This window comes from Schistocerca gregaria, chromosome 3 (assembly GCF_023897955.1).
Source record: "Schistocerca gregaria isolate iqSchGreg1 chromosome 3, iqSchGreg1.2, whole genome shotgun sequence".
In the NCBI taxonomy this organism is placed as follows: domain Eukaryota; kingdom Metazoa; phylum Arthropoda; class Insecta; order Orthoptera; family Acrididae; genus Schistocerca; species Schistocerca gregaria.
The window spans coordinates 364,129,413-364,273,591 of NC_064922.1; positions in this window are offsets into that span (position 1 = coordinate 364,129,413).

A 144,179-nucleotide genomic window follows, 5' to 3' on the forward strand; every position below is an offset into this window, starting at 1 on the left:
AGAACAACCGGAGGGGAAGGAATCGAAGAACAAGGAGAGAGATGGTGGCAGAGGACAACAGTCTTCTCTGTCTTGGCGTACGTGACATGGGCCAAACGTGCTGCGTCCAGAAGGTAGAGCTGTTATTGGCCGGAAGTTGCAACGAAAAGTGCGTCTCCTCCTGCGGGTGTAGAGGAGTGAATGAGGGCAGTTGAAGATGCGATGTGCTGCAGATGGGAAGCATCGGAGATGCTGTTGGCCGATGGGGACACTGTGAAGCTGTATCAAGGGGCGATGATGGTGAAAGGTATTGGAATTGCTTGCTACTGTACCGTTAGTTCGTGATCGGAACTGGTTAACAGTTCCAAACTCTTTCCTTATTGAAGTCTCTGCCACGTGTGTCACAAGCCAATTTCATATCACCTCCCTGAACAGTGTGTTTGTTCTCTTGTTTCAATGATTGTAATTCACACTAATTTTTCTCTTGCTCTGCTGTTGTCCTGTGTAATTCCGTTAAGCAAGTTTTATCAGCATCACTTATGTCTTTGAGTGAGTCATAACAACTTTCTCTCTTGTTCTTTGCTCTCAGCAGTGCCTATCTGTGTCGCAGCATGTTGGAGCAAACACAGGCTGGTAAGATTATTTCCTCTTTTGCCCATAGAGACATCTCCCATGTTTATCAGTTTGTCATGTCTGTGTTTCGTAAGGGACAGTACCATTTAAGAGCATTGTTTGTTATGCAATTAAACATCCTTCATGTAGAAGTAACTGTAAAAAATCCATAAGTTTAAATTCTTGAGCCGTGCGTGGCTCGTGTTCCCGCCATCATCTATTGTACACCCTGTTTTTAACGTACTTCTATCTAACAACATTAATTTAAGTGACTACTGTCACTGAGTTGCTGCTTTGACTGACCGTGACCGGCGCTAGCAGCGCGTATCGATATGTCCCCTTCCGTAGTATTTGTCAGTTGGACAGACAGCTCGGATCGCGAGTTCGTGTCAGGAGCTGGTCGCAGTTCGTGTCGCAACGTTGGGTCTGCCAGTCACTTGGAACGCGTCTGGAGCGCAGTCCGGACCTGCCATTCGGGGAGTTTCAATGCGGCTCTAGTGCAGTCGGGTTGGAGCAGCAGTGAGGTCTGCATCAACATGGCTCGATCTCCATGGAGGCTTTCTGAGTGCCTCCGGTGTTTATCTGTTGTCAGCTATTGTACATTTTAGGCTTATGGTTATTTGTTTGTGTTCTTAAAATTTTGCAAAATTAATTATGAAATTTATCTTTCAGTCTTAAACACTTCGGCCTTCTGCCTTTAAAGTTTATGGTAATATATTTTAAAAATTTTGAAGTTTAAATGTGGCCCTGAGCCATTGGTATTGCACCTTGCATATGTTGCTTCTTTAAATTATTTTATTGCTATCTTAATTGGATTTTAAGATTTCTTGTTGTTTAACATGCTGGCCTTCTGCCCTTAAGGGTGTAAGGTGGCGTGGTGTCCTGACCCTCATTTCTTAGTTATTCTGTCCTCACAATCATATTCTGCACAATCATATTCGAGCCCAAGCTCGATAAGGTAGAGTCAATTTTGTATGAATTCGTGTAAGGGATATGCAAATGTAATAAGTAAATCGCAAGTGCGCACTGAGGTTGAAAAAGTCGAGGCTGGCGTACACAACATGATGGGCACAGGAATTTTCGTTCTAAAGAGGCAACCACCCCAGAGGGGTGAGTCAACACACACACCTACTTCGGCCAGAGTGACCACCCAGAGAGAGGACAGCTTTTGTCAGAGTGAAGGGATAACGCCCCCTGTGTTCGACTTAAAAGCAAATTCCGCTACATTGTGTGGGAGCGCCCAGAAGACGCATCTTTTGACTGAAGTTACGGACTTCTCACAGGAGGACAGTATACGCCTAACGGAGATACTACACATTTCCGTATTGGTCGACTTAAACGAAACATCATTCTTCCGTTTAAAAGAGCAACGCTGATTGGCGGAATATTTCTGTTGCAAAGAGCCAGAGGAGTGAGGGAAGACAGCAAATGATATACCCTTCCAATTTTTCCAGAAAAAGGGGCCGTTCCGTTGTTGCTCTGGGAGTGGGAACACATAATGAGAGTGAGTGTACTCGTACATGTACGCCAAGAACGAGGAACAAAGTCGCTCCTCAGTACTTCACTGGGAGAGCACCTCTGTCGTTAGCGAATCGGAGTGACACTCTATATTGAGTCGCTCGCGATTAAGCGTAGTTTACTGTGTTGGCTGCCACACTTATTGTGCGGTATTAACATGGACAGGGTACTAGTTAAACGCCTGTGAGCGAATATTGAATGGCTTCGCGGTGGACTGGTTCTCTGACCAGTGTACCATGCCAATAGTTAGACTAGGGGAGGATAGGAGTCCTTGACTTCATCCAGGCGTAGGGAGAGTTTGATGGCGAAGGTCAATCCAGATAGAAAGAGATAGTTGTGTTATTTGTCAGTAGCGAGCGACGCAGGCTACAGTCATCCCAGCTCACGGTATTGAGCACTACAGCATATGCGAGCCCCATAACAGTACACTCCATTACATTTCTCACGTGACAGCCTTGACCCTACCTAGAAAAGTAATTCAAGTTGTCTAGGTGCGGCCCTCAGCCATTCTTCCGAGTAAATAACATTCTTAAAGAAAAGGAAGAAAAGAACCTTTCCATACTTTGTAATATAATTGTATTCCTATCCATCAGAGGCAATCTACTGTTCCGAAAAGAGCCCAGAAATTTATTATTTTATAAGAAGAAATTTCACTTGATTTCTCAGAATTTTTTGCAATAAATATTTTTCGTTCATTTAATGTTTTTCTTACACTAACTAACAATACTCCAATAGCCAAGTATTCCACTAGTTATGTAAGAATATAGAATACTTTTGTGTCTTTACCTTACAGGGAACGACTCCAGAAGATATTTGTTACTGAATGTTTTTCAAGCAGTTCTTGTTGGTACATTAGGAGCGTCTGTCTGACTTCTGTAGTAGTATGAGGTGGAAATTGTTTCTTGCAGGAGCCAAAGTGTACTTGTTGGATCAATCCATTGTGAAACTTGACAAAATAAAACAGACAGACTCACAGGAGGGTCTATGGTAATATATTCTGAAGTTTTGAAATTTAATTGTAGCCCTCAGCCATTTGTGCTGCACCTTGCATATGTTGCTTCTTTACATTATTTTATTGCTATCTCAATTTGATTTTTATCTTGTTGATTTTTAACATTTCTTGTTGTTAAACATGCTGGCCTTCTGCCTTTAAACATCTATGGTAATATATTCTGAAGTTTCGAAATTTAATTGTGACCCTCAGGCGTTAGTGTTGCACCTTGCGTATGTTGCTTTTTTGGGTTTTAAATAATTTTATTGCTATCTTAATTGAATTTTGATTTTTTAATATTTCTTTTTGGCCTTTTGCCTTTGAAAGTCTATGCTAATATATTCTAAAATATTGGAATTTAATTATGGGTCTCAGCAATTTATATTGCACTATGTGTATGCTGTTTTTTGAATTATTTTATTGCTATCTTAATTGGATTTTTATCTTGTTAAGATTTCTTGTTGGAGGCCTTCAGCCGGAATGAGTTGCATTCAGTAAAGATTCGGCTATGTGCCGCTTCGGTTTAAAGGTTATTAAATTACAATTAGAAGCAGAAACTGACCTCAACCCTTGGCCCTTTCCACAATCATATTACCTGTTCTGTCCAGCGGGTTTAGCGGGCGTTTCAATTCTCCTTTTTACTTCCAGCCTCCCAGGTCGTTGTCATACTGATCAGGAAACAGATTAAGAAAATTGTATCAGTTACTGTTTAACAGTGGATTCTTCTCCATAAGATCATACTGTGCGGCGTGTTTCCGTTGCGTTAAGGTAAACAAATCATTTTACTTGCTTTCAAAGCAGAAATTCCTCAACTTGTTCAAATGGCTCTGCGCACTATGGGACTTAACGTCTGAGGTCATCAGTCTCGTACAACTTAGAACTACTTAAACCTAACTAACGTAAGGACATCCCACACATCCTTGCCCGTGGCAGGATTCGAACCTGCGACCTTAGCGGCTCGCGGTTCCAGACTGAAACGCCTAGAACCGCTCGGCGACCGCGGCGGGCAGAGATTCCTCCTATTTTAACTAACCACAGTGTGGAAATTGGACTTAAGTCGTAAGACATCATAAGACGTGATAAGAAAAAGCAATAGGGGTTAGTAGCTAAATATATTCAAATCCCATTTTTGCCTATTTCTGACCAGAATCACGGATTAAATCACTAGTTTAGCGTCAGTTCACTCCAGACTACCACACATAAAAATACACTGGGCACCTCATACACGGAAATAGTATCTGTAGCAGTTTAGAGATGTATACCGAATAAATTAATAAAAAGTGATAATCATTCGCAATGGTACATAAAACAGGTCAGAACGCTGTTGCGGAGGCAACGAAAAAAGCATGCTAAACGTTAAAGAACACAAAATCTCCAAGACTGGCGATGTTTTATTGAAGCTCCAAATTTAGTGCGGATTGACATGCTAAATGTTTTTAATAGCTTCCACAATGAACCTCTGCCTCGAAATCTGACAGAAAATTTAAAGAGATTCATGTCGTACTTAAAGAGCACCAACGAGAAGACTAAATCAATACCTCCATTGCGCTATACTAATGATACTATGACCGACCACACTGTAACTAAGGCGGAGTTCTTAAACGTAGTTTTCCGAAAGTCCTTGACCAAAGAAGACGAAGTAAATATTCCAGAATTAGGATAAAGAACAGCTGCCAAAACGATTTGCTTAGAAGTAACCTCGGTGTAGCAAGTCTTTTAGTCCAGACAGCACACCAATTAGGTTCCTTTCAGAGTATGCGGATACAATCGCCCCATACTTAGCAGTCATAATCAACCGCTCGCTTGATGAAAGATGCGTACCAAAAGCTTGGAAAGTTGCACAGATCACATCAGCATTCAAGGAAGGAAGTAGGAGTACCGGTAATTAAATGAATTACTAATCCATATCATTAACAGTTTTGAGGATGGCTGTTTTGACGTCAGTTTGCAGTAAGACTATGGAACATACATTGAGTTCGAAGGAGAGGCGCTGCAGGCGATGTCGTGCGGTTAGAAGGGCGCTGGCGTCATTCGTCTTCTGTCATAGACCACTTACGCCAAAATTTGCCGCCATGCCCTAAGAGATATTGTTCGCCGTACGTTCCACATTTATTTCTGCGGTTATTTCACACAGCGTTGCTTGTCTGTTTGCACTAACAACCCTATTCAAACGCCGCTGCTCTCGATAGTTAACTGAAGGCTGTCGGCTACTGCGTTGTCCATACTGAGACGTAATGCTGAAGTTTGGTATTCTCGGCACACTCTCGACATTGCTGATCTCGGAATATTGAATTCCCTACTGATTTCCGAAATGGAATGTTCCATGCGTCTAGCTCCAACTGCATATTCGCGATCGCGATCCCGTCGTACTGCCATAAACACGTCGGAAACCTTTTCACAAAGTTCGCCTGAGTACAGATAACAGATCCACCAATGCATCGCTCTTTTATACCTTGTGTACGCCATATGTATGTGTATATGGCTATCCCTTGACATTTGTCACATCAGCGTATACCGCATAAATTGAAAGCTGAAAATTATCATCCTCTATGTCACAACGCTGACGACAGTATTCGTTGAATTGTGGTGACAGACGGTCATTTACGAGAATTGCGACGAAAAATAACGACAGGACAGCTGCAAAAATCACTGCTGGAGTGAATGTCCCACGACAGGAGCTCACAAATCGGGGCATTGCATGGTGCACTGGAAATCCAAAACCTCGAATCAGTGATGCAAATGTCCTTATCAGGAAAATGCCAAGTCGTACCTAAACAGTAAAATTCCATTATGGAGCAATGGAAGAATGTCATTTGGTCTGATGAGTTTTCTTGTACACTGTTTACAACTTTTGGCAAAATTAGTTTCCGTTCAAAGAGCGAAACACTGGGGGGGGGGGGGGGGGGGAGGGGGGTTCGGTGATGATTTGAGCAGCCATATCGTCGTATTCCATGGCCCCACTGTTTCTCTACAAAGTCGCATTACTGCTGGTAATTATGTGACCATCTTTGCTACAGGTGCACAACATCAGACAATGTTTATTCGCTAGTAAAATGGTTCACATGACTCTGAGCAGTATGGGACTTAACATCTGAGGTCATCAGTCCCCTAGACTTAGAGAACTACTTAAACCTAACTAGCCTAAGGACATCACACACATCCATGTCGAGGCAGGATTGGAACCTGCGATCGTAGCAGCAGCGTATTCCCTAATAGTGATGCTGTGTGCCATCATGATGACAGCGACCCTGTTCACATTCTTCGCATGTCCAAAACTGGTTTTGAGTCTCCACTGGCCACCAGAGTCACCAGATCATTACGTCACTGAGCCTTGGTGATCTGCTTTGGAAAGAAGGTCGCGTGGTCGCTATCCACATCCACCATCGTGGCGTGAACTTGCCACTATTTTGGTAGAAGCATGGTATAAGAATCCCTTGAAAACCATACAGGATTGCATTTATCCATTCTGAAACGTCTTCTGGGACTCTGAAGGGGTTATTCTGTTTCATGTCCTCCCTCATGGTGCAATGATCAATTCTGAAGTCTGTTGTGCTACCCTCAGGAAATTGAAGAGACGTCACAAAAGTGCAGACTAACGTCTCCTTCTCCATGACAATGAAAGGCCTCACGTAACACTGGACACACTAGAAAAGCTCACAAAACTTCACTGAACTGTTCTTCCTCATCCACCCTGCAGCAATATCGCAATTTCCGACTTCCATCTGTTTGGCGCAATGGAGACCCTAAATTGGAACGATCACGTAGATAGTGTTGTGTGTGGAGTAAACCGAAGACTGCGATTCCTTGGCAGAACACTTAGAACGTGCAACAGGTCTACTAAAGAGATTGCTTACACCACGCTTGTCCGCCCTATTCTGGAGTACTGCTGTGCGGTGTGGGTTGCGCATCAGATGGGACTGACGGATGACACCGAAAAAGTACAAAGAAGGGCAGCTCGTTTTGTATTATCGCGTAGCAGGGGAGACAGTCCCACAGATATGACACGTGAATTGGAGTGACAATGATTAAAACAAAGGCGTTTTTCGTTGCGACGGGATCTTCTCATGAAATTTCAATCAGCCGTTTTCTCCTCCGATTGCGAAAACATTCTGTTGGCTCCCAAGCACATAGGGAGAAATGATCATCACGATAAAATAAGAGAAATCAGAGCTCGCACAGAAAAATTGAAGTGCTCGTTTTTCCCACGCGCCATTCGAAAGTGGAACGGTAGAAAGACAGCTTCAAGGTGGTTCATTGAACCCTCTGCCTGGAACTTTATTGTAAATAGCAGGGTAATCACGTAGATGCAGATATAGATGTAGGGTGTTATCGATGCACCAAGGCGGTGGATCCGACGTCGACCAGTAAAGCGGTACCATACGGGCACACAGTCCTTCAGAGTAAGGTGGCGTAAGGCTGTTGCATTGACCGGAGATTACATTGAAAAATAGTGAAACTTCCTGGCAGATTGAAACTGTGCGTCGGCCCTAGACTCGAACTCAGGACCTCTGCCTTTCGCCGGCAAGTGCTGTGAGGACAGGTCGTGAGTCATGCTTAGGTATCTCAGTCGGTAGAACATTTACCCGCGAAAGGAAAAGGCCCGGAGCTCGAGTCGTCTTAGTCCGATAATCTGCCAATAACTTTCAAATCAGCGCACACTCCACTGCACAGTGAAAATTTCGTTCTTCCGAATAAACTCAACCCGCTTTCAGAAAAAAATGTGTTGCACTACTTGTTGAGCGCCAATCGTACATATCAGTATCTACGATCAAAGCTTATTTCGCCGGAATAATCAGTGTTTTTGCCAGGTGGCAGTTCTGTGTACTAAATTTTACACCATGTACGCGGCCAGACCACCTACAAATTTTATCATTTATCCTTCGTAATATACTCCACACACGAAATAAGCAAAATTTCAGCTCTTGCTAACTTTTCCAGTGCTGCAGTTTTAATGTCCAACAGCGTAGACGCTGTATTACTAATGACTAGCTGCATTGTCAACTGGTGATGAGATCACAGATACAGACGAACATCACTTGACGTGGCTCTGCCCTCTTTAACTACACTGCTGAAGCCTAGTCAGAGGCTACCAGCGGTGGAGGCGTTCGTTGCCGCATCTGGGCCGCGGCGGTATTTCTGAGACGGCTTTCGCAACAGGACGACGGCAGCTCGGCACCAGCCTGCTCCCTGTATCCCCTGTACCCAGGCTTTTACCTCAACAGACGTGCCTCTGCCCCCCTTCCCCCAGCATCGGAAGTTGTATGTTTACTGAGGGACGCGAAAATAGAGATCAAACAAATCTGCTGCCGTCCCACTGCGTATTATTCTTACAACCGGAGTTGAGCTATACAGTGATTAACTTCGACAGTTCACAGTAAACTTGAAAGCAGCATCAACTCTTTCCATGGCGGCAGAGTCACGGAAGTACGTTCGTCATCAGCCAGATTAACGAACGAAGTTAACATGTTTGACTGCTATGGCAGGCAACAGAACTTCATTACATCTACATCTCCCTCTCCGTCTACATACATAATCCGCGAGTCGTCATACGACGCGTCGCGGAGGGTACCTTGTAAGCGAGAGAAAACGACTGTGTATATGCCCCCGTAAGAGGCCTTGACTATCTTCATTGTCCTTAGGCGCGATGTCGGTTGGCAGAAGTAGAACTGTGCTGCAGTCAGCTTCAAATGACAGCAGTGTTCGGTTGGTTGATTTGGGTGAGGGGAGCAAACAGCGAAGTCACTGGTCCCGTCGGATTAGGGAAGGATGGGGAAGGAAGTCGGCCGTGTTCAAAGAACCATCCCGGCACTTGCCTGAACCGATTTAGGGAAATCATGGATAACCTAAATCAGAAAGGCCGGACGAGGGTTTGAACCGTCGTCCTCCTGAATGTGAGTCCAGTGTGCTAACCATTCCGCCACCTCGCTCGGTCAATAGTGTTCGTCGAATAGCGCGTCGCCTTCCCTTCAGTGATTCCCATTTGAGTTCCCGAAGCATTTCTGTAATACTACCGGTAACAAATCTAGCAGCGCGACTCTGAATTGCTTCGATGTCCTCCTTTAATCCGACCAGGTACGGATACCGAACACTCCAGCAGTCCTCAACAACAGGCCGCACTATCGTCTTATATACTTCGCTAAAATTCTCCCAAGAAACCGAAGTCGATCATTCGCCTTCCGTACTACAATCTTCAAATGATCGTTCCATCGCATATCGCTTTGCAGCGTTAAACCCAGATAATTAAACGACGCGTTTGTGTAAAGCACGACACTGTTACGGGTTTATTTTCCCTAATCATCCTCATTAACATAAATTTTCCTAAATTTAGAGCTACCTGCCGTTCATCCCACCAACTACAGTTACTCTACTTCGACACCTTCCCGTACACCACAGAGCAACATCAGGAAACAACAGCTGATTGCTGCGCGCCCCATCCGCCAGATCATTTATGGTTCAAGTGACTCTGAGCACTATGGGACTTAACATCTGAGGTCATCAGTCCCCTAGAACTTAGAACTACTTAAACCTAACTAACCTAAGGACATCACACACATCCATGCCCGAGGCAGGATTCGAACCTGCGACCGTAGCGGTCGCGCAGTTCCAGACTGAAGCTCCTAGAGCCGCTCGGCCACAACGGCCGACAGATCATTTATGCATATAGAAAATAACAGCGGTGCTATCACACTCACCTGGGGCTCTCATGACGATACCTTTGTCTCTTACGAATTCTCGCCGTCGAGGATACGTACTGGGTTCTATAACTTAAGAAGTCTTCGAGCTACTCATATATCTGGGAACATATTCCATATTCTCGTCCTTAATTAACCGCATGCAGTGGGACATCGGGTCAAATGCTTTTCGTAAACCTAGAAATATGGAATCTGCCATGACTTTGATTAGTGGTCGATTGTTTAACCGTGCACAGATCACTTAAAAAATCATTAGAGAGCGGACAAGAGCTGACACGATAGGCAATAAATTTGAAAACAAAAAAGATTCCGTCTTTATAAAGTGCCTTGAATTCGATGAGGACATTGCCTTGATAACTGGCACGCCATAAAATGTCAAAATTCAAACAGAAAACCTGACTGTGCATGCAGGAAAAATTAGTTTATAAATTTCTTTCTTGAAGATAAAATTCATAACAAACTTTAATATTTGCCCACCGAACTTATTCACAAATTGAAACAGAATCAGTAAAGTCAGCCCGTTCACATATTTACGTGGTAAGTTAAGCATAAATGACAATGAGGACAGTCTAGAGGTCAGAGTAATTAAGGCGACTGTTGCTTTCCAGAACACCAGAAACATATACAAGAAGGCTATGTCGAAGGACACGAAAATTAAGCATTATAAGACAGTATTGGCACCCGATGCTTCTGTATGGCACCGAAACACTAAAACAACTTCGGAAAGGTGGCATAACACATTACGAAAACAGAAAGAAGACTGGTTAGAAACATACTCGGCCCAAGGACAACGGAAACAGAGTACAACAGGCTACGATTTAACAAAGAAATCTGTGAACACGCAGATAATATAATCAACACAATCCACGAAAGAAGAATGTCTTTCTTGACATTTGGCTTGAACGGTTAATGACGGTTTGACGAAGTGAACTTTTAGTAAAATTATGAATCTGAAAAGACAACCAACGACGTTTACAGAAGATAATGAGCGCACGTAACAGGAATTTATTTAGGAACAAAATTCGTAAAGTGATCTTCATAGACGAACAAGAAAGAAAGAGAAAACAGCTGCTTACATGGATCAGGGCTGGAAACAGAGAGCATAACATATGACACGAATGTTCATACAGTAAGAATTGAAAGTGCTCTGTAAAACGGGCAGAGTAATAAATAAATAAAATATAAGGCTTGTCATACTGCGAAAGAAAACAACTGAAGAAGCCAATTCATGGATACAGTCATATTATTCTATCAAAAAATAGCTTTACACAATTGTTATTATATTACTGGTCATTGTCCATACTTCAGTGCACCACACTTGCTAACGCGCGCGGGCACACACACACACACACACACACACACCCACAGAGAGAGAGAGAGAGAGAGAGAGAGACAAACGCGTGCGCTATTTCGACTGGCTGTAGGATCTTTCGACGATATTTTCGATTTTCGTCATTCTATCGAATTCACAACGTTGTTTCCCCAGCTCGCCTGAAAAAGCTGAGCCTGCAACCTCAGCATAACGAACGAGATGTTTAGCTCAAGAGAACGGAAGGAGACTAAAAATTCACAGTAAGGATCATTAAACTATGACGGTTTGCTGCAGAATGGCAGTTTTTTATTATTAAATAACTAGCTGTACCGGCCACGCTTTGCTGTGGCTCAGTGGAATGGAAAAGAAAAGAGAAAGCAAACGTTTGTAATATGTATAGGATTGGATATATGTCCTAATCCTCTTCTCTCTCCTGTCTCTGTCCGTCTCCCCCATTCTTTATTTTCTCTGTCCCCACTATATCTGTACATCACCTCTCCACTTCTCTCTTTCCATCTAATCTTTATCCCCTTTCTGTCCATCTCTTTCTCCCATTCTCCCTATCCTTCTGTCAATCCATTACCTCTTTGCCTCTTTCTCTGTCAATCTTCTCCTCCTCCCCCCCTTTCTCTCCAAGTTTTCGATGTTTCGTTCCTCCCAACCCTTTGTCCATCTCCCCTTCGCCCCAAACTCTGATCTTGTGCCTTGTTTATTGTTATTGCAAATTCTGATTGCGTAGTAGTATCTCCTAGTAGTATTCTAAGCTACAAATGCAACTTCCCTATTTGCTAACAAAGATTTACTAGCATATAGTCTATATGCTTCTAAGCGTGTATTGCATAACGGGTAAAAATTTGAAGTAAATAAAAAGATACATTTTGAGATTTTTGATAACAATATTTTTTCTTTAGTCCTGTGGTCTACGGATAGTCTCTTTGATTCGTAATCAAAACGTCCTACATCCCGGATTCGAATGCCACCACTAATTGAAAATTGAATAAAACTCATGAGCAATGGCGACCGAAGACTTACGGCTTAAGAAGCCACCCCATTTCAGCCAACGGCCTTGCCAAGAGGGCGCAGGAGCGGATACAGGCTCTCTTACTATTGGGATGGGAAAGTGTCCCAAAGAGGTGCAAGAATCAGCAGTGACCAATCAGCATAATGCAGAAGGCAATGGAAATCACTGCATTAAAGACACGTAACGTGTATCCATAGGACTTATGGCCTGTAATTGAAAAAGTGTGATTCGCAAAAGATTCCGGTACAGTCCCTAATTCTGATCTTCGGGAGAGGACCACCAAGGGGGAGATGAACATGAGAAAAAGATTGAGTAACTAACGAAATGATCACGTTCTACGAGTCGGGGCGTGGGATGTCAGTGGTTTGAACGTGGTAGGGAACATGGTCAATCCGAAATGGAAACGCTAAGGCTTCTAGACATGTTAGGGGGCAGTGAAGTGAAAAGTATGGAAGACAAGGATTTCTGGTCAGATGAGCAGCAGCACTGCGACGTTTTTTAGTTCAGTAGGCAGTACATTTGAAGAGGAATGGAGAGCAATAACTGAAGTCGGAAAGGAAACCGTAGGCACAAGGAAGACATGTGCGAATGAACCGTGGATAATAGAAAAAATACTTCAGTTGATCGACGAAAGAAGGAGGTACAAAAGTGTTCATGGAAATTCAGGCTTGGAGACATACAGATCACTTAGGAACGAAACAAACAGGAAAAGCAGGGAATCTAAGATGAATGGCTCCATGAAAAATGTGGAGTCATCGGAAAAGAATTGATCGTCGGAAAGTCGGATTCTGCTTGTAGGAAAGTAAAAAAAAACACATTCTGTTAAATTAAAAGAAATGGTGGTAACATTAATAGTTCAGTGGGAATACCACTGTTAAATGCAGAGGAAAGAGCAAATAGGTGGAAAGACTACATAAAATGCGTCTATGAGGGGAGGACTTATCTGACGACTTGACAGGAGAAGAAACAGGAGGTAACAGGAAATAATTAGGGGATCCAGTATTAGAATTAGATTACAGAAGACCTGTAGAAGACTTAAGATCAAATGAGGCAGAAGAGTCAGACAATATTCAATCGGAATTTCTAAAATCGTTGATTTGCCGAATGTATGAGACTGCCGATACACCATCTGCCTATCGAAAAAGTAACAACCACACAATTCCGAAGAAAGCAAGTACCGAAAAGTGCGAGAATTATCGGACTCTTAGTTTAACAGCTCATGCATCCAGTTTGCTGGCAAGAATAATATACGGAAGAATGGAAAAGAGTATTGCGGTTGCGTTAGATGACGATCAGTTTGGGTTTAGCAAAGGTAAAGACAGCAGAGAGCCAATTCTGACGTCGTAGTTAATATTGGAAGCTAGAGTGAAGCAGAATCAGTTCATTGGATTTGTCGACCTGGAAAAAAGCGTACAACAATGTAAGATGATGCTAGATGTTCGAAATGTTGAGAAAAAGATTTGCAAACAATAGGGAAAGGCGGGTAATATACAATATGTACAAGGAACGAGAGGGAAAAATAAGACTGGAAGACCAGAACGTAGTGCTCGGATGTAGTCTGTCGTCCCTTCTGTTAAGTCTATACATCGAAGAAGCAATGATGGGAGCAAAAGAAAGATCCACCAATGGGACGAAAGTTCAAGGCGAAAGGAAATCAGTGATGAGGTTTGCTGACGACATTGCTATCCTGGCTGAAAGTGAAGAAGAACTGCAGGATCTGTTGAATGGAATGAACAGTCTAATGAATACAGAATACGTAGAGAGTAAATAGAAGAGAGACCAAGGTAATGGGAAGAAGCAGAAATAAGAACAGCAAGAAACTGAACATTACAAATGGAGACCACGAAGCAGACGAAATTAAGAAATTCTGTTACCTACGCTAACTTACGACAGACGATGCAAGGAGGACATCAGATGTAGACTAGCATTGGCGAAAAAGGCATTGTTGGCGAAGAGAAGTCTGCTAGTGTCAGATACAGCCTTAACATGAGGAAGAAATTTCTGAGACTGTACATTTGGAGAACAGCATTGTATGGTAGTGAGATGCGGACTATGGGAAAACCAGAAGAGAATCAAAATCTGTGAGATGTTGTGCTACAGAAGAATGTATAAAATTAGGTGGACTGAAAGTAAGGAACAATATGGTTCTCCGCAGAATTGGCGACGAAGGAATATATAGAAAACACTGACAAGAAGAAGAGACAGGTGGTAATATCTGTCAAGGCACCAGTGGGTAACTTCCATGGAACTAGAGGATGCTGTAGAGGATAGAAACTGTAGAGGACGACGGAGGCTGAAAAACATCCAGCAAATAATTGACGACGTAATCTCCAATTCTGAGATGAAAAGGAGAGGAATTCTTGGCGGACCGTATCAAACCAGTCTGAAGACCGATAACTCAAAAAAAGAATTAAAATATCCATGAACTAAAGAATTAGCTATCAGAAACTCACCAATATAAGAATTAAACCTCGTGTGAAAATTTCAAAGCAATCTATGAAGAACTCTCGGAGTTTTGAGATTTTTAAGAAATGAAGATCTACATTTACACTTATGTACAAAATATTCGTTTTGTTATAAAAAAATCAAAAATATATACTTAAAAGAAAGAGGTACCTAAATATACTTTTGTATTAGAATGCAAAGGTTGGGTCAAAATTTTAGGGTAAGCGGTCACGATCTTTCGGTAATACAAGATTTTGAACAAATTAACATTTAGGTTTTTATTTATTTAGGCACCAGATGTTTGTCATTACCTCCTCAGTGTCATCGCAATAATCCTTGACTTCGTAGCATAGAGCTTAAGATATATGCCTTAACTAACTTTTTAAATATTTTAGATATTTTAGTTGTCTCTTTAATCCCTTTGGGCAGTTCGTTGTACACTTTATTCCGTTGTAGTAAGTAGTATTGTGTGTATTTTGTTTGTGTACTCTTGATAAATGTGTATTTAGGATGCATCTTGTTGCGTGACCTTGTATGCTGCTGTTAGAGAGATAAGTGCTTAGGTTCTCATTAATTACCGGAGATGTCGATTTCAACGTGCTTATCAACTATTACCCGAAGGTAAATGTATTGATAAAATACCGCACCAGATCACAGTCACCATCTTTTAGATTGGATGTTTACTGAGCACACTAAGTTCTCCAGGGCGAAATTGCATGAAATATATCGTTTAAGAAATATCCTCAAGGACTCAGAAACATTATCTCATCCAATTTGATAAGCTGGATGATTATAATTAAAGTGCACCCACTCACAGAGGTCTAATGTAGGCTACAATTGTCGGATGGCAGGAAACCTGGTAGCTATTGTAATGCGCTAAGGAGGAATCGATTTACGCTGAAAAAAATAGTTTCAATTTTGGCCACCAGATGCAAATATGGCGCTGTGAATGCAAGAAAGATGTATAGAAATGTTTTCATCTGTAATGGATTAGGAACGGAACTTGGGCAGAAAAGATCGAAAAATGATAAAGGCATAATGTCTGTTTTATTATTACACAAATTTATGCAATTTATTCAGCATGAGCACTGGAGGAAACATCGACGAGATACTGTATAGCGGAAGATTTGCACCTGATGGTCGAATTTGGAACTAATTTTTCCAGAATAAACTGGCTCCGCGTTAACGCATTGGCATATCTACCAGTTTTGCTGCCAGACGATAAATACAGCCGACACTGGGTATCTACATGGTATGAGACCTGATATAAATAAAAATGGCAAACTATTTTATGTTCTTGACATCCGCAGCTTTTAAAAGGCATGATGTTAGGAAGAATTCTGCTAACAGCTGGTAAAATTGTTGTTTATTGAAATACAACCGGTCTAATGGCCCTTTCGAATTTGAATATAACCTACATTCTTATGCTAAAATAAAGTTAAAGAGCTGCACTAATTAAAACACAAACAACTAAAACAAGAAAAATTAAAATAAATACAAGTAAATCATAAAGTCGCATCATCAGGTGAAACCGACATGGTAAAAAGCAAAGTATAGTGTCACCAGTTTTTCTAGATATTAAAATTAATAAAGGAATGTGTAAAATATACTCACATATTGCATTTTGTAATTTGCCCCTACTAATTGTGTTATGGCCAAAGTCATGTTATGACCCATCGCGCCTCTTTTAAAAACTTTTGGAATCCGCTCACAATAAAATATTTATCTCTTGTCTTTTCAGATGCAGACAAATTTTAAAAAATGGAGCTGATCTTCGTTTCCTTTTGCTTGCCATAATATTGAATATATTCAATGAATAGTAAATTTTGCCTTGGTGCGATTGGTATGCCTATGATCTTTTTTACGTTGTAAGTACATTTTAGACTTCCTTTTGTTAATTTTAATATTCACAAAATGTGATGACACCGAACTTTGTTTTTTACTATGTAGGTTGCACCTGATTATGCTGATTTAGACCGCGAAACTAGTGGTGTTTTAACAAAGAACAATTTTACCACCTATTAGCGAAATACTTATTAATATCAAATACAAAGAGGTAAGGTTACAACACCAGTATTTCTGGAGACTCCAACTCTACGAGGGGCGTTCTATCAGTGATGCAACACTTTTTTTCCCGAAGGCAGGTTGGTTTTTAGGATTCCAGTACATCATGTTATTCCTCGCTTTTTTGGCCACAAAATATTATTTCTCAACGTAATCTCTGTTCAATGCGACGGCCTTGCACCAACTTATTGGGGGGCCTGTATGCCTGCGTGATACAACTCTACTGGTCGACGTCGGACCCTACGCCTTATTACATCAGTATCTTCCTCATCATCCACATACTGCACACCACGGATTGCATCCTTCCGTGGGCGAAACAGGTGGAAGTCGGGAGGTGCCGGATCAGGGCCACAGGTTGGATGACAAAGAACAGTCCACACATGTTTTGTGTGCTTCCCTCGGCTGTGCAGACTTCTACGAGACCTTGTGTTGTCATTGATAAGGAGAAGTTCGACTGCATTTTTGTAGCGACGAACACGCTGAAGTCATTTCTTAGATTTCTTGAGGATAGCACAATACACTTCAGAATTGATTGTTGCATCATGAGGGAGGACATCTAACAGAATAACCACTTCAGAGTCCCAGAAGACCGTCACCATGACTCTACCAGCTGGCAGCTTTGAACTTTTTCTTCGGTGTGATGCCGCTCCATGGGTTGCCGTTTTGTTTCTGGCGATGAACCCATGTGTCATCGCCTGTGACGGCGTTCGACAGAAATTGTTACTTCCTGTCTCTTAAAGCTCAAGCAACTCCGTACAGGTTGCCCCTCAAATTGTTCAAATGGCTCTGAGTACGATGGGACTTAACATCTGAAGGCATCAGTCCCCTAGAAATTAGAACTACTTAAAATCTGACTAACCGAAGGACATCAGGATTCGAACCTGCGACCGTAGCAGTCACGTGGTTCCGGACTGAAGAGTGTAGAACCACTCGGCCACAGTGGCTGGCTGATGGTCCTTCGTTGCTCTTTATGGCCTTTTGTCAGTCGAGGAGAAACCAAGCGGGCACACAGCTTTGAGTGGACGAGTGTGTCAGCACCGCCAACAGATAAATCCAGTTGTAGAGTGAGGTGTTTGTGATCTGTCAATCACGTCTAATAAGTGTGTCCAACGTCCCAACATTGAAGGAGTCACTGCACTGTCCGGCCGGCCGACACGCGGGTGCCCAGATATACACTACTGGCCATTAAAATTGCTACACCAAGAAGAAATACAGATGATAAACGGATATTCATTGGACAAATATATTATACTAGAACTGACATGTGATTACATTTTCACGCAATTTAGGAGCATAGATCCTGAGAAATCAGTACCCAGAACAACCACCTCTGGCCGTAATAACGGCCTTGATACGCCTGGGCATTGAGTCAAACAGAGCTTCGATAGCGTGTACAGGTACAGCTGCCCATGCAGCTTCAACACTATACCACAGTTCATCAAGAGTAGTGACTGGCGTATTGTGACGAGCCAGTTGCTCGGCCACCATTGACCAGACGTTTTCAATTGGTGAGAGATCTGGAGAATGTGCTGGCGAGGGCAGCAGTTGTACAATTTCCGTATCCAGAAAGGCTTGTACAGGACCTGCAACATGGGGTCGTGCGTTATCCTGCTGAAATGTAGGGTTTCGCAGGGATCGAATGAAGGGTAGAGCCACGGGTCGTAACACATCTGAAACGTAACGTCCACTGTTCAAAGTACCGTCAATGGGAATAAGAGGTGACCGAGACGTGTAACCAGCGCACCCCATACCATCACGCTGGGTGATACCCCAGTATGGAGATGACGAATACACGCTTCCAATGTGCGTTCACCGCGATGTCACCAAACACGGATGCGACCATTATGATGCTGTAAACATAACCTGGATTCATCCGTTTTGCCATTAGTGCACCCAGGTTCGTCGTTGACTACACCATCGCAGGCGCTCCTGTTTGTGATGTAGCGTCAAGGGTAACCGCACCCATGGTCTCCGAGCTGATAGTCCATGCTGTAGCAAACGTCATCGAACTGTTCGTGCAGATGGTTGTTGTCTTGCAAACGTCCCCATTTGTTGACTCAAGGATCGAGACGTGGCAACGTTTCACCAGGCAAGGCCGGTCAACCGCTGTTTGTGTGTGAGAAATCGGTTGGAAACTTTCCTCTTGTCAGCACGTTGTTGGTGTTGCCACTGGCGCCAACCTTGTGTGAATGCTGTGAAAAGCTAAGCATTGCATATCACAGCATCTTATTGCTGTCGGTTAATTGTCGCGTCTGTAGCACATCATGTTCGTGGTGTAGCATTTCTAATGGCCAGTAATGTATTTGCGCGACCTTGTTGCGATAATAACTGACTCCTCGGCCAACAACTCACTGTACTTTCGTTCACTGCCAGGTCTCGGTAGACAGTCTAAAAGCGCCCATGGGTACGATGTAATGGCTTTCCACCAGAAGAAACCTAACGACAGCTCTGCTCGTAAGACACTTCCGTTGCCGACGGAACTTCAAAAAATGGTTCAAATGGCTCTGAGCACTATTGGACAGAACTTCTAAGGTTATCAGAACTTCATGAAACTATAGTGGCTGAAGAGCGAATATTCGAATATTCCAAGATGTCGCACAACAAATTCCTCATATTGTGAACAGAAAATGAGCCAGAAAAAAATGTGTTGCATTGCTTATTGAACGTCTCTCGTGCATCCATTTAACGTATGTTGCTGAAGGCGTGATGCAGCGGAGTATGAGAAATAAATGGTCACATTACACAGGGAGCCGAAATAAAATTTTACTGAAAGTTAAATCAATTACAGCCCACGGTCGCAAAAAATGAAGTCTTTTGACCTGGTTTCGATACTTCTATGAGTGCGCCTAAAACTGTTCATGATAACATTTTGCATACCGAGAAGAAAGTTTGTAGATTAGATATTCTCAAAGAATTAGAAGTTTTTAAACATCTTTCTCGAAATGATAGCCTCATTCTTAACGAGCAGCTAAAATTACGTAATAAAAACTTCAACGGTACAAAGCCGTTACTTGATATTTGAATTCGAGTTTCCTCGTACAGTTACTGAAGTGTTTTTTCTATCTAAGTCGATTCATAATTTTTCGTTTATCAAATGGTTTACATTGGCTGCATTTTCTACACGCTATGGCATTCAGCCCCCTTTGTATTTTCTATAATGGAGTTTCAATCCTTTAAACTGTACTTCTTAGCTCTGAGGCAGACAAAATATTACTTGTCTGCTGCTGACAAACAAAATATTGCCTTTTACGTCATGTACTGAATAATGTCCATCATAATATTCGTCTATCTTTATTTGAATGTTAAGTAGCCAGTTTGTACTTGCGGCTACTAGATGGCACTCTAGGTGCTATGTTCACCTACCCGCAGTTGCTAACGCTGGCTCCTGTCTGTTCCTACCTGTGCCTTGATGTGTATGAGCAGCCCATAGTGGCTAGCCTTGCATGTATTCTCTATTAAAAATTTTGCTTCATCGCTTGATATTTATTTTATACGTGACATGTAAGTACTGTTTCTTTCTTGTACTGTTAGCCAGTACTTACATTTTTATATAAAAATGTTCCCACAATTTTGTACTTATGCTTTAGCCAAATTTAATGTTTAATTTCTGATGAAGGCACTAGTAGAAGTGTCGAAACCAGGTCAAAAGACTTAATTTTTGCGACCGAGGGCTACGCAGCCATGTTTAAAATTTTAAACTTTACTGAAAAGTGTTTGTGGCAATGTAACCGTAACATCACCGGACGGAGAGGTTCTGAAAAGAGTTCAAACGCCGAAAAGTACTGAAGGAAGGGTAGGATTTAACGACCCATCGATGACGACGTCATAGGAGCCATAGTACAAGCTGCAGTTGGGAAGGAGAGGGAAGAAAACTGACCGTGTATTCTACAAAGGAAATATCCCATGTCGTCACCCAAGCCGTCGCCTCACAGATGTTTTACGAAAGGGTGCGTTGTCTGTCTGACAGAATCACCGTCTCCTAAGTGTTCCTCTATTCTACACATTACAGAATACCGTATATTTGCCTTACTCGGTTAGGTAACTACAATACCCCAAATCTGTATGGCGATATGAACTTTCCGAATGTGATTCCAGAATCGTACCACGGCTAGACTTGCTTAGTCCAGAAAAACGTCGCTCGAGTAAAAGATAAGTGAATGCAAATGTGGTAGTTCTTTATATATTGGTTTTTATTTATTATGAATAGTTGGAGTTAATGTTTTTCTGCCTGCTTCACAGCTGGAAAATTATTTACGTCAGTGACTCAGTTGTGGTACTTCTCGCAGTTAGTTTGCCCGACACATTGTTTTTATATTAAAAGACACCAGTAACTCACCAGATTTGGAATTACTGATAACTGGAATTGGTTTATGTTAGTTTTTATGTTTGAGGGAATGCAGTGCACGGGAGATTCTCGCAATTTCGTTTAGTAGCGATCAAAACATAGTTACTGAACTTAGTTCACTCAAATATATGATGTTTGAAATATTAATTACTTTTACTGTTTCAAAGGAGGAACCACTAATCAAGGGAAATCTACATTTACATTTATTTTTAGTTGTCAAAATTAGGGAATAGTAAGATATTTATTACGACTCTGGGCCGTTATCGATTTGAACAATGGCGCTGGTGTCTGCACCAATGTTTCCCTATTAAATTTGCATAAAGAATATCTATCACTTCATGAATATAGTAGCTGGTTCAGACAAACGTTAGACACTTTTAAGTAATACTTGCTTATATTTAGGATAAATATTACGTCAAACTTACACGTTTTTGTGCGTCGTCACAAAATGACTTCTTACACTAACAAGAATCAAAAGGGAAGAGAGTGTGATCTTTTTGTGAAAGGACAGAGATTGCAATTAATTCGCAGATCATATTAATTGATTACAGAGTCTTTGTTATTTTTCTGCGATAATATTCATTTCGTTGCGAAGTTATTCAGTATCATTTTTATCACGTTATGTGGCGTTCCGCCACAAAAACGTGAGCAAAGTAATAAAATCGCTTTGTTGCACAAGTGGAAGATAAAATGTATGTCGGGTGAGAACATTATTAAAACTAACCTGCATTTTCATCGTTAAAAATTTTTTGCTTCAAGAGAAGCCGACATGGGTTCACTTCGCCCATTGCTTTCTGATCGAAATATTCAGATACAGTCTTGCTCTGTTTGTTAGTGCATAAGAAACAGAATAGCAACATGTGGTCTTCAGGACGTCCTGCTATAGTATCTGGTCAAGAGTATCCGGACACGTATTAGTGGACGTTAATATGGGATGTGTCCAACATTTCCCTTTATAACGGCTTTAACTCCACCGGGGACAGTTTCGGTGACGTGTCTGAATGTCTGTGGAAGAATGGCAGCCCAATCTTTCTCAAAAAACGATGATGTTAAACATTGAGTTCTGGAGAGAAGTTGTCGTTCTAACTTAATCGCGAAGGTGTTTCATTGGGTCCAGGTCAGGACTCTGGGCAGGTCAGTTCATTTCAGGATAGTTACTGTCCACAACCCATTGCCTTACAGTTGCTGCCTTGTGACAGGGTGCATTGTCATGCATATAACAATCGTTGTCCCCCGTTGTACGCAGTACACAGTGCTGTAAATTTATTCGTGTAACTCCGCAATTAGCGTTTTTAAGGACAATAAGTCGCTACCACTTCACCACGAGAAAAATCCCCACACTAACACATAAAAAAAAAATGTTTTGCATCACCCCAGTTCCCAGAACTCAGGCAGATAGACATTGAATGTGTGTATTGTAGCATGAACACAGTCCATGTGAGCTGTTCAGAGATGCAACTAAACCCGCCAAAGATGTAAACAACCAAGCATGAGCACCACCTGTTAGACGGAGGGGGTTCTACAGCCGATCAGTTACAGTCATTCCACCAGGAAGGAAGTAAACGGCTCGTGTTGTCCGTAGTTCAACCATGCCTAGACGGTCAATACCGTGGTTCGATCGCGTCAGCATTGTTACCTTGCGCCAGGAAGGGCTTGCAACAAGGGAAGTGTCCAGGAGTCTCGGAGTGAACCAATGGGATGTTGTTCGGACATGGAGGAAATACAGAGAGACAGGAACTGTCCATGACAGGCGTCGCTCAGGCCGCCCAAGGGCTACTACTGCAGTGGATGACCGATACCTACCGATTATGACCCGGAGGAACCCTGAGTGCAACGCCACCATGTTGAATAACGCTTTTCGTGCAGCCACAGGACGTCGTGTTGCGACTCAAACTGTGCGCAATAGGCTACATGATGCGCAACTTCACTCGCGACGTCCGCGGCGAGGTCCACCTTTGCAACCACGACACCATGCAGCGCGGTACAGTTGGGCCCAACAACATGCTTCAACCAGAAAATCGTCAGAGACGTGTTTGGAGGCAACCCGGTCAGGCTGACCGCCTTAGAGACACACTGTCCAGCGAGTGCAGCAAAGTGGAGGTTCCCTGCTGTTTTGGGGTGGCATTACGTGGGGAAGACGTACGCCGCTGATGGTCGTGGAAGGCGCCGTAATGGCTGTACGATACGTGAATGCCATCCTCCGACAGATAGTACAACCATATCAGAAGCATATTGGCGAGACATTCGTCTTGATGGACGACAATTCGCTCCCCCATCGTGCTCATCTTGTGAATGACTTCCTTCAGGATAACGACACCGCTCGACTTGAGTGGCCAGCATGTTCTCCATACATTAACCCTATCGAACATGTCTGGGATGGATTGAAAAGGTCTATTTATGGAAGACGTGACCCACTAACCACTCTGAGGGATCTACGCCGAATCGCTGTTGAGACGTCGGCTAATCTCGACCAATTGTGCCTTGATGAACTTGTGGATAGTATGCGACGACAATACAGGCTTGCATCAATGCAAGAGGACGTGCTTCTGGATGTTATAGGTATCGGTGTGTATAGCAATCTAGACTACGATCTCTGAAGGTCTCGCTTTATGGTGGTAAAACATGCAGTGTGTGGTTTTCATGAACAATAAAAAGGGCGGAAATGATGTTTAAGTTGATCTCTATTCCAATTTTCTCTACAGGTCCCAGAACTCTCGGAACTGAGGTGATGCAAAACATTTTTTATGTGCATTCTACTACCATCTGTCTCTCGTGACATCTTGCTGGTAAATTCCGCATTACATATGGGTGTCAGGATACTTTTGACCCCACATTGTGTGAATTTAAATACTTTCTTTTCAAGTGTTGCGCTCTTCACATAAATAACGTGACATGCGCGTGCAATAATAGTCGTCATCATATAGCCTGTGTACTTGCACACAAAACTAGCTTTTTAGGCACCTACAGATAGCGTGAATTTGGAACCATTATACTATTTGATGTCTTAACATACACAAATCATGGCTTGATACAAAGTAAACGCTAACTGACAGGGAAATCAGAGAACCGACCAGTAATAAAACGCCTCACCTTGCCAATTCGATTAGCCACGACAGAAAATTTTGAATTATTTGAAGATGTCTATAATATCTTCAGATTTTGAGACATGATTCTAATGCATGAATCTGGTAAAAGAGACAGAGAAAATGGCGCTCGAAACATACGTTGGAATCTGTACAATTATTTAAGGAGATAAGAACTTCCTGTCAGGCGAATATGGAGTAATATCAACAGCAGATGGAAACGGTGTAACAGGAGTGAGCTTCCTGGGGAATAGGAAGATAGGGCTAAGTATGATCTACTCAGGTCGGCTAAGTGATAGGATTACTCTCACAAGAATCGAGAGCAAAACATTGCCAACAGCAATGCTTCAAGTCTTCATATAGACGCCCGAGGTGGAGGATTAAGAGATATGGTGGCACTGAAATTGTAACAGTACGTAAATAGAGATGAATGTCTAATAATCATGTAAAATGGTGCGATAGCCAGGACCTCGGTGGTAGGGTGACGAGGGGCTGGATCAGCTAGTAAACTCATGGTTCTTTAAAAAAATTGCAGATACGAGAGAATACCCAAAAAAACTGGAACTAGATTTTAAGTTCAAATTGTTTACAAAAGAATCGTATCCTCTTCAAACTGGTCTCAGTTACATTTGTTCCACTGGTGCTTCCACTGTGCGAAGCATATTTTATAGTCATCTTCAGAAATGGTGTACAGCTCCTTCCTCGTCTTTGTCAAATCGGTGTCCTTTCATGCCGTTTTTTCATGCGTGGGAATAAAAAATAGTCGCACAGAGCCAAGTCCGGCGAGTAAAGTGCGTGGATCAGAGGAACCGTGCCATTTTTAGCCAAAAACTGTCTCTTGTGTGTGCAGGTTCATTGTCATAGTGGATGAACCAGTCTCCTGTCTGCCAGAAATCGGGTCTTTTTTGACGAACACTGTTGCACTAATCTCTGACAGCTGATCAGTTGTCTGTCGACGGTTTGTGAGGCCAAGCTATCGAATTTTGTCAACATTTTCGTCAATTCGGGCAGTTGATGGACGTCAGAACGCGGTTTGTCATCAGTCGACATGTCATTTTTAAATCAAGCAAACCACTCGTACACTTGAGTTTCTCGTATAGCGTCATATTGGTAACCCGTTTTCAACGTGAAAACAGTTTCACCAACATTTTTATCCAGTAGAAAACAAAATTTCGCAGCTGCACGTTGTTCACTTAAACTTGTCATCATATAAAACGAAACAGGAACAAAACATTGCTAGCAAAAATTATCACAGCAGACGAGCAGAGCATGCCAGGTCGACCACACAGGCGGCGCTGAACTGCCTATGAGTTGCGCTATACGTACCTAGCGGGAGAAATGCGTACTACACAAGCACCGCTAACGGCAGTACTATTCCGGTTCTTCTGGTAAAATTTCCCGGAGGATAAACAGGATCTTAACTGCAGATTTCGTTGATAACGTCCACAATGGTCTTAAACAAGCAAGCATTACAAAAGAAAACTCAATCGCAACTTTTCATTTAAACCCTGAAATGCTAAATTAACTTTAAACTACAGAAAATTACTGCGGTTGCAAGCCAAAAAGCTCTTACAGTGACAAAATTTACGACTGACAAAAGTAAAATTTCAAGGCACTAACAATGCTAAAAACTTCATTAAAAGAATTATCTTCGGAGCCACTTAAAGCATTATATTTTACACATCAGTAAGGGTGCAAGTTGTCTCCAGAATTGCACTAATAACAGGCTTAAAAATCAGGCCCAGAATCAGCGGCCTTAGGTACTAGCATCTGATGACGGAGTAATTACACGTAGTGGTAACAAAGAACCATTAAGCCATGACATTCAGAGCCCTCATCAGCCACCAGTACAAGCTTCAGGATTTACAAGCACAGTTATTAGGCTACCTGGAGTGCATGAAAGAAATGAAAGTATAGGCTCAGAACAATGAACACACATAGTTTAAAAGAAACCTGTTCAGATTTCCCGAAATGAACAAAATTTAACTGCTTGGACTTCAGCAACTCTCTTGCTGATGACGGAAACGACTCGAACAACCATTAAAATGTACAACGGCTCCGACGAGTGTCTTACGGAATTAGACAATTATTTAACCACTGTGACAATCTCAGTCACCGAACTCGCCCCCGCTCGGCACACTTTAGTTAATATTTTGAGGAATCAGCCTCAGTTGCACAAATTTTCTGGTCTTTACCAGGTTTCGGCTAAATTAATCTAGCCTTCTTCAGAAGCGTTGACTGTGCCTTACTCTGGCATGTTATAGTAATTTTAATGTTGAGTATGTCTTACTGCCGGCCGCGGTGGTCTCGCGGTTAGGGCGCTCAGTCCGGAACCGCATGACTGCTACGGTCGCAGGTTCGAATCCTGCCTCGGGCATGGACGGGTGTGATGTCCTTAGGTTAGTTAGGTTTAAGTAGTTCTAAGTTCTAGGGGACTGATGACCACAGATGTTAAGTCGCATAGTGCTCAGAGCCAATTTTTTGTGACTTACTCTGGTATGTTACAGTAATTTTATGCTTCTGAAGAGGGCTAGATTAATTTAGCCGAAACCTGGTAAAGACCAGAAAATTTGTGCAACTCAGGCTGATTCCTCAAAATATTAGTCCATCACAGTTGCGGACGGGGCTGCAATATGCTAAAAATTCTTACACTTTAGTTACTTCACAAGTATGAGGACGCATTTTATCACAGCCCGGTTAACTGCAATTCACTCTTTCCCGGAATCTCTTCCTTTTCTTTTTTTAAAGACCTCACGGTGGCAGATAATGAGAGTGTGATCAAGCCGGATCCAAGGACGTTAACGATCTAGATGAGAAATCACGATCATACTGGTGCATCACAGCCTAGGCTCCTCTGTGCAGTAGAACTTTCCGTCCGCTATGGCCCAAGTCAGCGAAACCTTTCGCTGCGACGCGCTTCAAAACACTACGGCAATGCAGGTGTGTTCATCCGTTCGTCACTCAAGTCCGTAGCAATGCACAGCGCACCGGAGCTCACACCGTCTCAACGAATGTCCTCCAACCTTGTTTATCTCCGGCCGTCGCTCAAAAAAGCGAGCACTCCTCTTCATCACACCCTCTGGTGGCAGCCAACGGAGTGACTAAGAGGATAATCACGCAAAGGTAAATCGAACTGCCGCATCATGGCTCAGGATGGAAAATTTGAGTTCTGTTATCGAGGAATGATTTATGAGAGAATAAATACTCGGCAGTAGGACTGACTGACAGAGGAGCATGTAGTTTGAGGTACCAAATGTCTCCAGAAGCTCAGGTAGTTCGACCCTGCCGGGCAGATCCGTAGGTCAAGTTGTACTCGGTGGGACACGCAGAACTGCGTTTTCGTTTCTGGAGTTCGTTCACCAGTATCGGTTCATGCTTCTGGTATTGACTCCCGGTTTGTCCTACTCTAAGACTGGCGACTGTTGTCGGAGATCACGACTGAGTACTTGATGAATGAATTCCTCCACTGGGTATGGTTACATGTACTGCTTTAGCCAGAATCATTACTCGACTGAGCTCTTACGAAGTTGTCAGAGATAGAATACAGCGCAACAGTGACAGTCACCTCCCAAAGAAAAGTCCAAGAATACAACACCCTTCCTGGAATGTCTCTGCCGTATGATGGAGGTTCCCGTAGCGGTGGATGAGTCGATAATCCGCGGCTCTGCAGGCGTGGGTGTCTGAGAGCACAGGTATTCGCCGGCAGAGTGCCGGTAATCTGCATAGCGGCCACGCCCGCGGTCAGACGCTAACACGCCAAGGACGCTCGCCGCCGCTGCTGCCTGCGCCGGCAGTACGTAAGCGGCGAATGAAACGATGACGCAATGCGCGCTGCTTTCTGCAAAGCCACGACGTGCCTATTGTCGTCCGGCGCCGACGCCGCCTCTGTTTCCGACACGTTCCGTACTGGAACATCACTAATCGCCCGACACGGTTTTCTAGCGATCATGGTGACTCTCTAGCGAGTGCGAAGTTTTCTTTTGGCATCGCAGTAGCACATTGTTTGTGGGTTCTCTGATGGCTATATACACCGGTGACCATTCAAAATTGCACCGCTATGATGGGTTGAAGGTAACGGAATTGTACTTCTTGATGATGATGATGATGATGATGATGTTTGGTTTATGGGGCCCTCAATTGCGCGGTCATCAGCGCTCATACAATGTCTCAATTTTTTCACAGTCCACTTTTGCAACTGTCACGAATGACGATGATGAAATGATGTGGACAACAGAAACATCCAGTCCCTGCGAAGAGAAAATCCCAAACCCGGCCTAAAATCGATCCCCGAACCCCGTCATCCAGTCGCAGCAACTTTTACTTCTTGTGCGTATGTTGGTCTTCTCGGGCGCTCGTGGTATAGAACCTGTGAGATAGTGTGTGGTGTTGGTATGCATCTCCTGAGCCTGCATAGAGCCACTGAGTCAGCCAGGAACACACTGTGAGCGTCCCAGGTAGCCCAGGTGGGTACAACACAAAAACGAATCACTGCTCGACACCTGGCAAGGTCTATGTTTCTTTTTAAATCATGGGGTTCAAAGACATCTTAAGGGGTGATAACAAACAGTACTCTCACCAGTTACTGAAATATTTTCTCAAATGCCATTTCGTTTAACCTAAATAAGAACAACTTCATTATGCTCTACTTTACGTCTTATACAGTTGCTGAGAGAAAGGCAATATCAGAATCATAGATTGACGTACCATGGTTTTTAGTTGCACCGTCACCAGTAGGGTTAGTGCGATAACAAAAACCATTATGAGAATCAAAATTCTCCAACCCAGCACTAGGAGAAACAATATTACATGTCCTTACTATACCCACAGTCAATCAGTCAATACCAAGATTAAAATTAAATTCATATTCTACAAATACACAAGGACCATCAACGATAAAGGTAGATGCAACTCCTTTCAGTTTGTTCTTCGCGACAGCGACTCCTGTGGCACTTTTCACTTTAATATTATCAACAGACTTGAAAATCTGGAATGCTTCTATACGGCTATAGTGTAGAGCCGTAATAGAATTAAATAAAGTCCCTATCTTGCACACAATCGTAGAACATCCCAGAAAATTGCCTCGTGAGTAAGGAGGCATCCTTATCAGGGTAAAATCTATAGATTAAGTAGACGATGTTAAAGATATGATGCTACTGCTAAGGTCGGCTCGTGTAAGGACAGGATTGGTGGGTTAGACTTACGCGCCTAGTTAATGATCCGTGCCATATGCCATGTGTCTAGTTTTACAAGACATGCCAGTCTAAAATCTATCTAGTGCCACTACCATTCGGATCTAGAATTTTTCTTGGTGCAGGGTGTTTCTGTAAGAGAGTGCAAAAATTTAACGGGAGATAGAGCATGCTCCACTGAACAATTTCAGGCAGGGAACCAGGGGTGTGAGAAGCCAGCTTAAGGAGATAATAGGGATAAAATCAAATTACTGTGTACTTTTTTATTTGCATTGGTTACAATTAACTGCAAATACCGTCACCGACACAGCGAGCGTAACATTTGTAATGTAGACTATCTGTGCTTAAACTGACGGCCATAAACCTCAATGCAAGAATGATATCGGCGAACAAGATTCTGACGCACCCTGACAAATATCCAGCTACAATTGGTTCGTTGGTTGATTAGGAGGAGGGGATCAAACAATGAAGTCATCGGTCTCATTCGATTAGAGAAGGATGGAGAACGAAGTCGGCCGGTGACTTTCACAGGAATCATCCTAGTATTAACTGAAGCGATTTAGGGAAGGCTGTTGATATACTTTCCGAGATGTGAGGTCGTGGTCCAATAACTTTTCTGCTCCTTACGTTTCGTCCAGAACTGCGCTGGACTTCCTCAGAGGCGCAGCTCCGCTGAGTCTTGCCGACTGACTGGTCGGGTGTCTGAGAGCGACTTATATATTGTGAGAAAGGGGGGTGTGGTTCAGGTGAAACGTGATGAGCAGTGATAATCCATAGTAAAGATAAGGTTGACTATCAATTACCACCTTGTCAAAGATAAAAATTATTAGCAATTTTGTAGAGCCACTGTCCCTATATCGCTAAGTTTCATAGCCTCCTCTTTCCTATTAAAATTATCGTGATGTTTATAAATTTCAATAGCTTCTCTGTATAGCCGTGGATAGTAATTTAACGTTGTAGATAAAACTTCGGTATCCGAAAACTTCACTTGGTGGTTGCCTGGTTGAAGAGCATGTTCCGCTACAGCTGATTTTTCTATTTTTCCAAGTCGACAAAGACTTTTATGCTCTTTCAGCCGCGTATTTACGCTTCTTTTGGTAGTACCAATATAAACTTTACCACAGGTACATAGAATTTTATACACACCACATATCGACATGGGAGGGCGTTTATCCTTCACAGATCGTAGTACTTCACTTATTTTCTTTGTTGGTTTAAAGACCGGTGTTATGTCATGTTTTCGTAAAATCTTACCGATCCGCTCTGTTACTTTTTTAATAAAAGGAAGAACTACTGTATTTTTCTGTCGTTGTGGTTCATTCTTATCTTTTGGTCTTTTGTTCCTTGGACGCAAAATTCTATTTATCTCTTTTCTTGAGTAGCCGATTTTTCAAAAGCCTGCTTCAGATGTTTCACTTCAGCATCCAAATGTTCAGGTGTACATATCCGTTCCGCTCGATCGACAAGACTTTTTATGACACCCCTTTTTGTTGTGGATGATTATTAGAATTTTTATGTAAATATCTGTCCGTATGTGTTGCCTTCCGAAAAACTTTATATTCAAAGCTTCTATCGGACCGTCTCATAACTAAGACATCCAAGAAAGATATTCTGTTATCCTTTTCTATTTCCATGGTAAACTGTAATTTTGGGTGAATTTTATTTAGATAATCAAAGAAATCGTCCAAGGCCTTTCTGCCATGGGACCAAAACCACAAATGTGTCATCTACATATCGATACCAACGACATGTTATGTTATTAGCTTTGTCTAGGGCTGATTGTTCAAATCTCTCCATGTGAAGATTGGCCCCTGAAGATATTCTTGTAAGTTTTGACATTCACAATGATTCCTGTTAACGAAGTTATGATTTTCATAGCGGATATTTTTCCAGAAGATTTGACTGTTCTTTTCAGACATTGTCTTACATCACGTCAGTTCCAGTAGGATAATGAATTTTATGAACAACTTGACGGAGTAGCAATGGGTAATCCATTAGGCCCTGCGATTGCCAAAGGGATTTCAAAGGACAGATCGAGCTAGTGGCGCCAGGAATCCGAAAGGCTACGTCTCCAACCCCGCCACGGCTCAGCTGGTAATGCTGTTCAAATGTTTTCAGTTAAGTGCCTGTGAAGTTTCTTTCGGTTTGTCTAGGCAATGACCAGTGTGTAGCTAATGGATGAGAGCTCCGATGTACTGCTCAGGACCTTGCCCAAAATCCTCTTGTAGAAACGTAAAAGCATTTTTGTGCCAGTATCTTTGTGTGTTCGTTCCATGCTGGACAATTAAACAATTAATGTGTCCCTAAAAGTTTTGTGTGTGTTACACGATATATTGGTTTATCATCTGTGCTTAATGTGACAGTTTTCCCTCATTAACCTGAAATGCATGATACTTGCTTTATGTTCAATACTAATTTATTACATACTGGCCGACTGTAATAACCTTGAGGGTTTCATTTGTCTTCGTTGTAAGGAGATCTGGTGTTTTATCAATGAGTGTGATGTTATCAGTAGCGAAGCGAGATTTAATGTTGGATTTTTGTCATCTCATTGTTAGTAGCATTGCTTCTAAGGATTCTCCAGGCAGCACTATCGATATTTCTCCAAGAATACTAAGTGCCTCTTTGCAAGTGGTGCAAGTTTCATAGACAAATGTCAGACTTGGCATTGGTCCGAGCACGGAGCTCACAACCCGAACCACACGACACTGTTAATCACTAATGGAGGACTGGGTCCCTTACTTCGATTGCACATAATTCATTAAGGTCAATCGAATAAATTTATTTCAAATAACATAAATGAATTTACATTTGAATCTGTCTGACATTAAACAGGAGTAAAAAAAAAAAAACAATTTCAATATCAGCTGATTTAGTGAGCGAAGCGCGAGTTAAGCCAATAACCAGATAAACGATTCTCCGTAATTCAAAAGAAATAGAAAAACAAAATTGAATCAATACACCCCACTGACAAATATCCAAAAAACCTTAGTATTCAAAAGAATACACTGAAGTGAGGAGCAGTCATTCACACGACAGAACACTTCCAAATGAGTTCAGTAACACAACTGCGTGCTCCAGAAAACGTCAAGACATTAAATACACTTCATTTGACGAATAACAAATACTTATTAACATTACGCCATTCCTGTTTGAACTGCAGTGTCCCAAAGAAACAGGCGCTTATTCTGAAAGAACAATTTTTTTATGTGTTTAAATTACAGCATTAAGGAACCCCAAAAGATGTACAATCGAACCCAACCCCCACCCCCCCCTTTTCGGTTGAGGCACAAATCTTTCCCCTTTCTAGGCGGAGGCTGAGCCAGAAACACAGAATGCCACAAAAACAGAGTTTTGCTGAGAAATCTTACGGGACACCCGGAAGCACTAATAGACAAGGGGTCGGCCACCACAAATGACACAGGCTAAGAGTCAGGCTGGGAGCACATCCTACGAGAACTTGTTCACACTATGCTCACCTGTAGACCTTCCGGCCGAACATCCGCTTGCGGTGGCTACCGGAAGGACGAAGCAACCAACAGGTCCACGCCGTGCTTGTCACACAGGCACCTCAATTTGTACAAACATCTGGGCCAACACCAACTCCTCTCTCACTGCCAGGCTTGGCACAGTTTATGTGAAATGCCTTCGAGGCAACCAGTAACCGCCGCAGGAGTTTCGCGATTAGCAAACAGCCCCAGCGTAACAGACGTCACACATGTGCTCACGGCCGACTCACAACTCCGCCAGTCTCACCGGCCACCCCAAACCGACTGACTCTCGCCGTCCCGCGCTCCCCAGCCGAAAAGGCTCATGTCCGGGGACGCGCCAAAGATAACAAGCCGATCGCTGATGATCGACCAGCGATCTGGCTCAGGCATTCCAGTATCCGTTTAAATGTACACCTGTATGCGAGTGCTTATGTTACGATTATCGTACAACCATTTCCGTAAGACAAGATATTGTGGTAAGTTCTGTGAAACCAAACTACTGAAGTCATCGGCTCCTAAGCCTACACATTACTTAATCTAACTTAAACTAACTTACGCTAAGGACAACACACACACCCATGCCCGAGGGAGGACTCGAACATCAGACGGGCAGAGGTACGGGAACCGTGGAAAGGCGGCTAATACCACACGACTACATTGCCCGTTTCCGTAGGCGATAGACGTTTGTAGTTGATGTTCAGCATCAGTGTTTACACATGTCGACAGCTTGCTGTCGATGCAGGGAAATTGTTCTAGGCTCTTCAGAAGCCCGCCATTGATTATTCTACATCTACATGTCTACTCCGCAAGCCACCCAACGATGTGTGGCGGAGGGCACTTTACGTGCCACTGTCACTACCTCCCTTTTCTGTTCCAGTCGCGTATGGTTCGCGGGAAGAATGACTGTCTGAAAGCCTCCGTGCGCGCTCTAATCTCTCTAATTTTACATTCGTGATCTCTTCCGGAGGTATAAGTAGGGGGAAGCAATATATTCGAAACCTCATGCAGAAACGCACACTCTCGAAACCTGGCAAGCAAGCTACACCGCGATGCAGAGCGCCTCTCTTGCAGAGTCTGCCACTTGAGTTTGCTAAACAGCTCCGTAACGCTATCACGGTTACCAAATACCCCTGTGACGAAACGCGCCGCTCTTCTTTGGATCTTCTCTATCTCCTCCGTCTGGTACGGATCCCACACTGATGAGCAATACTCAAGTATAGGTCGAACGAGTGTTTTGTAAGCCACCTCCTTTGTTGATGGAATCTCAACCTGGTACCCGCCTTACCAACAATTAATTTTATATGATCATTCCACTTCAGATCGTTCCGCACGCATACTCCCAGGTATTTTACAGAAGTAACTGCTACCAGTGTTTGTTCCGCTATCATATAATCATACAATAAAGGATCCTTCTTACTATGTATTCGCAATACATTACATTTGTCTAAGTTAAGGGTCAGTTGCCACTCCCTGCACCAAGTGCCTATCAGCTGCAGATCTTCCTGCATTTCGCTACAATTTTCTAATGCTGCAACTTCTCTGTATACAACAGCATCATCCGCGAAAAGCCGCATGGAACTTCCGACACTATCTACTAGGTCATTTATATATATTGTGAAAAGCAATGGTCCCATAACACTCCCCTGTGGCACGCCAGAGGTTACTTTAACGTCTGTAGACCTCTCTCCATTGATAACAACATGCTGTGTTCTGTTTGCTAAAAACTCTTCAATCCAGCCACACAGCTGGTCTGATATTCCGTAGGCTCTTTGTTTATCAGGCGACAGTGCGGGACTGTATCGAACGCCTTCCGGAAATCAAGGAAAAAAGCATCCACCTGGGAGCCTGTATCTAACATTTTCTGGGTCTCATGAACAAATAAAGCGAGTTGGGTCCCACACGATCGCTGTTTCCGGAATCCATGTTGTTTCCTACAGAGTAGATTCTGGGTTTCCAAAAATGACATGATACTCGGGCAAAAAACATGTTCTAAAATTCTACAACAGATCGACGTCAGAGATATAGGTCTATAGTTTTGCGCATCTGCTTGACGACCCTTCTTGAAGACTGGGACTACCTGTGCTCTTTTTCAATCATTTTAACCTTCCGTTCCTCTAGAGACTAACGATACACGGCTGTTAGAAGGGGGGCAAGTTCTTTCGCGTACTCTGTGTAGAATTGAATTGGTACCCCGTCAGGTCCAGTGGACTTTCCTCTGTTGAGTGATTCCAGTTGCTTTTCTATTTCTTGGACACTTATTTCGATGTCAGCCATTTTTTCGTTTGTGCGAGAATTTAGAGAAGGAACTGCAGTGCGGTCTTCCTCTGTGAAACAGCTTTGGAAAAAGGTGTTTAGTATTTGAGCTTTACGCGTGTCATCCTCTGTATCAATGCCATCATCATCCCGGAGTGTCTGGATATGCTGTTTCGAGCCACTTACTGATTTAATGTAAGACCAGAACTTCCTAGGATTTTCTGTCAAGTCGGTACATAGAATTTTACTTTCGAATTCACTGAACGCTTCACGCGTAGCCCTCCTTACGCTAGCTTTGACATCGTTTAGCTTCTGTTTGTCTGAGAGGTTTTGGCTGCGTTTAAACTTGGAGTGAAGCTCTCTTTGCTTTTGCTGTAGTTCTCTAACTTTGTTCTTGAACCACGGTGGGTTTTTCCCGTCCCTCACAGTTTTACTCGGCACGTACCTGTCTAAAACGCATTTTACAATTGCCTTGAACTTTTTCCATAAACACTCAACATTGTCAGTGTCGGAACAGAAAATTTTGTTTTGATCTGTTAGGTAGTCTGAAATCTGCTAAACAGATAAACCTTCCTCCCTTTTTTTATATTCCTATTAACTTCCATATTCATGGATGCTGCAACGGCCTTATGATCACTGATTCCCTGTTCTGCACTTACAGAATCGAAAAGTTCGGGTCTGTTTGTTATCAGTAGGTCCAAGATGTTATCTCCAAGAGTTCGTTCTCCGTTTAATTGCTCGAGGTAGTTTTCGGATAGTGCACTCAGTATAATGTCACTCGATGCTCTGTCCCTACCACCCGTCCTAACATCTGAGTGTCCCAGTCTGTATCTGGTAAATTGAAATCTCCACCTAAGACTATAATATGCAGAGAAAATTTATGTGAAATGTATTCCAAATTTTCTCTCAGTTGTTCTCCCACTAATGCTGCTGAGTCGGGAGGTCGGTAAAAGAAGCCAATTATCAACCTAACTCGGTTGTTGAGTGTAACCTCCACCTATAATATTTCACATGAACTATCCACTTCTACTTCACTACAGGATAAACTACTACTAACAGCGACAAACACGCCGCCACCGGTTACATGCAATCTACCCTTTCTAAACACCGTCTGTGCCTTTGTAAAAATTTCGGCTGAATTTATCTCTGGCTTCAGCCAGCTTTCTGTACCAATAACGATTTCAGCTTCGGTGCTTTCTATCAGCGCTTGAAGTTACGGTACATTACCAATGCAGCTTCGACAGTTTACAATTACAATACCGATTGCTGCTTGGTCCCCGCATGTCCTGACTTTGCCCCGCACCCTTTGAAGTTGTTGCCCTTTCTGTACTTGCCCGAGGCCATCTAACCTATAAAACCGCCCAGTCCACGCCACACAGCCCCTGCTACCCGTGTAGTCGCTTGCTGCGTGTAGTGGACTCCTGACCTATCCAGCGGAACCCGAAACCCCTCCACCCTATGGCGCAAGTCGAGGAATCTGCAGCCCACACGGTCGCAGAACCTTCTCAGCCTCTGATTCAGACCCTCCACTCGGCTCTGTACCAAAGGTCCGCAGTCAGTCCTGTCGACGATGCTGCAGATGGTGAGCTCTGCTTTCATACCGCTAGCGAGACTGGCAGTCTTCACCAAATCAGATAGCCTCCGGAAGCGAGAGAGGATTTCCTCCTATCCATAGCGACACACATCATTGGTGCCGATATTAGCGACCACCTGCAGATGGGTGCACCCTGTACCCTTCATGGCATCCGGAAGTACCCTTTTCACATCTGGAATGACTGCCCCCGGTATGCACACGGAGTGCACATTGGTTTTCTTCCCCTCTCTTGCTGCCATATCCCTAAGGGGCGCCATTACGCGCCTGACGTTGGAGCTCCCAACTACCAGTAAGCTCACCCTCTGCGACTGCCTGGATCTTGCACACTGAGGGGCAACCTGTGGCAGGAGACATTGCTTTGGAAATAACAGTAGGTTGCCACAGGATTACTTGATTTGACATGGAATGGCATTCGCTCGTTAAAATATATCTCACACAAGCTTCTTCGCTACAAAAATTGGTAACATTCTACCATTTACCTCGTGTATGAAGCTGAGGTCTACAGTGCCAATTGCCAGTGCTGAGAAATTTGACTTGTAGATAGCCGGATTAAACACCGCTGGTGGTACAAATTTTAATCACCAGTGTTTGGCCGGCTAGGGTAGGACAAGAGGAGGAGCACTGTTTCTGGTCACCGCATTGTGCTCTGACGCTCTAGATATCAACAAACTCTCTGTAACTTCTCTAGGACAGAAAGCATGACTATCCTCCCTTACATCTGCAGTTTGCATATTTGCGGATACATTAATACTGTTCGGTAGGGTGTTGATGCTCCCTTTCACAAGGAGATGGGGAGACTCCTGTTCGAACGCACTTAGATAGCTTGTAATCCCTTGGGATATAGTTTAGTATTAAATAAGTTTGTATTTATAATTAGGCTCAGGAGAACTAATGCATTAACTGTGGTAATTAAAAACAGCTTGGAAAAACAACCTTAAATCTTAACTGAGGCCCCTTTACTAGCATAAGACTGTATGAAAAAAGTTCTGCCGCTAGCAAAACAATTGATTTTAAATTAATAATGCAATAGAAAAAATATTCGTCGTAGTTTCACGCAACGATTTGTAACCTGCACGTTACGCAAATTGGCTGAAAATAATAATAGCACTGATGTAATAACGTAATGTATCCTTTCAGTAATACACTCCTGGAAATTGAAATAAGAACACCGTGAATTCATTGTCCCAGGAAGGGTAACTTTATTGACACATTCCTGAGGTCAGATACATCACATGATCACACTGACAGAACCACAAGCACATAGACACAGGCAATAGAGCATGCACAATGTCGGCACTAGTACAGGGTATATCCACCTTTCGCAGCAATGCAGGCTGCTATTCTTCCATGGAGACGATCGTAGAGATGCTGGATGTAGTCCTGTGGAACGGCTTGCCATGCCATTTCCACCTGGCGCCTCAGTTGGACCAGCGTTCGCGCTGGACGTGCAGACCGCGTGAGACGACGCTTCATCCAGTCCCAAACATGCTCAATGGGGGACAGATCCGGAGATCTTGCTGGCCAGGGTAGTTGACTTAAACCTTCTAGAGCACGTTGGGTGGCACGGGATACATGCGGACGTGCATTGTCCTGTTGGAACAGCAAGTTCCCTTGCCGGTCTAGGAATGGTAGAACGATGGGTTCGATGACGGTTTGGATGTACCGTGCACTATTCAGTGTCCCCTCGACGATCACCAGAGGTGTACGGCCAGTGTAGGAGATCGCTCCCCACACCATGATGCCTGGTGTTGGCCCTGCGTGCCTCGGTCGTATGCAATACTGATTGTGGCGCTCACCTGCACGGCGCCAAACACGCATACGACCATCATTGGCACCAAGGCAGAAGCGACTCTCATCGCTGAAGACGACACGTCTCCATTCGTCCCTCCATTCACGCCTGTCGCGACACCACTGGAGGCGGGCTGCACGATGTTGGGGCGTGAGCGGAAGACGGCCTAACGGTGTGCGGGACCGTAGCCCAGCTTCATGGAGACGGTTGCGAATGGTCCTCGCCGATACCCCAGGAGCAATAGTGTCCCTAATTTGCTGGGAAGTGGCGGTGCGGTCCGCTACGGCACTGCGTAGGATCCTACGGTATTGGCGTGCATCCGTGCGTCGCTGCGGTCCGGTCCCAGGTCGACGGGCACGTGCATCTTCCGCCGACCACTGGCGACAACATCGATGTACTGTGGAGACCTCACGCCCCACGTGTTGAGCAGTTCGGCGGTACGTCCACCCGGCCTCCCGCATGCCCACTATACGCCCTCGCTCAAGGTCCGTCAACTGCACATACGGTTCACGTCCACGCTGTCGCGGCATGCTACCAGTGTTAAAGACTGCGATGGAGCTCCGTATGTCACGGCAAACTGGCTGACACTGACGGCGGCGGTGCACAAATGGTGCGCAGCTAGCGCCATTCGACGGCCAACACCGCGGTTCCTGGTGTGTCCGCTGTGCCGTGCGTGTGATCATTGCTTGTACAGCCCTCTCGCAGTGTCCGGAGCAAGTATGGTGGATCTGACACACCGGTGTCAATGTGTTCTTTTTTCCATTTCCAGGAGTGTATTACAGGCACTGCCTCTCGTAGAACCAACTTCCCAACAGATTGATTAATCAATGAAAAGAGAAACTTTCTTAACATGGCACAAATGCAAACACATCAGTCCGTAATGGATGCCGTATTCCGACTGACTATAATTGTTTCTTGAGAAAACAGCTGCTAGTTGCGTGTGAAGGGCCTTTTGTTCTTAGACTATTATTTCCCGCCACGGCCACATGCACATCAGTCTCCCGGATGCTCTATTCCCCAGATTGCGACGTTGTGATTTGGCGCGCCCTTTCTTTGTCAGTTGTAATATGCCATAGATTTTTTACAGACAGATTAATAAAAGAACTTTTCTCACCTCGTCGTGCTGCTCCCTCCACAAAGCAACAATTTAAGAATCATTGGTTCCTTATTTGCATATTAACTCTTGATGTATGTATGTAACTGGACCGTCTTTGGGGAAGTAGGCTACTTAGCGTGATTTCCCTTCCGTTTCAATACGCATCCATAATAACGCCACCACTGCATTTCACTCTAAAATAACTCACCAGCGACTTCCACACGATCCAGAGACACACTTAATACTTCTTGTGAGCTTGTACGAAGATAACAGAAAACTAGCTCACTTAGGCCCTAGATCGAAACAGGAATTTGAGGCACTTGTATTACCCCATATGCTCACAGACGAATAGCGAACTGATATTGACCCTCAGTGCTATGGACCTACCGCATATTTTATAACGGTAATAGTAGATTAAGGGGGGTAAGACGTCAAACGGGCCGACTTGGAGCAGGCGAGGCATCACAGGACATTTTAATTTCCACTGTCCATACTTTTACAAATAAATTCATAAACCTTTGTCAACATGACCAGGAATGATTCAGAATTCACACTCATAGCAGTGGAAGTTCGAATACATAACGAAGTAATTTTATTTACATGTGAAATTTCATCATATTTTTCACTTACTAATGGCAGCATTTGTTGCTTTAGGTAAACTTTTCTTCATAAGTAAGAGAGATGGTTCGATGAATTTTGCACAGCATACAAACCATACTTAAACGCGTATGAAACTCTAGAATTTTCCAAATCTATTAAATCTGTGGTAAAAATTGGGGTACTTAACTACAAAATTTGTGTTTTTTTTAAGATGAAGTTTAAAATACAACAGATCATTCCTTTTTTCATAAATTAAATAAATTCTAGAGGTTAATACACCTGTAGGTATGGTATGTATGCTGTGCAAAATTCATCGAAGAATCTCTATAACTTATGAAGAAAAGTGTGCCTATAGCACCAAATGCAGCCATTAGTAAATGAAAAAATTATGAAATTTCACACGTAAAAAAAAAGTTATTTTGTTATGTTTTCGAACTTCCACTGCAATGGGTGTGAATCCTGAATCCTTCCTGGAGATGCTGACAAAGTTTTATGAATTTAGTTGTGAAAGTATGGACAGTGGAAATTAAAATGTCCTGTGGTGCCTCTCCTGCTCCAAGTTGGCCCGTTTGACGTCCTACCGCTGTAAAAGGGAACAATAGGCCTTTGATTTATTGTAGAATTTGTGTCAAAGATAAAGACAGCTCGGGAAAAAAGGGGCATTATCGTTTTATCCATGACGATATGACGATGGAAGGCAATGAAATATCGGAATTATGAACCGAATGAACGCACCTTAGCCTGAAGAACTACACCATCCATTCACATTGATGAGACCACCTGTTAAAGGCCTGAATAATCACTTTGTGTAGCACGAGACGTGCAGGAAGAGACTCGGCGAGATTCTGGAAGGTACCGACACGGATGTGGATCTATGCCGTCTCCATTGCTGTTGCATCAGCACTGGCTTTCTCGGTTGACGATCCATGGCGCGAACCGCACGATTGAGGTGACCCCACAGATTCTCGACTGGGTTTAAATCCTGGGAGTTTAATGTCCATGGGAGTAAAGTATATTCACCCTGGTGCTCTTAGAACCACACACATATACCGCGAGCTGTGTGACACGTTGCTGGTAGATGCTATCTGCAGAGGATGAATTGTACGTAGGGGTGGACATGCTCCCCAAGGACACATGCATATTGTAGCGTTGCTCTTGTGGGGGGGGGGGGGGGGCAAAAAGAAAAAGAAATGTTATTTTATATTTTTTTAAATGTCGAAAAAGTGAATATTTTGGTGGGCCACTTGGCAACAGAATCAGGGACTGATTACACTATTATAATAACATACGTTGAGCATTAAATACCTGAATTAGAGAAACATCATTTCTGTGCATTTTTATATTCGCGATGAAGTCATACCGGGAACAACACTAAGGAACCAAAAGATTTATGGACTTTAAAAGAAATGCAACACTACAGAATTTAAAAAAAGTTGGTTCAGAAATAATAGGAAAACGATAATATCCCTTCTGCCTCATGCTGCGTTCGGTCCATCAGCGTGATCGTAATTTGTGGTAATGAACTAACACAAAATAATTATCAATTAAGTAATTGAGGAGATGGAAATCATCAAGGTTAATTTACTAAAACAAGCACACTTATATTTAACACACTTTTCTTAATGCTACGTACCTTTTCATATTACGTTTCAATAGATGACGATTGTGGTTAAATACGTAAATACATAACAGTCAAAATGTCCTCTTGATGCTGTCTCTTCGTAATCAGTTACAAGAAACTACATGTTTTCTGATTGGAAAAATAACAATTAGCATATTCACTCAATATTTTCACATGAAATATAAAATACAGTTGCGGAACGCAGCAAGTCAGCGTCCGCCTTTAATGGAATACAAACAGTAAAAGGTGAGGCGCAAAAGTCTCATTTGTCTTGAAACAAAGAGATTCTTTTTTTTACATCATTAATCGATACATGTACATAGCGATTTACAGGCACCGCGCAAGGACGGCGAAGATAAAGAATGATAGATTCTGTCGTTGCTATTCGATGGTTCATTTCTTTTACTTTACAACTGTTCAATAACTGTAGGCCATCAGGCGCTTACTATTGAGCGTATATTAATGTTTGTCAGGCGAAAATTACTAATAGTACTATACTTGTGTTGGCCCAATGTGCCTTCAAGACGAGATCACCGAGGGAATGACACATAAACATTCCCAAGACCAAAAGTCTCTTTCCTGATTGTAGGTCGTTTGCTTTCAGACGTTTCACATCGTGCAACCCAGCACCCATCTGTCCAGTGGAGCGTAGAACGTGACTCATCTGAAAATGCTACCGTTCGCCACTCGGTGAACGTTCAGCTGCGCTACTGGAGTGAAAATCCCAGCCTCCGTTGCAAATGAATAGCGGTCAGCATGGGTGCACGAATCAGGCACCTCTCGGGGAGGCTCATACACAGGTATATTCGCTAAACGACCGTTGCGGAGATGCCGTTAGCGGCCGCTTGGTTCATCAGGGCCGTTACCTGCTCAACAGTGACACATGTAAGAGGTGCATTCAAGTTCTAAGGCCTCCGATTTTTTTTCTCCGGACTGGAAAGAAATAGAAACATGCGCATTGTTTTAAAATGAGGCCGCGTTCATTGTCAATACGTCCCACAGATGGCGGCACCGTACGGCAGATGAAATTTGACCGCCAGCGGCGAGAATGAGAACTGTTTTAAATACTTAAAATGGCGACGTTTTCCTTACTTGAACAGCGTTCAATCATTCGTTTTCTGATTTTGCGTGCTGTGAAACCAATTGAAATTCATCGACAGTTGAAGGAGACATGTGGTGATGGAGTTATGGATGTGTCGAAAGTGCGTTCGTGGGTGCGACAGTTTAATGAAGGCAGAACATCGTGTGACAACAAACCGAAACAACTTCGGGCTCGCACAAGCCGGTCTGACGACATGATCGAGAAAGTGGAGAGAATTGTTTTGGGGGATCGCCGAATGACTGTTGAACAGATCGCCTCCAGAGTTGGCATTTCTGTGGATTCTGTGCACACAATCCTGCATGACGACCTGAAAATGCGAAAAGTGTCATCCAGGTGGGTGCCACGAATGCTGACGGATGACCACATGGCTGCCCGTGTGGCATGTTGCCAAGCAATGTATGACGCGCAACGACAGCATGAATGGGACTTTCTTTTCGTCGGTTGTGACAATGGATGAGACGTGGATGCCATTTTTCAATCCGGAAACAAAGCGCCAGTCAGCTCAATGGAAGTACACAGATTCACCGCCACCAAAAAAAATTCGGGTAACCGCGATTGCTGAAAAAATGATGGTGTCCACGTTCTGGGACAGCGAGGGCGTAATTCTTACCCATTGCGTTCCAAAGGGCACTACGGTAACAGGTGCATCCTACGAAAATGTTTTGAAGAACAAATTCCTTCCTGCACTGCAACAAAAACGTCCAGGAAGGGCTGCGCGTGTGCTGTTTCACCAAGACAACGCACCCGCACATCGAGCTAAAGTTACGCAACAGTTCCTTCGTGATAACAACTTTGAAGTGATTCCCTATGCTCCCTACTCACCTGACCTGGCTCCTAGCGACTTTTGGCTTTTTCGAACAATGAAAGACACTCTCCGTGGCCGCACATTCACCAGCCGTGCTGCTATTGCCTCAGCGATTTTCCAGAGATCAAAACAGACTCCTAAAGAAGCCTTCGCCGCTGCCATGGAATCGTGGCGTCAGCTTTGTGAAAAATGTGTACGTCTGCAGGGCGATGACGTCGAGAAGTAACGCCAGTTTCATCGATTTCGGGCGAGTATTTAATTAGAAAAAAATCGGAGGCCTTAGAACTTGAATGCACCTCGTATTGGCCGAACACCTCTTCGCAGCCGTCGTTCAACCATGTCATTTATGGTCAATGATGCACCACAATCGCCTCGGCGCAGGTTTTCGATAGCACCATTTTGCCATGCATGGTATACTTTTAACCACAGTGGCACATGGACAGACTAGACATATAGCCGTTTCGGGATGGCTTCCACCCTTGCCCCGAAAGCAAGTGACCATGCCGTTTTGGATGTCAGCTACTCTTGTTCCGCTTTACAACGACTGCACTGTTTCTCTGTCACCTGACTTTCTTTATCTACCCAACGGTGCTAGTGCTAACCCCAGCAGTGTTTCAGTTGTTATTGCACGTTTATGTCGAACATAGGCGATGGTTACAATGTGACTGAGTCGTGTATAATGCCGAAGACGAAAGTTAACCGCGTTGGTGTTAGCAAACAGTGGTAGAGAAGTGGCAGAGGGTTGAGGATTAATTTTGTGATGCAGAATACTATGCACAACATTGGATGGAACGGAAACGCGAACTGTTGATTGGTGGGAGTAGGAGAGATTGGAAGTGCTGAAAATTAAGCGTTTCAGATTAATGTTACAACTTTAGTAAATCTATAAAAACCGTTCTCATAATGACACGAATTGGTCATAACAAAGATGTGAAGCAAATTATAGTGGACAGTGTACATGTAGGTATCCAGATTAAAGCTAGATAGGAACAGACAAAAAAACGACGTTATGCCACCAAGAGAAATGGTAATTAATAATTCACCTGTAATCTCTAATACCAGTCAATCTGTTCGTTTTATGAAAACTTTGGCAGGAACTTTATGACGTTAGGTGAATGTTCGCACACAGTAACCCATATGTCAGATGAAAATGACATTTCGAAGGAGAATACATCGTTTATGCTGGTCAGCTTCACTGTGTACATACATCTGTACTCTCTCGCATACGACCGTATGATGACTTGTGGAACCCACATGGTACCCCTCTCCTTCCATCCATTGCTGGAATACTGAAAGAACGGTTTCAGCAGTGCTTATCTGTAAGGTCGATTTTTTCTAATTTTGCTGTCTCAGTCTTTACCCGAGACATTTATGGAAATTCACGCTTAATCCTCTATGTGAAACACTGTATTTTATCTAGTGTCTCCTAATCACCCACTGGAGATTGTTTACAATATATGTGAAGCCCTCGCACTGACTATTTAGAGAGGAAGATAGAGTAATATGGTAATATTGGCTAGGATACCGCGTTGGATGTTTCGTCTGCCTGCGCGGGTAGGACTATCCTTCAACGGCGCATAACGGCCGCTTTCCACGCAGTGTGTGAGAACTATATTTCAAGAATATCTGTGGAGTGTAGCTCACAGTAATAGGTGTAAGTATGGTGTGATTTGCAAAGAATTGTAAAATTTTAAGTCCACGCGTTTCTGATCCTTATAGTATGTAAGAGGAAATTTCTAGACAGTAAGAATATAATTAGAAATGCAGGTGTTTATTTTTTGGGATCTTCTTAGATATATTTTAATACAATTACTGTTACATACATTTAACAAGTCAGAACAAAAATCAAAGAAATTTTTTTTATTAATTACGTAGTATTTCAAATCGAACTTTATGAAGAATCAAACGAAATGAAGTTAACACGAAACTCAAGGCATTCCACAGTACATACTCGAGCTGTCTGTTTGGGCTTTCCCCTTTCGATAAGTATTGCATGAGAATAGGTTTGTTTATAAATAAATAAATCTTCTGCTACCAGTCAGGATTTTTTCTTTATTTTACTATTCGCACGACGCGTTTCGAGAAATAATTCCCATTTTGAAGTGCGTTTTTTGGTGTGTATTAAGCCACTTCTTTTGATGTTGTGAGTGTGTGTGGGTCTGCTTCATTTTGTTGACTTTTACTGTAAAACATAAGTAACGCGATTTTTAGTTGGGTATCAATTCTTTTTGTGAGGTTAGTGGCTAATATTTAGAACAATTTGTACTTACAGTTTTCTAATGGTCCATTTGTGTAGAGTCTCACACACAACTTGTTGTACACTTTACACATCGAAAATATCTTATATAAACAAAACAGTTACAAAGATCTTCTTACAGGTAGTTCGCAAAGATAACATTATAGGTCGTCCACAGATTATGATATGCTTTTGTACAGAGGTTATTTATCTTAACAATTTGGCTCATGGATTATTATATTGATTTTAAAATTGTGCTTATTTCTATGTATTACTACTTTTATTTAAGTATATTATCGAAACATCTGAAGAAAATCACTGATTCACTTTCAAGCTTTTCGTTTAATATTTTATCTTCATATTTTCTGTAATGTGAATATATCTCCAGTTCTTCAAGCAAATCCATTTTATGTCCTTTATTTAGTCTGTGGAGTACCTTGACATTTTGCTCTATTTTTCCAAATGGGTGTCCTGTATTATGTTTGTTTGTTGCTATTGCTGATGTAGTGTGTTTGTTGTGTGTGTATGCTCTAATGTTCTGTGTGTGCGTGGTGTTATGTGTTTATTTTTAAACTGTACTTATGTGATAGTACACCTGTGTATATGGCACAGGCCTCAAAAAAGGTTTTATGAAGAATAACAGCGTCTACCAGACAAATGGTTATCATCCTACACTTTCTAAGTTTCATGCAACGTTTTACAAAAATTCCAACAGTTCTGAACATAACCATTGAATCTGAAATGGTCTGATGATAGGTAAGTACTTAACTATGTTTATCTGGTGCATTCATATGGGACCTCGAACTCCAAACCGCCTCATATTTACTGAACATATCTTGGCCTTGTTTGGTTCGGTCCTGGAGCACCTCCAAACCCCGAGGGGCCCCCAGGGTGATCCCGATCTCAACTTTCAACCCCCGCTTCCCCCCTACTAGCCCCTGTCCGCCACTGCATATTACTAGTAAGCCATAGTAATCCTGCGGCGGATGGAGTCTTCTGGATGAAGTAACGCCTAAGTGCAGGCAACCGTGGCGTGTTTTACTGCCATACGGATTGACTACCCCGCAGCCCTCCAATACGATGAAGCTGGAAGTGCACTCTATTCCGTAACCTTCACAGTCCTGGAAAATGTTCTACCTGGCTGACCTATCCGCCTTCACTGATCAGATTTTGCAGTTAGGTTTCCGATGCTTCACTAACTTCATCGAATCTCTTCTGTATACTTACAGAACGAAGTGGCGCAGTAGTGGCGCAGTGGTGGCCCATTAGACGGGAAGGAAGCGCTTCACATCCCTACATTGCCATACAGGCTTAAGTCTCCCTATGTACCTTCAGAGACGTACCACGATGTTCCAGAAAAGAGTGCGCGCTGATGTCTTTCCAAATTCTTTCTTAATCTGATCTGCAGCTCCATCTCTACTGACGTCTTCATCGACGGGTATTCAGACCGTAAATTTCCATTGTTTTTGTATTGCATCTCCGCTCATAGAAGGCAGAACAAGTCGGAGAAATATACCCACAGCACTGGGGTTGTTTTGAGAGTGAAACTTTTACTTTACAGGAAGCCCTTAATTTACCAGTAAGTTTCAAAACAACACACATTCTGTTACTGAGAGGAAGATTCTTTCCTTCCTGCAAGATGTCTGTGTTCGAGGCTGCCTTTTTATTTATCCATCTATGGAATCTCTTGACTCGAGATCCTCTTGGAAATCGTAAAAAGAGGGGATTTTGTTTGGATCACCACACTTAATCCTATTACAGAATATTTAAAATTACGATGATGAATATGTAAGACTAATATCAACAAATATAGAAACATCAAAAGAAACACTAGCAGCATTCAGACATTAACGATACTGTTTACATAAAATGAAAACAAATAAAATAGGTCGTTAACAACTACCTAAGAAACGGATCGTCATTAGGTAAATTTTCGTAATACTAGCCGAATGTCGAGATTATATTTGAGAATCAGTTTCAGGAAAAGAAAGCAAAGAGAGAGAGAGAGAGAGAGAGAGAGAGAGAGAGAGAGAGAGAGAGAGGGCAGACAGGAATACAAGGGATAGAAATCATAATATGATATTACGGGGCAAGAGTCGTGATAGAAGAATGAAAGGTGAATAAACTAAAGAGATAAGGTGAAAAACGAAGAGAGGTAGGAATAATGTGGGAAGGATTTAAGTTGGTTCACATTTCTGAAGAGGGAAACAACTAAAATAGTTGTGCAAGAGAAGCTGAATACAGACAACGCCGAGCTCTTTAGTGAAGCACTGGAATCGAATGTTACGTTGCTAGATGCCTCCTATGCAAGAAGTGTGGTAAGCTAGTTGCACGTACGCACTTCAGTTCAGATATAGTGACTGAAAGGGGAACTGAAGTATACAGACAGGCTAGTAAGATACACTGAAGAGGCAAAGAAACTGGTACACATGCCTAGTATCGTTTAGGGCCCCCGCGAGTGCGCAGAAGTGCCGAAGCACGACGTGGCACGGACCCGACTAATGTCTGGAGGGAACTGACACCATGAATCCTGCAGGGCTGACCGCGAATCTGTAAGAGTACGAGGTGGTGGTGATGTTTTCTCAACAGCATGTGTCACGGCATCCCAGATATGATCAATAACGTTCATGTCTGGGGAGTCTGGTGGCCAGCGGAAGTGTTTAAACTCAGTAGAGTGCTCCTGGAGTCACTCTGTAGTAATTCTGGACGTGTGGGTTTCGGATTGTCCTGCTGGAATCGCCCAAGTCCGTCGGAATGCACAATGGACATGAAGGGATGCAGGTGATCAGATAGGATGCTTACGCACGAGTCACCTGTCAGAGTGGTGTCTAGATGCATCAGGAGTCCCATATCACTCCAACTGCACACGGCCCACACCATTAGAGAGCCTCCGTCAGCTTGAAGAGTCCCCTGCTGACATTCAGGGTCCATGGATTCATGAGTTTGTCTCTATACCCGTACATGTCCATCCGCTCGATACAATTTGATATGAGACTCGCCAACCAGGCAACATGTTTTCAGTCATCAACAGTCCAATGTCGGTGTTGATGGGCACAGCCAAGGCGTAAAGCTTTGTGTCGTGCAGTCATCAATGGTATACGAGTGGGCCTTCGGCTCCGAAAGCCCATATCGACGATGTTTCGTTGAATCGTTCACACGCTGGCGCTTTTCGATGGCCCAGAATTGAAATCAGGAGCAATTTGGGGAAGCTTTGCACTTCTGTCACGTTGAATGATTCTCTTCAGTCGTCGTTTGTCCTTTTCTTGTAGGATCTTTTCCGGCCGCGGCGATTTCGCGGATTTAATGTTTTACCTGGTTCCTGATATTCATGGTACACTCGCGCAATGGTCGTACGGAAAAATCACCATTTCATCGCTACTTCGGAGATGCTGTGTACCATAGCTTGCGCGCCGAGTATAACACCACGTGCAAACCCACTTAAATCATGATGGCGTGCCATTGTAGCAGCGGTAACCGATCTAACAACTGAGCCAGACAGACACTTGTTGTCTTATGTAGGCTTTACCGACCACAGCGCCGTATTCTGCCTGTTTATATATCTCTGTATTTGAATACGCATGCCTATACCAGTTTCTTTGGAGTTCCAGTCTATAATACAAATACTAAGGATGGAAAATTAAGAAAAAACAGACCCTCTTGAGAGGTTTTATGTTAAAATGGTAGCTTATCGCTATCTATGTTTCAAAAGTAGTCCGAAAAAGCAATGATGAACGTGAAAGAATATCTTAGCGAAACAAAAGGCTCCTGCATTGAATAGGAAAGAATGATTACGTGGTATGATGCTAGAAAGATGTGAACCTAATACAAGTAGAGTGGATATTTCTAAACGTCACAGTAGTGGAAGACATACGAAGTGAAAAATTTTCCTATCCATGAAGCAGCTTTACATATGGCGGCCGATGAAAGGGAGACATGTCTAGTTTATTTGCGGAGGCAAAGCAAAATATCTATTACGAGTAACTGGGTGATATCAAACAACGACAGAGAATCGATGTAGGAGTCAGAGTAACTGGTACCTCAGGTAAGACAGGGCTGTAGTAAAAAGTCAACTGTAAGAAACGGAAAGAATGTGATGCGTGGTGCAACAGGTGGATACTGAAAATCTAGTGGATCAACATAAATGAAGAAAGGAGCAAAATATTTTGCTAGCAGAAGCAGGATCTGAATGTATAAAACTTATAATTGGGGACGTTGGATGATAGTAAAGTTAAAAGAATAGTACTACATAGAGAACAACTGGAGGATGGAATCAAAGTATTCGAATTGATGGCTGCAAAATATGTTGCATACAGAGCAGTTCTTGCATTTATAGGAAAACAGGCGTACCAACAGGTCGCAGATAAAAACGAAATATAGCGTAGGAAGATACCGGAGAACATTCATTTTGATGTATTCGCCATAGGCTCGATCATAAGTGGCTAATATGGTCAAACAAACGAATGCAGGTTACTTTACACAAGAATTAACTCTTACTTAGTGCAATCAAGCGTTTCTCGTATGAAGCAGTACGTCATAAAATATTATATTATACATAATTGTCATGGAATAAGTGTTTTTCTTACGTATGCTACAAATATGTTTTTTAATCTTATGTGATACGTGTCTTAGTGGAATCAAACAACTGCCTAGCGTTTATTTTAAGCACAAAATCATCAACCTACTTCGTGGGTAACTTTATGAATAAAATGACTTTATGGATTGTTGTAATAACAGACGTTACGCTTTCGCCTTCAAAGGAGAATTTAGAAAAATTGACAAAGAAGATATAATAGCAACTTGTGCATAAAGGAAGGTTTGTGCATGAGGACACATCTTCACAGTTGCCTTGGATAGGTTAGTTATATATAGCTCCCCGACTTTAAATTAATAAACTGCCAGAGGCGACCCTGCCGTAAAATAAGCAACAATAACTTTTTTCATCTTACTAAAACATGTATTAACGAATTTTTAGTAGTACATACATCAGACACCAATATAACAGACTATGATTTACTCAACGTATCTTTAACTGATGGTGCGTCCGGAACTATTCTTTAACCGCGTCTATGAGTGAGACCATTTACAAACATCCTTGCATCCATTTGTCCAAGAACCAATAGTCCTTCACTCGTAATACTGAGATCTTCGTCCTCTCAGCTCATTGTTCCAAAATGGCAGATTGGAGATTCATACACAAGAAGTCATACGTCGCGTGCTCAGTACAGCACTCAACTGCACCACCTCACTTGAAGTGTCGTCAGCAGAGCTTTAGAAACCGTGAATTAGCCCGGCGCTACTCCACCGGACAGTGTTCCAAAAACCAGGTGACAACAGGATGCTCCTCATCACAACTCGCCACAACCAAAAATATCCATTGTAGTTCCAATTCAGCTTCTATTACTTTTCTAAAATCCGCAATCATTTGATTTCATACATTTTCGGTTCTGCAACATCAGAACACACAGTGACGCTCAACGGCTTACGCCAGCACCACACTACAAATTCACTTAGCGAACTGAACAATTCCCTCAGTATGCCGTTACTCGCCAGAGCGCGGCTAACGCGCTTCCTGCTCTGTTGTCATTCGGCGGCTCCTTTCCCAACTAGCCCGCCTCCTCGCGGCTCCCTCTCTGAGAAGAAAGATGCTACGCACTTATCGGTAGCAAAAAACCTTCACAGAATCACGCTGACACAAATGTCGTAAGAGTATCTTATCACTCACGGCCTTTTACCACGAATTTTCATCCCAACCTGAATCTTGCTTTCTTCCGACATTATTGCTTTGATTTATAGGATAAACAATAGGGAAGAGAGACAGCGTCCTTGATTTATGAACTTTTTTATTGGATCTCTTCTACCTTTCTCATGCATATTGCTCCTTTGGTTCTTGTAGATACTGTGTGCTATCTGTCTTTCCCTTTAGAGTACACTATACAGAGTGCTTGGAAATTCTCGTTGCAAAATTAAAGAACTTGGAGAGGGCAGTGAGTAGATAATATTGACAATTGGAACCCATTTCCGTAAATGCACCGTTTCCGTACTACAGTCATTTGAAAGCATGTTGCTAACGCGACCTCTTTCACATGTAATTGATTGCTGTGACACGTAATCACTTGTTTCACAATACCACTCATTAATAGCCAAGGAAATCGTTCGTGTTCTCAATGACGGTTCTCTTTAACGTGACGCAAGCTGGATGTGAGGCGTCCCCTTAGAGCATTACAGTCACGCCTTCTGACGGTGAACGTACACTTTCTCGAAGCCGTTGTGTAACTGTGGCCGAAAGGGTATGCGATGAAGTCGGATGTTGCGGAGAATGATAAAGGCGACGAGCAGCTCTTCCGTTATCGCGAGCTTCTTCTTTCAGAAGTATCATGTAGGTGTATTCTGCAGACGTGTACTCAGCTGCGTTGCTCTAACATTCGTAGAAACGCGAATGAGGCTCGAACCAGATCAAAGAGGTACGATAGACGTCAAATACCAGCCTATCCGACTTTACCATCCCCCACCATGACAATCCCGTTGCATACCTACATTGCAAATATCTTTTCAAATGGCTGTAGCACGGAAACGGTACGTTTCCGGGCATGGGTTCCCATTCGGAATACCATGTACTCACTCCCCTCTGCAATACCTACACGCTTCTCACCGTAATTTTCGAACACACTGTATTTATGAGCATTTTAAATATTTTGCACTATTTTACGATTTCAAAGGGTTGTCCTAGGCCGAATATACTGCGAATATTTCTTAAATCGCTTATGTATCGTCTGCTGTATGCTGTGTAATTATTTGCAATGTAAATATATCACCACTGGCCATTAAAATTGGTACACCAAGAAGAAATGCAGATGATAAACGGGTATTCATTGGACGAATATATTATACTACAACTGACATGTGGTTACATTTTCACGCAATTTCGGTGCATAGATCCTGAGAAATCAGTACCCAGAACAACCACCTCCGGCCGTAATAACGGCCTTGATACGCCTGGGCGTTGAGTCAAACAGAGCTTGGATGGCGTGTACAGGTACAGCTGCCCATGCAGCTTCAACACGATACCACAGTTCATCCAGAGTAGTGACTCGCTTATTGTGACGAGCCAGGTGCTCGGCCACCATTGACCAGGCGTTTTCAATTAGTGAGAGATCTGGAGAATGTGCTGGCCAGGGCATCAGTCGAACATTTTCTGTATCCAGAAAGGCCCGTACAGGACCTGCAACGTGCCGTCTTGCATTATCCTGGTGGAATATAGGGTTTCGCAGGGATCGAATGAAGGATAGACTCACGGGTCGTAACACATCTGAAATGTAACGTCCACTGTTCAAACTGACGTCAATGCGAACAAGAGGTGACCGAGACGTGTAACCAATGGCACCCCATACCATCACGCCGGATGATACTCCAGTATGGCCATGACGAAAATATGCTTCCAATGTGCGTTCACCGCGATGTCGCCAAACACGGATGGTATCATCATGATGCTGTAAACAGAACCTGGAGTCATCCGAAAAAATCACGTTTTGCCATTCGCTCACCCAGGTTCGTCGTTGAGTACACCATCGCAGGCACTCCTGTCTGTGATGCAGCGTCGAGGATAACCGCAGCCATGGTCTCGGAGCTGATAGTCCATGCTGCTGCAAATGTCGTCGAACTGTTCGTGCAGATGGTTGTTGTCTTGCAAACGTCCCCATCTGTTGACTCAGGGATCGAGACGTGGCTGCACGATACGTTTCAGCCATGCGGATAAGATGCCTGTCATCTCCTGAACCCACCGATTCCACATTGTGCTAACAGTCATAGGATCTCAACCAACGCGAGCCGCAATGTCACGATACGATAAACCGCAATTGCGATAGGATACAATCCGATCTTTATCAAAGTCGAGAACGTGATGGTACGCATTTCTCCTCCATACACAAGGCATCACAAAACGTTTCACCAGGTAACGCCGGTCAACTGCTGTCTGTGTATGAGAAGTCGGTTGGATACTTTCCTCATGTCAGCACGTTGTAGGAGTCGTCACCGGCGCCAGCCTTGTGTGAATACTCTGAAAAACTAATCATTTGCATATCACAGCATCTTCCTCCTGTCGATTAAATTTCGCGTATGTAGCACGTCATCTTCGTGGTGTAGCAATTTTAATGGCCAGTAGTGTATACAGAGTGTTACAATAAGGTACGGCCAAACTTTCAGGAAACATTCTTCACACACAAAGAAAGAAAATATGTTATGTGGACATGTGTCCGGAAACGCTTACTTTCCATGTTAGAGCTCATTTTATTACTTCTCTTCAAATCACATTAATCATGGAATGGAAACACACAGCAACAGAACGTAGCAGCGTGACTTCAAACACTTTGTTACAGGAAATGTTCAAAATGTCCTCCGTTAGCGATGATACATGCATCCACCCTCCGTCGCATGCAATCCCTGATGCGCTGATGCAGCCCTGGAGAATGGCGTATTGTATCACAGCCGTCCACAATACGAGCACAAAGAGTATCTACATTTGGTATCCGGGTTGCGTATACAAGAGCTTTCAAATGCCCCCATAAATGAAAGTCAAGAGGGTTGAGGTCAGGAGAGCGCGGAGACCATGCAATTGGTCTGCCTCTACCAATCCATCGGTCACCGAATCTATTGTTGAGAAGCGTGCGAATACTTCGACTGAAATGTGCAGGAGCTCCATCGTGCATGAACTACATGTTGTGTCGTACTTGTAAAGGCACATGTTCTAGCAGCACAGGTAGAGTACCCCGTATGAAATCATGATAACGTACTCCATTGAGCGTAGGTGGAAGAACATGGGGCCCAATCAAGACATCACCAACAATGCCTGCCCAAACGTTCACAGAAAATCTGTGTTGATGACGTGATTGCACAATTGCGTGCGAATTCTCGTCAGCCCACACATGTTGATTGTGAAAATTTACAATTTGATCACGTTGGAATGAAGCTTCATCCGTAAAGACAGGCCAATCAGCTGCTGATAGTGCCTGCACACGCTGTACATGGTACGGAAACAACTGGTTCTCCCGTAGCACTCTCCATACAGTGACGTGGTCAACGTTCCCTTGTACAGCAGCAACTTCTCTGACGCTGACGTTAGGGTTATCGTCAACTGCACGAAGAATTGCCTCGTCCATTACAGGTATCCTCGTCGTTTTAGGTCTTCCCCAGTCGCGAGTCATAGGCTGGAATTTTCCGTGTTCACTAAGACGCCGATCAATTGCTTCGAACGTCTTCCTGTCGGGACACCTTCGTTCTGGAAATCTGTCTCGATACAAACGTACCACGGCTATTGCCCCGTGCTAACCCATACATCAAATGGGCATCTGCCAACTCCGCATTTGTAAACATTGCACTGACTGCAAACCACGTTCGTGATGAACACTAACCTGTTGATGCTACGTACTGATGAGCTTGATGCTAGTACTGTAGAGCAATGAGTCGCATGTCAACACAAGCACCGAAGTCAACATTACCTTCCTTCAATTGGGCCAACTGGCGGTGAATCGAGGGAAGTACAATACATACTGACGAAACTAAAATGAGCTCTAACATGTAAATTAAGCGTTTCCGGACACATGTCCACATAACATCTTTTCTTTATTTGTGTGTGAGGAATGTTTCCTGAAAGTTTGGCAGTACCTTTTTGCAACACCCTGTATATTGGAAACAATAACTCATGTTCTCTAGGATGCCTTCTTTCTTACTGATTCTTCGGGCATATTTAGTCTCCGAGGGTAGTTTTTCACCGTCTAAGGGGCTGAAATTAGGACGAACGGGACTTTAATCTTATGCTGAAGTAGGTTTCCTGTGGCTTAAGTCACCATGGTTCATCAAACAGTTTCATCATGAATCCTCTCAATGCTGTTATCGAGAATTAGTTTAATAAAAGAGGTCTATATCCCTGGTACGATCAGATAAAACAAACTTATGGAAAATGGAAAAAGGACGTGCAGTCTTAGGTAAACCACTTGAGGACAGAAGCAGAGCAACACACTAATTCCGTACACGCCGCTCTTGTCTTTCTTCTTTGTTGGTGGAGCGTCTGGGTGCAACATTGGTGAGAGAATTAGGCAGAAGGGGCAGACAGACCAGGCAGCAGCGGAGGCGTGAAGTGCAGCCGGCGAGACGGCTACAGGAAGTGACGTCACCGCCATGGCCACCACCTCCCAGGCACGCGAGCTGCGTTCGCCCAGGTACTGGCTGCAGCAGCAGTACTCTCGTTTCGGCGTGTGCTAGAGCAAACTGTGTGCTACCCCTCCCTCCACTCACCATCGGTTGTCATGAAAAACGATAGCTACACGTGGAACTGTACCGAAGCGACTTCCACTAATATCCAGATTTAAGAATGAGATTTTCACTCTGCAGCGGAGTGTGCGCTGATATGAAACTTCCTGGCGGATTAAAACTATGTGCCGGACCGAGACTCTAACTCTGGACCTTTGCCTTTCGAGGGGCAAGTGCTCTACCAACTGAGGTACCCAAGCACGACTCGCGACCCCTCCTCACAGCTTTACTCCTGCCAGTACCTCGTCTCCTACCTTCCAAACTTTACAGAAGCTCTCCTACGAACCTTGCAGAACTAGCACTCCTGAAAGAAAGGATACTGCGGAGACATGGCTTAGCCACAGCCTGGGGGATGAGCACACTTGCCCGCGAATGGCAAAGGTCCCGAGTTCGAGTCTCGGTCCGGCACACAGTTTTAATCTGGTAGGAAGTTTCACCCAGATTTAAGTTATTAAAAATCTTCGGGATGCCGTCTCCAAGATACCGCCTACAGTCTTTCAATCAGACGTCTCTATGAGCGCGGTCACACTAGGGTACAAATATTATACATAAGCTAGAGGCCCCTGACACGTATGGCTAGACGCAAAGCTTGTAGGACAATTGCCGTAGCGGCTGGCGAAATTTGCTCATGATGCTAAATTTGCTCATGATTCCATCTCAAGTAGTAGCGTCTGGTATTGGCTTGGCTCAACCTCCACCTTCATTACAGCTACTGCTTTCTCTGATATAACGTTTTATGAAAGAATGCAAGCTTATTTTCTATTGTGAGGTACAACGAGGGTTTTTGTGATTGTGAGATAAAACTTTAATGTTGTATAAGTGTAGAGATTCGCGGTCAATGTCGATCCCAATAAAAGTACTCCGCTTCGGCTCCTAGTGTAGACAGTCCTCATCAAAAGTACTATTTATCTATGTTATTGGATCCCTTTGGACGAAAACGGCTGGGAATCCTGTCACATTGAATGTTGACTGGAAGGCAGGATCATGGGGGAAAGATATCAAACGCTTATAGCTATAAATAGCTGTGCAGAACACGATCGCACTGACGTCTGTTGACAGTCTGTATGATTACATCGTGGATGAGACACAGGACGCGTAAAAAGCGGTTTGTTGCTTTAATTTTGGTCACCAGTTGCTTTAATTATGGACACCAGTTGCTTTAATTTTAGACACCAGTGTAGTTGAAACGTCAGCAGTGTTATGGGACGCTCACACACACACACACACACACACACACACACACACACACACACACACACACAAATTCTATATTATTTTTACTGGAAATATGTACATTAATCACTAAAATTCTTCTGGATGTGTGACGAGGGTTTTAAAATTGTACGGCTTCCGACTTTCCGGCCGCTATTGCGAGTGGTCTTCCTCAGACGGTTTCTTCTCTTTCTGTGTTTTGCACGTAGACAGTAGGGTCACAGACAAAAAAGACTGTGACAATGGCCGTGGAAGCCTACCCTTACATTATGTATGTTAATGTTTTCTTCTTTTTATTTCTTTTTTAACTAATCAGTCTTCTAACTGGTTCGATGTGACCCGTCAGAATTCGTCACTTGTGTCAGCCTTATCACCACAGAATAGAACTTGGGTCCCCAGTTTTTATGTCACGTTTGTTCCTAATTCCATTTCTGCCGCTCCTCATTACTTTCGTCTTCCTTCGGTTTACTCTCAATCAATATTCTGTCCCCATTAGACAGTTCATTGTATTCAACTAAACCTGTAATTCTTTAAGTTCGGTATTACACCGGATCTCTACTTTTTTGTGGGGAACGAAACCCCTGCAAGTCCACAGCGTGCAAAGGTACTCTTTCATGCTGAGATGCACAAATCTCATGTCACGTAGAGTAATTGGATGCTTATGGCCTTATAAATTACGGGAATGCAAAAAGAAGTTTAATGATTCAAGGGGCACATCTAACCCTGATGAACATAAAAGTAAGGAAGGACAAATACAGACTGTCATCTTTCAGTTGTGAAGTAGAATAGGGGGTCGTTAATTGTCTGAGAGGTCATACGTTGCTTATCAGCGGATCATACGGCCATACGAAATGGAAAAGTAACTAATGATATTTACTAGCTGTTTGAAACTACCCTGATATTCAGTCTGAAGCTAAACATGCACCCTACAAGCGATGTGGTCATTTCGCGATGTGTGTGTGAGAAGAAGTAATGTGTTGCCTGACACCTGTAGAATGCAATCTCTCGGAATTTTAACAGTGAGTCTTTCTGACGTAGTGTCCACCACTATTGATCGTGAACGCCCTCAAAAAAACTTCCGACATTACTGACTGGATTATTTATATATCCGTTTGCAAAATACATAATCATTTCTATAGCGATTTTACTTCACCAACAGTGTCTTTTGCACAAGGATAAAACCTGTTCGGTTAACTTTACACAGATTGTTGTTGAAGATATAAGCTTATAACAAGATGCATCAATCAGATGATCTTTATTGTAATTGAGAATGACTTGCACCTTATTCGAATCAGTTGTTGCTCTTTGTGACTCCAGTGGTCTGTGACAAACTACTATTAGAAGGGAGAAAGTCATTTCACCTAGTGCAGGCGTTAATGGCGCTGGAAATTCATCATCTAAGATAGTGGCTGCAAATTTTCAACATTTGTTTTATGAACCTGAAGGTGAAATAACGCCTCCTAGGGCTCCTGCTATAGGCTGGATTTGAATCACACGTGATGTTACCATCTGTAACGAAATTGGACCGGTTTCCCCACAGAGAATGGCGTAAAAAAAAAAATGGTTCAAATGGCTCTGAGCACTATGGGACTTAACATCTATGGTCATCAGTCCCCTAGAACTTAGAACTACTTAAACCTAACTAACCTAAGAACATCACACAACACCCAGCCATCACGAGACAGAGAAAAATCCCTGACCCCGCCTGGCATCGAACCTGGGAACCCGTGTGTGGGTAGCGAAAACGCTACCGCACGACCACGAGATGCGGGCTAGTGGTGTAAAAATCCGACGTACTATGAATGAACAATTATATCCATCTCCAAAGAATTGGTAATAAACAAGAAAAAGGTAAAGGATAATAGGACATAAATCAAGCTGTCAGGAATTACATTCGATGGTACTACAGGAGAGGGTGCTGTAAAAGGTAAAAGCTATAGATGGGGACAGAGATTGGAATACATCCAACAAATAATTCAGGACGTTGCGTGCAAGCTTTACTTTGAATTGAAGAGGTTGTACAGTAGCGTAATTCATGGTAGGGTGCATCATACAAAGCAGAAAACTGATGATTCAAAAAAAGTAGAAAAAGTAAACAAAAGAATCCAATTCGAAGGAAGGCAGGTATTGACAGATCTGCCTATTACCGAACCATCAATTTTTTAAGTCTTGGATGAAAAGTACAGACACGAATTATCAACAGGGGACTGGAAAAACTGGTAGAAACCAACCTCAGGGAATTCAGTTTGTATTAGTGATAAACGTCTGAACGCAAGATAATACAGATGCTAAGAATTATTTTACGAGACAGACTGGAGGAAGCCAAACTTACGTTTGTAGCATTCTTAGATTCAGAGAAAGTTTTGATAATGTTACTGGCCTACATTCCTTGAAAGTACGAGGCGCGAAAGGTCATTTACAATTTTAACAGCAATGAGACCAGTTATAAGAGTTGAAAGACATGAAAGGAGGTAGTAGTTGAGAAGGAAGTGAGATAAGGTTATAGTCTATCCCTAATGTTATTAAATCTGTACACTGATGAAACAGTAAAGGATCCCAAGGAAAAACTCGGAAAGAGAATTAAAGTTCCACGTGAAGAAAGAAAAACTTTGAGTTTTGTCCATGTTAGAGACGGCAAAGAACTTGTAGGAGGAGGTGAATTGAACGCATAGTGTCTTGAAAAGAGGATGTAGAATGAATATCAACAAAATTAAAATGAGGATAATGGAATGTAATTGGATAAATTCAAGATATGTTGAGGAAATTACATAACAAAGAGAGACATAATAGTAGTAGATGAGTTTGCTATTTAGACGGCAAAATAAATAATTCCGGGCGAAGTATAGACGATACAAGATGCATACTGAAAATTGTAAGAAAAGCATTTCTGAAAAAGGTAATTTGTTAATGTACAATATAAATTTATGATTTAAAATGTCTTTGCTGATGATATTTAAGGTGCAGTACTGTAAGGCAATGAAACGTGGACGATAAAGGGTTCAGACAAGAATAGAAACTTTTGAAGTATGGTGCTATTGGCGAATCTTGAAGATTAGAATGTAATAGCTGAAGACGAGGTATGGAAAGACGTCGGACTGAAAAGAAACTGACAGTACCATCAGACTATAAGATTGGAGACATCTTGAGACATGGAGAAAGCCTCTGTTTGGTAATCAAGGGAAGTATTTATTATAGGCTGAGACCAGTGCACGACTACGGTGAAGAGGTCACCTGGTGTAGGCTGCAGTAGTTGTCCCTTTAGTGACCAGTGGGAACTATATTTGTTTTCGCTGTAAGTTCAGTGGTAATCCGTGTTCCCACTTCTAACTTGTGATACCATCTCTGTTAGAGTGTGCTAACTATGTGTAGATTGTCAACGATGAGGCGAAAGCTGTTGTATTTCTACCTTGTGAGTCAATCAATGCAGAAGCGCAGTTCCCGCGTGAAAACAAGCCACTGTTTCGATCGCTACAGTGTTTTTTGGATAGTGTGTTTTCCTTTTGCGTGTGAAGTGACTTGTGTTATATTTATCTGCTTTTATATTTATGCGGGAGATAGTATTCGTGTATATTTACTGTATTTGACTGAAAATTACATAAATATTACAAGGTAAGTTAGTGGGAGCAGAAGTGAAGTATTCTGCCCCTTGGCTGTGGAAGAGTATAATAAAATAATGGGAAGAGTGGATATATTTGATCAGCTGTGTGAATAGTATGCTGTAGGCCGTCGTTCATGGAAGTGGTGGCACAAACTGTTTTTCTTTCTTGTGGATTTGGCAGTTCTCAATTCCTACGTTATGTGGAAGCTACTGAAGACAGAAGCAGACCACCTAACATTTAGATTGTACTTGGCAAGGCCGCTTATCTCTGGCTTCTCAAGTCGTAAGGGAAGAGGAAGGCCTGTTCATTTTCAAACACCAAAAAGAGGTGTGTCTGGAGTATCAGATGAAGTTTGTCTGGAGAAAGTTGGAACTCATTTCCCTGCAAAAGGTACAACAAACAGAAGATGCCGCCAATTTAGCACCAAGAACAAAGAAAAGAGAACAAAAATAATGTGTAGCAACTGTTGTGTACCTTTGTACTTTTGCTTCTCTAAAAAATGGTTCAAATGGCTCTGAGCACAATGGGACTCAACTGCTGTGGTCATTAGTCCCCTAGAACTTAGAACTACTTAAACCTAACTAACCTAAGGACATCACACACATCCATGCCCGAGGCAGGATTCGAACCTGCTACCGTAGCAGTCGCACGGTTCCGGACTGCGCGCCTAGAACCGCGAGACCACCGCGGCCGGCTTGCTTCTCTAAGTTCCATAGTAGATAACCTTAGTGAACTCAAAGAACAGTATGAACTAATACAAATATAAATGTAATATTTAACATGTTTTTGTACTAAAAAATGAAGGAAATACATTTTTTAAATTAGCAAGTTAAGTTACTCCAGAGTTCTGTGGGAACAATAGTTTCCACAAATTTTTTTATACTCGTCGGCTAAACTCTCACTTTCAATATTTAAACAATGAACGGTTTCTTAGTCCAATAAAGTGCTCATAAAAAGTTTACAACTTCCAGAAATAGTTTGGTCACTAAAGGGTTAAGCAGGTATTAAGAGGCTCGCTCAGAATAGACTGCAGTGGGGACCTGCATAAAACCAATCTTTTCACTGGATACAACAAAGCAAACGAATTCTCTGTGCAGATGATAGCCAGGTGTACCTTCGCTGCCACAGCAGGTGTTTACCTTTCCCCCGGATCACTATCAGAGCCGCCAGCCCATCGCACTCGGTGCCCCGCGAGTTTCCAGCGACCTGCCGCGACCCCGTTTCGTGGCTGAGAATAACGCGACGCGCGTGGCCCAAGGCGTGTGTGACGTTGCCCCACGCGCTGCCCGCGAGCCGTATGTTAAACACTGTGTGACGTCACATGACCGCTGCCCTCGGTGCGTCAGCTCCCGCTAAAGATGCGAGTGCGAAAATATTCGTACACTCCTCCAACTGGACGACTTGTAGAGTGCGCTACCGTCTCGCTGGAACAGACAGTGCTTAACGCTAGCATCACTTCAGTAATAACACGTAGCATTCAGCTACTTCAAATGCAGCCGAAGGCGAATGTTAGACTTCGGTTTATTGGGAGAGTTTTAGAAAAGCGTGGTTCATCTGTAAAGGAGAGAGCACATGGAACACTAGTACGACCGATTCTTGAGTACTGCTCGACTGTTTGAAATGCTCGCCAGGTCGGATTAAAGGAAGACATCGAAGCAGTTCAGAGGTGGACTATTATATCTGTTACCGGTAGGTTCGATAAACACGTGAGTGTGACAAGGATGATTCGGGAACTCAAATGACAATGACTTGGAAAGACGACATTCTTTTCGCGGAAAATTTAGAGAACCTGCAGAACGATACTTGTGTTTTGCGAACGTACATTTCGTCCAAGGATCGCGAAGAGAAATTAGGGCTACTAGGAAGGCATATAGATAGCTGTTTACCCCTCGCTCTGTTTGCGAATGGAACAAGGGAGGAAATGTCTTTTAGCAGTTCAAGTAGCTTCTGTCACTCACCATACGGCGGCTTGTGGAATATGTATGTAGACATAAATATAGATGAAGGTGTACTTCTGCTAATATAATAAAACGTTTCGAGGGACAATACTCTCAAGATCATCACCAAGGAAATTTGATTAAAACACTATATTTTTTTTTAACAACGCAATTGCGGCGATCTTAAAATAAAGTACATTGGTTCAGAATAAAAACAGTCTTTGTTGCGAAGTTATTTAGCAACACTGACGCTTTTCGCCCTATTGGGGCATCACCAGATTGTGTAAAAGTAGCTGGATATATAACCAATGCGTCATAAAGCCATATAAAATGGACGCTACAGTAACTGGATATGTTTCGTCCATTTTCCATTTCATACGGCTATAGGGCTAGTGGGTTACATATCGAGCTACTTTTACACAATCTGATGATACCCAAAAAGGGCAAAACGCGACATTGATAGTAAATAACTTTGCAACCAAGAGATTTTATTCTGAAATTATTCAAAACTACGGAATGAAACTTTTTTTAAGTCATTGCACTATGGGTCCTTGTCTTACCTTAAAATCGTCCATTTCTGTCCTCGTCCATACCATAACATGCCACAACCGTGCACCAAGCCCAGTCTTCATCAGCTATATGCACCAAGTGTGTCCAGTTAACAATCCTCATGGTGTCCCTTCGATCGAAGTACCAGCGATTGTGCCACTGCTGTTTTCACTGCTCACCTACTCGTCGCTCATTTTCAGAGATACATTATCTGATCAAAAGTATCCGGACACCTGTCAACCGACATTAATATGGGGTATGTCCACCCTTCACGTTGATGATGGCTTGTATTCTGCTGGGGACACTTTCAATGGTATCTGAATGTCTGTGGAGGAATGGCAGCCCATTCTGCCTCCAGAGGTGAAAACAGACGAGGTACTGATGTTGGACACTGAGGTTTGAATTGTAGTCCACGTTCTAACATCCCAAAGCCGTTACGTTGGGTCAAGGTCGGGACTCTTGGCAGGCCAATCCATTTCAGGAGTGTCATTGTTCACGATATGGGAGCAGTACACAGTCATATAAAAGCGTTCATATATTTCCACATTTAGCGTTTTCTTAAGCACAGTAAGGGGCCGCTACCTAACCACGAAAAGCACATCTACACTGTGACACTAACTTCTCTGTACTTCGCGTTGGCAGTATACGTGATGGCAGGTAACGTTTTCCAGGCATTCGCCAAGCCCATCGGATTGACACAGTCTACAGCGTAATTCATGACTCCCGTTGATTCGGTTCTAGTCATCCACAGTCGATTGGCGTCGCTCTTCACACAATCTACAGCATCGCTTAGCACTGATTACAGAAATGTGTTGTTTATGAGGAACTGATCGACCACTGTACCTCATTTTTACCTACCTACGCGCACTCATTGTCCTAGCTGGACTGCTGGTAGCACTTTGGAACACACGAGCGATTCATTCCTATGATTTCATGTCATTCATTATAGTCATCCTCAGCAGTTATCGACTCTTCTTGTCTGCTCTTGGTTTATCTGTGGTTGTTCCTTCGCGTATCCACGTCGCAGTCACATCACCAACAATCGACTTGGGTAACTTTAAAAGAGTTGAAATGTCTGGATTTGTTACACATGTGACATGACTTTGCACTGCTGACAGACCTAATCTGATGTTGCTGCTCCTCTATCGACAGCACTTCCCACATCCTTTTATACTGGCGGGTCCGCTTCTCGTGACATCCAATGGTCAATTCCGCATTACATAGGGGTGTGCGCATACTTATCAACAGTGTATTTGTTGACTTGCTGTCGCTAGCCACTACCTATTACTTATACGAAGCACCAAAAAGCTCAGAATCATCCCTCTGCATTGAAATCAGAGAGCTGCTAAAAATCCCACTCACTTGTGTTTCTGCCGCGCGTGATTAGCCGAGCGGCCTAGGGCGCTGCAGTCATGGACTGTGCGGCTGCTCCCGGCGGAGGTTCAAGTGTGTGTGTGTTTGTCCTTAGGATAATTTAGGTTAAGTAGTGTGTAAGCTTAGGGACTGATGACCGTATCAGTTATTTCCCGTAAGATTTCACACACATTTGAACATTTTTTTGTGTGTTTCTTTTCCACTTTAAGACTTATTTAAATTTTTTTTCACTGCAGATGGACAGTCATAATTATTTAGCCTTTGGCTGATGTACACTATGTGATCAAAAGTATCCGGATACCTCCAAAAACATGGGTTTTTCATATTAGGTGCAATGTGCAGCCACCTACTGCCAAGTTCTCCATATCAGCGGCCTCAGTAGTCATAGGTATCTTGAGAGAGCAGAATGGAGCGCTCCGCGGAACTCACGGACTTCGAACACGGTCAGATGATTGGGTGTCACTTGTGTCATACATCTGTAAGCGAGATTTACACATTCCTAAACAACCCTAGGTCAACTGTTTCCGATGTGATAGTAAATTGGAAACGTGAAGGTACACGTACAGCACAAAATCGTACAGGCCGACTTCGTCTGTTGACTGACAGAGACCGCCGACAGTTGAAGAGGGTCGTAGAGCACAATAGGCAGACATCTATCCAGATCATCACATAGGAATTCCAAACTGCATCAGGATCCACTGCAAGTACTATGACAGTTAGGTGGGAGGTGAGAAAACTTGGATTTCATGGTACAGCGGGTGCTCATAAGCCACACATCACGCCGGTAAATGCCAAACGACGCCTCGCTTGGTGTAAGGAGCGTAAACACTGGACGATTTAACAGTGGAAAAGCGTTCTGTGGAGTGACGAATCATGGTACACAACGTGGCGTTCTGATGGCAGGGTGTGGGTAAGGTGAATGCCTGGCGAACGTCATCTGGCAGCGTGTGTAGTGCCAACAGCAAAATTCGGAGGCGGTGGTGTTATGGTGTGGTCATGTTTTTCATGGAGGGGGCTGTCACCCGTTGTTTTGCATGGCACTATCACAGCACAGGCCTACATTGATGTATTAAGCACCTTCTTGCTTCCCACTCTTGAAGAACAATTCGTGGATTGCAATTGCATCTTTCAAGACGATCGAGCACCTGTTCATAATGCACGGCCCGTGGTGGAGTGGTTACACGACGATAACATCCCTGTAATGGACTGGATTGCACAGAGTCCTGACATGAATCCTATAGAACACCTTTGGGATGTTTTGGGACGCCAACTTCGTGCCAGGTCTCACCGACCGATATCGATATCTCTCCTCAGTGCAGCACTCCGTGAAGAATGGGCTGTCATTCCCCAAGAAACCTTCCACCATCTGATTGAACGTGTGCCTGCGAGAGTGGAAGCTGTCATGAAGGCTAAGGGTGGGCCAACACCACATTGAATTCCAGCATTACCGATGGAGCGTGCCACGAACTTGTAAGTCATTTTCAGCCAGGTGTCCGGATACATTTGATAACATAGTGTAACAACCGGAGTTTGACAATCGTATACATTAGTATGTATGCAGTATCTTTGGAAATGAGGGGAAAGTAGTTGACCAATGAAACTACATTGTGGGTGTATGCAGATGCCCACTGATTGTGGTACCTTGGGCGTAGATATTTATATCTGCGGCAGGACGCAACGACAAGTGTAACTGAACACTCTTGGTCCTCTTGATGAAGAGGACACGGTCTGATATGCTGTTTCTGTGTGATGATGCTAAAAAGAACATAAATAAGCGATTTTACTGTAAAACTCGGGCATATGATACGATGTGTTTTTTAATTTAACGAACGCTGCATCACTATTTAGTGTTTTAATCACATTCTGACTTTGAGAGGATAGTCCCGTATTGTATGAAGTACAGTTAAAGTACTTAGATGCTATCGGTTATTACTGAAAGAAAAAAAGAACGACGCACCATGAAGGAGTTATGCAAATCGCGCAGGTATCGATAGAAATGCAAAATTATAAATTTTCCGGTCGATGGCTGAATGCTTGACGCTGGAGCACAATTCCATCACGCAGCTGGGAAGGATGGTAAACAGGTGACATACGATACCAGGGCATAAAATCTTTGCGAATTTCGTTCCGTGTACTCAGTTGGACAGTAACTACGCCTCGCAGAAGGACGCGTGGACAACATACGTGGATGTCAGCATTTGAGAGAGGACGTATAGCTGTGCTCAAAGAAGCCGGATGGAGTAATTGGAGACTCGCTCGACATTTGAATAGGGGCGGTGCCACTGTTGGGGGATGTTGGCAGGAGTGTATGAACTATGGCCGAACACTATGTCAAGAAGGAAGTGGTCAACCTAGAGAGGCGATGGAACTAGAAGACCAAGCTATCGTCACAGAGGCGCCCATGCAGTACAGCGGTACGTCGACGATATTCGACGCCCCGTTTTGTTGCCCCTGATAGCCAACCAAACTGGACTTACATTTCAGCAAGATAATGCCCGCTCGCACACGGCGAGAGCTTCTACTGCTTGTCTTCATGTTGCCAAACCCTACCTTGGGCAGCAAGGATACCGGATCTCTCACCAGTGGAAAATGTTTGGAATACTATGGACAGAGCCATACAATCAGCTCGCGGTTTTGACGATCCCAACGCACTTTCTGGTCAGAATTAGGCACCACATCCCTCAGGAGGACACCCAACAACTCTGTCAATCAATGCAAGCCGAAAAACTGCTTGCATAATATTCAGAAGTGTACTAACACGTTATTAACTTGCTCAGCTTCTCTGAAATTGTAATAATTTGTTTGTTTTTACATTTACGTCACATCTAACGAATTCCGTCACATACGGATAATTCCTTCGTGGTGTGTCGTTAGTGTTAGAGTGTATTAAATTACCGTCATCTTCATGAAGAGTCAGTATTGGAAATGGACGAAAGCTAAATATATACATATATTTGAAAAATCCTTTTTTTCTGTAAATCAGAAGGGAAACGCATGACTACATACGCCGTTATTGAAGAATACTTCGTTTAAAGCAATGCACAAACCAAAATCATAAATTTTCGGTGAAAGCTGGCCTCGTTGTCAAGCTAAGAAGAAATAATTAAAATCATTTTGCCGTCATTCTGAACAACGATAGTACTTGCAGAGGCTGATGGTTTATTACGATAATGTTTACACATTTGATTTGAAATGAGTCTAAATTTTTTCAGCCATTCGCGTTTTGTCCCTCTCCTTTGCAAAATGACCATATATTTTTCGTTTTCTTTCCAATGAAGCCGACTTTTGTAACAATGTACTTTTTGAAGTTATTGGTATACTGAGCAGGTTCCATGCAGTTCTTACCCCGGACGGTCTCACGTAGAGCTCACTCTTGCCCTTTTTATAGCGAGAGAACGAGGCGTCAGAACGAAATTTTGTATTTTTGTCTATCAGAGGAAGTTACATCGAATTCCAGTGCTGTAATGGGCATGAGAACGTAATTGAACTCCGTTTATTAGCTCTGTCCAAGTTAAACATATCTATGTTCCAGTAGAAACGATTACTAAATCCCAATTGCATTATACAACAAAGACTTAATAAGGAACTGGAATGATTATTCATTTGTTTACAGTTGGTTGATGTGACCCCATTGAACTTATCCTGACATTGGTGGCATTTTTTTATCGCCTATACAATAGCAAACTGTGGAATTCAGATTCGTTTGCAGAAGCTGAGCCTTAGTCTTATTATTCTGGAAATGATTCTCTCTAAGTCACATCCACACCTTCCCCCTCCCTCCGTCTCACCGAACGCCCTTGGAGCACTGATATTAGTCTAATGTTGTCTTTTTGGTCGCTAGAGAGCGATTTTAAGAATGATGTAGTACGTTACTAGATGGTCCATTTCATATTCGTTGTCGACACCCTGTAAGTAGGCTTCCGATGGAGTAGCTGGGCCCATCTTGAAGCGACTGGTAAAACAGGAATTTAAGCATATCAAAGACGTTCCTGAGTGAGATAACAAAGATATGACCATGCGTGCTGCCCCTTTCTGAATTTTTCCCCTGTTGACAGTTCTATCTCGTATGGGTCCCACGCATTAGAACAATGTTCTAGGGTGTGTCACGTAAGTGCTTTGTAAGTAGTGTCATTTTCACAGTATCCTACCATTGTACCACGTGAGCCGCGCGGGATTAGCCGAGCGGTCTGGGGCGCAGCAGTCATGCACTGTGCGGCTGGTCCCGGCGGAGGTTCGAGTCCTCCCTCGGGCATGGGTGTGTCTGTTTGTCCTTAGGATAATTTAGGTTAAGTAGTGTCTAAGCTAGGGGACTGATGACCTTAGCAGTTGAGTACACATTTGAACATTTTGTACAACATGAGGCAATGAAGCAAAGTCTGGATGAATGGTTTGCAAATGATACATTTATTAATATCGATACATACACTAAGACAAACTTGGTGGTTGACTTGGGGAGAGGGAACCAAAGAGCGAGGTCATCGGTCCCATCGGTGTAGGGAAGGATGGGGAAGGAAGTCGGCCGTGCCCTTTCAGAGGAACCATCCCGGCATTTGCCTGAAATTTGTGGAAATCACTAAAACGAGAAATAATACTTTTAAAGCGAAGAGCATGTGTTCACATTCTATCTCAAGCTTGACCAATCAACTTACAACTCGTTAAGACAAGACTTTAAAAAAGGTAAAGGTTTACTTCGGTAAGAGATAGCTTTAGGAAAATTGAAACAAGATAAAATTTTTTTATTCAAAGGCCACTAGTTTATACTTAAGTTAAATGTGTCTCAATGCATAGCTACAATCGAAGTACACAAGTAGCTAGGAATGGACTAAAATATGAAATAGTAGCTTGAATTTAAATTAAGAGATATTGCCATTCAGTGATTTACAGTTAACGCAAACACAATACACCACTACTCAATAAAGGCCTTGAGTTCAACTAACAGTTGCACTAACGGTACCAAAACGTCTAAATGTATTAATTAATTTTGTCAGCTGAAACAAAACTGATTTGGAAATAAATATCAGCAACCAGATTGTTTATTCCTTCAGTTGAGTGTACATCTCGTCAAGCGTTACGGTGGTACGTACTATCACTAACTGGAATGCATCATATTTCAAACAGTTCTCTGTACAGCTGGCACACCTATATAACGGTATACGCAATAGAAGAGGTCAGGCAATCTGTAAAGAAATCTAGATTCGTGCTGGCTAGTAAGCGTTATAATTCCGCCGTACCAATTTCAGCTGGGTTTATTATTATATTTACTCTGATAGGTTCCAACGCTTAGCAATAATCAACAAGAGAAGACAACCGTTCTTAGATTACAAAAGGCACAGTTCGTTTAACTTGTCGTGAATTAAAAAAACCTTTTGTATATATTACTCAAATCACATTGCGTAGTTAAGGTATGACAGTTCGAAGAACCACTAACCGTATTTCACAAGCGCTTTAATAGTAATTAACCGTAAACTCACTGAGCATTAGCTTTTTATGTAAATAAATGATATACTAGTTTTGGCCACTTGCACGTAATTCCACTTGTACTTACAACAAAGTATGCAACAGGAAAACTGTCTTTGAGCACAGTATCAGAATCACTTAAAATAACGTTCGGATTAGCCACACAGCTCAAACATCGTTACTGCATTTACTAAGCTGACGGACAGCACTGAAGTATAGCATAGCGCGTCCAACACTTCAAATTTAGAAGAAACGCATCGTTAATTCCACATTTCCTGGCACTGCCGTTGACTGTATACGAATATAACTCCCCTCCAGGAAGTTTAGCTGTGACTGAACCTACTACCGCCGGTTAGTCGTTTCCACATCCGACAATAACATCCTGTAACGCCAAGTGCAGGCCAACGTAGTACTGCGGGCGAGTCAGCAGCTCGTACACGGGGCTGAGTAGAACGCACTTTATTATTGCCACCCCACCAACTCACGGCCCATATTAGAGGTGTTTGATGAGCTATCCGGTTTTCGGATCTCCACCGACTGTCTCGCTCCGGGCTCACATCGCTCCAGCACGGTCTATGGGTTGGAACCAAAAATCTCAAAATGCCACAGATATGTCATCAGTCGGTATACCACTGAACCGCAGTTTACCACCAAATTTATCTTGATTGAGCCAATTGTTGTTCTAGTCTTCATTCCGAACTTTGATTTGACGTTCTAATTTATCCTGTGGAAAGCTCTTCATCTCTGCATGTCTACAGCAAGCATCGTCTATTTGAATCTGCCACCGAATTACCAAATTATCGATTCCGTGATGCTTCAGGGTGCGTCCTGGCCACAAATCCCTTCTTAAGTCAAGTTGCGCCATACGTTTCTTTTCTCCCCAACTCGAATAAATATCTCCTCATCAGTTATTCGGAATTCTTATCTGAACTTCAGCACGCTTCTGTGGCAATACATTTCAAAAGCCTCAATTCTTTTCCTAATGAACTATTTATCATCCATGTATCACATTCAAAAAACACTCCCTGATATTTAAATTTGTAGCGGATGTTAACCAGCTGAGACTCTTCGATATTGTAATCATAGAATTATATTATTCTGCCTTTAGTATGTTAGACAACAGGGCGTTGACACTTAAATATACAACGGATGTTAACAAATTTATCTTCATTAATTCTAATCATTGCATAATATACAATTACAACAGTTATTGGTATGAGTTAACTGGATCCAGCTGAGATTCTTCGATATTGTAGTCATAGCATCCTATTATTCTGCCTTTAGTCTGACAGACAATAAGACCATTTGAAGGAAAGTAAAATGCTAATTTAGTGATTTTAAGTTCCGTTGTTTTATTTATTTATGAGAAATACCATTGTGTATTGTTTCTTATTGTATACAGGGTAGTCCCCCTACTACCCTCTTCTTCATGATGACCAACCCTTCCCTCACAACCTTAGTAAGGCCAATCACTTTGCCTCCTACCTCTCTGATATCTTTGCCCTCCCTGAGAATCGCCAGTTTGATTACTCCCTCTTCACGGATTCCGCGATCGAACTGACACCTCTGTCCCTCTCCTCGCCCCTGGTTTCCAGTACTTGGACAACATTGCACACAACGAACTCAATGCCTCCATCACTACCCAGGATATCATAACTACACTTCTCACGAAACCCAACACTACTCTCAGTCACGATCGTGTTACCTGTCGCCACCTCCGCAAAGCTCCCGCCTCCTTCCTCTCCACCCTGGCAAGGCTATATAATGTGGTCTTGTCCACAGGCTACTATCCTGACCTGTGGAAAACCTCCCGTATCCTGCTGTTCCTTAAACCCGAAAAACCACCATCTGCTGTCTCCTCCTACCGTCCCATCAGCCTTACCTCGGTCTTAAGCAAGGTCCATCCTTACCCGATGCGTCTACTCCGCATCTCCGCTAGCACTGCCTCCTTCCCACTACCCAGTGTGGCTTTCGACCATCCTTCTCTGCTGATGACCTTCTTTTTCACCTCACTCATCTCCTCTCCGAACGGCTCAACTCCCGTCGATCCGCAATCTTCCTCTCCCTCGACCTTGAGCGTGCTTACGACCATGTATGGCATTCTGGTCTCCTCTTCAAACTCCAAAACTTCGCCTTTCCTACCAACTACGTCCGTCTGATCAGGTCCTTTCTTTCCCAACGTCCCTCCCACGTCACCATCCATAACACGGATTCCTACATCTTCTACCCCTCCGCCGGTGTGCCCCAAGGCTCTGTCCTCTCCCCTCTTCTCTACGGCAGACATGCCGCCCCCTACACCTTCTCCAGTAAGCCGATGACACCGCCTTCCCTGCACTCGTCCCCACCCTCCAACGCCCCCAACACCTTCTCCAATCCCATCTTGAGCGGTTCACCACTTGGTGCAACCAGTGGTTGCTCAAGATCAATCCTTCTAAGACCCAGGCGATCATCATAGGCAAAACCACCCCTTCCTTCCGTCTCCTCGATTTCCATATCACCATTTATGGCCGTTCTATCACCTTCACCCCCACCCTCAAGTACCTTGGCGTCAACCTTGAGAGTCGCCTCTACTGGACTCCCCCCCACCCCCATCCCCCATCTCCAGACAGTCCAAGGCACGCTCCCGACTGTGTCTCCTCAAGCTCCTTCTGGCTGCACATGGGGTCTGGACCCCTCCACCATCGTCCACACCTACAAATCCCTCATCCACCCTATCCTCTGCTACGCCCAACCTGCCTGGATCTCTGCCCCACCTATCACATCCGTCTCCCCTACCCTTGAATGGATACGGATCCTCTAAACCTCCCGTAAACTTGATCCCCCTCACCCACTAGTAGTCTCTCCCATCTACTCCCACCCCTGTTCCCTGGCGTGCCTATATTCCCATGTCCCACCTGCTCTCCATCTCTGCACTCTCCATTCCCTCACCCAAGGTGGCTTCCACCAACTCCCCCTCCCTGATGATGCCCTCATCGGCCGGCCGGAGTGGCCGAGCGGTTCTAGGTGCTACAGTTTGGAACCGAGCGACCGCTACGGTCGCAGGTTCGAATCCTGCCTCGTACATGGATGTGTGTGATGTCTTTAGATTAGTTAGGTTTAAGTGGTTCTAAGTTCTAGGGGACTGATGACCTCAGAAGTTAAGTTCCATAATGCTCAGAGCCATTTTTTGATGCCATAATCCACTCCATCTACCCCTCCATCCACCTTTGATCCTGCACTTCCATGCGTTGTGTTTTTTCTTAAGGCACCCTCTCTCCCTTCTCCCTTACTCCCCCCTCCTGCCCCTGGGCTTCCCCTACCCCCCGAACCTTCTCCCCACCCCATCTCATCTCCTCTGCCACTGGCATCAACACTCTTAAAAAAAATGGTTCAAATGGCTCTGAGCACTATGGGAGTCAACATATTAGGTCATAAGTCCCCTAGAACTTAGAACTACTTAAACCTAACTAACCTAAGGACATCACACACACCCATGCCCGAGGCAGGATTCGAACCTGCGACTGTAGTAGTCCCGCGGTTCCGGACTGCAGCGCCAGAACCGCACGGCCACGGCGGCCGGCCATCTACACTCTTCTCTCTCCCTCCTCCCCCACATTTCCCCCCTTTTGGCAGGTCCCCGGACTCGTACACGTCAAGCGAACATTCACGCGCAGGAGATCATCGCCATCGGTTCAGTGTGTGTGACGTCGTGTTAGTGCTTCAGTGTTCTCACCAACCACGCTCTTTCGTTCAATTGTGTCTTCTCAGTCATCAGTGTTCGTGTACACTGCTGACCGTATTTTATTTTACTACACTTGTGAACGGCTCCGTGCTTTTAATCATGTGTCTACTGTTTTATGTCCACCACTCTGTTTTATTTTTCTGTGTGTTCCTTGTTTCTATTTGTACTGTCTGTGGCCGAAGAGCTGCGAAATATTGCCACTGCCGACCCACCTTTTGTATAAGGTGTTCAAATAACAATAAAGAAAAAAATTGACCGTTTATCAACTACGGAAAATATCGATGTCGTGTTGATGTATGGTTATTGTAATCAAAATTCCCAATGGGCATGTGCTATGTATGCTGCTCGATATCCTGGACGACATCATCCAAGTGTCCGGACCGTTCGCCGGGTAGTTAATTTATCGAAGGAAACAGGAAGTGTTCAGCCACCTGTGAAACGTCAACCACGACCTGCAATAAATGATGATGCCCTAGTAGATGTTTTAGTTGGTGTCGCGGCTGATCCGCACATCAGTAGCAGACAAATTGCGAGAGAAGGGAATCTCAAAAACGTCGCTGTTGGGAATGCTACATCAACATCGATTGCATCCGTAGGACCTACCACATTTCTATGCACCAAGAACTGCATGGCGACGACTTTGAACGTGTGTACAGTTCTGCCACTGAGCACAAGAGAAATTACGAGACGATGACAGATTTTTTGCACGCGTTCTATGTAGCGACGAAGCGTCATTCACCAACAGTCGTAACGTAAACCGGCGTAATATGCACTATTGGGCAACGGAAAATCCACGGTGGCTACGACAAGTGGAACATCAGTGACCTTGGCGGGTTTTGGTATGGTGCGGCATTATTGGAGGAAGGATAAGGGACCCCCATTTTATCGATTGCAATCTAAATGGTGCAATGAATGCTGATTTCCTACGTAATGTTCTACTGATGCTACTACAAGATGTTTCACTGCATGACAGAATGGCGATGTACTTGCTACATGATGGATGTCCCGGCACACAGCTCGCGTGCGGTTGAAGCGGTATTGAATATCATATTTCATGACAGGTGAACTGGTCGTCGAAGCACCATACCATGACGCGCACGTTCACCGGATCTGACGTCCTCGGATTTCTTTCTGTGAGGAAAGTTGAAGGGTCTTTGCTATCGTGATCCACCGACAACGCCTGACAACATGCGTCAGCCCATTGTCAATGCATGTGCGAACATCACGGAAGGCGAACTACTCGCTGTTGAGAGGAATGTCGTTACACGTATTGCCAAATGCATTGAAGTTGACGGTCATCATTTTGAGCATTTACTGCATTAATGTGGTATTTACGGGTTATCACGCTGTAACAGCATGCGTTCTCAGAAATGATAAGTTCACAAAGGTACATTTATCACATTGGAACAACCGAAATAAAATGTTCAAACGAACCTACGTTCCGTATTGTAATTTAAAGAACTTACCTGTTACCAACTGTTGGTCTACAATTGTGAGCCATATCTTTGTGACTATTAGAGCGCCATGTATCACAAAGCGAAAAAAGAGGTCTAACTAAAACATTCATATTTCTTTGCGTACTACACGAATATGTAATAAAAATGAGGGTTCCTATTTCAAAAATGCAGTTGATATACGTTTGACCTATTGCAACGCCATCTAGCAGGGCAACTGGAGCGCCATCTGGTTTCCCCCTTCAAGCTAGACATGTTTCGTTCTTTGTAGGTTTTTCGTTTGACGCCTATTTCGTGATATATTTGGCCCGGTCACCATCAATGGACCACCCTATATAAGCAATATCAGCGGCTGATTTTTGACATGTGTTGGTGTCTTTATTGTTATACATAAATTCTGAGTTGTATATTTACGTATACATACACACTCCGCAAGCCAATGTATGGTGTGTAAAGGCGGGTACTTTTGTTGCCACTATTATTTATCCCCGTCCCCACTCCCTTTTCCTGGTTTATTAGCGAATAACGCTTGTGAAGGACCACTGCCGATGACCGGTGATTTCGATCAGCGGGAGAGTGCTGTGGAATACTTTAACTTGAAATCGTGGTCGCCAACGGAAGAAAACGTTCCTTTCGCGTAACATATTGCAGGAAACTTGTAGCAAACTTTTTAGGAAACTAGTATTTGTAACAAACTACACAATAGTCTGTGGCCTCTAACTAACCGTCACAGTACTGTCACACATCAATTTTTTGTCATCAGTCTTCTTATCGGTTTCATTTGTCTCACCACCAATTTCTCTACTGTGCCATCATTTTCATATGTGAGTAGCAGCTGCAAACTACGTCCTTGGTTATTTGCTGGATCTGTTCCAATCCCAGTTTTTACACTTTACAGCTACCGCTAGTATCACGGAAGTTATTCCCTGGTATCTTCGCAGATGCTCTACCACTTTGTCTCTTCTTCTTGACATTGTTTACCATATATGCCTTTCCTCGCCGATTCTGCGGAGGACCTTCTCTCTTCTTACCTTAGCAGTCCACCTAATTTTCAACGTTCTTCTGTAGCACCACATCTTAAATTCTTCGATTCTCATCTACTCCCAGTGCATGCTTCACTACCATGCAATGCTGTGCCCCAATCTTACCTCCAAAATGACCACAACTGAACATAAGATATTATGGTTACTGGTCGCTTTGGTGCAATCAATGATCAGTTGCCCCAGAAACTTGTTGAAAGGAAATGTGTGGCAGTCGCTTCCCGTATTCTCTCCCAGAGCTGTGCTATATCACGTGGTAGAGGCGGTTCATACAGCAGATCTTTAATGTGTCCCCACAGAAAAAAGTCACACGGAATGAAGGGCTGTAGCACACTTTTTTTGTGGAACTACAACACACAAAAAGCTCGCTTCGCACCTGAACTCGCCATGTTTGCGACTAGCGCTGACTATCGACAAATTACCAAACTACGCTGTGGCGGTATACATCATCATCATCATCATCATTTAAGATTGATTATGCCTTTCAGCGTTCAGTCCGGAGCATAGTCCCCTTTATAAAATTCTTCCATGATCCCCGATTCAGTGCTAACATTGGTGCCTCTTCTGATGTTAAGCCTATTACTTCAAAATCTTTCTTAACCGAATCCAGGTACCTTCTCCTTGGTCTACCCCGACTCCTCCTACCCTCTACTGCTGAACCCATGAGTCTCTTGGGTAGCCTTGCTTCTCCCATGCGTGTAACATGACCCCGCCATCTAAGCCTGTTCTCCCTGACTGCTACATCTATAGAGTTCATTCCCAGTTTTTCTTTGATGTCCTCATTGTGGACACCCTCCTGCCATTGTTCCCATCTACTAGTACATGCAATCATCCATATCCGTGACTTCCACCTTATTGATAAGGTAACCTGAATACACCCAGGTTTCGCTCCCATACAACAAATTTGGTCGAAAGATTGAACGGTGCACAGATAACTTAGTCTTGGTACTGACTTCCCTCTTGCAGAAGAGAGTAGATCGTAGATGAGCGCTCACTGCATTAGCTTTGCTACACCTAGCTTCCAGTTCTTTCACTATGTTGCCATCCTGTGAGAATATGCATCCCAAGTACTTGAAAGCGTCACCTGTTCTAACTTTGTTCCTCCAATTTGTCACTCAATCCGTTTATATCTCTTTCCCACTGACATTACTTTCGTTTTGGAGATGCTAATCTTCATACCATAGTCCTTAGATTTCTGACCTAGCCTTGAAATATTACTTTGCAAACTTTCAATCGAATCTGCCATCACAACTAAGTCATCCGCATATGCGAGACTGCTTAATCTCACACAGCCAGTCTATAGTTTTCAACATGTGATCCATAAATAATATGAACAACAGTGGAGACACGTTGCAGCCTTGTCTTACCCTCATCTTACGCTCTTAGAAATTTCTTCCTAAAATTAATGCTTGTGTTGGATACTAGTAGAATTCCCTTGAGCAGGAATGCCCTTTCTGCCGGTGCTAGTCTGTTTTTGATGTTCTTCTAGCTCCGCCCATCGTCGATTATTTTGCTGCCTAGGTAGCAGAATTCCTTAACTTTATGTGATTCATAATTCCCAATGCCGACGTTAAGTTTTCCGCTATTCTCAGTTGTATTATTTCCAATCACTTTTGTCTTTCTTCGATTTACTTTCAGTCCATATTCATTACTCATCAGACAGTTCATTCCTTATAACACATCCTTGATTCCTTTTCACTTTCACCGAGGATGTCATTAGCGAATCTTGTAACTGATATCCTTTTACCTGGGATTTTAATCCCACTCTTGAACCTTTCGTTTCGTTTCACCATTGCTTTTTCGACGTATCGACTGGCCTACATACATGTTGATCGGTGCATTTCGTTCTTGCTCTTCCAGTCTAATTGCTCCCTCTTAGTTCTCGTACAGACTGTGCATTGATGTGCCTGTCCTTATTTTCTCAGAATTTTTACATCTTGAACCATTTTACATTGCGGATGGCTTTTTCTAGTTCGAGAAATGCTATTAATATGTCTTGATTTTCTTATAATCTTACTTCCACTATCGACCGCAACGTCAGAACTGTCTCTCTGATGTCTTTGCCTTTCCTTAGACAAAATGATCATCTAACAGATCCTCAATTTTCTATTACTAAGTGATACGTATTCATGTCAGAGTATTTTTGTGTTTCTCCGTTTTTACATGTCAAAACTGCGTCCCAGTTGTCGGTTGGTCCGTTTGTATGTTGGAGAGCGGCGCCGAGGTGGTGGCAACGTCATGTTGACCTGTGTACGCTACTTATGGCCGGACGCCCTGACGCCAATATAAGCGTTTCAACGGAAAAATTTGTTTCCGGCTCTGCATTTGAGGTGGTTCGCCTAGCACAAGGCGCGGACGAACCGACCATTTGAAAATAGCTCGTTTTCGGTCCAGTAACAACTTAAAAGTGCTTCGCACACGCAGAAAGGGGAAAGTTTGCTATCCTTTTTCCCGAATATTCACAAATTTTATGGAATTTTCTGGCCGTCTTCCTAGATCTAGTCTAAGTATAGGAGAGACTGGAATCCGTAAGAAGGAATACGTGTGTGAGTCTGGGACTGAGGTCCGAGCCGTTTGACGACAGAGACAAAAACTGATTGCCGTCTGTGGTTGTTTTCCAGCATTCTTTTGACTTGGAACAGATGTTAGTTTTCTCAATATGCAGTGTCGCATTCCGTTCGGTTCTCATACGTTTTACATGCACAACGTAAGTTATTGTCTTAATTCCGATTTGAATTTGGGTTTTTCAATCTTGCATCAGAGAGCTGCTTAGATAATCATATCTTGTTGTTGTAGCCTCCATGCAGTCTCCCTTCCCTAGTATTCTTCCTACAGTCTAAGTCTCACCCATTTTGTTTTGCCAAATTAGAGGTTCATCTACATTTACATCTACATTTATAATCCTCAAGCCACCCAACGGTGTATGGCGGAGGGCACTTTACGTGCCACTAACACTACCTCCTTTTTCTGTTCCAGTCTCGTATGGTTCGCGGGAAGAACGACTGTCTGAAAGCCTCCGTGCGCGCTCTAATCTCTCTAATTTTACATTAGTGATCTCCTCGGGAGGTATAAGTAGGGAGAAGCAATATATTCGATACCTCATCCAGAAACGCACCGTCTCGAAACCTGGCGAGCAAGCTACACCGCGATGCAGAGCGCCTCTCTTGCAGAGTTTGCCACTTGAGTTTGCTAAACATCTCCGTAACGCTATCACGGTTACCAAATAACCCTGTGACGAAACGCGCCGCTCTTCTTTGGATCTTCTCTATCTCTTCCGTCAATCGTACAATAAAGGATCCTTCTTTCTATGTATTCGCAATACATTAAATTTGTCTATGTTAAGGGTCAGTTGCCACTCCCTGCACAAAGTGCCTATCCGCTGCAGATCTTCCTGCGTTTCGCTACAATTTTGTAGTGCTGCAACTTCTCTGTATACTACAGCATCATCCGCGAGAAGCCGCATGGAACTTCCGATATGCCGCCCGCGGTGGTCTCGCGGTTCTAGGCGCGCAGTCCAGAACCGTGCGACTGCTACGGTCGCAGGTTCGAATCCTGCCTCGGGCATGGATGTGTGTGATGTCCTTAGGTTGGTTAGGTTTAAGTAGTTATAAGTTCTAGGGGACTGATGACCACAGCAGTTGAGTCCCATAGTGCTCAGAGCCATTTGAACTATTTTTGAAAAGCAATGGTCCCATAACACCCCCCTGTGGCACGCCAGAGGTTACTTTAACGTCTGTAGACCTCTCTCCATTGATAACAACATGCTGTGTTCTGTTTGCTAAAAACTCTTCAATCCAGCCACACAGCTGGTCTGATATTCCGTAGGCTCTTACTTTGTTTATCAGGCGACAGTGCGGAACTGTATCGAACGCCTTCCGGAAGTCAAGAAAAATAGCATCTACCTGGGAGCCTGTATCTAATATTTTCTGGGTCTCATGAAGAAATAAAGCGAGTTGGGTCACACACGATCCCTGTTTCCGGAATTCATGTTGACTCTTACAGAGTAGATTCTGGGTTTCCAAAAACGACATGATACTCGAGCAAAAAACATGTTCTAAAATTCTACAACAGATCGACGTCAGAGATATAGGTCTATAGTTTTGAGCATCTGCTCGACAACCCTTCTTGAAAACTGGGACTACCTATGCTCTTTTACAATCATTTGGAACCTTCCGTTCCTCTAGAGACTTGCGGTACACGGCTGTTAGAAGGGGGGCACGTTCTTTCGCGTACTCTGTGCACAATCGAATTGGTACCCCGTCAGGTCCAGTGGACTTTCCTCTGTTGAGTGATTCCAGTTGCTTTTCTATTCCTTGGACACTTATTTCGATGTCAGCCATTTTTTCGTTTGTGCGAGGATTTAGAGAAGGAACTGCCGTGCGGTCTTCCTCTGTGAAACAGCTTTGGAAAAAGAAATTTAGTATTTCAGCTTTACGCGTGTCATCCTCTGTTTCAATGCCATCATCATCCCGGAGTGTCTGGATATGCTGTTTCGAGCCACTTACTGATTTAACGCTAGGTTCAGTTGGTTTGATTAGACTATTAATTTTTGTGCAATCAATACACTCTAGGACAAAAAGAAACGTCGAACCACGAAGGAATTATCCGAATGGGCCGGAAATCGGGAGATGAGGTGTACATGTACGGACAAACAAATGATTACAATTTTTTAAAAAATTGGATGATTTATTAAAGAGAAAGAGCTTCACAAATTGAGCACGTCAGAAACGCGTCATTTCACCTTTGGCCGTATGCAAGCAGTTATTCTGAGTGGCATTGAGTGACAGGTTTGTTGGATGTGCTACTGAGGGCTATCGTGCCGAATTTTGTCTAATTAGCGCGTTACATGTAAAAATCTCGAGATGGTTGGAGGGCCGTGCCCGTAATGCTCCAAACAACGACCTAGGTGGCCAACGTAGGGTTTGTCAAACACAAAGATAAGTAGTAGAAACATTCGCCGCGTACGGGCGGGCATTATCTTGCTGAAATGTAAGCCCAGGATGGCTTGCTACGAAGGACAACTAAACGGATCTTACAATATGGTCGACGTACGGTTGTAATGTAATAGTGTCGCATATCGCAACCAAAGGGGTTCTTCCGTGAAATGCAATGGCAGACCACACCACCACCTCTGGCTGTCGGGCCGCAAGGTAGGCGACAGTCAGGTTTGCTGTCCGGGGCGTCTCCAGACGCGTCTTCACTGGTCTCGGGGTTCAGTTCGAAGCGGGACTCATCACCGAAGACAATTCTTCTCCAGTCAATGAGATTCCAGGCCAACCTCACGGCAAACGGGTTTATTGGTGTACAGAGGTGAAGGACATTAGCCTCTTTGCTGTGAGCCACCTATTAAAGCTTTCTGCATCAATGACAATGATGAATCCGTGGACCTGAGTGCCTCTCTGGCGACTGCTCGGTCCTCTCGTTCTTTCGTCTCTCTCTAGGTGGACCGCTTCCTTCTTAACTCAGTGTTCGGCAATGCTTCATCCATTGCTGCCATCATCATTGGGTAGTGGCATAGTCACGAAGTGTATGGTCATGGTTCACGCAATCCTGCCAAGATCATCGAGTAGTGGCATTGTTCCTATTCAAATGTCGAGCAATTCGACTATTACTCCAACCTGCTTCTTTGAGTCTAAATTCATGTCCTCTCTCAACTGTTGACATCTACGTATATTGTTCACTCGCCTGTCCGCAAGGCACAGTTACTGCCCAACGGAGTACACGGAATGAAATAATGATAATCGCAAAACCTTTATACCCTGCCATCGACATATCTCCTGTTTACCATCCTAGCCAACTACACTGCGAAATTCCACTGCAGCATCACACATCATCTATACGCCACCAGAGTACACACTTTTGCGTTTTTGGTCGATACCTGTACGAATATCAATTTGTGACCAATTTGTTTAACTCATTTGTGGCGTGTTATTTTTTCCTTTTTTGTCGTAATGTGTATTTGCGTCATTTAAGAGGAACTAAGAATTTGCGAAAAGATTACTTTTTATTATTAACTTCTGTATCAGTTAAAAATAACAACTGAAGTTCTTTTAAAGGCACTTAGCGTGACCTCAACTTCAGTAAACTTAGCTTGGTCTATAGCTTTACTGGTTAGACAGTATAAAGAAGTGTCATAGTAGGAAATTGTGTCAGTCTCATCCTTTCGCGAACAGTGGCCATATTGGATGAAAGGACATCGTTTTTTGACTAGCTGCAGTAGAAGCAACTTGAGCACACACACTCTACCACGTAATCAGAGACTAATTGGATTCGACGCCCCTTCAGTACATTTCATGTAAAAACAAGACAACATAAATTAGACCTCGTAAAGAGTTCTGAGGGTTATTATCTTTGCCTCGCTGCAGTTGCAGAGAGCACAGGAAAAGAAATGACTACCCATGAAAAAAAAAGAATACATTTCACCATGTACTCAGCACATTCAAGTAGTTTAGTCTGAACAGTCTACGTAGCAAGCGATGTGGCGATACCATCATCTACCCACACACGAGTGACTAACCTGGGGGGAAAGGAGAAACATGTCACGTGACGTAATGGCTCGTCACAAGTGGGCGCCCCTTGTTACCGACTATGGGCAGCAGCCGATGCATAGCCACACGAGGTGAGAGCATACATTTCCACAGGGCAACACACTCATCGTAAGACTGGTTGCAGCGCAGTACTCTGCCGAGCTCGACAGGAAACAGACGGCCCATTCGCTCTTGGTGTGTTGTTACTTGTTTTTTATCTGTCCCAAATGTACAAGGCCGAAGTAGGGACAACGAACTGTATATAACTTCATATAACCGTCACTTTTCGTACTACTGGAAGTGGTTTTCCCTAATGATATCGACGGAGACGGATTAGATACTGTTAATGCGCGCGGTTGTCGCCAGATCTTGCAAACTGCCGAAAAATGGTACCAATTTTCTCGTGTAATCCTGAAAATGTGTATTGAAAGGGAATTTCATCGAACAGCTACTATGCGCATTTATTTTGTAAACCGGTTCCGAAGTACTATTGCTTCATTTTCCACACAAAGAAAGAGAGAAACCTCGTAGAAAACTGAAAACTATGCAACAGTGTAGGTAGCCTGTCTATTCACGTTAATGAGACCACCTGTCAAAAATCTGAATAACCATCTTTTGTAGCGTGGACCGCTGAGAGACGTGGATAAAAGAGTCAGTGTGGTTCTTGAAAGTACTGACAGTGCTGTGGAGCCATGCCGTCTCCAGTGCCATGGCAAGCTGCGCTGATCCTCCCGTTCCTTGGATGGAAATCTATGACGCTCACAGGTGGTCCCACATATTCTCGGCCGGGTTGAAATACGGGGAGTTTGGTGGCCAGGGAAATACGTTAAACGCATCCAGGTGCTCCACGAACCACGCACGAACACTGCTGCTTGTGTACTATGCTTCATTGTTCTGCTGGTAGATTCCATTTGCCGAGGACAAACAAGGTGCATGTTGTGAAACTTCCTAGCAGATTAAAACTGTGCCGGACCGAGACTGGAACTCGAGACCTTTGCCTTTCGCGGGCAAGTGCTCTACCATCTGAGGTACCCAAGCACGACTCACGCCCCGTCCTCACAGCATTACTTCTGCCAGTACCTCGTTTCTTACTTTCCAAACTTTACAGAAGCTCTTCTGCGAACTTTGCAGCACTAGCACTCCTGATGGAAAGGATATTGCGGAGACATGGCTTAGCCACAGCCTGGGGCTGTGAGAACGGGGCGTGAGTCGTACTTGGGTAGCTCAGAGGGTAGAACACTTGCTCGCGAATGGCAAAGGTCCCGAGTTCGAGTCTCGGCCCGGCACACACTTTTAATTTTCTAGGAAGTCTCATATCAGCACACACTCCGCTACAGAGCGAAAATCTCATTCAAGGTGCATGTAGTAATGGACGTGGTCCTCAAGGATGGACGTAGACTTGTGCCCATCCGCTGTGTCTTCCAGAATGAGCCTCGAAAACGTTTCCCAGATTGTAATGCTCCCTTCGGGTTACAGGGTGTTTGCTTTCAATCTTTGAACGCCGTACGCGCCAATGCCCCTCTGTCCGTTCGAACATACAACGTGATTCATCTGAAAAGGCCACCTGCCGCCGGTCAGTGGACGTCGATGAACAGCACTGAACACGGATGCACGAACCAGGTGCCTGCTAAGGAGGCCCATGCGCAACAATTTTTCGCTGAAATATCGCTGATGAGACACTATTCTTAGCCCCTTGGCTATAATGCCTGTCAGATGCTCAACATTCGCTCGTTTATTGACCAGTACCCATCCCCGCAGTCATCATTCCTCCTTGTCATCTATGAAATTACAATTAAATCAGTACCATTAGCTGCTGACGGGCATTGATATACATCAGCGGCCCCGACCGGGACTTGAACCCGGTATCTCCTGCTTACATGGCAGACGCTCTATCCATCTGAGCCACCGAGGGCACAGAGGATAGTGCGACTGTAGGGATTTATCGCTGGCACCCTCCCCGTGAGATCAACATTCTCAACTAGTCCACACACTGCATTCGTAGTGTCCCTGCCATTATACCCATTACTCGTGGCAGACAATCCACCGAGTCCCGTAAGAGTTCGGGCAAATCGTGTGCATGCGCGCCAAAGGAATCATCAGTCGGTTAGCCTTAAACGATATGAAGGTGGCATCTGTTCTTTCGGACATGTCCGAAAGAACAAATGCCATATTCATTCCTTTCATCTATGGCCTGCTGTGAGGCACCGTTGCCTCGGTACCGATTTTGGATAGCCCCAATTTGCCACGCACGGTATGCTTTAACCACTGCGGCACGCCAACAGTTTACAAACGTAATCGTTTGGGAAATGTTTCCCTTTTGGATGCCAGATAAATTACTCCGTTTCTGCATTACGACAAAGACTGCATTGTTTCCCGTGTTTCCCCAGTACGGCTTACATACCCTCCTATGCTAGTGCTGTCACCTGCCTTCTGACGTAGGCGGTGCTCACATTAATGTGAGTAGACCATGTATAACACCAATGTAAAGGAAGCTGAAATTCTTCCTTATGATTAACGGCTTCTTCACGGCAGCACTGGCATGAAAACAGTCCTATGCCCTCCGCACGGCTTATCCTGTCACTGATACTTGTCCGTGAGCAGAAAAGCTAGTCTGTTTCAATAGCTGTCAATTATGTATGATAGATGGTACTCAGCGTTTTCCATCGGCGATTTTTTATCTGTCAAAGCACTTCAATATAAAATCGATAACAGTAGCACGAACGAGAGGAGGAGAGGGGAGCGCAGCTTTGGCGGATGATGAAAGGAGGGAGAGTACGTGCCACATTTAACTCCTGTGGAATCTCTCTGACGGATTGGTTGAAATTGCTTATTCTCTTCGAGTATTCATTCAAACTGAAACCTCCCTTATGGTGTGTACATACCTGATTCAGAACTCTTGTCAATTTCCGTATGTACAGAATTCATAGACATCTCAGATTATATTTATCAATTTCTCTGACACATTATTTAATTTTCTTCTGCAATTTAGAATTGAAACTAAGAATGATCTGGATGGGTTAGATTGCACACAAATATGTACTTTAAGCTCTTTCCATGTCTCTGCGTTTGAAATACAAATGAATAAACACAACTTACATTTCTCAATTACATTGCGTTTCAAAGTCTACGCTCTATCATCAATCTGGTCTCTACATTTCGCTCAGTAGCATTGCGGGTTAGAAAACAAAGCTGTCAACATGTTGGCACTTTGCTCATCTGCGTTGTGTATTTTTCTCGAGAGCTCTGATTTCTAGCTCTACATACACAAAGTTTGAAATCCACATGTATATATCCTCCAATTTAATGTGTGTGGGATTTTTAGCATTTATTCTTCCAGATTCTCCGATTGACAAGTTTTGTTTAGGAAGTACTCACCAGTGTTAGTTTGTGGGATTTAGACAGGAGTGAAGAGGGGTAGGGGTGAGAAGGTACTGAAGACAATAAGCATTGAGTATGGATCCGAGCTGTTCTTAACGCCAGAACACGACGAGATGAAGAAGCTACAGTGACTCCAAAGGTTTGCTCACGTAGCAGGCCTTAACATACGCCAAACAGACGCATTAAGAATTTGTTATCCTTTGCAGCGAGCCGTGAAATCAATAAAAGAAACTTAGAAAAACTACATCAGAAGCCTTCCATTTGTTTTCACCTAGTGACGTAAACATTAAGATCCCCTTACTTCGAACCTTGATGTAAAATCCCAAATATTACGTATCTAATGATTTAAAGGTAAAAAATAAAATAAAAACATTGGGGTACAAAATGGCACATGTTAGCTTCTAAATCATTATATCACTGTTGTACATAAGTCTGATATTGTCTAGCTGTACTCCTGCGACATTAAAAAAATGCATTCAGGTCGGTTGCTGGAGGCGGCAGGGACTACGAATTCTGTCGACGTTTTGTACCTCTCAAACAACTAGTTACTGACGATCATCAGATATACTAATAACAGGATAGCTACGATTTAAAGACCGCGACTATTTGTTGAAATTCATAAACGGGTTTCATTTAAGAGACGGAAACTAGACATAATTCTTTGATAATCTACTAAAATTATTTTGATACTATAAAATGTTTACAGGTGTCCTGTCATCATCAGGCAAAAATCACTATAGAAACATTTAACATGAATTAACGTAGATTTAAACGTAACGTGTTGTGGCCTGAGCATCTCCACGATATAATCCAAAACCCGACGTGAATTGTCAGCTCACTTACGAATTGCGTACAACTCGTCTAGCTGGCGTACATGCAGGAAATGGTTGTTTTTCTGGAAGCTGGTAAATTGTCGTAACAACACAGTATGTTGTGAAGGTATCTAAGAACAATGTTGTTATAAGGAGATAGGTCTATAGTGAATTTTATAAGCATAATATCTGGAATGTGATGAATAACTGTTTTTGATGGATATTCTACAGTATTTATTTTCTTCTAATAACATAACGTGTTAATAAAGTCTAAGTTATGTTCTGATGCAGTATACAGTAAACGGCACATAATACAATAGTTCAGCAACAAAAGACTACGGACGTAGGTTGTGCTGCGTGTTTGCAATAATGTCCGGGAAACCCTACATGAGGTTGTTCAGTAGCCTGTCTTTCTACAAGAAGCCACTTCGGCGACTTGCGCGTCTTTAAGTTGAAGATGAGATGATATGATGGGGACAACAGAAGCACACATTCCGGAGTAAATAAAATATCCTACCAGAACTGAAATCGACCACAGAACCCTGTGTTCTATAGAAAGCACTAGTATGATTTTTTTCTTTTTTCAGTTTTTATTATTTACATCTCCTTCTCTCCCCTTGTAGCCCTTCCATTCCATCACCTTTAGTTGTGTTGTAAGCCTGGCTCTTGTGCCTTTTATTGTGTTGTTTAAAACAAAATAATCCTCCTGGAAAAGGAAGAAATTAACTAACGAAATGGCTCAAATGGCTCTGAGCACTATGGGACTTAACTTCTGAGGTCATCAGTCCCCTAGAACTTACAACTACTTAAACCTAAGTAACCTAAGGATAACACACACATCCATGCCCGAGGCAGGATTCGAACCTGTGACTGTAGCGGTCGCGCGGTTTTAGACTGTAGTGCCTAGAACCGCTCCGCCACTCCGGCCGGCAAATTAACTAACGTCACTATTTCGTTTGATGGGCAAGTTCGCCTTATTTTATTATTTATTTAAATTAATTTTTCATTTCATAGAACTGAGAAAGAAAAGTAATAAAAAGGTAAAGTCCGTTTTGATGGTTGTACGAGAATATACCTTCATTTTTTTTTAATGTAGAGTAATTTTTCGTTCTTCTGAAGTCCTTTATTTCTTCCCCTTCTAAAAATGTACGCTTCTTTACAAACGCAAAGGATTCTGATATTTTCTGTAAATCTATAGAAACTGATATCCTCGTACCGTTTTCAGGAAAATTAGAGATGTAAATGAAATAAATTTCTTCTTCTCGTTGTAGCATACTTCCCTTTTTCCACCTGAATCCTACCACGGGATCGAAGATACATTTAAAATTCGAGAAACATAACGCGTAAAAGTGTTAGTCTTCATTGCAAAGTAAAAGGAAAGGATTCAGAAAGCTGTACACTGGTCTTAATATGTCAGATGCCGGAATACCATGCTGTTGCGTGGTTTGCCAAATTGTTTTGATAATTTCGTTTGTTCGGCAGTTCGTGGTGTAATGTTGTCAGTTTAAACTTAAAATTCTGTTGTACTCGGTGTTTCTGATGTTATCGCGTAGTGTACTAATTGACCTGATAGCCAGATTACCATATTGTTTTTTCTGGGCAGAGTACCGCTTTCTGTGTAGTGCCACAACTTCTTAAATCGTGACATATTGTATTGCCGACCGCAGCAGTGATGCAAGTTTTCGCTAAGTTCATTTCCACTAGACCACGAGCTGCGCACATCTGCAGGGATTAATGAACTGGTCATGATGTTCACATTCACTCGTGCTTCTGTCCTGAATGTTGTAATGTTCTCATGCCTGAGGTTCTTTGAGACTAAGGATGCCTTCTCTGGGGATGGGAGAATCTGCCGTCCTAAGTGAAATGATATGAAATGCTTACTGTTGTAATAATAACCCAGCAGAGATGCTTTTCTACGTTTTACTTACCGCTACCGGATTCGAGCAATGGCCAGTTAGTTCGGTTTATGTGTCAGAGACACATTCAATTTAATCATAAAAAATTAATTTATATGGAATTCTCAATCCATTTTTATTTCTAACTTCTGTTTGTTCCTTTAAAATATTATTTGGATTTTTTGGAAAGTGAGTATACATTCCTATTTCCTCGAAGATTTTTATGTTGTTACCTTTTCTCGGTTTTATGGTGAATGGAAAGATTAATGCTTATATCTACTGTAGAGAGTCGATTTTCTTGAAGATACATGCTAAATTTAGTACAAATCCGACCTCTTACACACAAATCAGTATTATAACAGTCACGCACTAATATAACAAAACAATAGTAAATCATAATTCAAAAATAAAATTTAAGATCTTATAACATACTATAGTTTACACATACACCCAAGTTTCTGGGAATATGTGACAAGTTCCTATGGGACCAGACTGCTGAAATCATCGGTCCCTAGCCTTACACACTACTTAATCTTACTTAAACCAACTTACGCTAAGGGCAACCAACTTACGCTAAGGGCAACACACAGACCCATTCCCGAGCGTGGACTGGAACCTCTGACGGGGGGAGCCGCGAGAACCGTGACAAGATGCCTCAGACCTCGCGGCTACCCCGCATACAACAAAAATTTTTGCGTATATATACAGGATGGTCCAAAAGTCCGGAAACACCCTCATAAAATTCAAATGGAGTAGAAAACAAGGAAACAGAGTCCCTACACACGAGGAACGGTAGGAGGAAGCTTTATGTCCTATGCCACCAACATGGCGACCATCTTGAAAGCCGATATCTCGGATTCAACTCCAAAATTTCAAATGGGTATGTGTTTATGTGACAGATAGAGAATTTCGCCAGAAACAATGCCGTTGTTATTTTAAACACAGCTTTATTCATTCTCGGGTTATAGCCAATTACTTGTGGCAGCGGTGGGACGCTCGACAGCATGTGTGTTATGTGCCGAAGAGACACTACGCCGATGTTACACAGTCCCGAGAGACCACCAACAGTCATAGGAGTGGCTCGATATGTTGTCCATACGTTGGATTGTTACTGCTATCCTCCGAACCCAGTCCTGAAGAACTTTGACCAACACATCTGGCTGAATTTTACCACACGCATCAACAATGCCCTGCTTTAGATGAAGCAAATCCCATATTTTAACAGAATAAACCGGTGATTTGACATGACCCCAAAGATAAAAAACCAAAGGGGTCAAATCTGATGAACGTGGTGGCCACTCCAGAGCACCCCTACGACCAATCCACTTTTGAGGGAACTGCACATCCAGGTATGCTCGCACATTGTGCCTATAATGTGGTGTGGCTCCATCATGCTGGAAGAATTCCGGAAATGTCCCGTTCTCCGTTAACAACGAGGAAAACACTTCTTCATCCAATAACCTCAGATAACCGTTGGCTGTTAACGTACCATCAATAAAAAAAGGTCGAACGACTTTGGTACCCCACACACCACACCAGACCATCACTGTTTGTAAGTCGACCGTTTTGGAAGTATCAATCCAGTGAGGATTTGTGTCGGACCAGTAACTGTGATTGTGCTTGTTCACTTCACTATTGATAAAGAAATTGGCTTCATCACTGAACAGCACCTGGTAGGGGAAACGTGGATTTATCTGCAGTTGCTGTGTCACCCATTCTGCGAACTGTACCCGATGGTCTGGGTCATCCTCGTTCAGGTGTTGGAGCAGCTGAATTTTGTTCGGGTGCCATTTGTGCTGCGATAAAATTATCAGTATGGAGGTAGGGCTAACCCCACATTCTTGTGACTGGCGACGAGTACTCCGTTGCGGACTCTTGCTAAATGGTGCCAACACGCTCACTGTTGTTGCTTCATCGGTGGCGGATTTTGGTCTTCCAGCCTTAGGATTATCTGTGACAGAACCTGTTGCTCGGAATTTGGCCAAAAGCTTGGAAACTGCGCTGTGAGTGATGGGCTGTCTGGCTGGGTGACGACTATTGAAATCCTCAGCAATGACCCGTGTGCTTCTTTCTCCTGATATCATAATGATTTCAATGCGTTCTTCATGTGTTAAGGACATTTTGTAATCTGTAAACAAAGAAACAATGATTAAAACGTTAACATGAGTAAATGATACCTAACATTTAAACTCATGTAACATATCAGGCATGGGATAGTCACTTTGCACCGTTCCAGACTCCATTTAATGACTTCTTAGTACGTAATAATCACGCTGCCGAGCGTCCCACTGCTGCTGCTAGTAATTGGCTATAACGCGAGAATGAATAAAGCTATGCCCGCATCTCGTGGTCGCGCGGTAGCGTTCTGGCTTCCCACGCCCGTGTTCCCGGGTTCGATTCCCGGCAAGGTCAGGGATTTTCTCTGCCTCGTGATGGCTGGGTGTTGTGTGATGTCCTTAGGTTAGTTAGGTTTAAGTAGTTATAAGTTCTAGGGGACTGATGACCATCGGTGTTAAGTCCCATAGTGCTCAGAGCCATTTGAACCATTTTGAATAAAGCTATGTTTAAAATAATAATGGCATTGTTTTTCTGGTGAAATTCACTATCTGTTTGATATGTCACATAACAGCATTCCCATTTGAAATTTTAGAGTTGAATCCAATATGGCGGCTTTCAAGATGGCCGCCATGTTGGTGGCATAGCCTATAAAGTTTCCCCATTCCCGTTCTTCGTGTGTAGGGACTCTGTTTCCTTGTTTGCTACTCCATTTGGATTTTATGAGGGTGTCTCCGGATTTTTGGTCCACCCTCCAATGTTTTCTCCACGGTCGTAACTGCACCGCTATTTGGACTGCGCCTGTCAGTATTGACTAACCATTTTGCGCCCACGCGACCGCACCTTAACACCTGAAGTACTGTCCAGGGAAAGATAAGCATTAATGGTATGCCCTTGGAGGTATAAACAAAATAAAGACATACTATTCCTAGTAGTTTTAATTATTAGTCCGTAAATGAAGTATTGGTGTATTGTTCAGTATACTGCCCTCAGCCACGAATAATAATTTCTGCACTGACAGCCCCAGCGTTCTGTATACACAGGTGTCAGAAACAGTACGTAAAGATTGTAAGAGTGTTGCAGTGTACGTTACTGAGAAATAAATTAAGAAAAAATATTCGATACGTTCCATGATAATCAGCGCTGAAGTTAACCAATTAGGACGCTGCACGCGTATACCCAAGCGGCCCTTCAGATGCAGTTAGTGTCAGTTGTTCCCGTGGCTTAGGTTACGGCGCACGAGACTGCTCAGCCTTTGGCTCAGAGTCGATCCTCACTACTCTCCAAAAAATGTTCAAATGTGTGTGAAATCTTATGGGACTTAACTGCTATGGTCACCAGTCCCTAAGCTTACACACTACTTAACCTAAATTATCCTAAGGACAAACACACACACCGATGCCTTAGGGAGGACTCGAACCTCCACCGGGACCAGCCGCGCAGTCCATGACTGCAGCACCCGAGACCGCTCGGCTAATCCCACGCGGCACTACTCCCCCATGCTCAGTTTTTGTAGCACTCTCTTGTTCGGTTTTAGGAACACGATTGACGACACCGCCTCTGGTAAGACGCATGAATTTGCGTGCACAATGGCATGACTGGCTAACTTCAGTGCTAATTAACTCGGAAACGGCGGAACGTATTGAATTTGTTTCTTAACAGTTATTTCTGAGCACAACCTATCCTGCAAAGTCGTTACACATTTTCAGACTGTGTCTGACCACCCTTTATACGTGATGAGTGTAAAAGGTTCGGTGAACGGTGTCATATCTGAAGGGCAACTTGGTGCATGTGTGCGTGCATGCTCATGGGTCTTCAGAGGCTTGAGGAGAATCGATACACGGCATGCACAGCGCGTGACTGGCTATGCAAACAGACTACAACCAGCTGAACGTAGTGTGAGAGGAAGTGTCACAGCGAAATAGAGCAACGTATAAACGTCAAGTTGTGCTACAAATTGGGGAAGACTGCAACGGAGACACGTGGCTTGTTGGTGCAGGTGTGAGGTAGAGACGCCGTGAGCAGAAAATGTGTTTACGAATGGTTTAAACTCTTCCTTGAAGGGAACAACAGAGGATGAGCGACTTTCAGGTCGGCCATCGACAAGCAGAGCCACAGAAAAGATCGAGAAAGTGCGACAAATGCTGGCACGAAATTGGCGAGGGATTCTCAGATTGATGGTGGAGGAATTGGGCATTATCAAGGACACGATGCACCCCATCGTCCGCGATGATTTGGGTGAACGAAAAATCTGCACCCGATTTGGCCCCACAAGTTCACAGATGAGCAGGAAGCAAAACAGATGGAAACTGCTGGTGATTTCATTTCCATGTTTGACGAGGAAACAATTCCTCCTGAACACCATTGGTACGGGAGGTGAGACTTGGTGCTACCAGTTTGATCTGGAATCAAAACGGCAATCGATGTGATGGTGTTCACCGTTTCCTCCACCACAAAAAAAAAGCGCTCTGCAAAAATCCAAGGTGAAAACACTGTTGATCGCCTTCTTCGACAACAACGGCATTATCCATAAGGAATTTGTTCCTGCAGGTCAAACCATTAATGCTGCATTTTACCAGTTCGCTACAGCGTATCCAGCAGGTGCGGCCAGAGTTGCACAGGACTGGGAAATGGATGCTGTTGCACGACAAAGTCCCTGCACACTGCGCGATCCGTGTGTGGCAATTCCTGGTGCAGAAGATGGTAACTGTTCTTGAAGACTCCTTACTACCCTGCTCTGGCTTCTGCGGACTTCTTTCTATTTCCCCGCTTGAAGGCACACATAAAAGGTGAATGCTGTGCACCCATGAATGCCATCAAATATCGTGTGACAGCCGTTCTGCGGTCGATTGCACAGGAGGCCCCCGCTGATAGTTTCCAGAAGCTGAACGAACATTGTCAAAAGTGTATTGTAGCGGTTGGTGACTATTTTGAAGGGCAATAAAGAACATTTGTTTGTATCTTTTGTTTTGTTTGTTATTGATAGCATTTACAGAACATTTTGACACAGCAAGTATATGCTGATGATAGCATGACTGTGTCTAGGTACCACGCGAGAATGAGGCGTCGCTCGAAACCGGTAGCTGTAAATAAAGCATAGAAAAAGCAACTCTGCTAGATCAATATTACAACAGTATGCATTTCACACAATTTTCTGAGACTGCAGAACAGCACTCACAATAAATATTTAAATATGATACTTATCTTGCCGTGGTCCAGGTATTTGATTATTAGCAGGTAATACTAGCTTCTTTGGGTATTCACATGTAGCGCTGTAGTTCAGAGGTTCATATCGTGTTTGTAGGTCAACTTGCTTCTACAGTTTCAAATATCTTCTTGGTGTATTGTAATTATGGAACTATGGTTTATGCCACTTTGAGTTGATGAAATCTTCTCGGGCTTCCATCCGGGTAGCATCGTGGAAAATCCGCGACGTTTCGATGAGTGTCACTCTCATCGTCTTTGCTAGAGAATGATCAGAATGACACGTATCTAAACGTCGCGGATTTTCGACGCAGCTACCCGGATGGAAGCCCGAGAAGATTTCATCAGCAGTATACAGCGGGAAAGCCTACAGTCACAGAACTTTGAGTTGTTAAAGTAAGTACTCGAAGCTTTGATATGATTAGAGTATCGTGATGCTCACCTGCCATTTTTTTAAAGATAAAAGCGTATACTTGTGTTACGTAATACGTCCAGGGCTGCCAGATGCTGGCGACAGAAGCTAGTTACAGAAGGAAGTGCGGGGTGTATGAGAAACGTAATGAGACTGATTTTTTTATCTACCGAAGTTTTTTTTTTTTTTTTTTCAAGCAATATCGTCCACTTTAAAATCCCTTCGGCAGGTACAAACCAGCGAAATCGTTGTTTCCAGCCTTGGTAGCAGTGCCGAAAGTCTTCAGCTTGTAGGGCCTTTAACTGGTCGATCACATTCTTTTGAATGTTCTCCAGAGTCCCAAAACGACGACGTCCTTTCACCACTTTTTCAATTTCGGAAAAAGAGAAGAGTCACAAGGGCTCAGATCAGGTGAAGAGGGAGCTGCGGGGCAACAGGTATGCCTTTTGAGGTGTGAAATTCCGTGATGATATTGGTCGTTGTGACATGAGACATTGCCGTGATGCAGCATTCACTTGTGTGTAATGTCCGGTCTTTCTCGATGAACCCTTTCCCTGAGCCTTTAGAGGACATCTACTGTAAAACACTAGGTTGACAGTTTCTCCTGGAGGAACAGATTCTTTATACACGACACCCCTAGTGCCAAAACAGCATATCAGCATTGTTTTGATCTTTGATTTGCTCAATCGAGCTTTTTTCGGGCGATTGTACCACTCCTCACTTTGCCACTTTGTCTCAGGATCGTACGAAAAAATTCAGGATTCATCATCTGTGACCACACGACTGAACTATTCATAGTCATTAGCAATCCTCTCAAGAAGATCAAAGCACACGTTTCTTCGATTATCTTTCTGCTCAGTTGTGAGGCTTTTCAGCACCATTTTGTTACAAATCTTTCGCGTGTGGAAATCTTCGGTCAAAATTTGATGTTCAGTGAAAGTGTTTACGTTTAACAGGTCACCCATCGTCAAACGTCGGTCCGATCTCATAAGAGCACGCAAGCATCCGACGTTTTCGTCAGTTTATGAAGTTGGTGTGCTCTCGGCCTTCCAAAAAATGATTTATGCCAGCGAAAAACTTGGGCTTTTGAGCATGAAAGTTCAGCATAGGTCTGTTTTCAGAGGTCACACTCACGGATTCTGCAGTCTTAACAAATGACGAAGACACAACATTGTTCTAAATTTAGTTGTTCCATTTAGTGAAACACAACAAAATCGCAGCTCCACTGATGGCGCACTCAAAAGTGGATGTACGGAGCTGGAATTCGGACCGAGCATCTAGAAGGGTTGAACACACCGGACTACACAAGTAGGACGACGCAGCGTTGCCAGATCGCTCGCCGTGTTGTCAGGCTCATTATTTCTCTCACATACGTCGTATTGTGAGCGGCTGTTGCATATCAATTTGCCTTCTAAACATTTTTGTGTTCCCTGTAGTTGGGACTGCGATACGTCGCCACCGACTTCAGGGAGAAAGGGGATTGCAGAACTCTCCACGTAATTCTAATTTCTCATATGCGTGCTTTGCCCGCCCACGTACCTGGACGGTCGGTGCATCTGAATACCGGTCGGAGGACGCTGGTAGAAAACCTGGTACTGACAGCGATGCTTCCTCAGTGGGAGGACTGGAACGGCGTATACTTAGCCTCGTGATGTCAACCGAGGGGCTACTTGAATGAGAAGTGGCGGCTAGAAGGACTAGAAGAGCGCGGTGTGCTGAACCCATGACGCATCCAAATGACGTCAGTCAGGTGGAACACACGGCGGTCAGTCAGTAGCTATCGAACGACCATCTGGACTTGAGCACGGAGCTTTTTTTTAAGTGCTGAAAGACATCTGTTATTAGTGGTCATCTTCCACATATTCTGTTTTTACGTAGAGCAGCTGTTACCATTATATCTTGCCCTGCCCACATGTTCCCAAGGTTGCTTCACCTACGCTCGCAACCCCCTACATAGCCTTCATATACTCCGGTGATTTCCATGTTTTTGCAGCCCTGAAGAGAGACGTTCATTACCGTCGGTTTGCTCTGGACGAAGAGGTGCACATCTGGGTACAATCATGGTTACTTGGACAGCCACATGCATTTTTCTAAGAAGACATTGGCTGTCTTGTCGCACAGGGGGATAAATGTATTAAAAGTTATGTGGAGATTACTTTTGAAGTAATAAACAGTTTACTTACTTTTTTCAAGTGTCTCGTTTTTATTTGACTGCCCCGTCTATGATTGAGCTCAGACCACAACGTGAATAATGTGGTATAAATATGATTGTTCGGTGTAGGCTCCTTATGTTTTCTGGGATCAGATACTTATCTTGAAGTCACATAGAGAATTACATGTCTTTATTGCTATTTCGTAGATTTTATCAATTAAATTAAAAATTATTAAACTACTTTTGCAAGACAGCTGCAGTGAATAGCCACGAGACTTGCACCGTACCATATATAGAGGTAATGACAGTGTTTTGTCTAACGGCATAGACGCTTTAAAATGTATGATAATAGGATAACGTGTTCCCGAAATGTGTTGTGCTTCAAATATCACACATTTGACAAGTGATGCCGAATAATTTTCAGTACTGACTAATTACAGAACTCTTATCACGTTTCCACACGATAGGTAGTTCTATTTCAAGCCACTTCTGCTCCGAGCAATTAATTCAAACATCAAGGATCTCTTAGCATTAGGAAATTATTTGCAGATTACTGTAAGTAGGCTCCCCTATGATTTCCAGGACATCTGTTTCGTCTTCTCGTTATTATGTCCTGTGACGACGTTATTTTACTGGGTCACTGTAAACAATACCAGATCATTTCAGATGTCAAGGGAACTTCCGTTGCGTTGCGTATACGTATTTGCAATGAATTATTCCTGAGGACAGTCTGGTCGAGTAGGAATATCACATCCTATGGGTTTCATACATTTCTAAAAAAAAAAAAACCTATTTAGTTAGGGCAATTTGAAACTGAAATTGAATGACCACTGCAACAAGCGAGTCGGCCGGGGTGGCCGAGCGGTTCTAGGCGCTTCAGTCTGGAACCGCGCGATCGCTACGGTCGCAGGTTCGAATCCTGTCTCGGGCATGGATGTGTGTGACGTCCTTAGGTTAGTTAGGTTTAAGTAGTTCTAAGTTCTAGGGGACTGATGACCTCAGAAGTTAAGTATCATAGTGCTCAGAGCCATTTGAACCATTTTTTTTGGCAACAAGCGAAGTCGTATCCAGTATGACAAATGACCTCGTAGTTTGGTCCCTTCTCTCGCCTTTAAACCAAGCAACCAACCGCATCAGTATAATAGACATCATACAGCGTATATTGTAATATTTTTATAGACATGGGTAAGCTTTGTTTTACACAAGGTTTTTACACAAGGTTTTACACAAGGTTTAAAAGCTGTGGAGCACAATTTAAAAAAGATTATCCTATTAATGTGATTTGTAAACAAGGGGGGAAGACTGCTGTGTCACTTTACGTCGACGACAAAGTCCTTAGACCTGCAGCTCAGACTGGGATGAAAGATTTTAGTGGCTAGTTTTTTTAATTAATGTGTTAGTCAAAAGAAACAACACGAAAAAAATATTTCCGACCGACAGGAGTCTGTGACGTACAGAGTTATTCTATGGGGTTTCAGAAGATGACTGCGCAAAATCTACAAGAGATGCAGGAGACAGGTACAGTTCTGTGGGAAGGGCATTTCTCCAAGTTTGTAATTTACATTGCAGGTGGTAAATATGGGCACCGGTGCGTGCAGTTCACAGACACATATTGTCTGAGAAGGCGTCGTTGCAGCCCGCTTTGCAAATCTGTTCATTGCGTTGCCTATTTGCAGGAGGCAACTAACTGATTGTGAGAATACAGAGTAAAAGGTTAAAAATGAATCTTGAAGACAATACAACCACAGGTGCAGTTTTTAATTACGAGAATTATGAAAACCATTAGCAGGCTTCCGATTACCGGTAGAACATTGATACATAGTAGTAACATACTGCTGATTCCCAATGATTCTCTCATAACCTATCATGAAACCCATACATACAATGATAGTGAAAAACTTAAAGGAACCATTCCTGTTGTGAAATGCGTCACCAAGTGAAGAGCTGCAGTAGCAAGGCGTCATGCCACAAAAATATAACATTTCATTTATTTTTAAAAAATATCTCCACTAAGTTCAGAATTTCGCAAGAAGCGCAGGAAGATGTTCAAATGTGTGTGAAATCCTATGGGACTTAACTGCTAAGGTCATCAGTCCCTAAGCGTACACACTATTTAACCTAAATTATCCTAAGGACAAACACACACACCCATGCCCGAGGGAGGACTCGAACCTCCGATGGGACCGGCCGCGCAGTCCATGACTGCAGCGTCTGAGACCGCTCGGCTAATCCCACGCGGCCCAATAGGCCTTTAAAATGTCGTGTGACTAGGGCCTCCCGGATTGTAGACCATTCGTCGGTAGCAAGTCTTTCGGTTTAACGCTACTTTGGCGACTTGCGCGTCGATGGGGATGAAATGATGATGATTAGGACAACACAACACCCAGTCCCTGAGCGGAGAAAATCTCCGCCCCAGCCGGGAATTGAACCCGGGCCCTTAGGATTGACATTCTGTCGCGCTGATCACTCAGCTACCGGGGGCGGACAATATGCCTTTGATATTTGAAGTTTAAGGAACTTCGTATTAGAGTTTCAAACGTAGACCTTCTGTCTCAAATAAATTCAATAAATCACAATAAGACTTCAGGCTTTTGTAAAACAATCATAAGTTCACATTTGTTGCAAATAAAGAAAAACTTTAAACGTTACTAAACCTTAGGTAACGCATCAGTCGACGTCTGTAAGCAGAGAAGGTCAGAAAGCCAACGGTCAACTACGAAATAATGTGAATATAAGCTAATTTTACATTAATTCCCACATTTGCATATTTCTCAAGCAAGTTCTATAAAAGGATGTATAAATAAAATTTTAACAATAGCGTCAAATAAAACAGCAAGTCGTGAATCTGAACTTGCATTAATCTTAAGTACAAAATAAGTAACACAAATGCAATTATAAATCAATAACTGAGCTCAAATCCCTCAGACAGGAAAAACATTGGTAAAATTAACAGTGCGAGTTCGCGAAGTTGGAACCGGTAAGCTCTTTAATTAAAATCGAGTTAACCCAACGCTACAACCCATAGTACAAGGAGCCCCAAGGCGCAATGAGTAACTCGAAGTACAGTCTGCGCACAGAGAAGCTCACCAGACAATTATAACAAGCGTAGATGACTACAGCTCAGTAATCCCCCTTGGCTCATACATACTGTAAATTAGAAGTAGCAGACCAAGTTCCAAAGCTATCTTGAGTCGAATCCGAGGAACGTGCTTCTCGGCCACGTAAGTTGATGGAATAGCCACTCGCACGCTCGCTCAGAATGCAATTTTGGTGTTTGCTCAGAGTGTCCTTGTTTCATATGGCCGCTACCACTTGTTCACAGAGGCCATCTTCCAGTTATCGGTGGTAAACGACTAAGTCCACCCGCTTCGCAATTAACTCGGCGTCGTAGAGAATACGCATGAGCCCTAGCGGGACACGAAGAAGGCTAGCTACATAGGTAATGTGATGTAGCGCTGTGTATGTCGTATCGAGCCCTACACGGGTCGCCGGAATTGGTCTTAGATGAGAGCTGGAGGGGGCGGGCGGCAAACCACACGGAACCTAAATCTTGATGACCAGACAGGGATTTGAATATGAGTGCCCAATGCCGCAATCACTTCTCTACGTCAGTAGTTTAGTTCCGGATGTGTCTCATAGTCAGATGTTTCCCTTGTTCTGTTTACTCTACATCATTTCCCGTAAAACACACAAACGTAAACCGGTGTCGATGGACTGGAAGCAGTCAGCGTGGTGGTATGGCGTAACGCAGACGCTGCAGCCAACTGCCATGGAAACCGGCCATTACTTATCCGCTCTTAACCGCCCACGGCGGCCTTACCTGCTCGCTTCCGCCGCGATGATCTCATCACCGCCGCAGAAATAGAAGCCCAAGACATTAGCAGCTGCACCTGCATTTGCTTTGCCGTCTCCTGCTTTCGTGTGTCATGTTAGTGTCCACACGTTCAAGCAGATACCATACTGAGGTGAGACATACAACGGTAGCGGTACAATTGCTACCATTGAGGTACCCAAAAATCCGTAAGTGGTTCAACCCTTGGCGCTTTCGCATTTTTACATCTATAAGAACAGATTTTTTACACATAACATATCGTCTTGTGAATTGGTCTCTATCTTTCCAGCAGCTTCTGGTTACTTCTAGAATGTGTATGGTGTACAATAATTAAGAGAAAAAGCCGACACGAGTCAAAGTATAATAGAAACAAAGACTTTCAGAAAACGTGGGTCAGCAAACGAAACGACACTAACTCCATTATGAAGTATTGTCCTGCTTAGCACAAATGGATTTGTAATTTAAATTTTTCAACAATGCTCAAATGTAACAGGGCTCGAATTTCACCCATGGCACACGGCTGAAGAACGTTGGGTAGCGTCACATTTTTCTGTTGATGTAAGACGTCTAATGCGCTTATGGGCTGCAGGATGGATAGATCAAGCAGTTGTGTTCTGAGGTAAACGATGTTGTGCAATACGCCATCTCCACTCACTTTTATATACTGCAGTTAATGATACTTACTACCTCAACTATACACAGGGTGAAAAGTATTTAAACCGACAAACTCTGGGAGGTTGTAGGGGACATCAAAACAAATATTTTCCCCTTGTGTCATATTTTCCTATGAGGAGTACTTAAACCAGTAGAGGAAGATTCCTCTGGCGGTGAAGTAATTAAACCAACAAACACTTTTCCATTTTTTATGACCAAGAGATGACATATTAACACAACCCAATTTCAATTACAGTAGATTTTCAAAAATGCCGAACCATCGGTCCAGGAATGGACGCACACGACGACTGAAATGTGCCGGCGCCCGTCATGTTGGAACCACATGCGTTGTCTTGTAGGGAGCGGGACGTCTTCCAGCAATTCTGGCAATGCTCTGGCGAGGAAATTGTAATAGTTCCTGCCATTTAATGGCCTAGGCAGCAGATACGGCCCAATTAAACAGTCCCCAACAACACCGACCCACACATTAATGAACAACCGCACTTGATGAGCGCTAGTAGCTGTGGCATGTGGGTTATGCTCACTCCAAACATGAGAATTGTGCATGTTGAAGACTCCATCACGCCCGAACGTTGCTTCATTGATAAACAACACATAGGATGGAAATGTAAGTTGCATTTCACACTGTTCCAGGTACCACTGCGAAACCTGTGCTCTGGGTGGCTAATCAACTGGTTCCAGGTTATGGACACGTTGTATGTGAAATGGACTAACAATTGCTCTCGAAAGACTGTTCATACATTCGCCTGATTCGTCCCCATGTTACGTGCAATTGCACGAGTGCCGATTGAAGGATCCCGCTCCACATGCTGCAAGATAGCTTCCTCAAATTGCAGCGTTCTTACCGTGCGATGGCGCCCCTGTCCAGGTAACCTGCTAAATGACCCGGTCTCACGCAGACGTTGGTACACAGCAGCAAAGTCGTATGATGCGGGTTACAGTGATTAGGATATTGTTGTTGATAAACCCGCTTTGCAGCTCGTCCGTTGCGGTGCGCTACGCAGTACGCGCCAACCATATCAGTGTAATCACTCCAGGTGCATCGCTCCATTAGTAAACAGAGACAATGCACTAGTACACTGGTGCACAGCAGTTGCCTACAACTGAAGATCGTAATACGGCCTCTAACAACAGAAGAGCGTAATACGGGCTTCACCGGTTTAAATACTCCTCATAGGAAAAAATGACATTAGGGGAAAATATTTGTTTTTTGTCCCCCAGAATATCCCAGAGTTTGTCGGTTTAAATACTTTTCACCCTGTATATACAGGGTGAACATTAATAAAACTGATGAATTGCAGTGACGGATTCCTGACTGAAAATGGAGGAAGAAAGATCTTATGACCATGCGTCCAGAAATACATCGTTGCCACGGTAGGTGACGCTGACGAATGAAAGTTCTGTGACCACGTGCCAAGAGTTGCTTGTGTGTTGCAGGCTGTGTGATTGACGCGGTGTACTGTTAGCAGCAGAATGGATCAGTATTCACGTCGCAAACAAGCCGAGATGGTGTTTGTGCAGGGCCAAGCAGATGGAAACGGTCGAGAGGTAGCACGGCTATACCAAAAAAAGCACCTAACAGACACTAATGAGATCACACAACATTTCAATCTCTTTTGGTGCGTTTATGTGATCACGGGTCCTTTCCGACAGACGAACGTGCAGAGAGGTGGCGGAATATCCATACACCAGACCTGCAGGACCATGCTCTACTGGATATCGAAACGAACCCTAGTATAAGTAAGTGGCCCACCAAAACGATGTAAGCCAAATTACGATTACGTGTATCCTGCATGGTGGTTATGTGTGAACACGCGCATTGCATCTCATTGAGGCCACTTACACTACTGGCCATTAAAATTGCTACACCAAGAAAAAGTGCAGATGATAAACGGGTATTCATAGGACAAATATACTAGAACTTACATGCGATTACATTTTCACGCAATTTGGGTGCAAGGATCCTCAGAAATCAGTACCCAGAACAACCACCTCTGACCGTAATAATGGCCTTGATACGCCTGGGCATTGACTCAAACAGAGCTTGGATGGCGTGTACAGGTACAGCTGCGCATGCAGCTTCAACACGATACCACAGTTCATCAAGAGTAGTGACTGGCGTATTGTGACGAACCAGTTGCTCGGCCACCATTGAGCAGAAGTTTTCATGAGAGATCTGAAGAATGTGCTGGGCAGGGCAGCAGTCGAACATTTTCTGTATCCAGAAAGGCTCGCACAGGATCTGCAACTTGCGGCCGTGCATTATCCTGCTGAAATGTAGGGTTTCGCAGGGATCGAATGAAGGGTAAAGCCACGGGTCGTAACACATCTGAAATGTAACGTCCACTGTTCAAAGTTCCGTCAGTGCGAACAAGAGGTGACAGAGTCGTGTACCCTATGGCACCCCATACCATCACGCCGGGTGATAAGCCAGTATGGCGCTGACGAGTCCACGCTTCCAATGTGCGTTCACCGCGATGTCACCAAACACGGATGCGACCATCATAATCGGCTGGTCCAGGCGGAGGTTCGAGTCCTCCCACGGGCATGGGTGTGTGTGTTTGTCCTTAGGTTAATTTAGGTTAAGTAGTGTGTAAGCTTAGGGACTGATGACCTTAGCAGTCCCAGAAGATTTCACACACATTTGAACATTTTTTGAACCATCATGATGCTGTATACAGAAACCGGGATTCTTCCGAAAAAATGACGTTTTGCCATTCGTGCACCCTGGTTTGTCGCTCACTACGCCATCGCAGGCGCTCCTGTCTGTGATGCAGCGTCAAGGGTAACCGCAGCCATGGTCTCCGAGCTGACAGTCCATGTTGCTGCAGACGTTGTAGAACTGTTCGTGCAGATGGTTGTTGTCTTGCAGACGTCCCCATGTGTTGACTCAGGGATCGAGACGTGGCTGCACGATCCGTTACAGCCATACGGATAAGATGCCTGTCATCTCGACTGCTAGTGATACGAGACCGTTGGGATCCAGCACGGCGTTCCGCATTACCCTCCTCAACCCACCGATTCCATATTTTGCTAACAGTCATTGGATCTCGACCAACGAGAGCAGCAATGTCGCTATACGATAAACCGCAATCGCGATAGGCTACAATCCAACTTTATCAAAGTCGGAAACGTGATGGTACGCATTTCTCCTCCTTACACGAGGCATCACAACAACGTTTCACCAGGCAACGCCGGTCAACTGCTGTTTGCGTATGAGAAATCGGTTGGAAACTTTCCTCGTGTCAGCACGTTGTAGGTGTCGCCACCGGCGCCAACCTTGTCTGAATGCTCTGAAAAGCTATTCATTTGCATATCACCACATCTTCTTCCTGTCGGTTAAATTTCGCGTCTGTACCACGTCATCTTCGTGGTGTAGCAATTTTAATGGCCAGTAGTGTAGAACATCAGTCGTGACATGGATCCGATGCAGCTCTGTACTGCGTTCCGGGACGATTTTTTCCTACATTTCCATCCAGGAATCCGTCCCTGCAGTTTGTCAGTTTTGTTAATGTTCACCTTGTATACATCATATTTAAAAATTATAATTTGATATACACTTGAAGGTCTCTAAAATGTTATTGTCAATGAGAAAATGTTTTATTGATTATTACTTTTGGTTATTATTTAGCTTTTTAGGTTTGTCGTAGTTAAAGTTCATTAATAGAAATTGTGGATGATGTATTTTCGACATACATAAAGTGCCTTTACTAACTTTCCACGGTATTGTTTCACTGAGTATTCAAATGAATTATTGCAATTAATAATACTTATTTCTTAGCTAGCCTAAGAGCATAATTTTAAAATCAGCGGATAACACACATGTGTGGATAGTCCCAACACGCTACGTCGTAGTCATTATAACACAAAATTCCATGTGAAGTCTCCCACAAAAATTAAGTTATAAACAATCTGGATTAGCTTCAGTTCTCATTTAGTTGCTCTAATACTATTTAATTGAGAAAATAATTGTAATGGCTCTTTGTTACACGTAGCCAGGCTAGCAACATGACGTGTTCTGCTAATTTCACGTGGTCTCACATATATTTCGTCGAATAGCATTTTATGACAACAAATGGGGACGCCATACGAAGACATACTGTCGACAATAGTTGCAGAAGATTAAAGACTCTTAACAGCTTTATGGTCATTACATGTAAAAGTATCTCCTATAAAAGACGTGGAGCATAACTTAAAGAAGAAATCTTAAGTTGGCATATATCTGTTAGCGTCTACTATTGCGAGGACAGTCAAACTTTTAAGTAATTGCAGCTTCTTCCCACTGTGTTCTGCTATGAATCAGACCTCGGATCCACAGAGAATAGCCGCTACGATGAATGGCACTCTAATTCAGTAGCTTAACTGCAGTGACTGACCACGTTATGTTTGTTTGTTTCCATTTGAAACAGATACGCACGGAAGATACTTGTAAAACATGCTTATATTCAAACTGAAGGAGTTTTTCATTCTGAACAAGGTCTCAAACTCAGCATGCGTTCAGCGAACTCCCGAGACTGAGTTGTGAAGCAGATGTGTACATATCATTATGGTGATTTCCATCCGCATAAGTCAACCGAGAGAACTGAGTCAACTTTAGCCAGTTTGTTAGAGAGATTCCACGGGTGTTACATGTGACATGCAACAGCCCCTCTCCCTGTATTCTCCCTTCCCCAACTTGTCTATTCAATGTCTATGCGGAGCCGCTGTTAGCGATTTTATAAATGGTTCAAATGGCTCTGAGCACTATGCGACTCAACTTCTGAGGTCATCAGTCGCCTTGATTTTAGAACTAATTAAATATAACTAACCTAAGGACTTCACACACACATCCATGCCCGAGGCAGAATTGGAACCTGCGACCGTAGCGGTCGCTGGGTTCCAGACTGTAGCGCCTAGAACCGCACGGCCACTCCGGCCGGCAGCGATTTTATAGTGAAGTGATAGAACTTTAAAGCGTACAATTCGTCAAATGTAATTGACAGGTATTGCAACAGACAGACACTGAGGTGACGAAAGTCGCGGGATAGCGATCTGCACATAAGCAAGTAGCCGTTGTGTGGCGTACACAAAGGTCATTCCATTGGCGGAGCTGCATTTGCGCTGAGGTGATTCATATGAAAAGGTTTCCGACGTGATTATGGCCGCACGACGGGAATCAATAGACTTTGAACGCGGAATGGTAGTTGGACCTAGACGCATAGTCCATTCCATTTCAGAAATGCAGGTAATGCAATATTCCGAGATCCAGTGTCAAGACTGTGGCGAGAATACCAAATTTCAGGGATTCCCCACACCACGGACAACAGAGTGGCCGACGGCCTTCACTTAACGACCGAGAGCATAAGCGTTTGCGTGGAGTTGTCGTTGCTAACAGACAAGCCATGCTGCGTGCAATAACCGCAGAACAGTGGGACATGTGACGAACGTACCTTTTAGAACAGTGCGGCTATGGCAGCAGCACCAAGGGGCCCAGTTTCGATTCCCGGCTGGGTCGGAAATTTTCTCCGCTCAGGGACTGGGTGTTGTGTTGTCCTCATTATCATTTCATCATAATCAGTGGAAGGCAACGCTAATAACCACCACTGCAATCACTTCCATAGACACTCATGCAGTGGACCTCTCTGACGAACTGACGAAGCTTCCCCCATGACAAGACCTGACGTAAGGCAGAACACGAAGTTTTTTTTTTTTTTTTTTTTTTTTTTTTTTTTTTTTTTTTTTTTTTTTTGGCAGCAGACGACGGACGCGAGTGCCTTCGGTAACAGCACGATAAACCTGCAGCGTCTCTCCTGGGCTCGAGACCATATCGGCTGGATGCTAGACGACTGCAAAATCGTGGCGTGGTCAGATGACTCACGATTTAGGTCGGTGACAGCTGATGGTAGGGTTCCAGTGTGGCGCGAACCCCACGAAGCCATGGACCTAACTAAGCTGTGAAGAAGGCTCTGCACAAGCTGTTAGTGTCTCCATAATAGTAGGTTCCGTGGTTAAATGGAACAGATTGGTTCATCTGGTACATATTAACCAACAGGAAATGGTTATGGTTGTGTGCGGCTACTTGCAGATCATCAACGGTGGAATTTTTATGGATCACATTATGCCGTGTCAAGGGTCCACAGTTGTTTGCGACTGCTTTGAAGAACATTCTGGACAATTCGAGTGAATTATTTGGCCGCCCAGATCGCCAGACATGAGTCCCATCGGACGTTTGTGGAACATAATCGAGAAGGCAGATCGTGCACAAAATCCTGCCTAGGCAACGCTTTCGCAGTTATTGACGACTAAAGACGCAGCATGTCTCAATATTTCTACAGTGCTTTCCAAAGAATTGTTACCTCAGCGTACTTGGGACTTCGCGTACGAGTATCAGCGACAGGATGAGCGGTCAGACAACAGTGTTTTCATGGCCGATCAAATACACAGAAGCCATTGGTTACAAGAAGAAAGTTCGACCTCACTCACACTGGAGTTATACATATGTTACTGCACATCTGGCAGTTTTCGCTGCTTAAAGAGTATTCCATGAGATTTCTGTTTTTGTTTGCAAAATGAAGCTGTAATGGTTTGAAACAGATTTGGAAAGCAAATACACATAGCAGTCGCACTGCGTGTTTTCGTTATACAGACTGTGTTAGACGAGAGATTCGTACAGGTTTTCGGCGGAAAGCAGCAGCAGCAGCTGGCGGCGGCCACGAGCTCTTTCGATTGCTGAGCCATTTCCGTCCAAGTTTTTACGCAGGACTGCTTCCGCTAGAGAGACAAATGGCAGCGTTTGTAAGATACGCGCTCTCCGCTGTCGCTACTTTCAGCTTGTGTGTCTGAGAAAAAAAAAACCCTACAAAACAGTGGAACATACCAAGAACGAGCCGTCAGTTTCCTGTCAAGGTGGCAGGTAGATTTATGGCAGCCGGACTGGTGATGGGTGTACTGCATTATAGAGACGAACGTGCATTCTCATGTCCTCAGATAATCTACGGGCTGCTGCCCCCAGACGAGATTTGCGCTCGCTTTCTTTGGTATCTCAGTATTATTATTTCCATTGTTTAACTGCTGCTATCGTATGAAAAATTTGAAATGTTCAACGTTATTTTAAAATACTGTGCAGTAGGTCTATAGAAATGCTTTAAATGAAATGAAAAAAAAAATGCAACAGGCATGAATTCACACGTTACAGGATTCTAGCCAGAAATTGCTTGCTTTCATTCCCAGTCCAGTCAGTCAATATACTAATTAACAAAGTATTTAAGCTCGACTTCATGAGCATAAACAGTTTTCCGTGATATTATCACTTCCTCAAGGTGATGTTTCACCTGCTTATTCGTAGTTCTTTACTATAAAAAGTTCAAATGTGTGTGAAATCTTATGGGACTTAACTTCTAAGGTCATCAGTCCCTAAGCTTACACACTACTTAACCTAAATTATCCTAAGGACAAACACACACACACACCCATGCCCGAGGGAGGACTCAAACCTCCGGCGGGACGAGCTGCACAGTCCATGACAGCAGCGCCCAAGACGGCTCGGCTAATCACGCTCTGCCCTTTACTATAGATTATTATTTTCTGTCACGTGTGTTTACTGACGTCTCCAACACGTGAAACCATCATGGTACAGCATCGTCGCCTTACATCAACACGAGTCAAATGCTTACAAGAGTGTACCTAATATTTTTAACGTAATACGACGAGCTTATGAGTATTTCTAGTTCGGGCAGTCGGAGACAACGCCTGGATGAAGATAAAAATAAACAAATAAATAAAAATAAAATGAAAGGACGAGCAAAATTAGTGTTTAAAGCTACCGAAGTGGCTTAAACGGAAAACAGCGTTGTACATCTGAAACCTCCCCTTAGAAAAATTAATGAATTACTGTGCTGATAACCTCTTACGTTATTTGATTTTCAAACAGATGAGCAGAACTGAACATACTCAGACATTTCTCTCTTTACTTATTCTGATCAACACTATTTTTAGTGCAACGCAACCTGACTTTCAATAATCCCTACAAAAGAATGGCACTGACTAACAATAACCTATACCTTTCATGAATCACTTACCTCACAAAAATCTTCGTTATTCGAACTACTGCAATACAGCGAGCGCCAATACTGCCAGCTAACTAAGATACTACCTACTGAAGGCATTAACTACTGATAGGCATACTTAGCAAAAGAAACGTTTTGATAGAGAACAATGTAATTACCTTAATAGTGTTCAAAAGTCATTATATATATATATATATATATATATATATATATATATATATATATATATATATATCAGTTCTTGACATCCAGTCATACAAATTTACTGTCTCTGTTGGATACAGGTCCAGATCTTCCGCTCTCAAAACTCCGCCATCTCTCTCCCCACATCCACCATTGCTGGCGGTTCACCTCCAACTGCGCAACGCTACTCGCTGTTCACATCCAACTGCCCAACACTACAATAGAGAATATTTCAACAATGCCAACTAGCCACAGACTGCACACAGCACAGTCAGTGATTTTCATACGGAGCGCTAAGTGGCGTTACCAACATATAAACCTAAACAGCCTACTTAGTCATGACGTGTTTTGATTTTTGGCAGTGAGACACTGCAATGAAACGAGGGTCTGCACAGCTAGCAATGAAGCGATATATAGTATCTAATCGAACGTATCCGGACACTCTTGTATAAGGTGTTCATTTTAACGAAAGATATTGAAATATCTCGAAAACTAAACATCGGATCAAAAAAATTATAATTTCCATTTGTTTGTGTCCGCCCCCGGTAATTGAGTGGTCAGCGTGACGGATTGCCAGTCCTCTGGGCCTGGTTTCGATCCCCGGCTCGGTCGGGGAATTCTCTCCTCTCAGAGACTGGATGTTGTGCTGTCCTTATCACCCTTCTTTCATCGTTACCGACTGCAGGTCACCGAAGTGGCGTCAAATCGAAAGACCGGCACCCGGTAAACGGTCTGCCCGACGGGGGGCCCTAGCCATGCGATAAAAAAAAAAAAGTTTGTCTCGCAGGGGGACGTACAATGATATCACACTAGACCTTCCAGCCCACCCAGTGCTTGAGTGTCTGGGGGCAACTTTCAAACATTCATTGGGAACCCCCGTTTTTTACTGCAGATTACGATTCTGTGGTAAAATCTACATACCTTTAGTCTGGATCACTTTCTTTGTTTTGATACAGATGGCGCTGTAATCGGAGCAACAGAAATGGGTACACAATCGTAATTTACGACATGCTACTAAATGGCCCTTGCATATCCAATGGCAAGTGCGAACCCTATGCTGCTAGGGTAGGACAGGCCAGTATTACATAGCTTCTAACTGGAAACCCCATTCGAAACGTTGTTTTCCTCCGACATATCGAACACGGGGCTACGCGACGCGCCACTATGGCCTTGGATCGAGGCGAACGCTACTCTACTTTTCCAATTAGAGTTAGTGTTACAAAGTAGTACCTCCAATTTCAGTACACTTAGAGATCTGCTTTTAAAATTACAGCACACAGGACAGAAGCACATCTGCGGGAATGTCAGCACAGGCGTTTCTGATGCGGTCGATCATGTCTTTACGGCCTGTTGGCTGGTGCAACTTGTCTTTTAAATATCCCCACAGAAATAAATCCGGCGACCTAGCGGGTCAGTTAATAGGGCAAGCCCTGCCGATCCACTCACCAGTGTATATGGTCTACTACCTCCTATGCTTCAATTGCATAATGCACTGGGCAGTCGGCCGCTGTGGCCGAGCGGTTCTAGGCGCTTAAGCCGGAACCACGCGGCTGCTACGGTCGCAGGTTCGAATCCTGCCTGGGGCATGGATGTGTGTGATGTTCTCAGGCTAGTTAGATGTACGCAATTCTAAGTCTAGGGGACTGACGACCTCAGATGTGAAGTCCCATAGTGCTTAGAGCCATTAGAGCACAGGCCAGCCGTCATGCTGAAACCACATACGCTGTCGAACGACCAGGGCAACATCCTGTAGCAGTATCGGTAGTTCCTGTTCCAAAAACGTTCCACGTTTGTGATCACACGACGTGCCGTCGATAAAATACGGACCAATGAGTTTGTTCCCCATGATGACACACCATACATTAACCGACCAAGGACGTTGACGGTCAACTTGTCGTAGCCACTCGAGTAATTCATGTTATGTCGGTTGTCGATACCATGCTTTGCTTAGACACATCGGAAAATGCAAGTGCATGCTTCCACGGCCGTTGTCACTGTCAACAAAATTCTTCTTTGCTGTTGAACGCATTGTCAATATATAAAACTGTTCGACGTTTCGGCCACTATTGCTAGTGACCTTCCTATGGGATGTGCCCAATTTTGTATATTGACAATGTGGTCAACAGCCTAAAAGGATTTTATTAACAGGCATCAGAAAATGGTACCTCCGCAAACAATGAGGGGCTCTTTTTCACCGAGCGAGGTGGTGCAGTGGTTAGCACATTGGACTCCCATTCGGGAAGACGACGGTTTAATCCCGTGTCCGGCCGTCCCGATTTGGGTTTTCCGTGATTTCCCTAAATCGCCTCAGGCAAATGCCAGGATGGTTCCTTTGAAAGGGTGCGGCCGACTTCCTTCCCTATCCGATGAGACCGATGATCTCGCAGTTTGGTCTTCTCCCCCCCCCCCCCCCCCCCCCCCCAAACCAACCTGCTCTTTTGCATTTGTTGACATGCTCATTCACAAAACGCTACCCGGTTGTGGAAATCGACGCCATAAGGTTCTTGGTGCAATGACGCGTTGTATGGATGAAACGATGAAGCAGTATTGTCACAATACTATCCACGAACATACCGGAATCGCTGTGTAATTGCAGGACACTTATCCGTGGGTTGTGGTGTTCTGCCGCTAGTACAGCTATTTCATTAACTTCTCCCTTAACAAAATAAATGGCTCTGAGCACTATGGGACTCAACTGCTGTGGTCATCAGTCCCCTAGAACTTAGAACTACTTAAACCTAACTAACCTAAGGACATCACACACATCCATGCCCGAGGCAGGATTCGAACCTGCGACCGTAGCAGTCGCACGGTTCCGGACTGCGCGCCTAGAACCACGAGACCACCGCGGCCGGCTCTCCTTTAACATGTCTGCTTCGTTTCCCTTTGCCGATCTGCACGCTGCCAACGGATAAAGGCGTTCAAAACCTTATAAAAGAACGAACGAGAGCGAGCTCACTCTGGAAAACTCTTGGGACATACAAGGCAGCAGCCTCAAAGTTTCTCCTATTCTGCTTAAATTAGGATCATTTCAGTTTTTTTTGTGTGGTTGCAACATTAATCGACCACTTGCACGTCTGTTTTCCACGTGATGGATAGGTGTGCAGGCAATAAACAGTGCGCAAGTATTGTAACGTCTACAGCCGCTATCTTTTCTACGTCTGCACGAGACGTGAGCTACGGTTGAGTGTACTGCCTGTTATGATATATCGTAGTTCGGCACGGTGGCGCGTCGATATGTCGGAGGAACACAACGTTGCGAATTGCAACAAGAAGTTATGAAGCACTGGTCAGTCCTACCGTCGCACCATAAAGATGGAATCCCAGGTGCCACTGAATATGCAAGGGTCATTCAGTAGCATGTAGTAAATTAGGATTGTGTACCCGTTTCTATTCCTGCGATTACAGCGCCGTCTGTGAAGACGAAGGATTTCGAAATTGCCGCCCCCCCCCCCTCCCTCCCGCGCCACTGACGTACGGTCTGGGGTGGTGGGTCGACTGTGGTATCGTTGGATGCTCCTCTCCGAGACAACATGTTGAAATTATATCTTCTTAGATCCACTGTACAGTTTCCGAGATGCTTCAGTTAAAATGTACACCCTGTATAACATGGAATTGAACACTAGATGTGAGGACCCTCCATAACAAATGAAGACATGGAGTATTTACATGTCGAGAAACAGTAAAAGCAGATTCCGTCGGTCAGCAACTTCGAAGTGGACTAGTTGCTACGTGTCCCCTGAGTAATGTATCACTCAGGGGCATTTTATCTTTTTTAACGCTGCCCAGGTCAGCTATTGGTTATGTGATTGTGATGTGTGTGAAGTGGAAACGGATACTAACAACACAGCTAAACCGATAACAGGCAGACTTTATATACTTTATATACAGGGGTCGTCAGCATCGCGAGGGGTGATTGTAAAGGTTCATATGAAATCAGCAAAAGAAATCACTCGTGAGTTCCAACAGTGCTACTAACAGTTCATCTAGCACAATGAGTATGCGTATGGATTTAAAAACGAAGGGGATGTAGAGGTCGAGCAGCTCCTCATAAGCCACACATTTCTGCAGTAAGATCGCGTGAAGGGCGAAGCCTTTGGATAGTGGAGTGATACTACACTCTGCCAATTCGACTGAAGGGTTTGGGTTTGGCGAAGGCTTAAGGGACGTCACCTGCCACCAAGTGTAGCGTCAACAATGAAGTCCGGAGGAAGTGGTGTTACGGTGTAGGAGAGGTTTTCCTAGTTAGGGTGTGGTCTCATTATTGCGCTTAACAAAACGATAAATGCGGAAGGATATGAACCCATTTCACTGCACTGTGTAATGCGTACAGTAAAGGAAGTTGTTCCGAGAAGATCATTGTTTGGATTTACATGACAGTGCATTAGATTATAGAGCAACATCTGTGAGGTAGTGGTTTGTGGACAAGAACGTTCTGCAAATAAATTGACCTGCCCAGAATCCGGACCTGAACCCAATGGAAAACCTTTGGGATGAGTCAGAACCTCAACTTCGCTCCAGATCCCATAGCCCAATATCACAACCTTCTCCGGTTTCAGACTATGAGGAAGAGTGGGTGCCATTCCTTCTCAGTCATTCAAACACAGTGAAAGTGTTAACAGCGGAGTTCAAGCCATCAAAAGGTGCAAGCGAAAGCACACCATAGTAACGTCCATTAACAGGTGTCTAGATATTTTTGGCCAGCGCAAGTTGGGGACTACGAGGAGGGACAGAAGCACAAACAAATGGATCAGGCAACAATTGGAGTGGAAGGCGTAATTATGAGTCTGACAGGGCACGTACGTGTCAAATTGACCGTAGAGTGACCTAAGAAGTAGTTTTCTGAATTTTAAGGCATAAGAAAAGATCAAGAAGAAGACCTAATGGAAGGTTAATGGATGATGTTAGGAAAATGCAGCGAGGAAGTGTAGTGTTGATGACTTTTACCGCCTACTGCCTAATGATTGATGATAATTGTGATATTTGATAAACTTGTTGTGGACCGAAAATCGGTCGGCTTTCCAACGAGCTCCGGGAACTCGTTCCCGGACGGGTTTCTGTAATAACTTATAACAACAAATGATATCACTCATTAATACGACACTGTTGCACATGTCTCCTATTAATACAAGTAGCAAACACCATTGTTAGGGAGACATAGACAACGTTGATATGTACAAGATGATGTCTCCAGTATGTTCGGTAGAAAATTAAACCTTCATCAGATGTACGATTGTAAACCATAAAATGGTTGCTTGTTTTGCAATAGCTGAACTAATTTTCCGTTCGCAAACGAGTACTAGATGAAAGAACTTAAGACCGCAAACTGGTGAACTGTTCTCTGCAGATCAGCCTAGTAACAGTATAATAATAACAGTATCACCTTGATGAAACTTTTTGATGACTTTCCTGTTTGTTGCCTTCAGATACTATTTCATGGAAGGTTTAGGCAGTAAAATATATCGGGACAGACACAAAGACGTATCATTCTCTGTGTTCCTCTACGTGATTAAATTTGGCGCTTGATGTTACGGTGTACGCCTGCTACGCAGGCTACCCGCTCCACACGGCCTCTGTTGCTCTTTGTCGCACTACCACAACTGTCACTTTTAACAGGTTTTTGCCCGTTTCTCAGATACATTGAATCTTATAAAAGGTCCGAGTTTTATGACCTAGAATGTCATTTCTAGTTTATGTATAGTAAAAAATCCATGTTTTCGACCTTGAGAAACCTGTGCTCAATTCTGGGGAGATGAAGAACCACAATGTTCTGTTCGTTCTCTATAATTATTTTCCTTGCACCTTAGACAAAAGACACTCAAACTCTTCTAATAAAGTGTAATGTCTGCTGCAGCTTACATGGATCAAACTTCAAAGGAATGGCAATATTCTTAAATTATGAAAATATTGCAAAAAGGACAGGTTTTAGCATTAAAATTTCAACTGTACGACTTATTTAAAAGCGTAATGGTAGATGGTGGTAATGGCCAGCACCTGGACCTAAAGAATCCCCCCCCCCCCCCAATGGGATGTTCAGTTCTGCTAAGGCTGCGCATAAATGGCAAAAACATAGGTTTTCCACTCTAGGTGCTATTAACTGTCCAACAACCTCAAGAATACCTCCCCACCAAGCTTAATAATATATAGTTCCTTACGGGCTAATCGTATATTTAACAACTGAAAATTACTACTAATGAAAAATGTATTTAAGAGAGTACAGAATCACAGAAAAAAAAGTTTATGCCTTGACCCCTTTGGTCCACATGGCAAGTCAAATTCGGTACCAACTCCTCTTCAGCAATGATGTCGTAGTTTAGGGTTTCCCTGCCGTCGTTATACCTATCAGAATACTTAGCTCCGACATGGGTGAATTCTCGCCTGCGTGGCCACAACAATGTACGCAAACGGCAGCGTAAAGGATTCCTACTTTTTCCCAGGTGCACGCCCCTGTGCTACACCTTTTCGCACATTTACATGAAAAATTTTCCGTAAGAAGTCTGGAGTTTAATTTTTCACTGTTATTGGAATCACCTATCCTGTTCTTAGCGTCCAGCCCCAAAGTCTCAGGATCTTTTCGTTACCCAGCAGCTAGGTACAAAAAGAATAGTGCAGGTGCGTCGAATAGGGGGCAGTCTCACAAGCTGAAATATGGGTCTTGACGCAGGTCGTGCAGTGTACCTCTGTTCTCGTGTCCATCATACAATATCACGAGAAACCTTTCTCCTGCTTCATAAATGCGGAGTGCTTTTGCGTTTAGCTGTTTGAAAGTACCAAGTCTCGTAGGCAAGAGATTTCCCCTTAAATGGTTCTGCTTCTCTTCTTTTTTTGTCCAAAGAAGTTTAGAGTGGTGTCGCGCTCATGAAGGGAAAGTATGTCCAGGGGACTGAATTTGGTTGATGTTTATCTCTCTCACTCTTCTTAAAAAAAAAAAAGTATCTTGAGAAGAGCACCTGTAATGACAATATTATCAAATTCAACAGGATAGACATGAAAAGCTTATCTGGCACTGGCACTGCATCTGATGTGTTTTTACAATATAGTCAAGACATTAGGGGATCAGAAAATGTAATTCTTTACATTAATTTCAAACAGGTAAATTCTGAAGAAGTTTTTGTATTTAATCAATGACGTTATCACCCTCATTATCAGCAACCTTTTGCCATCTGGAGTGCAAATTTCCAGTCCCGGATCCATATAAATCAATTGTTTTTGCAGCAGAATACCTGGAGATAGAATTTCAGACATCATACATCTTTTTATTTTTTGCACTTACTAGCCTAGATGTAGCGATCGGAAATGTAAATCCAATGGCGCAATACCGGGCGAATATCGTGGGTGATTCAGGGTTCGTCTTTACCAGTGGGGACTTGCATTTCGGAATAGCGCCTTCTCTGTTGACAATCGCTGGGCGCTTTTCACTTTACTCGATCCAGTTGCTCACAGTAAAAGTCTGCACTCATAGATCGTCCAGGTTTCAGCACTACGAATACTCCATCAAACACCCTAAAGCACGTTGTTGGGGTTTAAACCTGGACTAACCGTTCTTCGCGGAGATTCATTCCGATGGAACAACTGTCGTTTGCCTTTTGTATTGTCATAGAGGACCCCTGTGATCCAACAGTCAAAAAACGCTTCTATATTTTGCCGCTGAAGCAATAAGTTGGATTTGGTTTTCTTTGTTATTCTTTAATAATCTGTTTCAAATGTTCTTGGATGGTCGACCAAGGTTGGTTAACAGGATTTCGCAATTCCTGTATTGTCTGGCACGGATTTGCTTCCACTTCCGCTCTTAAAATGTCCGTCTCTAAAGTTGTTGGTCTTCCTGAACGATATGAGTCGGGAAGATCGGAATTACTGGATTTTAACTTATGAAAGCATCTTTGGCATTTAGGGACGTCTAGTGCTCTTAGATAAACATCGAAAATGTTTTTGGTTGCAGTTGTCGCTTTACTGTCGTTGCGAAACTCAAAAAGCGTACAATGCTGGATATGTATCTCTTGTGACATTTCACCATAAATTGAAAAAAATTGTAATTACTTGCGAGTGAACAAGTAACTCTAACCTTGAAAAGTCTCTGGCGCGGGTATGAAGTACACAATGATTACAGAATGAGATGTTAAACGAGAAACGAATATCGACATGCACAAAACCGACCTTACTTTCCGGTCCTCGCAATTGATCTCGCACAATGACTCGAACGTGGCTGCTGTGCTCCAATTCCGCATAGCTGTATGTTGAACGTATTCACCGTCAGTAACTACATATTTGCACATTCCAAGGTCCAGTCCTTCTAGTATTGGAGTGGCCGCTGCATACAGCGCTGACTCTGTGTCCTTGCACATAACGTACTCAGTGAATAGAAGCATTGGAAGAGTTACAAACTTATATTAGAGAAATTCTCTCACGGAATCACGAGATATCTTAGCAATGCAAACTCGTTGGAAGAGGGAAATAATACTGACTACATCTTTTCTTCTTGCAGGGCAATGAAACTGAGGCTCCTGTAACAGTCTTATTCTTTCGTTTGAACTTCACATCATATTTTTCTATCACAGCTTGATTCGAGTTAATACAAATTCCTCGAGTTAAATAATAGTTCACTTCTTTGTGACCAGTTGTCCCTGTGCCATGTGACAGTGTCAAGGGATGATTGATGGTCAGGGAACCCTGTCTGTACAGGAAGGCATCATATCTACACGTTATTCAGATGTTCCTGAACGTACCTCAGTCAACATCTGTTTGTTCACAGAAGTGTGGGAGGCACAGCAGACACATCGAACATCGAGAAAGCACACTGTCCGTTACGCAGCGATCATATGACACCCGTCCATAACAATTCATCGCCATCATTAGGTCCTGTTCTAAGGTCATGTCTAATCAAATGCTTGACCAGAATTTTTCAGTACGACAAATAGTGATGTAGCCATCAGCCGTGAATTTGTGAAATTCCTGAGGATACGTGCACTGTTAGGATAGATCAAATTACCTAGTCCACGGAAATAGGTACTCATTTCTTTTACATATTCGACGTCATGTCAGACAGTGAAGGAGGGTGGAGGTGGGAAGATGGAAAGTACACACCGCTCAGGGGTTCCCTAGGACAGTGACCAACCTGATCATCTTGCTTTCCAACGCAAGCAAAAATGAACATCAAGCCGTCCTCACAATTATATTTCTGCCAGTACTTCGTCTCTTACTTTCCAAGCTTCACAGAAAGCTTCAGCCGAACTTGCAGGACTGACAGTCCTGGAAGAAAGGATATTGCGGAGGCATGGCTTAGCCACAGCCTCTGGGATTTTTCCAGAACTCCGCTGCGGAGAGCGTGCGGTGATACTGAAACTTCCTGCCAGATTAAAAATGTGTGTCAGACAGAGACTCGAAATCGGGACCTTTGCCTTTTGATGGTAAGTGTTCTATCACCAAACTACCCAAGCACGACTGACGACCCGTCCTCACAGCTTCCCTTCCGCCAGAACCTCGTCTGAAGAAATGAGGACGGGCTGTACGTCATGCTTGGGTAGCTCGGTGGTAGAGCACTTGCCCGTGCAACGCGAAGGTTCCAACTTCGAGTCTCGATCCGGCATACCGTTTTAATCTGGCAGGAAATTACTCATCAGCACACACTCCGCTGCAGAGTTAAAATCCCATTCTAGAAATGAACATCCCTCGGAGAGTAGTATATGTGTGTTGCTGGCGGTGGGGAGTCTTCTTGGGGTTGGGGTTGACAAAGGTTGGTCGTTAAACGCACGTTCCATTACAGAACTAAAAAAAATGTGAGATTTGATTTATTGTTCTGAAAGGTGCACTATTTGCTGTTTTCTGGTGAACTGGGAGATTTACCATTAGTTTGTAGTTCTGTATATTGGTACTTCGTGTAAAAAGACGTTTACATAACGTAAATAATAGGAAATCTAACGCGCTATAGTAAACTAAAAGTATTTCTTCTTGCGGAACGTAAAGGGAAATATTATAGGCTAAAGCTTTAACAAGGTGGAATATTTTCACGGTTTTTAGTTTCCCCCAAGTTAGCACAGGGTCCTTTGGTCTAAAAGTTGGATCTGCACTATATACCATCTACGTAGCACAGAGTATAAGTTCAAAAAATTGGGATCTGTTGTAAGGTATACCCCTTTTCGAGCACCTGCTGGCTGGAATAACTACGCTGAAAACGCGTCATATATTGATGTAACAACATGTCGTTCATTCTGTTTGAGGTTATTTTATAGATAATGGTATTGATAAAGGTCCTGGTGACTGCCTAAATTATGACATGCAATAGTTTCTAAGAGACTGATAAGAAGTTGCTACGGGGGCTGTCTCTTCTCGCAAATAGTTTCTGTTTCATTCGGTAAGACGTTGCATGCAGGAGCACATCTCGATCCTTGATCGCTCCTTGCTTCAGGAGAATATTCGTTATGCAACAGAATCAAAAATAAAATTTTTATTTTCGCTATACACAGAACTAGGTTCTTGGTGACACAACTATTTACCAACGTCTGTAGTATTCATGCACAGTAGCCCAAAGTCTCACAGATTCTAAGTCGATGTGATACAAAGATAACACTGTTTCCGAAACTGTGTTACAACCTGAGAAGCTACAAGTATTTATGTGGTCGAAACAATGAAGCACATTTGTTTCACAGCGTCTGCTGTTTTTGTTTAGCATCCTACTAAGCAGACTAGTTTAAAAAAAGAGAAGGGAAGAAAAAAAACAGTTCTGTGTTTGTGTAAATGAATGATAAGCGCTCTCAACTGAGTAATGGCTATTCATTCGATTCTGAATCAAATGTGCTGTGGTTCTAATATGGTGCTGAATTTTACAAGGGGACCCTAAGAGCTGTTAATCAGACAGTGTGATGAGTTTTAGTTATGTTGCAGAGGGACCGGTTCTGAGTACATGGCTAGCGGCATTTCATGCGACGGCCCCCAGTTTCTGAGAAAATCAGTGTAACTCTATTCATGTCTCCAGCATGCGAATGCAATGCAACGGCTGAAATTCACGTCTACCTCGCTGATGGTTGGTTTGTTGCAGAACAGATTACGGATTCGTCTTATTGCTATCGCCTACACCGCATTCCACGATAGAACGAAGAGAAGTGATTGACCTGTCCCTTGAAGACCGCTGTAGAACAATGGAGGCGGTAGTGAAATAAAGTAAAAATCAGCCATGCTTCAATTTTCGACATCTTCCAGGACATTTAGAAAATGACAAATGTCGCTGCCCGTGGTTTTCGCGACTGCTCATCTAGGGAAATGTTGCAGCTGCGTCAGGACAATCCAGATAGCTACTTTAGATGGCTGCTCAACGTGGACGAGTGGTGGGTGTGTCACTGTGAACCCGAGATTAAAGAGCAAAGGATGCAGTTGAAGCATGTGGCTTTTCCTGCCATGGTGTGGCGCAAACAAAATAAGTATGCTGATATAGGACAAATCATTGCAGGAAGAATACTACCGAATCTCCGGACGGGATGTGTGTGTCAAGACGATGCTTTCCTCCATCATAATCCACCTCATTCCTGCACAGGACAGTCACGCAAGCAGCTTCTTTCATCACATGTCGCCTCTTACACCTTTCCCTCGTTATATTTATCGGTATGAGCATAAAAACTGGATTTTTCCAGTGCACATACCTCCGGTTCTAGTGGTGATAAAAACGGAGGATCAAGTGTTTTGGTTACCCCTTGGGAGAGGCACCATTTATATATCCAACAGGAGGATAGTCTTAGTGTCACTATTCCATAATATGTGGTGAAAGTATGAATATTACACACCTCCTCCTGCTTAAGCAAATGGTGCAAATCGGTTGGTTCTTCTTACATTTGATGTGATCTACGGTGGACTTGATGGGAATTATGAAGGAATTATTAGTTCCTTAGAAAACCACAAAAATTTTTTTTACTATATTTTCGCAGTTGGCAGAGAACCAAAACCAGGCCGAGGATTCTAAGACGGCTATGAACAGCAAATGGCTCGAATAACCTTGAAAATTTTCTTCATGTCTTCATTCGTTTATGAGATATAGAGGTTCAAAGGTAGTCTACCTGAACGCGTAAAATACGGTAAAAAGTGCAATCTAAATAATAAATAAAAGCAGCAAGTTGCTCAAAATTAACAGTATATCTCTAGCCATTTATCTAGAATAGCTATATCCCAGTTTTCAAAAATCTTTGTACATTATCGAAAAACACCCAGAAACCTCTTTCCTCGGTGCCAAAACACAGTTTCGTATTCCGAGACGGCTATTCACAGCAAATGGCTGTAATTTTTATGAAGCATTCCTACTATACAGATGTCGAACAATCCTGCAAATTTTTTTGATATATTTATCCGCTTCTGAGAGCAGAGGTTCAGAGTTATCCTATTTGAGCAAGTAAAATCCGGCGTGAGCGAAAAACGTTTATGCTACGAAGTGTCTCTGTTATCAACTGGGATCCCCATGTTATAGTAGTGAAGCATATGCAAAATTTTTGAAGCCTAAAATCTGGTATGAGGTGTAAAGTCAGTTTTACATTGTTTCAGTTTCACACAAGTAAATTACCTGAATTTTACTGAGGGCTACATTTCTTTTCACATGAATGACAATCCCTACTGCAGCAAGGAAAACAGGGAAACCAGCAGAAGAATGCTCCTATCGGTGCACAAAAAATTCCAATATGTTCCTGTTTAGCCGGCCGCTGTGGCCGAGCGGTTCTAGGCGCTTCAGTCTGGAACCGCAGGACTGCTACAGTCGCATGTTCGAATCCTGCCTTGGGCATGGATGTCATTAGGTTAGTTAGGTTTAGGTAGTTCTAAGTTCTAGAGGACTGATGCCCTCAGATGTTAAGTCTCATTCTGCTCAGAGCTATTTGAACCATTTTTTGTTCCTTTTTATTTAAAAGACTCTGACTGTCTCATTCTACCTTTCTCAGCCCCTCAAAATTTTTCCCAAAAATTTTGACATGCTAACATATTTGCACTTCTTAATGCTGAGAGGGAAGAAGACATTGGCAGTGCCAAAGAGACAGAAAAGTGATACATACTGGAAGATAGTGAACAGTGGTTGTGTTGTTGGAAGAGCTAAGGAGGCAAAGCAGTGAGAGAAAGAGAGGGACAGAGTGGCAGTGGAAAGTAGTTCACAATAACACAGTGGTAAAACAGTGCTAGGAAAGGAGTGAATGAAACAATGCCTGGGGGGGGATACAAAAAAAGGAGGGAAAGAGAAATTGACATGGATGAGTACCAGCAGTAACGAGAAGCGGAGTATATGACAACAGAGTTTATGAAAAATACGAGGAAGAGAGAGATAGTGTCACTGAGAAGATGCAGCAGCAGCAGGAAGGAAGGGACGAGGTATCAGTAGTAAGAGAGAGCAGGAGGGAGAGAATGACAGTGAGACGGGAGCAGTAAGAGAGAACGAAGAGGGCTGTGGCTGTGACGGAGGAGGCAAAGACAGAGAGACACGAAGAGATAACAATAAGTTGGGCTGAATGAGTGAGAAAGGGCAACTGGTAGTCAATGGGTGTGAGCGACTTACAGCGTTGGACTAGGGGGTGTGAGTGAGTTAACAGCTGGGGGGGGGGGGGGGGGGGGGGGCTTGTGGGAGTTTGTGGTGAGCTGCAACTGTCTTCATTTCCTCTGGGAAAAAAAGTTCGCCGCCACCTTGTTGACGGTCCCACATAACTGCAATGATACTAGAGGGAACTTACAGTGGGAAAAAATATACGGGAAGACAGAGATTAATACACTCCTGGAAATGGAAAAAAGAACACATTGACACCGGTGTGTCAGACCCACCATAATTGTTCCGGACACTGTGAGAGGGCTGTACAAGCAATGATCACATGCACGGCACAGCGGATACACCAGGAACAGCGGTGTTGGCCGTTGAATAGCGCTAGCTGCGCAGCATTTGTGCACCCCCGCCGTCAGTGTGAGCCAGTTTGCCGCGGCATACGGAGCTCCATCGCAGTCTTTAACACTGGTAGCATGCCGCGACAGCGTGGACGTGAACCGTATGTGCAGTTGACGGACTTTGAGCGAGGGCGTATAGTGGGCATGCGGGAGGCCGGGTGGACGTACCGCCGAATTGCTCAACACGTGGGGCGTGAGGTCTCCACAGCACATCGATGTTGTCGGCAGTGGTCGGCGGAAGGTGCGCGTGCCCGTCGCCCTGGGACCAGACCGCAGCGACGCACGGATGCACGCCAAGACCGTAGGATCCTACGCAGTGCCGTAGGGGACCGCACCGCCACTTCCCAGCAAATTAGGGACACTGTTGCTCCTGGGGTATCGGCGAGGACCATTCGCAACCGTCTCCATGAAGCTGGGCTACGGTCCCGCACACCGTTAGGCCGTCTTCCGCTCACGCCCCAACATCGTGCAGCCCGCCTCCAGTGGTGTCGCGACAGTCGTGAATGGAGGGACGAATGGAGACGTGTCGTCTTCAGCGATGAGAGTCGCTTCTGCCTTGGTGCCAATGATGGTCGTATGCGTGTTTGGCGCCGTGCAGGTGAGCGCCACAATCAGGACTGCATACGACCGAGGCACACAGGGCCAACACCCGGCATCATGGTGTGGGGAGCGATCTCCTACACTGGCCGTACACCTCTGGTGATCGTCGAGGGGACACTGAATAGTGCACGGTACATCCAAACCGTCATCGAACCCATCGTTCTACCATTCCTAGGCCGGCAAGGGAACTTGCTGTTCCAACAGGACAGTGCACGTCCGCATGTATCCCGTGACACCCAACGTGCTCTAGAAGGTGTAAGTCAACTACCGTGGCCAGCAAGATCTCCGGATCTGTCCCCCATTGAGCATGTTTGGGACTGGATGAAGCGTCGTCTCACGCGGTCTGCACGTCCAGCACGAACGCTGGTCCAACTGAGGCGTTAGGTGGAAATGGCAGGGCAAGCCGTTCCACAGGACTACATCCAGCATCTCTACGATCGTCTCCATGGGAGAATAGCAGCCTGCATTGCTGCGAAAGGTGGATATACACTGTACTAGTGCCGACATTGTGCATGCTCTCTTGCCTGTGTCTATGTGCCTGTGGTTCTGTCAGAGTGATCATGTGATGTATCTGACCCCAGGAATGTGTCAATAAAGTTTCCCCTTCCTGGGACAATGAATTCACAGTGTTCTTATTTCAATTTCCAGGAGTGTATATACAGAACAAATGATTGTGGATGGTGGGTGTTACTCGGAGATGAAAAAACTGGCGCAAGGGAGGAATCACACAGTACGTATCAAACCAGTCTTGTGACTGATGATCAAGTGACAGAAGGATAACATTATGGGCGTGAGTTGTATCCTTGAGTACTAAATGAGAGGCGTTGTGAATGGGGCCTCCGGAAGCTGTCGCGGGCCTAAATTCGCGCGTCAAAACACTGGCGACCTTGACCGGCATGTCGGATGCATGACGCGAAGCTGGTAGTTCCGTCTTTTGGCGCCAGATAGCGCGGGACGCCGCTCGCTGAAGATTTAGTGACAGACTGCGCTGCCACCTACCGGAGCCCGTCGCGAACTTCTGCGTGGGAGGACGAGCGCAAAAGGATGTCCCCCTCCCGGAGTCAGCCAGTCGGTAAACAAAAAAAGGTGTTTGCATTGCCGGCAGGAGGCAAAGCGTTGCACCGCTCACGTAGCCGTGACATGAATTCCTGTCAAATGACAGAAGTGCATGTCTCGTCTGAAGTTGTCGTCCTGCGATGCGAAAACAACAGACAAACGTATTCGCGAATGGCGGGCAGGATTATTTTGAAACGTCCTGTAACCTGAGCGCCCTTCATAAACACGCCGCTAATTATAGATATTTCCGCGTCGTTAAGATTCTTCGGCAGTCCTCTAAACGGGCCGAAACAGGACAGCTTGGGACAGAACACACTCGGCGGCGCTCGCTTACCAGCTTGAGAGGTCCTCCAGGAGAACCGAAAAATACAGCTAATTGTGCTGCTGCGCAGATATCCGTTGAATGACGACTGTGGCGATGTAGTATATCATTAATATTATAATTACTTTTATTTTTCACCACAGAATTATTATTACTTTTATTTTCCACATCAGACACCATCAAGTCTACGCCGAACTACTTCCAGATTCTTTAGGAGTTGGACTCGCGACTAAAGTGAGTTTACAATGCTTTCGTGCAAGTTGGCGGTTCCGAACAGTAGTACACGGTATCTTCTATTTCCTTGCGTTCGCTCCGCCCTGGTATTCGATACAGAGCGCTCTGCAGGTTATGTGGTACCAATGATTACATCTGTTTTAACATTCCACGTTCGTCTGACATCGATGCTCAGGTTACAATATTTTCTGAGTCACCTTATCATTAACGTTCCCATCACACCGATTAGAGCCACGTATCTGTCGGATGTATAATATCAGGCTAGTTACCTGCAACCGTGCTCGTTCTCCACAGAGATAGCGCACCCTGATATTATGTAGTACGTGTTTATTATTCTTGTTATTATTAATATTATGTCACTTCAGTCTGCTCTGATATTAGTATAGGTAACTTTCAACTCAATATTATCGATGTTTATGCCTTAGTTCATAGAGCTTTCAACCAAACGTGTCTGCATAAATAGGTATAGGAATAAGATTCCATTGTTTGTTATAAATTACGAATTATCCTCGATTCCTTTACCCAAAAGTTTTTCAGCACATTTATCTCATCTTGAGAGTGCTTTTCAAATTCAAATGGCTCTAAGCATTATGAGACTTAACATCTGAGGGCGTCAGTCCCCTAGACTTAGAACTACTTAAACCTGACTAACCTAAGGACTGAAGCACCTAGAACCGCTAGACCACAGCGACCGGTAGAGTACTTTTATTTCATTTAATACTTTCATAACTATTTTATTTTGTTGTGGAACCTTCATACACTTTAGTGCTGTCAGAAAACAGAAACATCCGGTGTCCGTGTCGTGCTACAATATAAATTAGTAGTTAAGATATGAAATAAAACAAAGACACTTGATGATGGGTAGGATACGTCGAAACACCTTTGAGTAACTGAACCAAGAAGAGTTTGTGACATTGTACAATCAGGTGGCTAAACTTTTGTTAACATCAGCCAATTAAATTCAGTAGCTCCAAGTCTGTGAAATAGGATAGCAAGGAATACCTTTTTTTTGTGGTGCATTTCCTGGCACTCAACTTTAGACGACACCGCCTCAATTTGTTTACGAAGTAAAGTAACCTCAATGCAATGCTGCTTTTAGAAACTTGTTGCATAACCACGTGCTATGTGAGGGTTTCACGAATCTAAGTACGACGAGAACGTAATAACAGAACCTTTCCGTATTTCATTTCGGTCATGAATAAAACTAAATTTAACGAAAAAGAGGCCCCCCAGTTAACATACAGTACAATACAATACATACACATAATCAATTATTCAAAAGCCGCGCGGGATTAGCCGAGCGGTCTAAGAAGCTGCAGTCATAGACTGTGCGGCTAGTCCCGGCGGAGGTTCGAGTCCTCCCTCGGACATGGGTGTATGTGTTTGTCCTTAGGATAATTTAGGTTAAGTAGTGTGTAAGCTTAGGGACTGGTGACCTTAGCAGTGAAGTCTCATAAGATCTCACAAAAAAAAGACAGTCACAGTCGCATTATTTATTTTGACGCCAACCGGTTTCGATCCGCGATGGGGTCATCTTCAGGGCAATTTACACCATTTGGTCGCTGGCTGGCGTCGTCACCCTGCCTGTGCTCTGTTTATGGTTACCAACCGTGCACAAGCAGGGTGACGACGCCAGCGAGCGACCAAATGGTGTAAATTGCCCTGAAGATGACCCCATCGCGGATCGAAACCGGTTGGCGGCAAAATAAATAATGCGACTGTGACTGTCATTATGAATGATTGATTATAAGTAAATTAATCGCTGTAACTCCACACAACCATGTTGTATAAAAATTTAATACATACACAGTCCAATCAGATTAATGTGAGCGCCGTCTGTGTTCGGCGTCAGTATGTAATAGCCACTCATAGATAGCAGATGCCAGCACTAGCAGTGGAGAGTATGTAAAGCGTGGGAGGAGTGCGCTACGCAATACCGACACCGAGGCAACTTTGCTGGACCACGGGCCATAGATGACAGAGCTGAACGACGGCTGTGGAGATACATACGGGCGAATGGACGTACAGCTGTTGAGCAATCGACCGCCCACATGAACTAAAGGGCTACCAACAGTGTCTCCCCAACGACCGTTGCTGTGTACGGGCCTCCGCAGGTGGCGCCTGGTTTATGCGCCCATGCTGACTGCTGTTTATCGGCGACGATGGCTGGAATTTGCACGCCATTGCTGTATTATGAGAAGTGTGTCAAAACATGTAGCATACATTCTATGCCGATAGTAAAAAAAAAGTCTTTCCTTCCAAACACTTAACCGTGACACACCGAGCGAGATGGCGCAGTGGTTAGCACATTGGACTCTCATTCGGGAGGACCACAGTACAGTCCCGCGTCCGGCCTTCCTGATTTAGGCTTTCCATGCTTTCCCTAAATCGCTCCAGGCAAATGCCGGGATGGTTTCCTTGAAAGGGCATGGCTGACCTCCTTCCCCATCCTTCTATAATCCGATGAGACCGATGACCTCTCTGTTTGGTATCTTCCCCCAAACAACCTAATTAACTGTAACACATCAATAGATGAAGAAACAAAATCAGTGACGAAAATATATATGCAACACTGTACTGATAAAATAAATGACGTAAAAGAGCATGTTTGAATTTTTATTCGCATACTAAACTGATTAAATTGCATTTTAGGGAACTATATACGTGAAATACAGAAATTACATATGTAAATTAGATATTTTCAACTATGAGTGGAACTGGTTGCACATTTACTGGCTGGGATTCCAGAAGGTGACGTTAATTGAAAGGTGAATGTGGAGAACTATCTAAGCGCCAAATCCGACATTTCTCAGGAGACTGAAAAAAACAATGTATATCTTGTTTACGTGACTAATTTGTATACAGAAAATTGAGAAGTTATTCTGATACCACAGCATTATGCTGCTCACCATTATGCTGCTCACCGCATCACCGAAAACATAATGAGACAAATTAGAAAGTAAATGCTTTATTAAGAACGTTGTAATTGCTACATCAACTGACTGATTGTAAGCGACTTTATGAAAAATTTTTGAAGCTAATTTTTGCAAAGAATAAAACAGCCGCCAGACATGTTAATAATGCTGTTTATTCACAATACTGCACTGGAACCAGTTTCGAAAGGATAGGTTCATTTTCAGATGGCACGTTTTTATTACATTTGGTGTTGTTTACATTAGTAGTTGCCTCTTTTTTCCCCAACAAACAACGACAAAACACCGAATGTAATATTAATGTGAAGAGCCATACTAAGATGAACTTGTTGGCTCGAGACAGAAACGGCGCTATTTGAATAAATAAATAACACTGTTAACGTGGCTGGATGCTGTTTTCTTCTTTGTAAGCATCACATCGTATGTTGTACACAGCCGTCGTCAAAGTATCAGAAACAAAGTTTTCGTTCCAAGTGCAGTAAGTTTTGTTTGTGATAATATATGTACAGAAAAATAGCATTAAAATTTTTATTGATAAGATTGCATTCAACAAAAACCACTTCTCGTGTATTTTAAATTTTGGAACTACAGAGGCTAAGCATAGCTTGGCCCAAAGACCATGCACTATCTACTAACCCATGTTTGAATCAGTAGCTCCTCGGTTGGGCACCTGGATCAAGTCTAGGGACATGCAACAGGGTGCCGATAGCAGAATATCATTGAAAACGCATTTTATGTAAAAAAATGGCACTTCCATTTCGACTTTTCAAGTGGCCTACGGAAGAAATGTATGAGGTTGATATATCAACGAGCGGGCTTGCGGTATCGAATACAAACAAGGGCAGAGCAAAGAGCATGAATTACTGTATCTTGAAAGACTTTATTTACGACAGGAGATTGCTCAGGCCAGAACTAGACTAGCCACCGAAAGTTTGAGAAAAGAAATAAACCCACTGGTATTTCCTAATCTTTCGCTTCACAAACTGTTGGGGCTTTTTGCATTTACAAGTTTGAATATAAACTTAGGAGCTTATAGTCACGAACAATTTCAAGTTATCCAGTAACTAGCCAAATTTCTGAGCCTGGCTGTGCAATATTATGGTACCCGATTCCTATCCAGGAGAAGCAGCGTTAAAAATTCCTGTTTCAACATCGAGGTTTAGGTTTCCTATCATTTATCGAGCTTAGTCATGTCTCAGCTTGTGTTCCATCTGTAATCCCCTTGAAGTCAGCGGTTCGTTAAAGCTTGTCTTCCCTTTCTTCCTTCTTTCCTCCTTCCATCGAATTGCAAAACTTGAGTCTAATAATGCCGATATTTACGGAAATAAGTATTGCACCACGTCGTAAAAGCTTGGGAAACTTTTGATGTGATCATGTCAGTCGGTCCCACCGGCTTTGTAAACCCGATACACAGATAGGACGCAAAAGGCAGTCGTTAAACATGGCTAGGTCCGGCTGCTCAGAACTGAACACCGCACCCGAAATACCCGCCTCGAGTTGTCCCACGGCGCCCAGAGAGGGCACTACGCAGTCACTCTAGCCTCCATGGTATGTAGAACGGCAGCATCGGGGTCATGACTTCACTTAATACAAGACGCGAAGTAATGTTTAGCTCTCGGTACTCTAACATTTGTCCTATTCTGCTTCAAGAGGAACATTATATAAATACAGATAAAAATGAAGAAATAAACCCATAGTTTGTCATCTTTGTTGGAGAAGCAGATTATTTCGCTTCAGGTTAGTAACTTTCTGGAACAGGAAGAAAACGAGTCAGTAGGAACATCACTGTTAGCTTGCTAGTGTCTTCAGCGTCATTATTTTTACATTATAGAAAGGAGTTATGAAGGACCACGTCAGTGATTAAGTTTGTTAGCACGGTTATTTCTTTCTTATGAAGTGATGGATCTGTCCTAGCTTCAAACGTTTACTTAAGAGAAAGATAGAGCTTAAAATAAATCTTAAACAGATTGATAGAAGTTAAGACGGTTTTGAATGTCTCCACGTTATTAGCCTACACTGCAAAGAAGAAGTTTATAATAATTTAATGAGCTACCCAATTTGTAAAGCATGAATAACCTTATTTTCAGCGAAAGGTGCCGCAGTACTCTGAATGATTGGTTTGTTTCCAAACAAAGTACACAAGGCACCCATTTTCAATGCAATACAGGCACAAAGACAAACTAGGTGAGAAATCAAAGGAATTTCAAATGCTCTATAACCAACTTCCAGAGATCACCGATCCCTTATGATATCAGACGCAGGAATATCCCTGAACCAGATTCTGAAAATCCCTCGATGGAGTCGGGCCGGGCTCACCCTATATGTGAACTAATCGAAAAAAGATTTCGTGCCATCTAGGTAGAAGCTATCTGCGAATCTATGTTCAAAGGGTATAAGTAATGAATGAAATTAAATTAAATATTAAATTACCGTTAAATAAAACAGAAAGGATATCCAAAATGATGGCGGTCTGATCGAAATCGAAAGTGCACAACTTTGCAATCTGTGAACTCGAAATGTGCTGCTAGGTAACACTCAACTTCGTGTTACTCCAGGCCATTGCTGGATCCTCCCTGGCGCGTTGTGAACAGTGTGGTCCACACGTTGTCGCTCTGGTATCCTGAGGTCTCTCAGTGCACGTGGACGGTTCCTGTGAGGCCGAACCGCAAAGTGCTCAATCGGGTTCCTTTCAGCAGCTGCAAACAGCCTTGCGTTGTTTAATACAGCGGCTCACGTCAAATCAACGATGTTAAGTACTACCGAGCGTGGGCGGTGCTTGGATAGGTGACTGGCAGGGTACGGCACGCGCTGTTGGCAATTTTCCCTTTTCCTGCCTTTCCGGTATAGGGAGAAGGGGTGGTGATGGCCTAAATTTCCTGATCACCAGACTTAGCACCAATGTCCTGGATTAAATTGCAGAGTTCTTCGAAGTGTCTCGTGGATGGACACTGTTGATGGTGATCCATCTGTCGGATGGTAACGTTGAGCTCGGTGGACCCCTTGTTGATATTCGACATCAGTAGACAGGATTTCGTCCTCCCCGACCTCTCATCATCATACAACGCTAACACGCCTCCATATTACATATATGCCTATTACAGTCATCTACATGGACCAGACACACTTAACAGACACATACACTTCGTGTGGGAAAGGCGTCAGTGTGTTTGAATGAATGAATCACAGGAAAAACGTAAGAAATCAGACTCGCAGTGGTAACATGAATACAAAGTACTCGGTTTCCAGTCGTGTCAAGTGATTAAAATCACACGAGCTTTCGGCAAAGCACTCTTTGGCCATTATCGAGATATGCCACCCGACAATGGCTAAGGAGTACTTGGCCGAAAGCTCGTGTAATTTTAATCACTTGACACAGCTGGAAACCCGGAGATATTTTATTCATTCGATACGAAACACCTTTCCACTTAGGCTGCTGAACAAGTCCCTCGAGGTCCCCTAACCAATGATGACACACAACTTTACTTTTATATGTCAGGAGTTACCGCAGTCTATGCCATTTGGTATATTCCTGCTTCCTGGAAGAAATGATATGCTTTCAATTCGCCGTCATAAGAGACAACCGCTTTTCCCCCCGCCCCCTCCCACCTACGTCTCATCCATGGGATCCATGTCAGTTACGTGTGCATGTACGTGGTGAGAAAGAAACATCAAGCTATTGCATAATTTTTCTCCATGTTTCCCAGGATGAAATGAACTCCCGCCCCTCCTCCCCCCCCCCCTCCTCGAACTACTGTGCTCATACCTTATTGACCCCAACGTTAAGTGTTTTTGTCGAGTTGATTGTCCTTTACGTTGTCTCCTTTTTTTCCCCTTCAATTTATTCTCTTTCGGTTTTCGGTTCATACCCATACAGTCGTCTTAATAGTGGAAAGACTTTACGACAGTGTATTGGACACGATATTTTGTTTTTGATTGGCGACTCCATGGAGTGTTCTGTACACCACGACCAAATATTGGATAGAATTGGAAGGAGAATCAGCAAAATCGATTTTCGGTCACTCTGAGTTTATGTGATCGTTCTAAGCTTGTTGATACCAGTGCCTAGCAATTTTAATTGTATAAAACAGCACCGAGGATGGTCACTAAGTGACCGAAAATCGATTTTGCGGATAATAAAACAAAAAAATACGACCAATACTGATTCTCCTTCCAATTCTATAAGGTTTTTTTTGGTTAGTTATTATGATACGTACGTAAGGACAGCACAACACCCAGTCCCCGAGTGGAGAAATTGTCCGACCCGACCGGGAAACGAACCCACGCCCCTTCGGTTAGCAATCTGTCACGCTGACATCCCAGCTGCTGCGGCGGACGTCTTTACTTTTTGAGTCGGACTGCTGTCTTGGCCATCTTCTGCCACCATTTTGGCAAATTAAACTCCAGTCCGTACTTTCGGGGTTGGTTCCCTTTTCTCCCTTTTTCCCAAATTTTTGACAGTAGTGCGGATCGTTTTGCGAATGGTACCTTCGATGACAACCTGTGTGGCATATGATGACCGCCTGTGCATCTTCAGTACACGAAAAATACTGCCAAGGAGCCACATAATTAACCAGTCGAACCTGAGGGGGTGGTGATGCACCCTCTCGTTCGTGGCCTCCTGAGAACGTAGGATTCACGCTGATGATGCCCATAGGCCAAAAGTAGATGGTTCTTTACGAGAATTGGGACCCTAAGCAATGAGCCTTAGTTCACATTGCGCCCGTGGGGAGAGCCGTCGACTGCGTTACCGTGGCGAACACAACTGCAAAGAAATAGACAAATAGTGTTCAGGTAGAACTGGCTACCTTGGCGACAGGAGCACCGAGCGAGGTCAGCCTCGCGTGTGCAGAGGAGTAGATAAGCGCTCGCAAAGATACGCCAATTAATCAAAATCACTTTCAAGTCGTAACCACAATCGACTCCAAATTCGAGAGCATAGTCGTCAATGTGGTGCTAAAAGCGTAGTCGTCAACGAAGTACTAAACTTACACTGAACACCAAAGTACAGACAGAATTGAACTCCTGGACATGTGTTCTGAAATTTTCTGACTCTACAAACATAAGAAATTTCCTTCCACAGACTGTGAAGACTACAGAGAGCTAATTGTTGGCGACCAGCATCATACCAGCGAGCAACGCTAACTGCAACGCCGCTCTGCATGCAGCACGACTCGCGCCAATATTTAGCCAGAATAAGGATTGTGCCGTGAATTACGGCACATTGTATTCAGCTAGAGGGGCGTGTCCCGCTTTGACTCGTCATCTGGCCTCGCAGAGGTCGTTTCAAGTGCCAAAGCGACCACGCTGGAGATGCGAGGAACTTCAGCTGAGACGTGTACAGTATGCAGGGAACCATCGAGGAAAAACAACAAGAGAGCACCCGAGATGAGAGTCACTTGGAGAGGCAAGTGCGAGGGGACAGTACTGGAGGCAACCTGGTGAAGCCTGGGCCAGAGATAGCAGAGACTTACAACAACACGGGTCATCGGTTCCTTTTCCGGACGAGCGGACGGTGCCTCGCGCCTCGGCTCCGGGCGAGGTCGTCATGAGGAGACCCATGCAGATACAGGGGGCTGGACATACATACGGACACACCGCGAAAAAACATCCGTAAATGTAAATGCAGATACTAGCCAGGTCAACAGACTGCGCTGCTGTACACTACTGGCCATTAAAATTGCTACACCACGAAGAGGACGTGCTACAGACGCGAAATTTATCCTACAGGAAGAAGATGATGTGGTATGCAAATGATTAGCTTTTCATAGCATTCACACAAGGTTGTAGCCGGTGGTGGCACCTACAACGTGCTGACATGAGGAAAGTTTCCAACTGATTTCTCAAACACAAACGGCAGTTGGCCGGCGTTGCCTGGTAAACCGTTTTTGTCATGCCTCGTGTAAGGAGGAGAAATGCGTACCATAACGTTTCCGACTTTGATAAAGGTCGGATTAAAGCATAATCCGATTGCGGTTTATCGTATTGATACATTGCTGCTCGCGCTGGTCGAGATGCAATGACTGTTACCAGAATATGGAATCGGTGGGCTCAGCAGGGTAATACGGAACGCCGTGCAGGAGCCCAACGGCCTTGTATCACTAGCAGTCGAGTTGAAAGGCATCTTATCCGCATGGCTGTAACGGATGGTGCAGACACGCCTCGATCCCTGAGTCAACAGATGGGGACGTTTGCAAGACAACAACCACCTGCGCGAACACTTCGACGACGTTTGCAGCAGCATGGACTATCAACTCGGAGACCATGGCTGCGGTTACCCTTGACGCTGCATCACAGACAGGAGCGCCTGCGATGGTGTACTGACCGACGAACCTGGGTACACCAATGGCAAAACGTCATTTTTTCGGATGAATCCAGGTTCTGTTTACAGTATCATGATGGTCGCATCCGTGTTTGGCAACATCCGTGTTTGAACGCACATTGGAAGCGTGCATTCGTCATCGCCATACTGGCGTATCACCCGGCGTGATGGTGTGGGGTGCCATTGGTTACACGTCTCGGTAACCTCTTGTTCGCACTGAAGGCACTTTGAACAGTGAACGTTGCATTTCGGATGTGTAACGACCCGTGGCTCTACCCTTCATTCGATACCTGCGAAACCCTACATTGCAGCAGGATAATGCACTACCGCATGTTGCAGGTCCTGTACGGGCCTTTCTGGATACAGAAAATGTTCAACTGCTGGCCTGGCCAGCACATTCTTCAGGTCTCTCACCAACTGAAAACGTCTGGTCAATGGTGGTCGAGCAACTGGCTCGTCACAATACGCCAGTCACTACTCTTGATGAACTGTGGTATCGTGTTGAAGCTGCATGGGCAGCTGTACCTGTACATGCCATACAAGATCTGTCTGATTCAACGCGCAGGCGTATGAAGGTCGTTATTACGGCCAGATGTGGTTGTTCTGGGTACTGATTTCTCAGCATCTATGTACCGAAATTGCGTGAAAATGTAATCACATGTTATTTCTAGTATAATATATTTGTCCAATGAGTACCAGTTTATCATCCGCATTTCTTCTTGGTCTAGCTCCTTTAATGGACAGTAGTGTATTTGACCACGAACGGCAACTTTGCAATGCCCTAGACACGTTGCAAGTGTCAGCCATGCTCAGAATAGTGTTCTGTGCAGTTGTGAGTGCATTATGTAGGAGCTAAGGGCGTTACAATGTGGGCAAATTGTTAGTGCTCGTACGTGCTTCCATAGTTAACGTAGTGTAAGTTTTACTCTTGAAGTTTCCTGAAGCTATAGATAGTACGATAATGAATAGCTCAGTAAGTAGTTCAGCTGAAGAAGAATGGAAATCACAGAAGTTGGAATGAAAAACATACGCACTAGGAAAGAAACTGCGGGGAAACAATGGATAAGAGAAGAAGTACTTCAGTTGTTCGACTTAAGAAGAAAGTACAAAAATGTTCAGGGTAATTAAGGAATACAGAAACATGCATGACTCAGGAACGAAATAAATAGAAAGGGAGACACGTGTGATGTAGAATGTGTACAAGAAACAAGAGGGAAAAGAGGGAACAATATGAGTCTAAGACCAAGAACTCATTGCTTGAATAAAGAAGGGAATAAGACAGAGGTATAGTCTTTCGGCCCTATTGTTCAATCTAGACATCGAAAAAGTAATAACAAAAATAAAAAGAAGGTTCAAGAGTGGTATTAAAAGTCAGGATGAAAGGGTATGAATGATAAGATTAGCTGATGATAATACTGTCCTTACTGAAAGTGAACCATAATTATAGGATCAGTTGAATGGAATGAACAGTCTAATGAGTACAGAATATGACTGGGAGTAAATCTTAGATTAAGTTAAGGAATTCCGCTACCCAGGCAGCAAAAAACCCATGATAGAGGGAACAAGGAGGATATAAAAAGAGACTAGCTCTAGCAAAAAGGCTATTCCTGGCCAAGAGATGTCTGGTAGTATCAAACTTAGGTCTTAATTTGAAGAAGAAATTTCTGAGAATGTACATTTAGAGCACAGCATTGCATGGTAGTGAGACGTGGACTATGGAAAAACCGGGAAAGAAGAGGATCAACGCATGTCAGATGTAGTGCTACGGAAGGACGTTGAAAATTATGTGGACAAGGTAAGGAATGACGAGGTTCTGCGCAGAATCGGAGAGGAAAGGAGAAGTGACAGGACGATAGGACATCTGTTAAAACATCGGGGAATTACTTCCGTGGCACTAGAGGGAGCTGTAGTGGAAAAAACTGTTGAGAAAGACAGAGATTGGAGTACATCCAGCAGATAATTGAGGATTCAGGTTGCAACTGCAACTCTGAGATGACGAGGTTGCCACAGGGGAGGAATTTGTGGAGCGTCACATAAACCACTCAGATGACTGATGACTAAAAGAAGAAAATATGTTGGTTTCCCAAGAAACACCACATCGAAGATCTATACCGCATACACGGAAACACCATCTGGTAAGTCACAACGCATTTGAAAGTGTGTGTTCAGCGATCGTGACTGACAGTCACTGGGGACTGTGACGAAAAATAACAGAAAGACAGGTGCAAAAGTCACTGCAGAACTGAATGTCACACTCGCGAAACCCGTCAGCACCAATACGGGGAAAATACCCTTAACGTGAAAATGTGGTGCCGAAGCTGTAAAACCTGGGATATAGTGCAATGGAAGAAAGCCATTTGGTTGCACAGATTTTGCTCCACACTGTTTCCAACTTGCGGTCGATTTTTCCTCCCAGAAGTGAAACGTGGCGGGGGTTCGTTGATGATTTGGGCAGCTGAATTATGGTATTTCGTGGGGACCATGGGTACTCTGCAAGGTCACACTGCAGCCAACGGTCATGTGTCCAGCTTGGCTGATCACGTCCTTCCACTGGTGCAGTGCTTGTTACCCAATTGTGCTGCTGTGTTCCAAGACGACAGGGATCGTGCTCAAACAGATCGCACCGTCCATGGCCTCCACAATCATCAGATCTCAGTATTATTGAGCCTTTATTGTCTACTTTGGAGAGCAGGGTGCTTGATGGCTATCCGCCTCCATAATATTTGTTTGAACTTACCACCGTTCTGAAAGAAGAATAGTATACGAACCCTTGTAAACTATAAAAGGACTGTAGTTATCCATTCTGAGCCGACTGGAAACTTTTTTGAATGACAAAGGGTTTCCTACACCCTATTAGACAGCGTAATGTGTTTGTGCTGGTTCCATATTTTTATCCGACACCTGTATTAGCTCTTGGGCGGCAGCTCACGTGAAGATTGTTGTGCTGATTGTTGAGAGGAAATCTCAGGCTGCGCTATTATTCTACTGCCGTAAAGGCGGGGCATTGCAAGATGTGTTGTGGTTATCTGAAATAACTTTTAGTAGGAAAAGATTATGTGTTAGTTAAGTCATAAGGCTTGGCTCTGAGCACTACGCGACTGAACTTCTGAGGTCATCAGTCGCCTAGAACTTAGAACCAATTAAACCTAACTAACCTAAGGACATCACACACATCCATGCCCGAGGCAGGATTCGAACCTGTGACCGTAGCGGTCGCTCGGTTCCAGACTGTAGCGCCCAGAACCGCACGGCCTCTCCGGCCGACTAAGTAATAAGGAAATACCTCATTTTACTATCAACTGAGCTTCACTGATTTCCGTATAGGGCTTCCTTTGCTGGCCTTGTTCAGTTACTGGTCTGATTTAGTCCTGTGACCAGCTTTACGTAGCCTGGTGCCGTGTATTTTATTTATCTATTTACCATTATTAGATTAGTTTTATTTATTCAGTTCTGGGACCTTAGTGCGTCGGATATAGTTGGTTTAATTTTGGATAACGTGTCCTGTGCTATAGTCTTGCCATTTTATTTTTCTTGTCATTCTTCCCAGCATGTACAGTTATTATTAGTATCGTTGCCTATTGGGTTCTGTCCGTCCTGTTAATGTAAACTAAAATTATTGTCAAGGAAGGAATGTTACTGTTCGGCATGTTAAGCTAGATTTTATCTGATTTCTATGTTCCAGTAGGTAGCAGTTGTCCGCTGTCCTTCTCAGCAGTGGGCAAGAGATCTATTTTTTGAGGTCTGAAGTCATAAAACTCCGGGACACGGCCACCTCAGTCCCCATTTTTAGAGCTTCAGCAGTCGCGGTTTTTTGTGCGCTCGAAAGACATCACTGGATATCACTTTCACTTCGTGACATTTGCAGTGTCGTTACAGTTTTGCTTTCACTACTTTGGACGGGAACGCGCAATGGTACTCAAGACAAAGTGCCACCAGCTTGGCGGACGAGAGAAACTACTTTGCACAAAACCGTTGTTGCAAACTCCCATCAGCATCTGCTAGAATCACAGTCATTGGAAGATAACCTGCAGACAGCTAAAAACACCAAGTTTTTAATAACAATCGAACGTGACTAGAGCTTCAGGAGATATTCGCACATTGCACGTTTAGAAAGAGGGTTATATTGGACACAAACACTCGATGCTGTAGCCGTTAGAATCAAACGTTGGCATCGATATGCAATCTATACCTCCTGCCAGGTAGAGATATATCCTATCAGGAGAAGGGAGAACTATTATATCAGTTACCCTTCCCCTTGATCTTTGTGGATGATTTCAATGCCCACAATTATCTGTGGTGCAGTCAGAGTGCCACCCATGGCATCTTCTGTAACGTTCTGCTGCCATAGTCCAGCACTTATGATAAAACGGCCTGTCCATATTGACCTTGTGACAGAGACCTTTTGTTGAATAACCTTATCGATATCACTACATAAAACCAATTAGGACGCATACTTGTTCTGAAGCCTCTGTCACGATATCCCTTCCCCAAAAATGTACCTTGTCAACGAACATAATTACCGACTCATTGCATAATGAATATCCTACTATTCCGCACTATTTCATTGCAGATCAGTACTATGAAGGTCTCAAGAAAAAGCTGAGACTATCAGAAAAAGGCAAAAGCCATTACAACGACGTAGGCGACATAGCACCACTTATAATCTAATTTTATCTAAACGAGGAGAATCACGCTATTAAATAAAGAAACAGAAGCAGCATTATTGGGAACAATATGTTGCTCCATTGAGCGCAGGAACAACAGATGCCCAGGTGTGGACAAAACTGCGACGTATCAGCAAATACACTTTTCTAATTAGAATACCTGGAGTTTTAGACGAAAAAGTACAGTGTGTCCGGAAATGCTTAACCATGGTAACAAAACTATGTGCCTCTTTACTGAAAACAGTAAATGAAACATGCGTTATACCACATAGTCCTCTACTCACTAAGTTTAGAACCTTGCATAAACATTTAATATAGGTAATACATTTCAACATTTAAAACACTTCAATACGTGCGTCCATGACAGTACGAGAAATATCAAGCTGGTATTTAATCTCTTGTCACACATTCTGGAAGATGTTTGATGTGATTGTGCCAGTAGCATCTCTGATGCGTTGTTGCAATTTCACAATAGCAGGAACTGTTGTTTTGTATACAATACCTTTCAAATACCCTCAAAACATTCTAAGGGGGTAGTGGCAGGTGATCTCTGGGCCCATGGAAATGAGTCGCCTCTGCCAGTCCACCTGCTGGGGAAACTTTCATTAAGAAAATCGCGGACATGTCGAGCCTAATGATGGTGAGCGGTATCTTGCTCAAAGGTAATACTGTCTTGCGCGTCCTATACCTGGGGATAGACATAATTCATCAACATGTCTAGGTAAACATATCTACTTACATTGCTTTCAGAGAAGAAAAATGGGCCAGTCACTCCATAACACATAACCCACACCAAACATTAAACTTTGGACAATCCCGGATGTGTTTTCGTACATGAGGATTTTCTGATCCCAAGATCCGGACACTATGGCGGTTAAACGAGCCAAAAACAGGAAATGGCGCCTTATCGGAAAAAAAACACACGCTTTAACAAATCAGTTCCCTCATCCATACGGTTCACATTGTCCATTGCAGATTGTAAACGTTTTGGCGATCTTCGGGTTGTAATGTCTAAACAATTTCGACCTTGTACGCATACAATTTATGACATTTACGAACTATTTTATGCACTGTACTTCTTGGCACTTGGCACTTGAAACTCCCACGGAGCTTGTCCAATCGATTTCTGTGGCGTCCTCGTGAATGTGGTTTGAACTACCTGCATAGTATCCTTCGAAACAGATGGTCTGGCGCTGCTTGTCCATTTCTGAACCGACCCCGTTGCTAAACTATTTTCCATGCATTAGATGCTTTCTTTCCATAATTAGACACTTACTTTCACTCACAGTAATCGGTGATTTGATTTCTTCTAGCCGCACAGTGCTTTCAGCTTTTTCCAGGGAGGGAAGCCATTTTTACGATGCAGCTCAAACCGCGCATCTTTCGGTAAAAGTGTTGAATGAGACACAGCTGTGCAGAAATTTCAAGGGTTCCGTAGCTGACTTGTAACGGAAAACAAATGTTGTCATCATAAACATAATTAATATTTAATCTTGAAATCAGAGTAAACATCTATGGACACCCTGTACTTCATGCCAATAATTATTTTAGCAAAACGTACTCTCTAATTTCATCCGACGGATGGAGAAGTATAACGGCTGTTGTAAAGACTGGGGAATCAACAGTGCTCTAGTACAATGCAAAGACAGCTTCCCAGATCCAGATACTATAACAATTAAATGGTTCAGCGCCTTGATGGCAAACAAAATATCATGGTGATGTTTAACAAGATTTCACAAGTCAGAGTTTTTCCCAGCCGATGCACAGAGAGTGTCATTATGCCGATATTGAATCCCGGTAAAAATCCTAGATCTATAGACAGCTATTGATCGATAATTTAACGGCGACTTTATGCAAACCCTTGGAATATACGATCAGTCGCAAACTTGTTGGGGTCTAGATGGTTCAAATGGGTCTGAGCACTATGAGACTTAACAGCTGAGGTCATTAGTCCCCTAGAACTTAGAACTACTTAAACCTAACTAACCTAAGGACATCACACACAGCCATGCCCCATGCAGGATTTGAACCTGCGACCGTAGCGGTCCCGCGTTTCCAGACTGTAGCGCTTAGAACCGCTGGACCACCCCGGCCGGCTGGGGTCTCGAAACAAGAAATTTGCTTTCACCATTTTTGTGCGGATTTCGAAAGTCCTCATCCACAATGGAATGGAGTCCGCTGCCGCTGTGAAGGGGTCTTCTCGCTCTTCGACATCGCTTGAGTTCCTCGATTTGCTAAACGATACGATACGATATGGTGACACCAAGTTTTAGCTATGTTACATATCTGGGGTTCCGAGGCAATGTGCCAGTTTTGATTAATTTACTATCCCACTGGTATTTACGAGTTACAATTCGTAAGACCCTGAGTAATCAATGTTAAAATGTCGTCTCAAGCACCTACAGTGTAAAAAAAAGAACCACTAGAATGTACGCTTGAATAGACACTTTTTAGAACCACGACCTCACATTCAGTATGGATAAAATAAAACTTTAATAATAAACATCTACAAGTAACCTGGGTTCCACAGGGTTTAGTACAGAGCGCTGTCCTCTTCGCAGTTGCTACAAGCGTTATTGCCGCTGCTAGGGGACCAAGTGTATTGTCAGCCTTGCACGTCCACAATTTCGGTACTAAGGCTCTACGTCACTACGCTCACAGAACGTCATCTTCAAACAGCAGCTTAGAAAACATGGGTTTGAGTTCAGTATCATGGGCTTAATTCCGCGAGCAAAATTCCGGCTCATGTACTTTTGAAGAATTCGATCCGCTCTCCCATACCCTAAATTATATCTGGATCACCAAAGACTAGAAGAGGTAGACGACGCCAGCTTTTTAGAACTGCTGTTCGACCACGGAATAACACGATTATCCGGTAAAAAGCAGGCCAAGGCAACCTGGTTAGGAAATTAAGCTTCCTACGTTTCCTCGGAAACACTCCTTGGGGAGTAAATGACAGACTCTAGTAAAATTTTACCTGCCCTTGATTTAAACCTGACTAGCTTATGGAGGTATCGTTTGTGGGTTAACAACACCTTCTGTTTCAGGCGACACAGTGGAGTGCACCTTGTGGCCGAATCTTTGTACAAAGGCTTCCATCTGAAGAAAGTATTCTACTTTTAAAGATACGCACCCAACAACTCTTAATCAGTTACGCGGTTGAGTTTTACTGCAGGTCGGAACATCCCTGTTACACGATGTTTTTCCAGAGCTCCGACATCTGTCTCTTTTTGAGTCGTTTGAAAACAGACTTGAAATTTTATTTAAAAGTTGTTGTACTGAACGTCAAAGAATGTTGTGAAATTTGACACATGACGTAGCATGAGTTATATCTCTTATTCGTTTTCCTGTATCAACGACTTTCGGTTCTTACTGTATGACCTGTGTACGCTACTATAAGTTTATTCTGCTGCTCTAAGGGTCACGACCTCTTCTAGAGCTACATGGTTACTTTGAAATTCACACTTAAGTGCCTGGCAGAGGATTCATCGAACCATTTTCATACAACTTCTCCACCATTCTACTCTCGAACGGAGCGTCGGAAAAAAGGAACACCTAAATCTTTTCGTTCGAGCGCTGATTTCTCTTATTTTATTATGATGATCATTTCTCCCTACGTAGATCGGTATCAACAAAATATTTACGGATTCGGAAGAGAAAGCTGATGGTTGAAATTTCGTAAATAGATCTCGCTGCAAAAGGCTTTTGTTTCAGTGACTGCCCCCAACTCGCGTATCATATCAGTGACACTCTCATCCCTATTGCGCGATAACACGAAACGAGCTGCCCTTCTTTGCACTTTTACGATGTCCCCCGTCAATTTTACCTGGTAAGGATCCCATACCGAGCAGCAGTATTCCAGCAGATGACGGACAAGTGTAATGTAGGCTGTTTCTTTAGTGGGTTTGTCGCATCTCCCAAGTGTTATGCCAACAAAGAGCAGTGTTTGTTTCACCTTCCCCACAATATTATCTATGTAGTCTCTCCAGTTTAAGTTGCTCGTAATTGTAATTCCTAGGTATTTAGTCGAATTGACAGCTCTTAGATTTGTGTGAATTATCGTATACCAAAAATTTATAGGATTTCTTTTAGTACCCATGTGGATGACCTCGCACTTTTCTTTGTTTTGTGCTATTTACCACTTTTAGCACCATACAGAAATTCTCTCTAGATCATTTTGTAAATGGAATTGATCGTCTGATGATTTTACTAGTTGGTAAATTACAGCATCATCTGCAAACAATGTAAAGGGGCTGCTCAGATTATCACCGAGATCATTTATTTAAATCAGGAACAGCAGACGGCCTATGACTCTACCTTTCGGAACCCCAGATATCACTTCCGTTCTACTCGATGATTTACCATCCATCACTTCGAACTGTGACCTCTCCGAGAGAAAATTTGTTGATAAACGTTCCAGCCTCTCTGGATGTGCGTAACTGTGGCGACTTTTGTTTACATATATTACACCGTTTCTCATCCACATGAATAACATGACATCTGAATAA